We start from the raw sequence: 142,114 nt of genomic DNA, 5'->3' as shown, positions 1-142,114 counted from the left end.
AGCACATACATGACAACCATAACAAAAACACATACGCATGCATCTCAACAAAAGTTAAAGAGCCGTAAAAAGCAACATTTTACGCATGATTTCACTTCCAAAACACCACAGCTCACCACAGACGTCAACGAACTCTTCACACTTCATTCTTTTCCAGATCCGCTCAGTTCCAATCAAACATGTGGAAACTATCTATAGTGTCCTCATGGCAGGGTTGAAAAGTGCCTCGCTCCAGAGAGTGACAAGAAGAAGAAAAGCAGTGGAGCAGCAGAACGCAAGGAAGAGAGAGAGAGAGAGAGAGAAACTAACCTTCAAAGTCTGATATGATCCCCTCCAAGTGAGCGTTGACAGTGAAATCAGACATTTTGGGGAGCAAGTGTGTGTGTGGGTGTATGTGTGTTATGCCAGAGAAGAGGGAGCAGGGTTCCCTTTCCCCAAGCAAGGAAAAGTCTTCCTGAGGCGCAGTCCCGCTTTTAAACAAATCCCAAATTAGGAGCCCGTGCAAGAGAGAGAGGAGGGGAGGGAAGGAAAAAAAAGAGAAACACACAAGAGTTGAGCAGCTTCACTGATCCAAACCCTCTCTCCCTATCTCTCCTCTCCTTTTCTCAGAGCAGCAACTTATTTTTCTCTTCTCCTCCTTCTCAACTTCCAGAGCTTGGAATGAGCGAGCGATGACAACCCCCCACCCGCCCTCCCTCCTCTCTCCTCCCTCTCTCCCTCCAGCTTGCCCCCCCCCCCCCCCCTCCCCCATTCTCCCTCCCTTCCCTCCATACCTCCCTCCCCTTCTGCAGCCGTCCTCTCAGACTGGCTCCTTTCTATGAAAGCTCTCATTTTTGACTGGATCGGTCAAATTATATGCATGCTAAAATTCAAACGTGTTTCCTGTGGGCCCGATCACATGACTGACAAACTCTGAAAAACTGATGAAACACACAGAAAGCTTATTTCTGAGATTTTATAAGGCCTTACTCTGTTAAATATGCCAACATCAGCATCCTGTAAGCACATAAATCGCACGCGTGTATTGCCACACAGAAAACCGGAGACGACACCAGTCAATCTTATCCTACAGCAGATGGAGTGAAAAGTTACAGTAGATAGAAAAAGAAATCCAGAGTAGAAACAGAATCACACTATGGACTAATATGGTCAGGACATGCTCACACAGGCAGTTAGCAGATTGTCTGACCTGCTCGGTCGCTCTGGAGGCAAACATCAATAAATAAGTAGCCTAATGACTTAATGACCATGTGAATGAGCCCCTGTGTGTGGGGGCGGAGGGGGAAGGGTGGACAGGGGCGTTGGTAGTTGGGGGATGTCTGTATCTGTGTGTGCGTATTTGTCCAATGAATGCATGCCAGGAAGGTACAGCCGAGCACATTCACAACTTGTTTGCTGCACTGTTGTCCTGCTTCTAAAACAATTCCGACCAAAACATAAAAAACTGACATCTTAACCTGCAGCAGTTACTTCAGTTCTCACCCTGTTTGAAAACCCGAATTACCCAGTGAGGAGTTGCCCTGAAGCATATTCATACTTTATCAACTACAGGCCAATGGCAAAGAAAAAAAAAAACACTGCTACTGGCCTCTGCACCACAATGAGTCATTTATTAGTGACTAGACAATAAGCACTAGTGTGTGTGTGTTTATGTAAGTAGACTCTCTTCTCACAAGGCTCATAACTCTCTTTTCAAACAGCAAAGATATAATGCTTTCAAAATAAGGACAGCCCTGTGAGACAACAACACATGAGGCAAAAATTAGACGACACACGAAATAAAAATGTGTTTGGATAGATGATAGAAAGTAGTTAGATATGGAAAATGATTTGAATTTAAGCACTAATAAATCATTCCGGCTGCAAAGTGACAGAAAAATTCCATAATAGCTGTTGTCCCATGTGTGATTTATCACAAAGTTTTTGGGACCAAAACCTTGCATGTCTGGCAAGCTCACCGCCAATTTGTTGCTTACACTGGAATCAAAGTTTGCCCTTTTTTCTGTTGATTTAGGCAAGTTTACCGATCATAAACACAGATGTGTGTGAGTGCGCAAACACACACTAACAAGCAGATTTAAAAACAAATATGTGGATTTACTGTACCAAAATGCACAATCTGAGATTAATCTTACACCACATTTCCACAGCCAGTGAACCATGCAAAGTATGTAGCCCACAATATGTGTGAGAAAACACATTAATCGTCAATAAATATTTTGGGCTAACATGAAAACCGGACCTGTGCCTGGAATTTTTAAAGTCCAGGACAGGTGCTGGGGATAACTTTTGGTATGACTGTTTGTTACCCTTTGAAGGCAAGGTGTCTTTTTCTTTGTCCCCCAGGTGAGAACATCATGGTGTAGGTTGAGAGCACAGTTCAGTGTGCATGAAGGCAGCAGAGATTTATAATCCCTCCCTCAAAAGTCTAAGGGCAATCTTCATACTTACCCACTGCCCCATGCAAATATACAAACAGCTATGGCGTAAGAGCATAGTTGAAGTAAATTTACTTTAAGTATGAACCCCACAATATCTGACACTGTGCCACTTCCTCCAGCAGAGGTCAGCGTTGCACCTATAAATAAAACCTGTCGCTACGGGCAACAGTGTTAGTGGTTGTAGTGTCCCTGGCATACGGTAACGTGATCTGGAAAAAGATAAAGATGGAGACATGGGGAGAATCCTGCTCCAGACACACCCTCATCCCACACAGTGTGTCAGATTCCTCCAGCTTTGAGACACACACACACACACACACATGCTAAGCTGCATGTACACACATATACCCACATACACAGGGATGACAAATATGTGCACAGCAGATGCATGCAAACATATGAACTTGCACACACTGAGGCAAGCAACACATGCATGCACTCAACCCAACACCCAACCATATCACTGAAACACACACACTTACATGCACACAGAAAAGCACACTTCCTTCCACTGCATATCCTTGCAAGCCTCAACAAGCCCAGACAGTGCTAATCCAATCTGCTGTAACAACTGTCACACTGGGAGAAGACTAGAATGCTTGTTGCCCTGATCTGTAAAGAACTTCATTCATACCATAGCGATCACGCACTCACATTCAGTGTAAGCAACGCCACAAGAAGACTGTTTTAATCTGCATTAGCAATAACATATGCCTTGGATACAGTATGCACTGACTTAGATGTGTAGATGACTATTAACAGTTATACAGGGTCATGTTGATTCCACATATCAGAGTATCTGTTTGATCGCTGATGATGACCTGTGAGATAAAGGAGTTATACACCAGGCCTTACAGTAAACATACATATTAATCATCCAAGAATGAGGAGATAGACATGCTACCTGTGTGACTGTATGAAAATGAGTTCTGGCAATAGTGTATAATTGTTGTAAAAAGTGATAACGCCCATCTAAAGCAGATAATGAATCTACTGGGGCCTCGCATTTTCTGCAAATTATTGTATTGTATTTGAATAGGCAGCTGCTGGTGTTATGTTGCCCTGCAGCATACAAATGAAGAGAGACAGAGACAGCCGCCCAATGCTTAAAGAAACCCAGACCACTACCGCCACCACCCCTCTAGTGTGAGTCCTGCCCTGCTAAGACCTGAAAAATGAGAGGAGCAGAGTAGGAGGAGAGGAGGATATAGCTTCTATAAACGGATGCCAGGCCGGCGTGGCAGTTGCTAGGGCAATGCCAGGGCAACAACGGGGTTTGCGAATGTCAGCGGTCGATCACCACGCGCACACACGCACACACACACACACAAGGACCAACGGATCCTCATGCCTCGGCGCCAGCCTTATCCATTCCCCTGCAGCCCGGTCTATGCCAGTCGACAGACATTCTGAGATCTCTGGAATCTGAGATGAGGCTCCAAGAAATGTTTCACTGGTATCCAAACCTAGACTGGGCAATGAGATGCGTGGATATACCTGCGCTGTTTTCTCCACAACTACAGATGTGTCAACTACAACTTTGTATAATAATAAAAACAACCTTATTTTTATAGATGCTGTCGAACATGAATAATAATGTAATGGTAAGTCAGTCATTGGTTGATTTACCACTTAAATCAATAGTCATGAATATTCCTAAGGATTTAATTCAGATTTTAACACCAGACAGGGAACAGGTGGTGGAAATAAAGGAGGGCAATACATGCAACTTAATCAATACCTGTGTCGATATAAAGAAACTGAGAATCTCTATGGATAACAAGTTTATAAAAATAGGTTTTCAGGATGTGATTTAAAAGACAGAAAAAAATTAGGTAATTGTGAAGAAGTTTAGTTAGATTATATCTGCTGAAAATTCAGTGTTACAGGAAGTAACAAGCGCATGGCTGTTTTGTATCGTGAAAGACGATCAGTGTTTTGTTTCAGATCATGTCAGGTTTAGACAGTCATTGTTATTTAAAGATTATCAGTACCAGCTACAGAGGAAACCCCAGCTTCCTGCTGAGTTCATCCTAAAACAACAAAAGCTTTGTTGGCTGTGATGCAGGCAGCTCATCCATGAGTCAGGCTGTATCAAACAAGCCATCTGGAAGAGGTAAAAAATCGGTGTGTTGCGTGTTGGCGAGTGCATGCAATGCTTGCGTCGATTGTGTGTGTTCCCTTGTTCATGCGTGTGTGTGTGTACGTGTGTATTTTGGATGTGACTAGCTAGTTACAGCAGCTCTGTTTACATGGCAACCCCCATAATAAGCAGCTGTACCTGGCTCAGGCCTGCAGAGAGGAGAGATGGATGGACAAGGCAAGAAAGAGAGGGGAAAGGTGGAAAAAGGTGTGCCAGCTCTCTCCCCTAGTGCAGAGAGAGGGAAGGACAGACAGAGAGAGAGAGATGAGAAGTGACACAGAACCCCCATGGCTCTAATGGAAACAAGGAAGCAGGAAACTTTCTCCCTGGTGTGTGTGAGAGAAAAAGACAGAAACAGAGAGACACAGAAAGAGAGCAGAATTAGCATGACTAATGGAATCAGCAGCACTGGTAGTGTAAACATCACCAGAAAAGTGCCTGGCTTTCATTACAGAACAGTACTGTACTTTCAGCTAAATGTGGGAATGGATGGAAACGACTGTATTATTTGGTGAATTGTAAATGTTAAAAGACTTAGTCCAGAAGGTCAGACAGTTTCACAACTATTAACAGACACAAAAACACACACACACACACACACACACACACACACACACACATGAAACCCCCTCGTGTGGCCCCAGAGCGCACATGGTGAACTAGCTTCCCCTAAAGTATATGCACAGCTGTAGTGACAGCAGCTGCCCTTAACCAAATGTTAAACAGCAGCACCCAGCCAGGCTCCGCTAACTTTAATCAAATACAGCACCTGTTGGAAATATGGCTCCATTGCACACACACACACACTGGCATACCCCCTCAGTTGCCTTGGCTCAGTGGTTTGGTTCACAGTGAGCGATGTCTGTATGTGTAAGCGAGTATATTGGCTGTCTGCACACATGCTGCTGCCTGCATGTGTGTGTGTGTGTGTGTGTGTGTTCCCTCACACATGGGGTGGAATGGCTTGGTAAATAGAGAGAGCAGCTGTCCTCCATCAGAGATGACTCTCCATAGGCCTCTCTCTTCATCCCGCCTCCACCCTCTGCTCCGTCTCTCCATCGGGTAATAACACTGTTTAGTACATCAACAAGCCAGCATTGTGATCGCCGTCCTTGCTGTTCCTCTTGTGCATGCATATTGTTCTGTTTGGCACACCACCATGGCAACTCACCCCACAACACCAGTGGCGTTTCACCAGGAAGGAACATGGCTGCAATTTCCTTCAATAAAATTTCTGTCCTTACAATTTTGTACAGGGGTGAGACATTCAAAACACAAGAGTGTGGCAAAGGCCATAACACAAGAAACAGCAAAACAACACTTGTTGCTTCATGTGGGTATTCATAACTGAGAGGGGTTAACACAACACGTACTATGAATTATCGACTCAGCACCTCCACCTGGTGGGGGAAGCAGATATTACATCAAACTCACAACTTTCTACACACACTCATAATGACATGAAATGAATGAAAATGTGTTTTTTTGAGGTATTAATCAGCTAAGCTAGATGAGGCTGCTCTATAAGTCATGAGCCTGAGATTTCAGGCTGCAGCTGTGTCACCCAGACTTTCAAGCAAACATCATCAGCTGACCTCGCTGTGACTGGAATGAATGGGACACGTCAGCCCCTTTTACGCTCCACTCACAGTCTCTGTGCGGCTGACAGACAGTTTCCGTTGAGAGCATCATCCCTGTTGATTCATGTGGGAGGAAAACACTGGAAACAAAGAGGGTCTTGCAAATCAGCATCAACACCAGAGTGGGAGGAACATTAGCGAGAAGAGAACTGAATTGATTTGGCCGAGGTGGATGAGATGTGCTCATGACACATGTACAGATCACATGGGAATATTGTTACATGTGAACCAGTAGAAGCCAATAGACACCAGTGACAGATGAGGTTGATTTCTTAACTTTGCACTTATACACTTAAAAGACAAAGCCTTCTCGGCCTGTACACACACACATAAATTCACTACACGCTACAAAGTGTGAATACATTAGTACTCTTGTGAGCATTCACACAAAACAGAAACATACACAAAGTATGTCCTGCTGAGGCTGTTACAGACCCCTGGAGGAAGCACCTGGAGACAAGGGGCCACAATGAGAGAGAGAGAGAGAGAGAGGAGAGAGTGATGGTGATACCTCCATCACACACTCACACACTTGTCAATGATCTCACCTAATGACCAGATTTCACACACTGTGTAGGTGCTACACACATGCACACAATAACATACACATGCCGCTGCAGCCACTTCACCTTTTCTACTCCAACATAAGATTTTTTTTTTCAAGCCAATGAGCTTTTTTTTACAACACTCACACTAACACTCATAAAAATACCATCAAGAAGCAGACAGCATTGCCTCACTGATGACTTTAGCATAATGTACAACACACACACTCACGCTAAGACAAACTCTCATCAGTTCAATACGTATGCTGCATTACAGCATGCATATTTTTTTTATCTGTGAAGTCGGCCTTACTTTGCTAGTGGACTGAGGGAACGCTTTCTCTGTCCTGTTAGCTAAAGGAGGGACTGACTAATGGTCAGAGTGGGATCAGAGCCACAAGGGACAAGAGTAGTACTGTTCAAACAGAGCTCTTTCCTGTTTTCACACCAAAGAAGAATGGGAGAATGCAGATGGAGAAAAGAGAGAGAGAGAGACAGAGAAATGTCTAAGAAATAAGAACTGTTTCTGTGTCACTTCACCACAGCATCAACTCTTCCAAAGCTCTTTTTTTTTCTCCCTGCAATAAATGTCCTATTTTTGTGCGGCGAATGTTAAAATTAAAACGGGGAAAGGCAGACAGACGGAGACAGGAATAGAAAAGAGACTGTGACCAGACGACAACCTGTAAAGACAAAAAAATTTAACAGGAAACAATGGGATAGAAGGGGTGGAGATGGAGGGCACAAACAGAGACAGTAAAACCTGCAAACGTTGACAGGCACAAAACAGATAAAGACAGATAAACTGAAAACAGGTCCGCTAAGCTGCTGTACAAACCCTGCAGAGCTCCCAGCTCTCCAGCTCCAAACCCCAAAGAAAACATGCAGTCAGCAAACAGGACAGAATGAGAGAGTGGAAAATACCATAGAGGGGAAAATAGAGGCAGGCTCTCACAGAAAAGACACTCGATCACAGTAAAATAGCTGACTGAAGAAGCTGAAACTACACTTCGTTTTCCATTCAGGAGAGAAGCTCGTCCTCATCTGGGCTGGGAGTTTCCGGAGAGTTTGTCTTACCTGAGAATTTGTCCCCCTCCATAACCAGATCACTCCCTCCACAGCCACATGTAGTGTCTGCTCTTGACTCCACTCTCTCTCTCCCCTCTCTCTCTCTCTCACTCTCTGTCTTTTTTTGGACTTCCCTTTCTCTCGTCCCTCTCTCCCTCTCCCTCTCCCTCTGTTCCTCTTCCTCCTCTTCTTACTCTCTCTTTCCTTTTGGGCTCTCTGTTCTCCCTCCCTCTCCCTAGTTTGATTCCTTCAGTGTGTCTTGCTAATGAATTCAGAATTACGACATCCCCATGTGCTGATCATATGTTGCATTTGCCGCTCTCTCTTTCTCTCCTCTTTCTCTCTCTTACCCTCTCTTTCTTCAGATCAAACCAAAAGACTGAAGCAGCATTGTGTCTTGAAAATAGAAACCATTAGCTCCACCATGTGACACGGACAGACTAAAATAACTCGCTGGACTTGCAAACTCCTCTGCCAGCTTACTTATAATGTTGCTTGAGTGTGTGCTCTGTGGCCTTGATTCATTTGATACCAACTGATACTTGTCAACCTGATGTGAAAGACTTCACTACATCTAGACTTCCTCATGATGAGTCACATACAATTCTGTCTTTGTAAACGTGCGAGAGGATCATAGCCTGTTGAAATAATACTGACGAGCAAAAACAATACAGGACGGAAGCGAGGGAGGAACTTTATCAAAACACGCTGCCCAAAAAATGTTTTAAAGGGCCGGCCATTAACGCAGGAGAGGAAGGGTGCTTGTGCCTGTGAAAAGGATAGAGAGAGAAAGAGAGAGAGAGAGAGAGAAAGAGAACGAGTGCGTGTTATGAAGATCAGTGAAACCCCAACCCCAGCTCTAAACCATGCTTGGTCTAGAGCGCTCTCTGCCTTCCGGAAACTCAGGTGACCTCTGACCTCTGGCACGTCCCTCACACTGCGCCAGGGGGGTCAGAGGTCACATGGCGAGCGTCTGAGCTCTGATAGAGAGATCAAACACACTCAGACATGTCGGTCTGCCTGTCTTGTGCAACACACACCGCTCTAGTGACCTTGGGTATTGCAATGTTGACCTCATGTTAGCATTTAGTGTGTTTTATGTGCACTTACATGTATACGTCTCTAGTTATAGCTTCATTAATTATTTAATTAAAGCCAGCTGATGCACTGGGTGATAAAATTAGGAAAATCTGTGCTTTGGCGGCCCCACATGGCCAAAATATGTAACTCTAATGGCCTGCAAGATGACATACTAATTTAAGAATACAGTTTACAAATGCAGGATTAATTTGATGTAATGTATACACTGAAAATGAGATGAATAGGGTTAGGATAATAATACACTTAGATAGATAATTAGATAGATCATTTGCTCTCACTTGGAATTTTGATTTTGTCCCCAATTTACCAAATAAAGTGGAGCTGTGAGGTTTCACTGATCTTCTCTAGTTCTTCCTCTGTGATGATGAGGTGACCACATGTTCTCATGAAAAATGTTTACTGTAATGCAGGCAGTGAAAGACAATGAAATAAAACCTCAAAAACAGAACCAAATCTGTGGCAAAATGAAATGAGATGAGTGTAAAGATAGCTGGCTGAGTCCTTATCAGCAGCTGTAATTAAATATTACTTCATCAGAAGAAGAGTGTAAAACAAGTGTGTGTGTGCGTGTGTATGTGTGTGTGTGCATATGTCCAATACAGCAGGATCTGCTGACTCCCAGATGGGAATTAACCTCACACAAATTAACAATAGGGACAGTGTTGGAGAGACCTGTGTGTGTTTGTATGTGCACGAGTTGAGGTTACAGTAAAGCATCCTCCCAAACACCCACCCGCTGGCTCGTAAATCTGCCCTGTTGGCAGATGTTTTGTATGAGGGCATCTCCCTCCAAATGCCAGCGCACACACACACACACACACACACACACACACACACATGCACGCACGCACGCACACACATGCCCTGTGGCGACTGCATCAATGTCAGGGAGGTCTGCTGACAAGCAGGGCCTTATCCTCAGCCCTAAGCACTTCCCCCAAGACCTGTGTGTGTATGAGCTTATGCATATCTGCATCTGTATGTGTTTTCTTTGTGTTAGCATGCTTATCTGTGTGTGTATGTGTGTGCATGCATATATAAATGGACATGTGTCTTCACAAGCGGTTTACAGACAGTAAACCACAATGACTCAAGAACTGAAAATGCTCTGACACCAAAAAAGACAAACTGACTGAAAATGTAACCTGAACTAACATACACATAATGTAGACAAGCACAAATCTAACACATAAAGTAGAAATATAATGTGGGAGCAAGGTAACGACAAAGCTTTCAAATGAGTTTATCAACAAATCAATCTGTAAGTCAGCATACAAGAGTGTGCAGGGATAGGTTTGTACATTAAACACAGAACAGGGTTTGAGAGGATATCTCTGATTTGTGTAAAAATTTGTTCTCACAAATTTTTCCAGATGTTTTGTCAGATTTCAAAGAGTTTTCACTTCCAGGTCAAATCAAACAAATTTGCCTCACTCTCAGTTTTAGTTTGCACAGAAAGACGAAAATGCCCAAAACTGAGAGTGAGCAGCACTTCAAATCTAACGACAAAATGTCTCATGTGTCCTCAGATCACTGATTACATTCATATTGCTGTCAGAATGTGTTTGCTGTCTCGTGGCCTGTCAGCTGTCTGTGGGATGAATGCACACCCTGGGGCCCATTTCACAAAAGCGATTTGCAAGCACTAATTATACACAAATGGTACCAGTGTCCTGTTTCACAAGTGATTGTAATCTGCAAATCGGAGATTAAAATTTCTTATGTGCTCATGTATTTTGGTTAAAGGTGCAAAAATGAACACAAAAGGAAATGAGCTCATGCTGTAAGTCCCACCTTCCACGCCAGAGAGTAGGTGAGAGGCAGGCAACTGCACAACACATAACGTCTGTCGTGTTGAGTTTGTGCCCTCATGTGCACTCTACGATCTTTGTGTGCAAAAACTGATGTATGTGTGTATCTGCTTCAGCTCCCCTCTCTTTGTGCTGATGCTGCAGACAGAGCTGGCTCTTCCCACTGGGAGAAGATGCTTCAGTGGTGAGCCTCAGCCACAACTTCAGCCTCCTTGCCAATATTGTGTATTAGTTACACAAACTCACATACACTTGCATGTGCACGAACAAGAAGTGCGCTACGTTTCCAGAAACTTGTTTTGAAATTGCATAAAGTATTTTAAATACTGCAGAAATGTTTTTAAGCTTAGCTGAGGTGATGCTAACGGAAATCTGTTTCTATTGTCACACCTGCTTTAACATCCTCTTTTTTTGTCTCTGGCAATGTAGGTAGAGGCAGCATCGGTATATTACTGCAGCCCGCTATGACTTTGCTTTACTGGAAGCCCAAAATATAAAGACTAAAAACAATGTGTCATAGTGGGCACCAACACATACCAATACAAGAAAAAAATGTCATATACTATTATACCAGAGCGGCAGAAGAGCTACAGCTGCCATTTTCATTTTACAATTTAACTCTTCTTCATATTATTATTCCAAGATGAAAATACAAACTAATCTGACATATTTTTCAAAAAAGCTTTCAGCTTTATTTTTGATGACTTTTGGGGAATTCTATACACAGTCACCTAGACAACAGCATGTGTGCTACTATATCGTAAGACACTTTACCATCCTTTTGTCTCTAAAACAGTCTCTATCACTGCCTCTACTATCTGCTGTTTACCTGCTATCAGTTGTTATCTGGACAGGAAATGGTACCTGCATCGCCTTCAGTGTTACCTCATCTCTCTGCTGAAGGTCAATGACTTTGACTTATATAATGCTTTACAGGGACAGTGAGCAGTTAACCCAAATTTGGATGGATGACAGATAAACAGACATGGGTCAGTGGATGGACAGACTCTTTTCAGACTCATGAACTAAATGTATGTATGTGGATGGAAGGATGAATGAATGAAAATGTCAGAAGGAGGTGCAGTCTACTTACTGGGACTGGTGATGCCAGATCCCTCTCTTTCTGTTCTTCTTGTTCGAGCGCTGGCTGATCTTGCTGTAAATGGGGACAAAGACAGAAGGACAAATGAGTAAAACCTCCTGTAACATCAAGAGAAACTGTACCACAATCAACAGACTAGACATTCATCAGTAAGAGGCTCTGCACTCACTGAACTGCTCTGGTCTAAGGAGTCTAAGAAAAGAACTATTGCACAGTTAATTTCTGATGGTTACTTCACTGCCCACAGTTCTATGCCCTACAGCCTTACAGAGGACCAGCCTGGGTTAGTCAGACTGGCCCAATAACTGGAAATTAGACTTAAAGCTGGCACATTTACACATGCTGATTTTTCAGTGCCAGTGTTAAACAACACGTACTGTCTCTAAAAAAATTTAAAATAAAACACCCAAGTGCACTCAAAGTGCTCTCTTCTGAAGGCTAATTCAGTCAACAATGCAGCAAAACAATGTACAAGCACCAAATGGAAAATGGCGCTTGGAGGCCAAATAATCTACAGTTGTCATGTGGAAAAACAAAGGCAGCAAATGTTTAAAAGATTTTTATTATTGCCTGACCACGGAGAAACTGACTCCGACTGAAACAAGACATTTTTTTCAGTCTAATTTGTGGTTTGTTTCTATTTTTATGACCGTGTGCATGATGTGGAAATAACTCAAACCAAACCTGGATGCAAGTAGCATGGTAATAAACTGCATAGTGCAGTGTATGCAGCTATTAATATTTTCTATTGTGTGTGTTTGCAGCTAACAAAATGAACCTGGTGTTGAAACCCAAGTGCCCATGTAAGATTTTTATTTTTAAAAACGTCAGGTCATAACGATTTAGTCCGAGGGAAAAGTCAGAGACAAGTGCTAATGGCAGCAATCACACTGTGAACTCTGCAGTGGAAATGAGCTCAGGTTATCTTGTAATATTGATTTTGTCTTTTCAAACAGGTGACATCTGCACAAAACTACTGAGGATAAAAAGCACACAAACGAGTCATCATGTGACCTCAGTTACCTGATATTTCTATGGTTTCCCAAGAGTGCTCTAATCAGGGTTCAGTGCTCTTTGAGTTTGGAGAAGCGAAGGGTTTGCATCCTCGTTCATGCTCATCCAACAGCTCCTGGTGCCAACAGCTGGGTCCTACATGACGCTGACTGGTTTAGGAATCAGAGGAATGCCTCTTTCTTCTGGCCAATGGTCTACTCCGTGACACTGGTGGAATGCTACAGATGATTCTTCACTGACCGACTGGTGAGTGTATGAGTGTGTGTGTGAATTGGTGTGTTCAGTTCTGCTGAGTCACCAGCAGGGGCATGAGCCAAACAGGAACACAACTGTTGTTCAGACGAGTGATTCAGCTTTATCAGGAAAATGGTGATGTCTATTTTCTGTCAAGTATATGACTAGATGGTACATGTGACAGCATGCTGCAAACGTATGAAATAAGTAAGCTGTGTATAGAAATGAGCTTTCTAACTTCACTGTGCTACTCTTGTTATTTTTTTTTTTTTTAATCACAAGCCTCACATGCATATGTATTTTTAACCATGCTAGCGACGTGGCTCTAGGCATGGCAGTTTTGGTGAGTCAGTTGGTCAGTCTTTCTGCCTCTTTGGTCTGAAATATTTATGCAACCTTTGGATGGATTGCGTATTGACATTCATGGTTCCCAGAGGATGAATCCCACTGACTTTGTTGATCCTTTGATCATTCATCTAGCTCCCCCATCAGGTCCAAATGTTTTTTTTTTTTAAATGTGGTTTTGTCCAATACTTTGGTTCTGCGCAACTTTTGAGTTGATTAGCAAATATTAACATGCTAACATGCTAAATTAAGATCATGTACGTGTTAATCATCATACCTGGATAATAACAGCATGACACAGCACTTCATTGTACATATGTTTCATGTAGGCTTCTACTTGACTGATACACAGTGAATTTATTAAGAGCATTGATGCTGCGAACAGTTTGATAAGACAACAAAGCATTAAACTCAACAACAACATGCTACAGCTCTCTGAGATCAACCACACACACCACACACAGTCTTTTCTTTTCCCCACTTCCCCCCATCCTCCGTTTTTCTCCCACATCGACCCGAGTCAGTGCTGTTCAGATGAGGTAAGTTCATCCGGTGGCTGGTGAGTCACTTGCCCCATCCTGTTTTCAAGTTCTTAGAAATACTTCCTACCGCAAATCAGCACACAACGTGACATTCATTTTCTGCCAATAATGCCAGCAAACATAGTGGTTTTCCGATTGCGTTGTCACCGGTTTCAACACAAAGACAGCTGGTCCCAGGGAGAGGGAGTGAATGTGTTTGACTGGAGGATGTGAGTAAAGCTTCTGTAATCTGTGTGTGTGCACGAGAGAGGCACACTCAGAGTTAGAGAGAGAGTTTGGAGTCGTTCACTCTGAGAGAGCAAAGTAAAATACAAGAAACTACTATAAGTGATGATGAAATGTGTGGCCTTGGCTTTGCTCTGCTTCCATTCCTTCGGTATTTAAGCATGCCCCCTTCTTCCTCCCTCTCTCGCTCTGTGAGTCCGCCGCACAGACAAACAAAGAAGTACACTGCTATTTCTGCCACTACCAGTCCCAAGAGACATAGAATTTGTGTAGCAGGTGAAACCAAACTAATCAGGCCTCGGTTTTTACTGCACTTCATTGTGAAAGTGAGAAATGTGAGACACTTGAGAAAAAACAGGAACTGATATCAGGAGACTGTAACATCTGGTGGTAATGGTGCACAAAGCTCAACATATATTACATCTACAAGTTATGATGAGATCAGTCTTCACATACTGGAAAACTTCCCTGTTACTCTGGTACCTGCAACAATCCTATTTATTCTCATTAACCAGCATCATCCTCACTTGCTGTTTCAGGTTAGTGTGTTACCATATTGATCTCACTAGTAACACAGTTGTGTAAAATATGACTGTAGGCTCTTCAGCAGTTACATTACAGACATCTATGTTTCATGTAAAGAGTGACAGAATGACCTGTGACACAGTAATGTCTATTTAAGCAAAATTATTTTTGCGTTTCCTCATTTCTAAGAGAGGAGATTGTGAATAAAACTAGCAGAGGGGGCTGGACGCTTTCATAAGTGGAGATGCTCATTATTTTGAGTTCATGTCATATAAAGATAAGAATGTTTCAGTAAAATAAACAGGCTAGTGTGTATGTGTGTGTGTGTGTGTGTGTGTGTGCGCGCGCGCGTGTGTGTGTGTGTCCAGGTCGGAATAACCTGCCTACAGCAGCATAGAACAGAAAACATGTCTGTGTTAAACTGATGCCAAAAGTCCATGTCCTGTTGATGAGAATGTCTGAAACAGGTTAAGATCAATTTTCAGATGGATGTGCAGAAATAACTCAGATTAAACTGAGGAGATTTGTGAAGTGGAGGCAATGCTGCTCATGTTTGCAGCAGAACGACCCTCAGTAGTTTCTGACAGAGGAAATAAGAACTAGAGTCTGACTGATACTGGGTTTTTGGGGCCGATGCTGATACTGATTTTACTTGCTTCCTATCTCTTTTTTTTTTTTTTTTTTAAATGGAGCATTAGCTAAATTTGGAACAAAGAGATAATGTATTTTGTATGTGGTTGCTGATATATGATTGATTGATTGATTGTTTCTCTAAATGTCTTGCACCTTTCTGGTACCCAGCCCATATGGACTTACAAGACATTATAAATAAATAAAACAAACTAAATATAAATAGATTTAACAAACTTAACCATATATACAGTATATACACTGTTCAGCCACAACATTAAAACCACTGGCAGGTGAAGTGAATAACATCGGAACATGTTATTCACTTCACCTCTGAGTGATTTTAATATTGGTGATTGGTGTATATACCTATATATAATCTATGATAGGCCGATATTGATCAATCAGTGAGCCTCTAATAGTAACTTTTTAAAAGTAAATATTGTCAATATTACAAGTAAATATTGATTTAATTTATTGATTGACAGTAACAAAGGTTCTTCTCATAGAGGAAATCATGACTCATCTTTTAGTGTCCTTAAATCATCAACTGTGTTTAGACTGTCAAAGATGCAACAGTAGAAGAATCAAACCTTTTTCTTGCTTTAAGCGCAAATCATTAATCTGCCATGAGCCATGTGATAACATCATCGGCCTATTATGTGAGTGTGTACATAGCTACGTGTGTTTCAGAGCTTTTAAGTGTATGGAAAATGACAGAACAAATAAGAGCCCGCCAAGTCAACCCGAGCCTTGCAGCCAAAAAGCATGTCTGTTCCTATTTACTCTTCTAGCTGCGAATACAGCTTGAGAGAGGGGAGCCGAACACACAGACACACACACACACAACCACACACGCCCTTGCAATACAAAGTGCTTCAATCAGACCAAGCAAAGTTTATCATTGCAACAAAGCAATGTACTACAGAAGCCATAACAACACCACAGGTGACTTGATATGATGATATTTCAACATTAAAGGTAGCTGTGTGGTTTGAAACAAGGGCGAACTACTCACAGATCCAAAGTAAACATGCATTAACCAATCACTGTGAGCTGGGATACAAACTGAAGTAGTGACAAAGTTTAACTGTATGTTGGCACAAAAGTGTAAGTATTTGTGTGTCTCAGTGCAAAGACAGGATGTGTGTGTGGCTGAGAAGCTGAGCGGTTGCACTCACCTGCTCAGTCTTGTCTGGGGCCACATAAACACACACACACACACACACACACCACACACACGGCATATATCGCTGCTTCAACAAGTTTCGTAAAAAAATCTCCGGCTCTATGATCCATGTCTTTTTTTTCCTTCAAGGGGTTTTGTAATCTTCTGAGGTCATATTTGCCTCATGACACTGTTATGTACAACAGAGGTCATTACATGCACATGATACATGAAAAGAATAAAACCAGTGTTTATGCTAATGGAAAAAACCTAGTGCTGCAAGTCATATTGTAGCCCAGAGTAAATGCATGGCTGAGAGTGTATTTGTCAATTGCAGTGCTTGGTGAAGCTGTGTGTGTGTGTGTGTGTGTGTGTGTGTGTGTGTGAGTGCATGCATGTGTGTTTAACATGACCGGTCAAGTGCATGGCTATGCCTTAACAAACATGTCAACTGATTAGTTAATGGTCTCAGATGACTAGAGACGGTAAACAGAGGGGAGAGGGCGCAGCACTTTAACGTACTTGAGACACAAGAGCGACTTCACACACTCACACATAAATGAAGGCCCCGCAAACAGATACACATTCAGGGTTTGAGTGACTTACAAAACATGCGCTACAATACACGCCTCTGTCTCTTTCGAACACACAACTTCCTGAGATTTCTATGTTTGCAAAAGGAGGCCACGCAGTTCGTATTTGAGCAGGAGGGCAGAGGAGGTGAAGGATCTTCACCTTGCTTTTCTTTTCTTTTTTCCTCTCTCTTTCCTCCTGTCCCCTTTTACTTCCACCCTGCCCTTTGGGGATAGGTGCTGTTTTGATCAAAACATTAATCACTTGTGCAGCAGGCATTGTTGAAGAGTAACTGCAACAATGTGATGTAAGATGTGTTTCTTACCTTTACCTTTTATTTTATATCATAATAATATATAATATATATAATATAAATGTACATGCAGTATTTTATCCATATCACTCAGCCTTACTGGCAAAATGTGACATCCCTCTACAGGGATTTGTAAAATGTGTGGATTATATCTGTTCAGAATTAAGCTCCATTGTATGCTGATGATTTCTAAAGAAATCCCTAAAAAAAACGACTATGCATGTTCTTCCTGTGCCTGCGTGGGTTCATGCAGGTCAGGTGAACTGGTGGCTTTAAATTGCCTGTACATGTGACTGTGAATGTGAATGGTTGTTTGTCTATATATGTCGGCCCTGTGATGGATTGGCGATCTGTCCAGGATGTACCCCACCTCTCGCCCAATGTCAGCTGGGATAGGCTCCAGCCCCCCTGCGACCGTTAGGGATAAGCAGTATAGATAAAGGACAGATGGATGGAGGGATGTATTTGGACTCCTTTCATAACCATACCCCACATACATATGTAGTTTAACTCAGAAATATTTCACATTACAGAAGCTAAAAATGCTCCAGGTATGGACCATTGTCAAAGGCTAACATCGCTAATTCCCTCCCTCCTCTGTCTCCCTGCTCAACCATCTGTTCCTTTGTGTTTTTATGGCTCTAATTACACATGTTAAGGATATACTGCAAACACTGCATTTCACAACACTGCCTATCAAAGAGCTGGTAATGGATGGACTGGAAGACTGAATGGCAAGACAGCCATTTTTCACGATTGTTTTTACAGCCCATATAAGGCTTTTACCTGGGTGCATTCTTAATCGGTAAGGACCGCACTGGACATGCACACACACACACACACACACACACACACACACACACACAAGCACACCAACAGACTCGTACGCACACGTCGTCACGCATATAGTCGAGGAAAGACATTGGCCGTGACCCTGAACTGCACTCCTCCCAAATGAATAGCCCTTGTTCTGGCGCCAAAGGTACAAACCGCCAACACCTTTTCCTACCTCTGTACTTTCAACATGCATCTATTCCTCACTCACCACGTTTCATTGAAAAACCGACACCGGCTTGCCAAACACACAGTCACCTTTCTGTACTCTTCACAATGCAAACACAAGCCCAAATCATATCATATAAAAGTGTTTTAACAGTGACAGGATACCATGGCAGTCTATAAAACAATGCTGGTGTGGCAGATAAGGATCAGCCTTCCTTCTTGTGAGGCTGTTAAAACCCACAGAGTCAGTTAAATAGTCCATAGAGCTTTATGGGTTGAAACCTCCCCCAGGAAACATGTAGTTACTTTATGTCACAGGTGAACAACTGAGCGGGGGAACAGCTGTATATGCGTGCATGTTCAGAAATGTGAGAGAGATAATGAGAGATATCAGGTTACCAAGGTTTTTAAGTTTTTTAACATCTGCATCATTCCATCTTAACACCGAAGCAATGAGCACACTGGTGTTACTGATGATACTGGTGCACATGCTTCTATATGTGCATGTGCATGAAAACTCTGGACTAGTGACAAAAGTACTGTATCATCATTCTATAAATTGTTGGGAGTGCTGTTTCTGAACTACCATGTATAGAAACCCTGGTCAAATTGAAACTTGCCATGATTGGTCGAGCTCAGCCAATGCAGATGACGTTGATTCACCTCCAAGGAATATATAATGTTGAGAGTTGTTGTCTTGGTATAAATAAGATTATCTTTCTAATCCAGTAGAGCTATCTCTGCTCCTCCGAGCCCTTTGAACACATATGAATCACTAACACTTGAGCTGATTACTAGTTGCAATAAAATATTTATTCATGTTGTGACAGGACACGTTTACTCTTGCCAAACAGTGGAGTTGTTACCTTGCATGGGCCCTGTCTCTGTGGCCTGAAGAGGAGAAACATATTTCTTCTTACAGACTTTTTCCTAAAAGATTAGTGGTAAAATTGTTCAAATCAAGTCCATAAGTTAATCAGGTGATGGTGTAATGAACTTGTATTCAAGGTCACTTATAAGTTTGAAGGATTTTTAATTAAATCAGTTATTTGAAATGGTGCAATGTATGTATGAGTGCCTGTCCATGCACTTTATCCTTCTAATACCCACGTCTAGATGTCAGCACACATGTTCTACCACACATCAGAACATCTCTGAGCCTGCTATTATCTTTTTACAGGCTCCCTCCTGGCCTCGGGCCTACAGTAGAGGCAGTCTGTTGTATCAGTTGACACCCCCCAGCAACAGCCAGCAGCCAGGCAGTAGCAGCCACCAGAGCCCAGCCATCACAGAGACAGACTGCTGCATTCTTGGGCCTGCAGATAATACAACTAACACGAGAACAGACAGTGGTGAAGATAATAATCAAGAGTGGACACCATATACATAGTATGGCTAACATTCAGCTCAGTCTATAGACATAATATGTAAACATCATGAATAATCAAAGTAGACAAAAGTAATCAATCTAAGCAACATGATCAGCTGAAATAAAAGTAAAAAAACTACTAGAAGACTGAAGCTAAAACCTGCAAAGCGTCAGCACCAGTTTGATGATCCATGGAGAGTATTTCAAAACTTATGCCGCATGGCATGGAGTAACACAATTGTGATCAATTGGCAAGAAATTCAAAAACATTTGCGAAAGTTGACATTTGAGGCAACGCCGTGTAGCTTTTGCTGAGCAGTGTCAGCAACGACAGCTGTAGCCACAAGTGGTAATTACAGGATGCTGGTACATTCATTTCTGGGCATCAGGTCCGAGTGGTTAGGGGTACTAGGAGGCAGTGTACCCCTAGAAGAACATGTAGAGAAAACAAAAGCCTAACAATCGCTCAGGCAACAAACATAAAATGAATTGAAGAGGTTGGTAAATGAAAGAAATTACCACTGAACTAGCTTCTCCAGTGTGTGATGTAGTGCCATCAAGCACTTCTTGCAGGAGATTGTACCCATTCAACCAAAGTTACATTATGCAACAGGTCTTCAGGGTGCATGGCACAGGACGCCATCCTCCCTATTACAAGTCAGTGTACCATCAAAATGATTTTGTAGCTGTTATATTAAGGTAAAATAGTTGCATAATGTTGCTTTAAGAGGAGAATACATATAAATGTTGAAGACAAACAAATACAGTTTACTAACAGGAATGGACACAGTATACATAAAATCAAACCATTTGAAATCCACATTTTGTTTTGTTTGTTTTTCATTGTCATTAGTTCATTCCCAGTCAGATATTACCACTTTATATCCTTTGTGCTTCTATACTTTCCTTAATGGCCTGTGATGCTGTTTTCAAAGTTATGCCCTAAACTCAAACCCGTAGCTCCATGACACCACTATTTTAGATCATACCAAGCAGAGCACTGTACATGCATGTCCACGTGTTCCAATAGCTTATTAGTATTATTATTCACAGGCTTCTAGGAAGCCAAATTGAGGGTTAGACCATCCTCGGCATGCTCTGCTAGATGACAGGGCAAATATGTCTCAACACAGTTTATAGCTTGACTTTCAAGTTACCATCTAACAATAGCTTTAGGCTCCAAATCAAAGCCTCGGTGACTCCTCAGTATAAACAGCCTAAAAGCTGTAATGCAGCGCAGAGTGAGGCATTTGTCACACAGGTACAAGTAGTGGAGTTAGGCGTGTATGTGTGTATGTGTGTTGAGGAGGACATAAAAGCACATACCAGTAGGAGTGTACTTGGAAAATAATGACTCTGTGTGTGTGTGTTGGAGGGGGCTGTTATTCATACGGGTTACTCATTGATCCAGACGACTTGAGGGAGTGGTGTGCAAGGCAGGGATCGGCTCCATGAGCAGGGTTCAGCTGCGAGGGGTTGCCTGAGTGAACACAGGTGCACACACACACTCACAATCCCCTAACATATACTCACATTTCTATACAAAATTCTGAAACTCACACTTCAGCAATGCCAGAAATATAATTAGCCAATGCGTGTGTGCATGTGTGTGCGAAAGAGGTATTTGTGTACCAAACATACACACACATGCTGACACAAAGGCCGACCTTCCTCTCTCAAAGTCAACCCCACCCCCAACATCTCTTGATGCCTGTCTAAACACCCCTACACGTTAGAGAGGAGGGCCTTTGACAACACACACACACACACACACACATCACACTACACACATGCTTTGTTATTAGACTATTCCCCGAGTGTAGCCCTGACAAAGAATGTGACAGCTCCACACACGTCGCACGCAGGGGTAGAACACACACACACACACACATGCAGGAGGAGGAGAAGAAGAGGCAGCATGACCCAACATGCACTTGGCTCGGATAGAAAACCGTCCGACGCTCCATCGCACAAAGACTCAGGGGAAGAGGAGCCGGGAAAGACGGCATTCCGGGGGATAGGGTTGTGTACACTGGACTGAGCCTGAGCTTAGCAGAGGGTGAGGAGGCTCTGAAGAAGATGTGATAGTAAGCAGTGCTGGAGGAAAAGGGGGAAGAGGGGGAGAGACAAAGGAAGGAGAGAAGAGGAGAAAGAAGGATGTCACATGTATCTATAAAGACATACACAGTAATGATAGACTGTGAGTGACAGGGCAGCTCTAGCGGTTCATGAGACCACTAGAGCAAACAGCCTTGGTTCAAGCCTCAAAGCGGCAAACATTTCTTTGCTGGAGTGTCTTTGAGCAAGGCTGCAACAGAAGACCTCACCTACACAAATCAGTATCGACACAATTCAGCCTTCTGAGCTGTCTCATAACAAGTTACCATTACCTCCGCATCTCATTAGATACAATTTCGCAATAACCACAATCAGATCCAGCCAGTCCCTGAATAAACTGAACCAGTAGGCCTGTGTAGAGTTGATGCAGATGCATAAATCAAGCCATTCTTCAGGGTATTAGTGGGGAGGAGTGAAGGAGCCACGCCATAAAACTGTCAATCAAAACAGCAAGCAAACTGTCTTATAATTGGGGTAAACAGAAGTGTATTATAATATTCCTGTGCTTCCTCCACCAACTTTTAGTCCTGCAAAAGCCTGTGAGCACTGTGTTTCACTGAAAAAAAAACAAACAAACAAAAAAAAAAAACACCAGCAGCAGCCTCTAAGTGATACATTTAACTTTCTTGTGATATGTTCTTCAGAGCATAAAATAAACTCACATTTTGCCCAGTGGACTTTCAGAGAAAGTGGCTGGGCTCTCTGTACCACCTCTCTGTTAGGATGTCATGTGTAAAGATATAGTCTAGTGGAGTCCAAACCTGCAAGAAATGTTTTATCACCACACCCACAGATCCATGTGTGGGCTCCTTTTCTAAAAGGGGGAATTTAAAGAATAAATACTAGTTTGAGATGTTCACCTCATCTGTGGAGGCTATTCATTGTTAATGCTGTTAAACATTTACCTGAAATTATGTCAATCCTTTCACTCTCTGTCTTTATTTTGTCACATGGGCACATTCATGCACTCACACACACACACACACACACACACACACTTTAAGTTTAACACCAGTGAGTTGAACCCTTTCCCTGCCACCAGACTGCACCTGAGGTTTGATTATATCTTTAAAGATGACTAAACACTATCACATTACCTGAGGGTAACACTCTTACCTGGATATGAAGATTTCTTCATTGTTGCGGATGTTTCCTCTCCTGGTAGTTAAACGGTATTTTAAATCTTAACACTGGATGAATCGCTCCGGTGTCTCGGTGTGTGTCAAGGGGCACGTTTGCATCCGTAACTTTTCCAGATTGCTTCTCTCTCTCTTTTTTTTTTCTTCTCTTTTTGCGCGCGCCCTCCTTCTCTGCCACTCCTTGACGGTCAGCTTTCCAAACGCACCTGAGCTGCAGGTAAACTCGCTTCTCCTTCAACTTCCTAAACCCAGTTCCCGTCTTTTTATTTCCTGTCGCGAACCACTTGGGGAGACAGTCTGCTGGGAATGGATACAATCACACCTGCGCTCCTGACGCACGCCCAGTCCAGGAGCGGGAGTGGTTTACTGTAACAGTAGGGGGGGGGTTCTTTTTAACATATTAAAGCTCAGGAGTGGCAAAAATTCAAATTCAAGTGGAAATTCAACAGTGCCCAGGTCTGGTGTGCGTATATGAATAGTAACCCCAAAAATATGCAAATGCTAAACAATTGTTGGGGATCCCTCTGTTTGTGAGTGTGGTATAGCTTATAAAAGAACTCATACCATCACCCCACACACACCACCACGTATGTATTGTGTGGGCAGGCCTGTGTGTGTTTGGTGTGGGGGAGTGGGGAGACAATTTGTTAGTAGTATAAACCTCGTGAGAGGGTGGGTGGGGCCATATGTTGAGTTAGCCCTCATCTTTTCAAATGTTCAGCTGTGCCCACAACCTTTAACCTTTCTTGAAATTCCACATGTCAAACTGCGGCAACCTGCTTCACGTTCTTAAAGACCTGAGTTCACATCCTGCAACAAAGAGCTGCAGTTCTGAGCTGCAGAGACCTCTTGTGGCTGATTCCCAGTCTCATCCTCTCTCATGCTCTCTGGTCTGTGCCCAACAGCTCAGCAACGGCTTGGACACAGCAGGTGTCAAGGTTATCTGGGCCTGTTTGAGGGACCCTGTCCAGCTCTGGGCCAATCAGTGGTGATTCCTGCTTAAATTAAATGACTCAATCATATATACAGAGTTCATTGAAAACAGGTTTGTCCCTCAAGATGATTTAGAAAGCTGTTATCCCATCATTCTTTAGGCAGATATCAGTGGACACAGACTAAAAGTACTATTCACGCTTTCACGTTTAACTGACAAATGACTGGCCAAAGCTTCCCCTCTTTAAAACATTTACAGAAACAGCCATCTTTTACGAGTACCTCCCTCACTGGGTGTTTCTAGGGAACTTGATCTGAATTTTCATACTTAAAAAAACTGTGGTAGTTTCAATCTGAAATCTGTTTATCAGTAGCTTCATGAACTAAGAAAACAGAACTTGCTGTTGTTTCACACCTTGTTGATGATGACGTTTTATTGAAACGCATCAGCACCGACAACCGTGGGAGGACCTGCAAGATATGTGACCCAAAAAAACAAGCCACAATCAGATAGCAGTTATATCAGTCAAAGGTACGAGCATTCACTGTTAACATATTGGACCCACTCAGTGAGAAATTTAAAGTCAGTGATGTGTGTTTGGGTTGCTGTGTATAGACACTCATTCAACACCTTAAAGCAAGATTACGTAAGTCGGAAAAGTGATTCAGGAGAGTCAGCTATACAGAAATATCTACATAAAGTTGATTAACATAAGTGAACATTAGTCATCATACTGGTCACACCAGACCAGGTAAAGCTGTGGCAGCAAATCCCTTCAATGTTTGCAAATGCGTTGCTTCTTCGCAAATTTTAACATGCAAGTTTGCAGGGGAGGTAACATAAAAAAGTCAAGTGAGTCATCAGTGTTCTCAGAAATCAGATGAATGTATGTGCGGTGCAGTGGACCACAGATGGATTGAATGTTTCTTTCTCGCTTTGCTCCTACCTCTGAGGACAAAAGCTGTTTTTACCAATCTTACTTGTCAAAGCATTGCTATCATATGCCTCCACCCACGGGGTTTAAATAGATACTGGGTGGTGGGAAAAGCATCAAAAGAGAAATGTAGCGAGAAGAGGCATGTACACGAGTGAGGAAAATTTGAATTATCAGGCAGCCTCTAATTTAAAGCTTGGGTCACTGCAGTGAAAAGTCAGTCTCCTTTGTGTTCTGTGATGCTTCTAATGTGGGATGCTTTAGATCGCAGCATCAGGAGACGTGACCCTTTGCAGGAGCTGGATAATAACTGCTGATTCAGATGTTCAGTGGCTCTGTGTGCCACATGTATCAAACGGTGGTGGCTGCAAGATGTGACCACATAACTGTAAGACTCCGGGGTCCCATCCCACTGTGCACGAATACCAAGTTCTAATCTGAAAAAAAAAAAAAAAACCTATTTAAAAATCAACCACCAAAAACCTGAAACATGCTGAAGAAGAGCTTTTTTTAATCCAACTAAATTGTCTCGCACTGTGAGTCAGACCTCTGTTCACAATTAATAGTGATTTCGTAAGGCTGTTAGCTGACCATCTTGAGATTAAAGCTGTTTAGTATTGTTGTTCAAAAGAACGGACCACTGTGCTTTCAATCATGTATGTAAATAAATACATTTTTATCATTTATCCACATACTTGTTGGACTGTGACCAAGCTGAAACCAAGTCTTCTAATCTTAAGATCTGTTTAGAGGTTGTGTATAATGTGAAAAATGAACCCTTTTATTCAGAAAAGCTGCTGTTACTGCTGGATGTGGGTATCAGTCAAGTATTTAAGAAAGAGGAAAGAGTTGAGCAAGACATAAGAACATCATCCTGTAAACATAACCAACAGGCTATGTTACATTTATCACCAAAAAAAGGTGGCTTGACATTCTTGAAGGGGCCTCTGCCCCATATGTAGGGCCAAGACCACATCCTGTTACTGTAACACTAGTGTCTGGGTCACCCATCTCACAGTACGGTTTTGACCAGAAAACATGTATTTGCACGAGAGGGATACGTGTACTGAGAGCACTCAAACTTTCAAACATAACACAACTTGTGCGGAAAACACTAATCAGATAGGTTCAGAGTTTGAAACCAGACACTTTGACTCCAAACCCCAACACCTGCCTACACTTCTAAAAGCACCTTGTGTATGTCACAGTTTCCGCTCATGCCTCTGTTACAGAAAACCAGCTTCTGACAAATTCTAACAGTTCAAAAAAAGCAAAAAACAAGAGAGGTGAGTAATGAAGCCACATTTCAAGTTAACTGTTTACCCTGTTTCCTTTACCCTTGATCAGCAGCACCTGTGCATGAATGTCTTATCAGACTGACGCTGAGGCCTGTCAGAGGTTACATAAAAATAGACTGCGGCCTACATGTGGAAATGACAGATCCTCTGGTTTTTGTAAACACACATCGAAGCAACTATTGGCTGAGTAAAACACTGGCAGATTGTTATCTCTTGCCATATAGTATTTTACCCCAGGTTCTGAAGTACCTTATCATTTGGCGTTTCCTGTCACAAGTTACGACAGGTATAGGAAACTGTTGCAGTTGCATGATCTGGAGTTTTCTGCACTTTGTAACAGAACAAATGGGCGGATAAAATGGAACATTTGTTAAGATTAAAAAAAATCTAATCTACCCCTGAGTAACCTTGACACAGTGGTGTAGACGTTCTTATACTTGAACTGAACCGTTATTCTTGTAAGAGGGGATCTCAGTTTCCGTTTTGTGCTACCACTCACCTCAAAACACAGTTTCCATTCCCTGCTGGACGTTTTTACAAGTCGTTCTAAGTGGTCTCCCCCTACACGCATACATACGCACCAGTGTACCTTAACACTTGCCCCACAAACACGCGTAAACACACACTTCACACTCAAATGTTTTGGGTGATCTTTGCTGCTTAGTTAAGGAAGAAAAAAGTCACAGCTTGTGACCACACAGAGACACCGCACAAGTAAACATTCGCTTCTTTTGCATGCTCTGCATTCGCTTCTGTTTTTTTTTTTTTTTTTTCCTGTATGCCATTTTTAATGTTGACTCATATGGTCTCTCTCTCTCGGCCCTGCGTTTGGATGCAACTTGTCTTGACTTATGTTGTTTGAACTGTTCCTTGATTTACAGTGTTTGAAGATGCTGTGTTTGCATTAGTGAACACATGCACTAGGCTCAACTTGGCACTGGTAATAAATTATTGGACTGTTTTTCAAAAGCTTGTTTCGTCCTGTGTGGCCCAACATAGACCATGACTCGCAGAAGAAAAAAAGAACAACAGGATTTTATTTAAGTTAAAAACACTTCACTACATTCAAGGTTTAATGAATTAACTTCAAAAACCACAGAGATAATTGGACTGATTTGATGTGGGATGTTGGTGGCTGAAGCAGTGTAAAAATTTGAACCACAGACTAGCCACAAAATAATTATGCTAACAGTAGAAGTATTATTGATATAGCTTGTTTGTTGTTGTGACCCAAACCATGTGTCTGATTCACACCTTGACCTTACAGAGTTCATACAGGGTCATCCATTTTAATGTGGTCCACACTGGTTTGAAATATTTTGGTAAATCAATCACTTACACTTAGAAATTACTGACCAAACTTTTCTTTTTAGTAAACAATGTAAATTCACACTATTACTACAGTGGACAGCCTGCCTCTGTTATTTTGTATTGTAGAAACGATTCCTATAATTTGTCATCTTGATACATAAAACTATAAATCTGTGCAACGTGTAGCCATGTTTAACACAGTCACCTTTATATTACTTGGTGAAATGTGTTTTCGGAAAACCAGGATGCTCAGTGATCTGAAATCAGAAATGATCTGAAATCAGTTCACATTCAAATTTTATATGGAACACCTTTAAAATCAAGGAAATAACAAGTTAAGTAAAAATTAAGAAAACATAAACTTTACATCCTGATTCAAATGAACCTTACAATTATCAATACGACATTTTTTATATACATTAACTAATACATACAAAAGGTACAAGAATAAACTTGTCAGATGGTTGTTTTTTCCACTCACACAAGCCAAATTTGTGCCTCTCTACTACTTTCAAAGTTGTGTTATATAATTCCACACACTCTGCCAAACCATTTATAATCTTCAGTGAGGAGCCAGGTGTTCTCATCTTGTAGATTTCTGAAAATCAGGCACCTTATTGTCTTAACTGTCTTTCGCTTACTTACAACCAGATAAGGCCTTAGGAAATATGAGAGTATGTCTGCAGAGACGCTGACTTGCTACATTGCTTCACATGCATCACTTGTACCTCAGTGGTGCAGAGTTTCAGGTTGGTTGGCTGCTTGCAGGTTGACATCCTCAGCGTCTGAGTGTGCCTCGCATGTCCTCATAAACATCATTGTTGGTGACTCGTCTCGGTTTCTCTCTGGTACGCAGAATCTTGGTCTGACAACAGCAGACATTGATGTCAACACATTAGATCTGGGGCTGTTATATAATAAGTTATATGACTATGACTCAGTGTACTTTCTGCAACTTTCCTTTGCTGAGGAGGCCTCAGTCTGAGATTTATTTTCCTCTTGGGTCATAGTTTATCTTTGCAATATTACAACTTTTTTGGAAACATTTTAAAGTGACATTTTTTCTACTGTTCTGGTCAGGCATGTTTTAATACAATATCAAAGATGCCAGATGCATTTAAATGTAAACTGACACTAATAAGGCAGTCTAATACATCAGTCCTGCAACAAATCCTACCGTCATGAAAACTATAATGTCAATTGTATGATCATTGCAGAGGATGCAATTTGTGGTGCTGTTGAATTGAACTGACTTCTACCGACAGGTGGCTCTATTATTTTGTCCACCCCATTCACATCACTTAGGGTAAGAAACATAACAGAAACACCTCTCTGAATTATGCAGTGGAGTGTGCGTGTGCGTCATACAGAAACAGAGCTGAGATTCTGTTTTTGATGAGTACTGTTGAGCAATACAGGAAAATGTAATGTTAAGAATGACAGGAAAATGGAAACAGCCCCCAAGATTCCATCAGGTCTTGTGAGTCAAAGCAAAAATACAATACACACATACACACACTAAATCACATAGAAGGTACCTTGACTAAGATCAGTGCGAGGATGCAAAGGATGATGCCGAGCAGCACAGCAGCCGAGATCACAACACACACCAGGACCAGATTCTGATTTGGTGATTCACACCCCTCATTGTCTCCTAGAAATGAAGTTGACATATTACCAAATTGTTTTTCCAATTACACTACAAACATAATTGCTGTCTGGTTTATGTTCAGCAGGCATATTTGAATGACTGAATGGCTACATTTATGAATGACAACAGACTCTTTCCCCAACTTTACTGCAAGTAAATGCATAAATATAACCATCAAAAGTTTAATAATCTTGTAGTCACTACTACTGGAAGATCAGATATTCGGTCAACATTTTCGTGATACGTTCAATATCAAAATTTTGCCAACAGACACCATCAAATGTAAATGAACAACCTTTCCCTTTCGCCTTGGTAGAGATGTGTCACAACAACACACAGACTCAAGCTGTGAAGGTTTAATGTATTCCACTACTTCCTTTCCACCAGAGACACCACTAGGGATTTTGGGTCCTATGTAAAGATATCATATTGGGCCCCACCACCATATATATATATATATATATATATATATATATATATACACATATATATATATATCATCACACACACACGTATATATATATATATATATATATATACGTGTGTGTGATGATAGGTATAACATGGCCATAGGCTGTTCTGTTTTCACAGAGTGATCATTATGTGGCAAAATAATAACAGTATTTGCATTCTTATCATTGAAAAGGATTTAATCATTTTTCTTTTTAGTTCCCCCGCAATTCTGCCAAGCAACATGTCATTCAACAGGATGCTGCTCACCTGGGAGTAAGGCCGGTTCATTGGAGTTATGGGGACGGGGAGACAGGGCTGCTGAAGCTGCATCTGTTGGGCAGGGCCATCAGGCAGAAGCAGGGACAACAGATTTAGTAAGAATACTTTGCTAAAGGTTTGCCTGCTATGACTGATAAAATGTCTGCTAAGAGAGGAGAAATGTAAAGACTCAGAATTTGCTGTGAGGATATGAAGAGGAACTAAGCTAACAGGTTGATTTCCACCTCATGGACTACACTGTTTGGTGATGGACAGTGTAGAGGCTCTCTGGATGTTTAGTTTTGGCCAAAAAGAAGAAAGTGAAACCATTTGTTTTATTAGTTTACTGTAAATTAAGTATTCTATTAATGACGATAGGTAGGTAGATCATTTTATTTTGAAAAAAGTAACCTAATGTCCCCTTTCTTTTTCGTACCACCACCACCAGCCCCAATTCTGCCCACAAAAACCAGAAGTAGACTGTTTCTGTTGACAGCTTTGAAGATGGTGTGAAACTCTTTATACCTTTTATTTAAATTAGGTGGTTGCAGAAGTGGAATATACAGTAAACAGACTGTAATTACTGAAAATATTTTTTTGTCCATTTCGAATTACTTATAGCAGTAGCTTATTGTTACATTGCACTGTTCAACTATGATATAATTCACACATTGCACTCCTTAAAATGGTATTTAGGAGAAAATGTGTCCAGTTGAATAATGACGAGGTCCATGTGGAGCTCAATGGGTTTTAATTTTGCAAAATAATTAAACAGATGAGGCTCACCTGTCACCACCAGGAGCACAGATCCTTGGCCTTTTGATGTTATGATCTGAGCGGATTGCGTGTCAAACCTTTTGTACACACACCAGTAGGGTCCAGTGTCATTAGAGGTCAAGTTCTTGATGCGAATGTCCACTGTAGGAAATCGGTTATTTAACTGAAGTCTGCCTTTGAATGGATCAGCAATTTTAAAGTTTTGTGTTGTACGGTCCACAAAAACAGCTTCAACCTCCTCATTGAGTCCCTTCGTCAAAGTCAGGCTGTCTTGGAGTGTTTCAGAGGACTGGCACTGGATGGTAATGGCTTGTCCAACTTCACTCCACACCACCCCACCGTTTCCTACATATATAAACAGAAATAACAAATAGCACAGTCATAAGCTTTATGAATTAATCCTGCCTTACATTACTGTAATTGCTTAAGAAAAAATGTGTTTCATTATTTGTCATTACACATGTCATCAGCCTTACCTGGGTCACCCTGGGCTGTGCAGGAGAGACAAAGGATGGTTATAAGCTTTAGCCAGACAGCAGACATGCTGACAGTGACTGTTACACAAAGATGACTGGAGTTCTAACTCTGCAGTAGGAAGTGTGTGTTAGTTTTCACCCACATATTCAAACAGCAACACGTGACCCGTAGTGTCTGATGTGGGTGAGAAGATGTCAGCCTTTTCAGGGAGATAGCTTATTGTCATGTGATAATACTAGATTCATAAAAACAGCCTAACTCTGATTGAACCATTCATATGGGCGGTGAATGTTAACATTAATTGTTTTTGCCCTTCTCTAAAACATGTAAAGATATCATATTGGGCCCCACCACCATATACATACATACATACATACATACATACATATATATATATATATATATATATATATATATTATATATATATATATATATATATATATATATATATATATATATATCACACCATATACATACATACATACATACATACATACATATATATATATATATATATATATATATTATATATATATATATATTATATATATATATACACACACACACACACACATATATATATATATATAATATATATATATATATATATATATATATGTGTGTGTGATGATAGGTATAACATGGCCATAGGCTGTTCTGTTTTCACAGAGTGATCATTATGTGGCAAAATAATAACAGTATTTGCATTCTTATCAGTTGAAAAGGATTTAATCATTTTTCTTTTTAGTTCCCCCGCAATTCTGCCAAGCAACATGTCATTCAACAGGATGCTGCTCACCTGGGAGTAAGGCCGGTTCATTGGGGTTATGGGGACGGGGAGACAGGGCTGCTGAAGCTGCATCTGTTGGGCAGGGCCATCAGGCAGAAGCAGGGACAACGGATTTAGTAAGAATACTTTGCTAAAGGTTTGCCCTTTTTCCCTTCTCTAAAACAGAAACCACCTCACTGGCTCAGTGCATCTTCAGCTACAGCATAAAACAATATTCAGTTCTATAAAACAAATTTAAAAGCCCAGACAGCAGACATGCTGACACTGGCAGTAATGTAAGTTACACATGAAAAATAAATTCCCAACCAGAAGTGTTAGACAGTGGTTTTGCTTTCACATCAGGATTTTTTTAAAATCCAAAAGGGCACAAACAACATGTGATCGTCCTGTGTGCACGTGTGAATGAGACCGCTAACTTGTAAAATCCAGTACAGTGCAATATGAAACTGGCAGTTCTAATCTGAAAAAACAGAAAAAAACAAAAAACAACTCACTGAAAGGCATTATCATTAGTTGATATGTCTTAGAGAGCTTGCACTATAGAGACACAGTGTCAGTGCATATTCCACTAAAGGTCACTGTTAGCAGAGTTCACTGTTTTACAGTGCCCCCTAGTGGCTGAAGAATAAACATGTCTCAGTGTAAACTATTCACAGTGGATAGTTCCACCATGCCAAGAAGAACAGGATTTTTACAGGAATTTATGTATCATAATAAACAAATGTCCTTTAAACTATATTATAGTTGTTATAATCCACTCAATATTTATATGGTGCTTTTGAATGCTTAGTACAGAGGGTTAAAGTAAAGTGTTACTGATATAAGTTATAAGTGGATACACGGATATACTAAAAAGAAAAACACACACAGCAACAGATGCAATGTCAGTCAATGCTATATTTAAACTTTAATGGGATATAAACTACATTGCTTGCTTAGTTTATGTCCAGATATGACATAAAACAATACTATTTTGTTGTTGTTGTTGTTTTGTAGAATGTAGTTCAGTTTAATTACAAAATAAAGAATAGTAAATGCATATAAAATGTGACTGAAGGATTAAGATGAACTTAAACGGAAAAGGAAACATGTCAGTAATTATATTACAAACTAGAATGTCAGTTGTAAACATAGAATTGAATGAATGAATGAAATCACGTTATCATTATTTCCCCTTATGTCATTAATGAATCCACAATCTTGGCATTTTGGTTATCCTCAGGTTAACACAGGAATCTAACATGATGTAACACCAAACAGTCTATTAAATAGTCAAACCAGCCTTGAAATGTCAACATCCATGAAATATTAACCAAGTAAAGTAAATGATAAGGTTAAAATGCTCATCTTTTAACTCACATTGGTCCTTTCTTTGTTGTCCATGCACACACACACACACACACACACACACTGGTTTGGAGGGAAAAGGTCTGAATGGTGGAGTTCTATCAGTTCCTGATTGTGTCCAATGCTGCAAGTTAGGGGAGGTGGTTTGAGGTAAACCCAGGTGTACAGGCCTGTGATTTAACAACCACATGGACTGTGAAATTCAGTCAGGCACATGAGAAACCCCCAAACTCAACTACTAGTGTAGAGCAGAAAGTGAGGAAGACCTGAATAAAATACAGCATAGAAGTGGTATTGAAAAAATATCCAAGCATATTGTCCAAGGAGAGTTGGGGGATTGATGACACAATATAATCACAATCATGTACCTATTGCTGACAAGTACAGAGCTACATACAAGATGATGACCAAAGTAGTCTGAAGCTGAAATGACCTCAAACTGCATTAAGTTGTCTTGGTCCTGTGAGAATTGTGAACATCAATAACGTCAATACAGGCTTTCACAGTCTTTGGAGACAAATTGGAAAAAAGAATAGACCCACACCCGACTGCCCTCTGGGACAGAATTAAAAAAAGGTCCCTGTCCATCCCCCCTGTTCTTCCCTCGATTAGTTCCCTTCCTCCAGTCTCATCCAGTTAAGGAGGTACAATGTGATCTGGAGCAGGAGGGCTTTTTTTTTTTTTTTTACGATCTCTTTGTCACTACGGAAACAGCCCTGTTCATTTGCCAGCCAGCGCTTCCTGTTTAGTGGTCCTGGTGGGTGGGAGGCGTTACATTTCTGAGGCTGCAGGATAATCAGGAGGATCTGTCTTTAGTTACAGAGAAGACAGGAAGACACAACAAAAAATAGAATGGAAGATTATTTAAGTTCTTTCATGAATTCAGACATACAGTATATTTAGCCCTGCATTGTGTTGGGATCCTGAGCAGTATATTTAACAGCTGATTTCCTGTGATTCTCTTGATTCTGCCTTGAGTGGTTGCTGAGTCAGTGCAGCATCACTGAATAGGGAGTATTGATTGACTGATTGTTCGCCATGCCACTCAGAGATGACTCATCTCATTTCCCCCAACTCCTTTCCACACTCACATATCCTTTTCCTCTTCAGAGATCTCTGGGGACACACATGGCCTCATCTGGAGTGCACGTGGTATAATGACCCTGTCAATACACTGAAGTTGCAAATGAGCCAGGACGCTTAAACATTCATCACAGACATTGGTTAAATAACTTAGCATATGGCCATGGGGGAGGAAAATGGTAATCTCCCTTCTTTTTAGAAAGATTAGTAGGATCATAGAGGGGGATAGAGGAGAGAGTCTGTTTCTAATGTGGTTTTACTGATTAGCTCCTGCAGGACGAGCAAACTGCACAGTTGCATTTGTTTGCTACAGCCCAGTAATGCAAATGTCAACAAACAAACACTGGCTAAAACCATTGACTCATTTCTCACGTGTTTGCATATTTCCAAAGTGGTGAAAGAAGCATCCAGCTCTTTTACATAAGTAGAAGTAGCAAAGCACAATTTAATAACACTCCAGCTGCAAGTAAAACTGCAGCATACAGACTGTATTATCAGCAAAATTAAGCAAAAGAATAAAAGTAAAGTTACTCACTAAGCAGCAAGAACAGGTTTGTCCATAAATGCAGCATTTTAATATTGTAGCCAGCTGCAGTAGGGCTAATTGTACTATTGTAAATCTTTATCTGCAAATTCAGTAAATGTATAAAATGGCATAAAAAACACTCAAATGAAGTAAAAGTGCCTCATGTTTTCTCTTATGTACAGTAATTGAGTAAACATACTTGGTTACCTTCCTCTGCTGGCCATATGTACAGCAGGAGCAGACTGAGGAAAGCACCAGAGATCCAGGCTGACTATGTGTCTTAAGGTAATAATAAAAGGCTCAGGACTTTACTTCTGTGGGTACAGCACTTACAGAAAACAAGCCTTCATTGACTACTCTCCGACATCCTGGCATTTCTCCAGGGCAGGAAGTTCTTTTCCTGATCTTGACTGACCTCTGCATGCCTTTCACGGCAGATGAGGACTGAAACACACCGCTGTGCCACAGCACTCTTCACGGGCCGCTCAGGGTTTGGCTCTGAAGGAACTCGAGTTGTAGCCTGGGAAGCGGAAAGAAAAAACATATTTTAAAGATACCGTTTGGTTGAACCCGAAGTGAGACAACATGAAAACTTACAGAAAAATACTAAACTCAGATGGTCTGGATCAGCACAACCTGTCAAATTATTCATTGCTGTGATTCCCTGTGTGTGCTGTAGCCGATAAAAACCTTGAATCACTGAAGATAAGATTTGCCATGGCTTAGTTTTACAGAACTCACCCACTCACTTCGGCTGAACTGTAAGAGGCTTACAGAGTCATCAAGTCAATATATAGCCATTCACATTAAAGTAATGAAGCAAAGACAAGATGACTTAGAAGTGATCTTCATAGATGTAGGTAAATCTACTGTTAAGCTGTATTGTGAGCCCCCTTGTATTTTACACCAATATGTGAGGTAAAATAAATCTTGTTTGAACTCAGTTTATTAATTTGAAGACTGAACTGAAGTCTTGAAAAATGTAATGGTGACTTCATGGGTCAAATTTAGGCATTTACTGTATGTACTGGCTGTTACTATTACCAGTGACCTCTCAATTTTGTTATTACAGCCTCCATGCTCTTAAATGGGCATATATTAACTTCAGGATGTGGAACCATTACTCCTGTCTCTCTAGCTGTATCAGTTGAATACATGCAACAAGATGGGTGATACCTACAGTATAAATACATTGACTATAGGCAATATCTCAAATGTCCCTTTTGTAGTTCACAGCAAGGGCAGAGCAAAGTACAGTAGTACTGAACTGTAACTTCCAAATTTGGTTGGTTACTCATTTGTTAAAGAGCTGTAGAAGATCTAACTGCCTACAGACACAGTTCACCACCACTTACGTAGTGTGTGTAGTGTTCAAAATGAACTTATTAAAGCTACTATTTCTAACTTTAAGTCTAACAGGTCTAACAGAACTCAACCCAACATGAACTGCTAAGGAAATATTAGTGTACTGAATCCCCTTTGTATGTGCCTAATGGTGCTTAAGGAGGCAAAGTGCTCAGATTAAGACAGGCATTCCCAAATAAAGCAATCTCTGTAGGAGTGCTATCAAAGGTAATGTTTCGTAAGTAACATTACATCTTGCATGAATCACATTTCACCTTTTGAGTCTGACTTTTGTTTAAAAAAAAAAAAAAACTAACTTCCAAGTTTGAAAAAAAAAAAAACATGCATCTCCTTTCTTAAATCAGAAAGACTGTACAGAGAGCCAAATAACCAGTGTATGATGTCATGAAAAGATAGGGCAGTTTCTTTTTTGACAGAATTGGCTTCAGCTTTTATGATTACTTTGACTGGGCAGATTTCCAGTCACTGAGCCTGTCTCTGCTCTCAACGGCCGCAGTCTTCAGACTCCATCTCACTGTGCATAAATAATGTTCAGCACAATGTGTGGAGCCATTTATGTACATGGAAACTGAAAGGGAATTTTTTCATGTCTATATTTTCATACTTTAGGTTCCTTTATCTACATTATGTGACGAGTACAACATTAAAAAAAAGAGAGAATCAGCCCCAGCAAATTCATATCAATCTTTATTGTATTTAGAAATCCACGCATCAAATCTTTTTTATTATTTTTTTCTTTACCATTTACAACAGGGAAGAATGAGAGACAAGCTAAACGTCATGCCTTTCCCAGCAGGCGCGATGCACTACAGGATGGGCTGAAATGGAAGGGGGGGGGGAGATACATAAAGTGCTTTTGTCAACAGTTTTCTTCTTTTAATAGAAAAAAGGATCAAAACAAAAGGTTTGAGGGTGGAGGGCGAGGACACGGGATGTCCATGGACGTGACAGCATGAGTGCATGTGAAGTAGGGAAGAAGGTGACATGTTGATGAGGAGGAACAGAGTGGTGGGGTTATTTATCTTTAAAAAATAAAAAAAAAAGCGTTCGAATGAAAAAAAAAAGCAAGTGGTCTCAACCCAGGATGAGGCTGGATTTGCCACCGGGTGGGTTTCTTTTGCCACCTGCAGCGGCGTTGGCACCTCCCGACGGGGCAGAGGGCTGTGGCGTCTCCTTCTGCTGATCTTGCTCCTCTTGCTCCACCTCCACATCGTCAGGACACTCTACAGACGCAACAAAAAGACAACATGGTTATTTAGCAGAATACAACTGCAAACGATTTCTGGATGATGCTACATGTGATCAAAGCCAAACAGCTTACAAAATCTGGAATGCATTTAATAATTACACAGTGTAACAGCATGTTATCATCTGGTAAAACACGCTGTGCTTGGAGGTTAAAGTGTCCTCAGGGGTACTGCCCTAAAAAGACTAAATTGGTAGACTGTCTACTATTTGTTAATAATTATCTTGTCATCAATATAATACATTAATTTACAATTAAATAAATATAAATTTATGACCTATAAGTAGTTTAACCCCCAAAATATGAATTCCACTAGAATCAAAAGCTGAGGCAGCACTTACTGCTAGCTTGCTACACTAAGCGAGTTGCATTTTAGCAGTAGTTAAGCTGTTTTTGTTTCCTGTTGCCACATTTTGCTATTACTATACTTAAGTGGGATACTTAACTAAATCGCAAAATGTTTGTTCATCGAACTTGATAGGATTTCAATTACAGGAATCTGCTAGGGGGTAAAAATGAAATAAATTAAGCTGTAGCAAGACTGTTACTGGATTTAGCTGTCTTACTTTGACTGGTTTGGTTCTTGATGTGTTTTGTAGTAACAGAAAATTTAACAAGCATTTTTCTTTGAACTTATATAGACCAGTGATATGATTTAGGTTTATCTATTGGCAGAACTGGAGTGTAATATTCATAATTACGTCTTCATTAGTGTATAATCACCTGAAACTTAAATTTGTAGTGTTTGCATTAGCTTATAATGAGCCCTTCATATTTAATTAGGGAGCATGACCTCTTCCTCAGAACCTGCCATGTTGCTATGTTTCTAGAGTAGCCCAGAATGGACAAACTAAACCCTGGCACTAAAGAGGGCACTGAGGGCCTTTCACAAATGTGAAGAGTAGGGGAAGGGGAAGGATATTCAGTTGGTTGCAATCTGCAACCTCACCACTAGATGCCACTAAATCCTACACACTGGTCCTTTAAAATGAAAACTGCAATTTTTTATTTGAAACTAATGTCAACAAGCCAGGCTCGGTCTTAACTAAGTTTTGACTTGATATGTAGTTACTGTGGTTTGGCTTTGTAGGCAAGAATACGCAAGTGAGGTTAGCCAGATCTGTAACAGAATCACCGTGCTAAAGCAGTGGGCTCTTGTTGTCCATTAGTGCCTGAATTGCTGTAGAATTTGCACACTGAACGGGATTTTTAACTTAAATGTCACAAATAAGGGCAATGCTTTATATTTTGAGCTGATTTTAAAATCTTTTTTTAGGCAGAAAGGACACTTAACCCCCAGATACTCTCTGCTTGACACCAAGGGGGGTGGAGGGGCTGCTGTGACAGCTGCATTAATTATAGGTTCATAAGACTGTTGCCACAGATATTAGGACTGCACAGCCTGGTGAAGCTCACATATTTAGACACTGTGCTTGAGCAAGGCAACACAGTCCTGTCTACTTCAAACTGTCTACTCCTGGCTGACCCATTCTGTGTGAGAGATTTGTTTCTAATAAATATGGGGAGAAACAAATCACTAATGACACTGTGTTAACAAACTTACTGAAGTGCTCAAAAAGTTTTTGATAATGTATAAATATTAATACACATAACACTCTCGTTAACGCACATTCCCATCACATTCAAAAGCAGAGCAAATAAGTGAGCTTTGATTTCTGAATGTTCATAGCTATGTGTGGTCAAACCCTCCATTATCTCAGGAGCCAGCCACTCTCTCACAAACATGCACCTGGAGGTTAATAAAAAGCTTTTCATACTAAGTGATGCCTGCCATCAAAGAACAGCTGTCTGACTATAGACCATCACGCCATCCTGACAGGGAAAAACCACATCAAAGAGATCATGTGATAATGACTCAGAAAGTGACAGCATTTGTACTGTATCTTTAAGAAAAAAAGCTATGGTATGCCAGCAGCATATGGGATTAGACCAGTCACCACAATTTGATCTTTCAGAGGCGAAGGAGAGTGGCATTAACTTATCTGTTATAGTGTACCATGGAGCTATTCACTGAATAATCTAAGTCATGCACTGCTGTTTAGACATAGTGAAAGTATGACAGAAACTTAAAAGCCTTTTTATAAACTGCTGAAGAGGTCAGGATACTTACCATCATTTGCTTGTTCTTGGCCATTCTCGACCTACAGTGAAAACATGAGGCAAGAATATCAGATATCCTCACTGAACAAAGTGACGTTTTCACCTGTATACACAAAAAACCCCTTCCTGTATCCCTTAATCTGAACCCTATTACTTCTGCTTTGTGACAGGCAGTCTGGACAACATTTAAAAATTTCCATTACTGGCAGATATGACAGACACTTTTTTCTTTCCTCATATCCCAAAACCAAAAGATTAAATAATGTACAGAAAGATAATTCTTACAGAGAACCACCCAGAAGTTAATTGCTTTAATAGAAGCTTCTTAGCACAGTCAGCTCATTCCCAACGATACATGACACCACTACTTTCTGATTCTTCAGATATGATATATTTCTGGTAGGTAAGCCATGTCTTTGTTTACCAAACAGATGCTTGGCTAATGACTAGTATCATTTTTCACTCTTTCTTTATACTTCATTCAAATTTCTCAATTAGAAAATTCAGCCCATGTCTTCAGTGAGAACTGACTCATTCCCAGAATAAAAACCGAACCTCCACAGGGACTACAAATGTCAGTGGAGAATATCTATCAATCAACATCCTGGGTCGGTTTCAAATAGATGGATAAAAGTCAGCCATCCCCCACTGAATTTTCCACTGAACTGTTTAGAATTATACTTAATCTAGGACCATGTGCTTTTCAGCCCTGACCTAGGCTGTGGCTCTGTTGTGGAAACAGCGACTGTCAGACTAAATGAGAGGTACCTCTCGTCTCTGGTTCCAGACCAAGGCTGCTCCAGAGTTGTGGATGGTGGTCAGTTCCGGCTGAGGGTTCTTGGGGAAGAGAAGAGGCTGCTGGCACCGCCTCAGTGGGGCCGAGGGCTCCCCGCACAGGGTCCCTGTGGGTGCCCCGCCTGGGAAGGTAAGAGGCAGATGGATAGAGCAAGAATTTTATTAAAAAACTGAGGCAGACTGTAACGCACCAGCTGTCATTTTATTTTATTTTTTTACTCTTTGGCCGACAGATTATATTGCAGCTAGACGGGAAACACAAGAGACAAATGACAAAACATGAGTAAGGCTTCAAAGCTGCAGAGTCATACCATATGGACGCTAATCCAATTAGCCACAAAGCCACCCCAGACCCCAATGTTTCTAGACCCTGCTAACCACAAGATTCATCTTCTCAGAGTTGACAACATCAGCTTTATGGGGGAATTTGACTAAAATAACACAAGACAGAATCACTGAGAATCAACAGGAAACATCACCAAATCCGCTCGGGCGCCTGCAACAGACCCAGAAACACAGTGGAACACTTCCAGACAGACAACCTGAATGCCAAAACTCACATAAGCCTGTAACGCCTGCATTCTCCTTTAGCAGAAAAAGCATTAAAACCCAGTGTTTGGCCCACTGTGGAGAAGCAGGCTGAGCTAACCAAAGCCACATAAGGTAACAGCCCAGCTCTAGCCCAGAGAGCCAGGGAGGGGACAGACTGTCTTTGTCATGAGGGGAACAACGACTGCTGAAGAAGCAGAGGAGTGGCCATTGTTGTTAATGGAGTGAAGTGAATCAGCACTGTTGAGAGACTCTATCACTCAACAAGAGCTCCTTCACTACTGGCTCCACATTTCTGAATCTGATCAATCCACTGGACAGTTTACAACAAATAGCAAATGGAAGAAGATTAAACTAGATTGATGGGCTAGACAGCGATGCATTATGTTATCATCTCTGTAACACATAGCCTTCTACTTAACATTATAGATCTCCTGGGTTCATGATATAAATGTATTACATCACTGACCCTACTGGTCAACAAGCTTGGAGACAGGAACAGCAATCATGCTGCTGCTGCTGGTAGTTTTGGCTTCCTCTCTGATTACAGAGCGCTCATCATGTGGCCAGAAGCTGAGGGCAATTGAACAAACCAACAGCTCTGGTATCTTAAAACCCTAAAATCCTGACCAACAACCTGCCAGAGACTCTGGCTGAATAACAATACGCTTATGTGTCAGCATAAACATAATATCAGCACATTCCTACAGTTAAACTGGTTTTAGATTATTTTTTTAAACTCCAACCAAGAACAAGAATTAGCTGCCTTGTGAAGAACACAGTTTGTGTACCTGTCAGTTTTTATATATGTATATATATATATATATATATATATATGTATATGTGTGTGTGTGTGTAAAAAAACAAAAACATTTTCTCCCTTAACTCCTGGTTTAGCTAACAAGTTTTTTATTTTTTACTCAGGTTTTGAGATTAGTTTCTGAGGTTTCTGCCACCATCCTGGTACAGTTAAGGTGAACTGAATTTCATTGATAAAAGCATTTAAAGATGACACCTGAAAAACTCTGCAGCAACATATCTTTCCAGAAATAATATCCTGGTCACTGTATAATCCGCAGACTTTGCCGTGAAAAGTTTCAACTGGAAATACTTTTATAGAAAAAATAGTCCCTATAAAAATGTGGTCCATCCAGAATAAACAGGACATTGTCCTGACTGTCTGAAGTTGTCAGGAGTTAAATATTTGAACTGTGAACAACCAAAAACTACAACAAAAGTCGTGCTGACAGGCCTGCCCATATTGTTTTGTCAGACGAGGATAGACAGTCAGTGATCATGAAAACCAGCTGCCAGGGCTGTCTGATGTCCCAGTGGTCAAACAGCCGCACTATGTAAAACCATCTACCATGGTGGGACATTTGTTAGCATGTCTCTTCTTCTCCATGTATCTCCTGTGACTAGAATATCAGAAAGTATTTCCAACATCTGTTAGTAAATACAGTGTTGCTAGAGCCTGTATTATCTTAACAAAGCTAAAAGCTATTCCAAAGGGTAAAGCATGAGAATGTATTGCAAGACAGTATTCACAAACAGACATGTCTTGAGCATATGAAACGCAAATCTGACAATTTCAAACCGATCTACACAGGTCAGCATGCCAGAACAAACAAACCTGTTCATCTGCAGGAGTCCGCATGCAGGCCAGAGAGATTGCACAATGCTTATAAAACCTGCTATTGTAATAAACCTAGCTCATTCAGGCAGAAACAAATATCCTCATCCAGTTATATCCGTTAAAGTGGGACAACTGAACTTGACCTCGACCCAAGTGAAACAATGCAAGCAGGAAAAGGCTTTAGTGTCAGCAGCTGTGGGCTGTAGAGGTCAGAGGCTGAAGTAATGATTTTAGGGTGAATTCGTCAGTGTCCACACAACCTGAAAATCTGATAAACCACATAAATGGTTCTCTTCAAAGTGTCCCAGTGTGAAAACATGTGATCCATGGCTTGTGAGTAACCTCGCAGCCCTGAGCTGAAATGGAATCCAAGTGCTGTAAGGCTTGAATTTTCCACTTTAAGCACTTTATCAAATCTTTGAGTCCTAACCAAACACTGACTAGCTGGGTAAAAAATGTCCATCCTTAAATACAGGCAATAAAGATAATGCATACTAAGACTGACTTGTGTTTGGCTAAAGCTTTACCTGGATGAGAATAAACATACTGCCAGGTACAATAATGTCAGCCTACATCAATTTTTCATTTAAGCCTCTGTGGCTGTATGCTTGCTGTGACCTTGACAACTCAAGCCCATTTACAGGTCTCATATCCTTTGCTGCTGCATTTGCCTGCTTGTCCTCCTGTAGTCACATCTATAGAAGGCCACACATTTCACCAATTGACACATTTTTAACTGACCTATTTCTTTCCAGCAAGGGCTGATCCTCATCCCCATTTAACAAAGCCTAGCTTCAAATTACCCTTATCCCAGTGCTCCGGGGCTTTTTGGCCATTTCACTTGTGGGATGTTCTTTCTGACAACCTAAATGGAAAAATACTAAATAACACTCCAGTTTGTATCTTTTCCTAGCTCAAGTTAGAGGAATTAATTCCATGGTGCTTTTTGCTTACTTAAGGCTTCTAGTAGTTGTGTCTACTTTAGCAAGACTGAACTTGCCCTTACATTAGTGCTTACACACCCTCCCTGTTACTTTGTAAATCTAAACCCTATTGTTTTCATTCCTTTGGTTCTGAGATTGAGTCAGAGGAGTTAGAGGAGTTAGATTGTTAGATTGAGTTACTGGGTGGATTGTTCCTCCGATGAGCATGGGGGTCCTCAGGTTCTGCGAAGATGCTAGAGGCCATCTTGTTCTTGCGCTGGGGGGTTGTTTCGTCATCTGTGCCGAAGGAGAAGCTGGAGTCCCCGCCTGGCGGCCGTAGTACCCTGAAGAGCAACAAATGAAAGATTTTAATGTCAGTTGATTGACGTCCAACCAACCACACTCCCATCCCCCCACTCTTTAGGCCAATCTAAAATACAAGGCCTTCATGTCACACCACTGATCAGCTGCACAGTGCAAAAAAGAAAAAAAAAAAAATCAATAGTCAAATAAAACACAAGTATGCCTCAAGCTACTTACAGCCTTCTGCCTACTCCACCCTAACCCCTTCAAACACATACCACACACACAAAAAACACACAGGCTACCAGCAAGGTCTCCGCTCTTTAAGCCCCGGCTGTCAGCCTGTCAGACAGACAGTCACAATCTCTGCCCTGCAGCTGACTCCAGCCGCATATAATCACAGAGTTAGCTGGCTAGCTGCTGCCTCTCCTCAGCACAGATTCCTTTGCAGTGACATACGAGGGGTTGGTGTCAGTTCTTGATACCATTGTTAGTCCATCATTCAGTGAGTAAATCCAATACAATATCTCTTTTGGGTCAGTGTTACACAGTAGAGGTGAAAAGTCTGAGGTCCACAGTTAATGTAGGTCACCTAATAAATAGACTGTTCTAGAACAATATAGAGAGCCTGCATGCACACTAGTACATGGTAAACAATGCTCACTTTCCACCGACATTCCTTCCACCACAAGTTAAACAAAAGGAACATGATAATGAGTAGGGAAACCCTTTTTTCCTTGCTGTGCTGAAGGACAGTTGGGGTGGACGACAGAAACCGATGTGTTTGCAGAGCCCCTGCTGAACCCCTCCCTCTTTTTTTCCCAGCAAACTCTCCTCTCCTCGGAGTCCCTGAAGCCACCAGCTGACACACCGAGCAGCTGTCCGAGGGCCAGGGCCGGCAGATGGGAGTCCAAAAAGCAACTCAGTTCTCAAAGCAGAAGGCAACCAGGGATCTACACCGCGTGGCCTGCACTAGCGTGAATTTTCTCAATCAATTCTTGTATACACACTCGTGTCTGTCACACTTGGCTGTGACAGTAATGCCTAAACCAGACTTCACCTCCCGGCCAGAGAGGATGAGCTCATGCTTTCCACACGGATTGCGACGGGGGAAAAGCTTTTAGCTGCCTGGCAGCAGACCCCACCCTAGAATGAAACTGTAAATAATATCAGTGAAATGGCATTAATGTTTAGGAGCTGGAGGGCAGCTACAGGCAGGTGGAGCTAGGGCAGATAGGGCTGAGCTCCAGAGCAAAAGATGGCATGTTTGATAAAGCAGGGTAGGAGGCTTTTGATGGCCTACTAAGATTTTAGCCTAATTCTGCTCAAGTTGCTGCTCTACGGATCCCTTCGCTCAGCCAGCAGCAGAAATGACCAGAAGCTCGTTCAAGGGGGTTTAAGGAGCCAAAGCAAAGAGCTAAGGAAAGATTTACAGGCTTAGCTAGCTCAAAGCCCCCACCCAAGCCCCCGCATCATCCGAAAACAGCATGCGACTTCAAAACGCTTGATGACTGACCGAGATTTGACATGCTCACTCAGCAAAGTGCTAGTATTCCTTAAAAATCTGATTTCAAAGCCCTAAAACCATGCCTTATTATTGAGGATATCACAGTTTAAAGGCTTTTCTTTCTTTGCATCATTTTCACTGCAAAGGGGGGAGGAATGCATCCAGACGAGACGCATCACTTACTGGAAAGCTATGACTGCATGCTTGGAGGATGAGTGGTCTTCTTAAGGTGTTTTTCCATTAATATGAAGCTTTAACAGATATCATGAGTCAGACATATCTGCTGAAACCACAAAATGGGCATTATCTAAGTTTCTATAAACTTCCATTCTCCGTAACCGACAATGACCCAAATCAGAGATAATGACATATGCAGACACAAGTCTAGTCTAGGATTCTTCCTGTAATCAATCACATATTTGGACTCTGGCTCATTAGCTGTTTCCTTGGTCCTCTATAGGAAAAAATTAATAACAAAATCCACGGCGAATAGATTAGGTATAACGTTATTCATGGCTCCAAAGTGCAGCACATATAGAAATCACAGCAGGAGAGGAGCTCTGACTTGAACTACAAAAAAAGTTATTTTGCAGTGGGCCACAGCCAGCTGAGAGCTAACGTTAGGCTGCTTTGTCCATTTCTCCCCCAAAAACAGATGGAAAAGATCTCTACAGGCACTTGTTTTTTTCTCTTTTTTTTCTTATACTGGCCTATACCTTATTATTCTACAAAGGTCAGACAGGCTAATCAAACGAACTTGGTGAAGCTAAAGGCTGTGGCGCATCAGTCAACCAATAAGATTAACTTAATTAGCGAGACTATGTGACAGTTTAGCTAAATCCAGAAAAGTCCCTCGCCAGCCACCAGCGGGCTAATGTTAGGTAGCAGGCTGCCTTTCAGCAAAAGCAGAAAAGAGGCGTTTGCTAGCTGAGAGGCTTGCCCGCATCCCACTTCTTTTGTTCCTCCGTCAAAAGGCTTTCAGCTCCTTTTTTACCTGGAACTGCTTTTAGCACCAGGGTCCATTCCTTGAAAGGTGGTTGTCGTCGTCATCTTTAAGGAGTATTTCGATGTCTTGGCAGTAAGAAAATGGTCAGTGAAAAACTAGTTTAAAAAAAATTCCTCCTCCTTCCCCGCAGAGATGCGACGGGATGTAGACTCCACCCGACACTGAAAAACATAACGACGACCAGATCCGCTGGTTCTGCGGTGCCAGCCCACGAGACCCAGCCCACCAGCATTCGACCCGCTCTGATTGGACAGAACGCCACAGAACTCCTCTCTCATTGGACAGAACCTCAGAGATCGCCTCTCTTGTTGGTGGCAGGTCTCGGCTTCATGTCAGTGATCAGACAGTGGAGTCCAAATCCCCGAGGGCCTCTTTTTCTGCTATCTAATCTATAAGCATTGATTATGACAATCTGCAAAACGTTTTAAGTGGAAAGAAAAACGTGGGTAAACTTTGAACTCCAGCTGGTGAAAATCTTAGGACTAGCTTTTAAAGATCCACTACAGGGAAGTTTGAATATACATAAAATACTCAACTTTGAATAATAATTTGTGGCTGGTCACAAATGACCTGTTTAGAAATTATTAAAGATATCTACAGTTTCTCTACAGTTTCTGAAAATATTTTATTTCATACTTTTGATCAATGAATACAATATGTGTATGCTGTGTGTGTACAGTATGTGCAATGCAAGCTTCACAATTCCACATCACACTTGTGTAAGTTGACCAGGACCAGGATTTAAACTTAGATTTTACATGAGCAGAAAGAAACCTCCTCCTTTAACAGATGAACTTAAAAACTGTGTTCCTGTATCAAAGTGTGAACAGCACACAACAATAACCAAAACTTTTTTTAGTCTAAGTAGACTTTAACAAAAATCTGCAGCAAAATTACTACCTGGACTTGCGCTGCTGTGATAGTTCTACAGCTTTATTTTTATATCCATTGTATCACTGCCCAGAAGAGGGTCAGACAATTACACCAGAGAGGCAGACAAAAAAAGTGAAAGTCTGGAAAAAGACAATAGCTTTATTTTAACAGGCATCTTAATAGACAAGACAGATGTTTATGTAACTGAAACATCTCTTCAGGCTTCCCAAAATGTTAAGCTTGGCCTAGTCGAATGATTAATCAAAACATTTCTCTACACATCCACTACTATATAAAAAATGTATAAAATCAAATATTTTTTCTGAAGGGAACAGAAACCAAATGACAATCCGGCTCCATTCCCAAACCGGACATAGCATTCACCAAGTGATAGCCAGTCCCAAAAGAGTATGCTTTAAGAACAGATTTGCTGGACACTGACCAAGCCTAGCCCCCTGACATTTGACCAGAAAAGTCAGTTTTATTAATTCTCACTCTATCACCAGTCTGTCTGCAACCATAGAAACAAGCCCTTCAAATTGGGGAAGGGAAGTCCTTAACATTTACCACAATACAGCATGAACAAACAAAACCTGAACTCAGGGTGATCTGGATGTAGTTTATGTACAAAAACAGAAAAGTAACAGGGGCGGGAATGAAAATACTATACAGCAGTTATGTGTGGCAGAGAAAAGACAAACTTCTTCTGCGTGGAATTCTGTCGAGACAACAGGACAAGTTGTAAAGAAGCAGCCGCTGTGTATCACAGGCCAGGAGGGTTGGTTGTGTTGAGGAGGAAAATGGTGGCGAATTTGGTCAATTAAATCAGGCCTCCCGTCTGTTGTTGAAACACATCAATTGTATCTTCGTCTTCCATTTCCAACTGTTGAGAGAAGAAAAGTTATTTAAACACGTGCGACACTTTATAATGCAAAAAGTGGAAAGTGACAGGAAACTCTCCCTAAGTAGAGAGACACAAGTGGGCGGGGCATATTTCATGTCAAGATGTTACAGTTATGTGGCATGTGCCCAAAGGGTGACAGTTACGGTCTATTCAAACTCACATTTGTCTTTTGCATAGGCAAAATGGCACCATTGAAGCCAAAATGAAACGCTGTATTTGACTTTGATGATCACAGCATGCATAGACAGGCTTCTATAATATACAAGAACATGCAAGTACATTGGCTTCTTTCTACACTGCCATATTCAACACACATTTGAGAACACAGCAACTAAAACTTGAGTTTGATGTTCTCTGACAGTGTGAGGCATATACATGCTCCCCATAATAGCATGTCCTTAACCTCAGCCTACATTTCCTATGACACACACAACTCATTGTGGGGGCAATCTCCTGTATATTTAACTTTTTGACTGTTTAATCGTATCAGCGAGTGCCTGTGTGTCCTACAGTTATCACAACTTAGTCAGACATTGGGTTGTGTGTGAACATTTCTTCCATTTTCAACACGTATTTAACATTTCCCAGAAGGAAAAAAAAGAATGCCACAAGTCAAGCAAACTAAGACAAGCATCCCCATGAAAAAGCACAGATAGTAATGCATGAAATGTGCATACCTTCCTTGTTAAACATAGCAGAAACGCATCAGCGTGAGTAATGAAGCGTGTGGCAGTGCAGGCAAGGCAACCGAGTGCCCTGTGAGTGCACATTTTGTAAGCACACCCCTCTATTCAGTTTTGAGCAGCAAAACTCACTGTTTTAAGACTTCAAACGTACCTGTGCCGGCGTGTCTGTCTCATTTATTGGTTGTCCATCAAATCTGAACCTGATTTGCCTCATCGACAGTCCCTGGAGAGAAAAAGACATAAGACCTTTTGTATTAAATTACACCTGCACTGCCTCATCTGTCAACAAAAAGAACCCATCATCTTCATGCCTTCCCAGAATTTGTTACACAGTACTAACTAGGTGACTTTTATCAATACTTCAAACATTTAACAGCCTAAAAGAGGAAATTAAGAATGGTTCACAGAAAGAAATCATATATTCAACAATGTAAGGGGAAGGTTTACAGTTTCAGCAAAGATTCTCATATGATGTCAGCAGCTGTGACTGCTACTTGATATTGGATGGTGACATTTTACAGTGAATGTAGTATGCACTTTCAAAGGCTGATGTAAAAGGGCCTAAACAGAAAGGATAGGTGAAGATCCTGCAAGTTTACGCTCGAACAGTGACCGACTACATGATTTCATCAACAAAAATATATATTCACTGCCATCACTGAGTTTTGTCTCTGACTATACTAACTAAAAAGTTTAAAAACATATCAGAACAGAAAATTAAATAACAGTAATGTTTAGGGCAACACAAAGAAAAGAAATTCCAAAAAAATTCCACTTGCTGCAGAAATGCAAATTTAAAAATGAAATAAAATAAAATATTAAAATAAAATTAAAAAAAAAAGTTAGTTGGGATTTATTGTGTTCTTTAAAGTCATCTGTTAGATACAGCTCCAGTATTTTATATATAGAGATATATTTGATATATTATTGCAAAAGCTAAGAAAATAATATACAGTAGACTATTTTAAATTGTGTATGCATGTCGTGTTTCAGGTATGTCTGCTGAAATTTGAGGATCATGAAAACATCATAAGTTACACTGTCTTTTGCAGTGCAACAAAAATAAAGGGATGATAAAAAACATCTGGTTTTCACTGCAGTTTTAAAAATGAGCTGCATAACAAATATGTCTGTCCTGCTGGCATTCCAAGGAATAGACAATATTGGGATTGAGCTTTCAGTCTTCCATAATGTTGAACTCTCATTTGACTTTCAAATAAAGAGGAAAGTCAGAGGCTGTGTTTTATAAGATATTTTCCTCTTGACTTTTAGGTATAGATATTTCAGAATGTAAAAGTTATTGTCAAATCTCAGGATTGTTTCTGTAGTCATTCGATCACAGTTGCAACCAAGACTACAATTTTCAGAACTGAACTGGCAACAATTTCAGTGTTAACTCATTAGAATAAGTCATAAGAAGAAGTCAGCATTCCTGCATGCCATTATAGCAAGTACTCTGATGAAGGGCAACTTCAAAAGTGATTCAGATCTGCTGACAGAAAAGATGGGATATCTTTTGTGATTAACATATCTCAGATGTAGATAAGGCAGTTTAGTTTAGGAGATGAGCGAGAGGTAAAGCAGTAAGCTGCTGAGGGAAGATCTGCATTGACCCTGTGGACCTTACTATGTTCTAGCAGGGAGAGAAGAGCTGTAGAGCAGAGCTGGATCATAGCCAGTAAACTATGAACAATAACTCTTTCAGAGAAAACGATGAATTACTTTTTAATGAATGTCATCTGGCTTTTATGTTTGAACTTTTAACATTCTGCTATGTCTTTAGATTTGGATATAGTTGGATATAACTCCAGTATGAGAGGCTCAGGTAGATCTTAACCTCTTTTAACATACTGAACTATATCAATGTCTGCAGTCAGTCTTCATGTTAAATAAACACAGTTAACACATTTTGACCACATAATTTATATGGTAAGTGGGACTTTTAAATTGCCCTGATAAAACTACTTGTTTTCTTGAGGTTAACTGTGCTTCATTTAGAACGCCGTAAAACAAAAGCAGCAATTACCAGTCACTAAGTGCACGCGCTGGTGTGAAAAGGCTGAAAATGATTACTTTCATCACAGCCTTTTTTGTCTTCAAACAAGACAAACATGTGCATACTTCAAAGCTGTTGCTCTGAACCATCAAGTAATTCCAATAATTATTTCCATATGATGTAAAGGCAGCATAACTTAGCAACATAGCTCTTGTAAGCCTTGGTCTGCAGTTGGAAGGAGACTACCTGAGTAAATGCTGTTCTTTGATAAATATGTAGGCCTACAAGGTCTCTGCTATGTTAAAAATATTCCACTCTAATAGGCCCTTTTTATTGGCAGACATTTTGACATGTCATAGCAGGAAAAGCCTGGGTGTAATTAATAACTTTAATAATAGCTGCATTACATTCAGATGTGCCAGTTCCAGTGCCTGAAAAATGCTGGTCTCGCTGGGACATTTAAATGTTAAATGTTATTAGTAACATCTATGCTTTTTTGGCAAATCAAAAGCATGCAGTGAAAAGGCAAATTAAGAGGCAGCAGGAGTTTTGATTCAAATTTACAAGAGGGACTGTGGGTGTCACTTACCCAACATACTGCTCCTAAAATCCAATATTCAAGTGGATGTATTAAATGAAGTAGATGTGAGTAATACTGAGGTGCTGCACCTTTTCATCCACTCCAAAATGACTAAAAAGCTAAAGGAAGCAGCTCCTACCTAAACAGTGCAATGCAGTCTTAAAACTAAAGCTCCATTAAAGGCTAATTCAGAGAATTTCCAACTGATCTAGAACAAAACATTTGACTCTCAGTGGTGGTTGATACACTCACCTTAAAAAGTACATATCAACAGATTAATAACAAATGAAAAGGAGACTGGAAAATATTTTACTTTGTTAACATTTTCCTTAAGGGCTGAAAGTAAATATCACAACAAGCACACAAGTGAAGGAGAATATCAAAGCTATCCTTTGGATTTTTCACTTCACTATAGATAAAGGGTAGTCAAATAGCATGTTGCGTAATTGCAATGCAATGCAATGTAATATGTAAATTATTAGACCTGCGTTCAACAAGTCAAAATGTCTGCTGTGAAAATGGTCTGTACATCTTTAGCACACCCTCTGGAATAGCTCTGTAACTCCCTAGTCTGGGAGCTGCTGGTTTAGGAAATGCACATCATCCTGAATGTTCACAATCAGTGACGGCTGTTGTTTGCTGATATTGTGCCATGCCCACCTGTCTCTCGCAGTAGGCCTTCATGAGTTTGATGAGCGGCGTGTGTCTTTTGATCTTAAACTGCACTACAGATCCATCCTGACCTGCTACCTTCAGGTTTATGTGTTCATTGTTTTCTGTCTTGACTCCTTCCTGAGGGACAGAGACAGAGAGGGAAAAGAACCATTAACAAAGACGTGAAGGGGACCAGAGCAGGAATACTGATTCATCAGTTTAGTTCATCAACAAAATAATGATCTGCAAGCTCTAATGTTAGTTCATTTTAACAACCAAAAATACCACGCTGGTTACAGCAGATATGAAGAACTGCATGTTTCTCTCCATTATAATAAACCAGATACTGTGATAGAGGTGCTGCAATTTAAGTTTTTGTTGAAACATTTTTAAAAAGCAGTTGACTCACTGCAATTTGTGCTGCTGTTGAGCTGTCCTGTGTTATACAAAGAAGTATGTCTTTTCTTTAGCCTACTCTCACTGATTTGAATGGGGGCAACAAAATAATAGGAACACCCCTGTCAACACAGTGCAGTACAATTCAAAAGCACTGCAGACTGCATCAACACTTCATTAACACATTTTCAGCAAAAACTGAATATTGAAACCTTCATGAATGGATAAATCTTAACTAGGTAACGAACTGACGACTTTTGACGAGTTTTGACCAGAGCACATATCCCTTTACTGCCTCTCATTGACTTATAAGCCATTGCTGACAAAGTTGCAGATAATATTGGATATACAAGATTTTTACATTAACATGATTCAAAATGTGAAATAATTAATTAACCGCAAAAACAAATATCCCCATGAGGTTCAGGTATACCTAAACGGTTTCTAAAACGACTTTCCCGCAGCATTTTCCTTTTGTTTACATCCTGTTTCAGCGTCTGCAAGATCAGATCAATACAAGCCACAGCCTGATATCAGCAAATAAAGGTAAAAAGAGAATACTGCAGTTTTAGAGGGACCAGTTCTCACAGGTATGCCGCTATTGAGTGCACAAAGTTTCTCCAAGTTAGACAAATTAACAAAAACACACACACGTTGGTAAATTGAGTCATGCACTGAGGATGACACCAGCTGGTTGGCTGAGTGTTATCAAGCAAAGAGCGATCTGCGCGCCTGTGGATGCGCGTTCACAAACCTTCCGGTCTATCAAAGTAGGGATAGCTAGTAGTTGAATTTTAGCTCTCAACTTTAACAAGGTGGAACAAAAGGCTTGGAAATGTCCGTTTTTTTCTATGACCTCCTGTGCCACAAATCCGGTGAAATAAAGGGATACTGTGACACAATGTGGAAACACTCACCTTTGGTTTTTCATCAGCCATGGTCACTCTTTTGGCGCTTCTCTACGCTGCCACACAAAGAATACGGGTACGCGCACGTACTCGTCCCCGTTTAAAAATTTCGAACCGAACGTGCGCGGCCATGTGCCACTGCGCGTCCACTGCACTGGGCGCTGAATGGCTGTAGGTAGTCACGAGGTTGAAAGCGCAATCTGTGCATGGGCGGGAGAGTCTCAATGCGCGTTAAAGAGGCACCGAGGAACACATGCACGCGCACAGCGATGTTTTGCTTTTTGTTGTCAGGTTTAGAGGGGCAGTTATCCCACAACACGCACCTGACCACCGTGCTGATTTCTGATTAATGCTGCATGGATCAGTCATCATCACCATACAGTACATTACGCGTACTGGGAATGTTGTACTTGCACTTTATGGTCTTTTTTCTTTCTTTCCTTCTTTTAACCCTTTAAATCCCAGCGGCCATCTTGTTTTTCTGCCTGATGATGAAGATGCACTAAAACTATATTAAACGAATACTTTTACATGAAGAAAGTATGTGTTCGTACAAGACTGAGTCTTAACAGATTCCAGTGAGAATATTTGTGTGATTTCTTCACATTTGGATGTCAGAAAAACAATTCTCATATTTTGATTATTTATTTCTTCCATCTGGTATGTGGACCTGGTTCTCCAGACCTTCAGGATTTCTGATTATCCGTGTTAACATTTTTATTAATAGTGTATTTTTCAGTTATCTACATGTCTGTTGGGGAGAGACCATGAGGCAAACACAGCGGATAAGAGAACAGGCAGGAGGACGGGCAGCACCATTCGTGACGTCATGACAACTGCGCCGTAAGGACTTTTGACTGAATGACTGAGGCGCGTAAGCAGCACCGCGCCTGTAGTTCATGGCATGAACATTTTATAGCTGAAAAGCCAGTCATTTTATATTTTACATTGTTGATAGCATTGTTCCCTGATGGAGGAGGTAGACGTCGAACCGGCCGTCACTGTGAGTTACCGCTATACCTTATTTTTCTCTCTTTACTGCCACTGAGTAGCAATGCTAACAAGCTAACTGCAACGCAGCAACCTGTCAACTTATCTAAGTTGAACAAACACAAAATCACTTAACGTCTGTTGCAAACATTAAGAGTAACATCAAAGATACGATTGTCTTGACACATGTGAAGCATAAGAGCATAAAAGATACAATTCTACAGGACTTGTTACAGAATATTAAAAGGGTCTAAGTAAAATTCAGTGTAATAAGAGGTAGAGGATTTTGCTTGACTAAAGATAATACTGTAAAAAAGCTACCAGCAATAATTAAATTTAGCCAGTATTTACCTGAAATCTTTCCATCCCCTCTTTCATTAGATATTTACAATGTCTTTCTTTTTTAAATGCAGAATATTCCTGCAGCCAGTGATGGGAAGCATTTGGGATTTGCGTGGGGTCCTGGTGATATCCTTGTGTATGAGACCCTTTATAAAGCAAAAGGTATTTGTCAATATTAACACAAGCTCCCTTTCTATGTTTTCATATCCTCGCCCCTCTATTTTACCAGATGTTAGTTTCTGTCTTTCATCCTTCCCACCCTGTGTTTTCAGGTGCTAAAGGGTCAGGTTGCTCCTTCATCCATGAAGTCAGGAAAGACGAAGACATCTATTCCCCTATTTTACGCAAACTCTTCAATGAGTCACATCACATCTTTGTTGGTCTGCAGACGATTAGAGAGGACCTTCCCAGCAAGAACAAAAAACCCCAGTAAGTCCTCCCATCTTTTCCATGTCACTGCATCGGTTTCCAGTGACATAAATCCTATTACAAAAGGCAGATGAAGCACTTACTTAAATGATTGAGGAATGATAAATGTCTCTATATATATGTCTACCTCTTAGATTTGTCAGCATCAGTAAAAACTACAGATCTGTGATACGAGCCTGTATGGAAGAACTTCAACAGGTTGCAGGTCAGAGTTTTGCAATTTAATTTTGTTGTTTTTGTCTTCAGTGTGATTTCACAGGGATAGTCAAATTGACCTTTTTGTCTTTTCTACAGTTTCTACAAAAGATGCTCAAATGGCCACGCAGTATGGAAATCAGGTGTGTTCTGCTATTGTGTGTATATCTGTGCTGCAACATGCAAAGACATTACATTCATTTTTGGAGAGCAGACTAATGCACATACACAATACCATATGTGTATTTCAGGTTTCAAGTAGAGGCAACGTTTGTTCAACATTTGTTCATTCAACTTTTAGTAGAATGGTATTGTTGCGGTATAATAAGACACAATTCTGTTGCATGCCAGTAATTTATGAAAACAAAGAACATTTTATTTGAAAACAGAGACACTCACTTGTGAGCTAGAGTTAGTAAAAGTGACAATTAATGCACATACATACTCATTTTTAAAAAATTCAAATCAACTTTTGGCTTATTTAGTCTTTAGATGCTGTCCTAACCCCAGCCTCTGTTTTGTTTTGTCACAGGTGTCCATTCTGTTGGCCATAGAGCTGATCTGGAATCTGTGTGAAGTTCTGTTTATCGACGCAGCCCCTGGTTAGAGTTTGATTTTTTTCTTGTAGTTAATCTCCCGCCTTTATTTTTGTAATACATTGTATTACTTGACTTTGAGATTAGGAAAGAACCCAAACAAACAAATGAGCTGTGTGTGTGTGTTTGTCTCCTCAGCGGGTTCCCTGTTGCTCCACCTTCTGGACTGGGTAAGGTTACACAAGGCCGATGTGGATGAGAAGGCCAGAGATGTGCTGCAAAGTGAGAGCCCTGCTGAGCACCACGACTACTGGGATGTGGTAGGTGCAGCAACATGAACACAGTCATGTCTTTAAAACTTGCCATGCACACACACACACAGAGACACCCAGTTCTACTTTTAATGACTGGTGCAAGATGTGGTGCTGATTTTGAGCAGAGATGTTCTCTCTCCTAGTATCACCAGACAGACACATTTCCCTCTTCATTTGCATTTTCTCTGACGTAGAGCTCAGTGTAAATCTCTGTTTTCTTTGCGTCTGTGCTGTGCAGGTGGTGAGTTACGTGCTGCAGGGCAGGTTGGAAGAAACCAGACAGATGCTGGTGAAGCAGGCCACCCTACAGCCTGCTGCTAGAAACATGTTCAAGCTGATGGACAGTCTGCTCAGCAAGATGCCCTTCTACAATGTAAGATCATTTTTCAATTGTTTATCTTATTGTGTGGCTTTAGACTACCTTGGCAGAATGATCAGGACTTAATTTTATTTCATACTCTTGACACCCATCATTATTTTACACATGGTTCAATCTCATTTTTAAGGAATTATTAATTATTAATCAGGTGGGAAAGGTGCACTATGAATTTTACTAGGCTAATCAGCACAGACTTATTACAAGCCACTCTGACAAGTAACATCTTACAATATACTGCAATTCATCAGAATGACACCTCAAACTACAGCCTCAAAAATGAATCAACACCTCCACCTCTGACCTTTCTGTGATATTTCCTCAGCCTGGTGGCACCCAGACGTTAACAGAGTTTGATGTAAAGTGGAGACACTGGCACGAGGAGGTGGACCGCTGCCTACAAGACAACTCTTTTGCCAGTAATCAACACCTGGAGATCATCTGCAAGGTCAGTGGCCCTGTCACCTCAGTAGTCCACTCTGTTCTCCACCTTCGTATTACATGTATACTTGACCACAAACTATAGTCTCCAAAACTGAACATCATAGCCTTCATGAATGGAGGATTTATTGCAATACTTTTGTATTAGACTGCATTACTCTTAGCTAGGTGTACCTGGCAGCTGAGTGTATGTAAAATAATATCTGTAGTAAATTGTACATTCTTTTTTACATTTTAAACATTTTAAACTATTCATCCAACACCACTTTAACCTCTTCCTATCTGTTTCATATTAGATTCTAGTAGGGGACGAGGATACTTTGCTCATGCACAAGGAACTGCTGAGCACCTGGTACCACTTCCTGGTTACTAGACTGCTGTTCTGTCACCCCACGGTCAAACCCACTGAGTTGCATTACTATGCACAGGTACGCTGCACTAACTGCTGCTGCACCACTCAACACTCATCTCTGCTACTGTATCCCTGTTATTTACTTTGTGTGTGTGTGTGTGTGTGTGTGCGTGCTACAGTCATGCATGACTATGTTTCTGGACTCGAGGAGCGTCCCTGAGCCCCTAGACAGCATCTTATTGGCTGCCTTTGAGTTTGACATCCATCAGGTCATCAAGGATTGCAGGTATGATGTAGGATTTAACAGGGTGAAATAAAGGGATAATCTTTACCCATATCACAATTACTAATTCATGAAATAAGTAAAGTGTGTAACAGTGCATTCACATTTGAAGAGAGGCTCGCTTTTTTGTGTGTGCGTTGGCTGCAGGGGTTGTATTTACTTCTATTCACTTAAAAAATCAACAAAATATATAGTTTCCCCAAACATTTGCATTTTATGGTTCTTGTTTATTCTTACAGCCTATAATGTTTAATGTAATTTCTTCACCATGTGTCCTTTCAGCATTGCTCTCAACAACTGGTGGTTTGTGGCCCATTTGACAGATCTCTTGGATCACTGCAAACTCCTGCAGTCGCACAATCTGCAGTAAGCACTTTGTTTGGCTGCATTTGTACTTGAATACACTTTATTCAGCAAACTTCTAACATATCTTTCTGGTGTGTGTTCAGCTTTGGCTCCAACTTGAGAGAGTTTCTCCTGTTAGAATATGCCTCTGGTCTCTTCACTCATCACAGGTATGGTTATCTATAGTTCAGTATGATAATTATATTTGTGGTATGGAAATTCTGTTAATTAGTGTTTCCAGCTTTTACAGCTGGAAATTATTATTTTTTTTTCACAGGTTGTATTTTTATGATTAATCATATCACAGTTGCCTTTATGTTACACTTACTATGTTTTTGTGCACATGTGTTTGTGTTAAGTCTGTGGCAGCTGGCCGTGGACTACTTTGACCACTGCCCAGAGTTTGGCCGTGTCTACCTGGAGCTGCAGATTGAACGTGTTCCTTTAGACACCGAGCGCAAAGCCCTCAAGGTGCTCAGGATCTGTGAGCAGAGGCAAATGTCAGAGCAAGGTAGCGCTCTCTTCCCCTGTGCCCTTCTGTCATTCTATATCCACCTGTGTTGCACAAATGTAGACACAAAGGTAAAGTCATTTGTTTCTCCGGTGCAGTAGAGATGTAAACCTGAATTTTTTTTGTCTTTTCAGTGCGGAGCATCTGTAAAATCATGGCCATGCGGGCTCTGAGGAACAACAGACTGGGCTCTGCTCTCTCCTGGAGCATCAGGGCCAAAGATGCTGCCTTTGCTACCCTCATTTCAGAGAGGTTAGTCCCCTTCACAACATATTCTTCAAGATATTTCTCAACACAGTGAATAGTTGTGCTGGAACCTTGGGTAGAATAATCCTCAAAGAACCCCAGAAGTTATAAAAGTCTTAATTTTTTCCTTCACTCTTTCCCATTAATGCATTTTAGCTTTTCTCCTTATCAGAGAGCGCTTTGCCTTTTTCTCCTCAACTCTGTTTCCACCACTGACTCTGAAGGGCAGCCTTTTTGCAGACATCTCTGAAAACACTTGATTCTTAATCATCAAACAAGGATGCCCTGTTCAAATGTAGAATTAATATTAATGTTGAGAGATGATCTCTCTTGATTTTATTACACCCTAAAGAACTCCCCTTTGTTAGATTGGGCTATTATTAGGCTGATGTTTTGTACTCAGACAAAGCCTTTTACACAACATGGGGAAAAAATAGCATAAAGGATTACATGTGGTGGACTCGAAACAAATCAAGCATTGTAGTCTGTTTGAGAACTCAGATAAATTACAGCTTGCCAGTGTTCCTGTGAAAGCACTTTGTTATGAGGTTACCTCATTCAAGTGTGTGTGTGCATGTGTGTGTGTCAGGTTCCTACAGGATTACTGCGCCAGAGGGACGTTCTCTGATCTGGACCTAATAGACAACTTGGGCCCAGCAATGCTGCTCAGTGACAGGCTCACTTTCCTTGGTATAAACAAGGAACACACCACACACACACACACACACACTGCTCCACTTGGGACTCAGCATTCTCACAAGTTGAATTCACACATCAAGTTATAGCACATTCAGCATTGTGTCACATGAGACTCAGACACAGAAACATGTGTACACACAGAGATATAAATAAAGCTTAACACAACAGCATGTGACAGAGTGAATAGAGACAAACCATCTAAACAACCTTCTAAAGCTGAGATTCAAGTAGAGTCCATTTAAAGGAATTACTTTTCTATACATAACATAGTACAATTCACACAGATGAAATTAACGTGATACAAAGTTATCAAACAGCACATTTACTTCACTGTGTGTCACATCTACATCAGCATTAGCTCAGTAGTGATCAGACACTGTTAAAATGGGCCAGTTTTTTTTTCCCTGATAACGTTGCTCTCTTTTCATTCCTAGGGAAGTACCGTGAGTTCCACAAGTTGTACGGAGAGAAGCGCTTCAGGGAGGCGGCTAAGCTGCTCCTCTCCCTCATGACGGCCAAGATCGCCCCCCGGAGCTTCTGGATGACTCTGCTGACTGACGCCCTGCCGCTGCTGGAGCAGAAAGAGGTCAGTCACCACAAAGTGTTCAGTGTACTGTGGGTTTGGATAGACTTCTATCCTAATCACAATATAGACATTGATATTACTGATTTTCTGAAGGTAAAATAAAAGATAGGACATTTTCAAATAAAATTTTCAACTTTGTTTTAGATGATTTTGTCATTTCTTTAGACAAAATAATAATGTAGAATGAAAATTAGCTTTTTCATTAAGGCACATAAAACGTCAGAGGCAACAAATAAAATACTTAATTTCAGTGTTGGTTAATCTATATATTCTTTTTTCTTCCCTTTGTTATTTGATTGATAAAACATTAGAAAATGTGAAAATGAACCTGAAGATATTCAGTTTACTATCTATTTTAACAATTAATTGATTATATCTAATTAGTTGCTGATTACTTTTCTGTTGATCTAAAGATCCGTTAACCAACTAATTGTTGCAGCGCAACCAGATTATATAAGAAGGTATATAGAATAGACACAAGGCCACATCAAATGTCAAAAGTTGGTGTCCAACTGTGATGAAAACATATTTTCAATGTGATCAGATTTCAGCTGCATAATTGATTCTGTTTAGTGATTGGCTCTAAATAAAGCGGCATATCGTTTTAGTCTGATGAAAAACCTCTGTCCTCTGCAGCAGCTGCTTTACAGCAGATTCACCCATTTATCTGTTGATTTGTGCACATTCCTGTCAGGTAATTGTTTTTATAGTGAAAGAGAACTTTGTGCGTCGCTCTCTGTTCTGCAGTCCGTGACTGTGACTGGATAATCAACATGTCTAATTACGATCATGCATTTTAAATTACTAGTCTCAAGACTAAATCTCTGAGTGGGTCATACTCTTCCTTTGTGCTGTCAGTTGTGATCTGCACATTGTCATTCATTTTGTCCCAAACAGAAATAAACCACAGTGTTGACTATTGTCATGGTGCAGACTTGAACGTCACATGACAAACTTTGTAGTTCACATTATTATGTTAGATATGGAAACAAAAGAAGCATGAACAAAAGAAGAACTGCAATGCTCGCAAAAAAGGTTGTTCTGTGGTCTGTTTAATCATAGAGAGGCTTTTTTTGTTTTTGTTTTTTAGGTGATCTTCTCAGCAGAGCAAACCTATGAGCTGATGTTCTGTTTAGAGGAGCTCACCTCCTCTCTGAACACCACAACTCCTGGCCCAGACAGACCAATGCAGGTATGTTTCTCCTCACACAGCCCTAATACTGCTTAAATGATCAAGATAAACTCTAGAGAACTGATTACCCAAACATTGCTTGGCTTATAACACACAGACTCAAACCTGGTCCTGGAAGTTCACCTCTTACTCTTACAGTGATGATACAAGGATTTGCTGAAATATTAAATCCAGTCCACCTCTGATTCAAGTGCATTTGTCTTTTCAGGAGGAAGACATAGAGCTGACCAAAGTGGAGCTCCTGAGACTCGCTCTGGCCAGGAATCTGGCTATGGCCATAGTCAAAGAGGGAACAGTGGAAACATGAACAATGACAGTAAAAGGAAAACTCTTGTTTTGCATTTTTGTACTGTATATAAAATTCAAGTAATCAAAATGTGCTCTTTGGTAATAAAAGTTTTCATGATGTGCATTTTTTCTGAATCTTGAATTTAATAATCATGAGTGTAACAAGCTAAAGAACCCCAGATTATGAGACATCTGTTGAAAGAAATATTTATTTTTTTCATGCAGCGAACAAATGGCACATCATACAGTATGTACAGACCTAACACGCTCCCAAAATCTACATGTCACATGTTCACATAACTTGTCATACAACACACGATAGGTACATTACATTACATACTATGTACATTAAACACACTTCTTTGCATCCTATATGATGATAAGCTTAGGACTACCAGAGAGGGGACCTGGATCGGACTGATGATGATTTATGAAAATTTACCCACAGCACAGTTCCACTCCATCACACACACTGCACATTAATCTCCCTGGTGACAGATTTCTCTTTCAAGCTACCAAATTTAAACTCCCGATTTTTCAGTTCACATTTTCTAGGTTCAGTGATGCACTGAAATACTATAACAGAAAATAATAAATATGACAAAAATACTCCCAATACTGAGACTGGCAGAACAGTTAACATTATTACATAAAGAACAAAAATACTGATACCCAGTGCTTTCAAAAAAAAAGGGCAAATTACTTTTTACTTTCAAAAGAAAAAATGCATCACATGAAATAAAACTAGTATTCCATTATTTAAAATGAAATGATGAAATGTACAGTGCTGTTGGTTGCCTTACTTTGTCTTTACAGCTCAGTAGTCAACATTGTTGGTCCACTAATCTAGCACAGGGCTACATTAGCTAGAATAACTGTTAAACACAGTTCACTTCAAAAATCCTGATGGCTCAAATAATCACATAATAAGTACAATAATCAGTCCACCATCTTCCTGCAGAAATGAATAGGTAACAGTACTTTTTAATCAGAGGATGAATTTGCCAGTGTAAAGAAATCTACTAGATACCATTTCCAAATCTCTGGAAATATTCAAGTATATATATATATATTTTTTTTTTGCAGGCTGGATGAGTGTTCAGTCAGAGGAATAAATAAAAGCACAACAGATGTCTCTTAGGCTCTGTCAATGTAGAGGTTAATTTCTTCTAAAATATTTGAAATGCTGCAGTGCAACATTTCAGACTGAGGCAGAGCTCTAATGCATTTGTTATTTAAAATACATTCGGGAAAATCCATTAAAACATTAATCTCAAAACCGTCGATCTGTTAACACTGTGGCTATCTCCCTCAACAGTGTATATCTTTGCTTTGTTAGCTATCTGCAGAAAAGCACAAGCTTTGTATAAAGAAAACTTTTAGTGTCTGTTGTCAACATCTCACTGCCAAGAATAACAATGGCCAGAAAATGAAAAACAACTATAAGGAATGTGAAGCTGAAAGTTATTGTTACTGTAACAATGCAGCTGAATTTCTCCCGCCCCTCCGCCTTACCCTCCGTTCTCTCTCTGGGATGCATGTGAGTACACATACACACCCCTTCATGGAGTACGAACCAGTCTGTCCCTGCTGACAGGCCTGCATGCTGCTGCTATAGGTGACCCCACGCCTCTGGTGGGGGGAACTGGTCGACCTCTCCGACCTCGTTGCACAGACGGTCTCCTAGTGTGAAAGCCAGCTTGTAGCGCAGACGCACTTTCTCCTGTGAGGACACACACACAGATCTCTAAGCATTATCACCATGTTTCCACAGCTTTTTAGGGACTGCCTGCCACGATGACTGACAGCTGTATGGCTCAGAAACTCTTTGTGGTTTGTGTGTGGCTAGGTCCCTTTAATGTCATGACGTCACCTACCTTTGCTGGATTAGCCAGTAACATGATCTGGGTGATGGAGGCTGGAGGTAGAATGGGATTGAATGGTGCCAGGTCTGTTCCTGATGGAGGCTGCAGCTTCACCTTCATTGACTTGTGGAAGATGAATGGAAAAGTCAGCACTGCATTTTAAAGCCTTTATTAAAGGACAGGTCCGCATCTTTTTCAAGCCTATCTTTGTGTTTCCACAGACAGTGGAGGAGGGTTGAAGACAGCCGAGGGAAAGTAGCACAATTTTGCAAGAAAAAGACTTCAACTTAGTCACTGCACCCGACCAGTTCTCTATTAAGGTGCTAGAAGCGTCAATGAGTCCAAAATGAAAAAGATCTCTGCACACTTCGATCTGTGCAGTGTTTTGACTTAATTTAGTGAGCTTTCAGATCTTCATCAGAGCATGCAGCCAAAGATACACAGTCACACTCTAATCACTGGCAGTATGTGCTACACCTGTGTACTGTGTGGAGGAGGAGTCTCCTCCTCCTCACCTCTTGGGAATTGTAGTTTTATAGTACTATAAGCCCTACAGATTGACTTGTTATAAGATACAAGATACAAGAATGATGGTACAAGCCTTTCAAAGCCCCACTGAACATGTGATGCAATTATATATGAATGTTATTAGTATAAGGTGCTTGTTGATTTTATATGTGTTTTTCTATATTCCCTGTGTTCCACCCTTCTTGTGATTGTTTGCTCATTGTTGAGTCTTGTATGCTCTGATGAAGGTCTGATACACCAAAAGTTCACAAAATAAAGTGAAAACAACACATGGATCTAAGAGTGCAGAGACCTTTTTCTATCAAAGTCTCTATCAGTTAAAATAGGTTATTTAAAATGTAAAATATTTTATTGGTGATACAGACACATTAGTATAGTGGCTGCAATGGAAAATGGTGTGAAAACTTTGGTGTAAAGCACAGGTCAAGTCAAGTTGATAAAGTACGTCCACTAGCTGTAGTGAAAGTCTCTACCTTGGGCACAGCAGCTTGCAGTACCACATTGTGAACAGGCAGGGGCGCTGTGTTCAGCATGGACACAACCATTACGAGAACGTCAGGTCTGCAGGGGGGACAGTCGGATGCAAAGTTGAGCAGCACACGAACGCCATCCTTATCGTAGGCTGTCACAGGCAGCACTTTACCTGAGGACAGATGAGGCACGGCAAATCAGGAGCAGGCAGATATGAGCTATCCAAAGAGTCTACATCCATAAATGTATTCCTTTCTCCCTCTTTCCCTTTTATCCTTACTGGGTCTGATGGCCTCCAGAGGGACGTGCACATTGCTCAGGGAGATGTCTGAGGCTCTGGCCGGGCTGCCCTGGAGGGGAGGGTGGCAGGGCGACAGAGAGCCGAAACAGTGGGCTCCCCGGGGCCGAGCCCAGGCCCTGTACCCTAGCGTGGGACAGGGCAGGAGAACCAGGCATCGTACCCTGGAGAAGAGAGGCTGAGGAGGGAGAGCCCTGCCCAGTTACGAGGGGAGGTACTGCTGCAGGGTTTATTCCAAAGTTGCTTCCTCTGGCCGTCATCTGGCTGGGCAAACTGAAGATCAAATTTGATAGATTACTATGAGAAGATTTGATCAATCAAATAAAAACCATCAATTCTGTAAAAATGCCTACAGAAAAAAATAGGGCGTTTGCTATTGTTACAATCAGAAAGTACTGACTTTCAATTAAACAGCAGAGAGAAAAATACTGTGGATAACTCCGATACCTCTTGTGATCTGAAAAGCCTATCATGGCCAGGTCTTGCAGGTTCTGGAGACTGTGTATGCTGGTGGCTGGCTCAGCTGGGGGCACCACTGGACCTGAACAAGTTATACTGCCAAACATATCCACACTTGGTGCTGGAGCCTGCAGAGGAGATGAGGAGACAACATAATTTACCTCTCTCATTACATCATAAACAGCAGCACGTGGTTTGGTTAAAGTTGCTCACAAACTATTTTAGATGTACCTGCAAGGAAGTCCATTGACTGGACACTTCTTTCAACTTGGGTTTTGATTGGCTGCTCAAAGAGGTAGGGGGGTCATTTAGGCCTGAAAGAAACATTTGTATCATCAGAAATACACTTTTCCGTTTCCTGGCAGAGGGCTGAGATCACGCAGGAAAATGGTGCTCAGTTTAGCAAAAAGACTGCAAACAGGTAGTCTGGCTCTGCCTGAAGCTAAAAGTCATTAACACATTATATGTTGTTTAATTTAATCTGTACAAAATGTATATAAACAACAATTTGCCATTTTACACTGGGGTGATATGGCCAGACTCTCTCTTGGCTGGGAAACTCCAGAGCCAGAAGCCAAGCCTAATTGCCAAATGTCAAACAGTTCCTTTAAAGGTGCTATATGTAGGTTTTTGCTATCGCTACATAGACAATGTTAGCATTAACAGCTGTTTATTTACCAAGAGCTTCAGCCACTGTTGTGGTTAAGAGACTGCTGGATGCTATCGTTAAGTGGTATTATGAGACAGGACTAGACAGGACATGCTAACTTCAGTAGAAGAAAAGAAGTGATGGCAATAGAAGCAAAACAAGAGTTAACATTGGTGTTGCTGTCCCCAAAGGAGAGAGGGAGAGGAGAGAGAGAGAGAGAGAGAGAGAGAGAGAGAGAGAGAGAGAGAGAGAGAGAGAGAGCTCTTGGTGAGTAAAGGAATGAAGTTTGATGCCTAAGTTTTTTTTTTTTCAAACCTAGATTGTTTAGTAAACAGCTGTTAATGGTAGCATTGGCTATGTAGCGTTAGCACAAACTAACATTTAGCACCTTTAACTCGAGTCAAAGCAAAGTGAGAGATAAGGACCCCAAGTAACAATGTAATACAGTACAAGTACAACTGTTCATGTCAAATATGAACAAATGAAAAACCTAGGGACAGCAGCTCATCATCAAGGAGTGAGAGAGCAGTGGAGGCCTTGTCGAGGGGGAGATGACTCGGGCTGCTGCTCTGACTGCCATGGGAGCCAGCCAGGCGTTTTGGAGGAGGAGGCAGGACGGGTATCGGAGAAGCCGTGGGATTGGCGGAGACAGGATGTGAGGACTGGGCAGGAGGGATGATGGGCTGAGGCGGGCTAGGAGTGTCAGGGCCGGCGAGGTCGATCAGTGTATCTGTGGTCTCTGTGGAGAGATAAAGAGGGGAAGATCGATTGGAGCAGCTCAATTAAATCACACAGAGGCAGGATATTTGTGTAGCAATCACAATTTTTATATAAAATGCATAAATATGTGCACGATTGTTAAATATCTCTCACCACTCTCACTGTGACCAGCTGTAGATTGAGGCTCTTCACTGTCACCGTTGATCGGCTGCCCCTCGACTATCTTCTTATAGGAGTTAATGACTTTGGAGAGATCATCACTGGCCTGCAGGATGTCACCTGAGGAATCAAATTACACAGATTACACACCATGAAGTGATGAAAATGCAAACACAGGGCTTCTTCACAAAATACTAAACTACCAAACCTAAACTGGTGTCATTGTCCTCTGTCTCAGTGGCCATTTTGAAAGCAGCACGCCTCAGCTTGTCACACCGCTCGTAGAGTTCCTGAGGAGAAATACAAAGGAGGTGCTGTACAGTTTATATGCAGCTGTGATGCCAGCTGATGTGCTGGAATTTCTGTAGTTAGTTTATTGACTTAAATATCACAAGACAAATATATAAAGACAGCTTTACATGATCAAATAAGTTAAGACACTATTAAATTACTAAACAGTATGGTCTACATTTTCAGTTAGAATAGACAGTGAACTAAGATCATTTGAATTCTATTAGAATTTTACTTATTTTAGGTTGTCCTTGCATTTGACAAATGTTAACTTTATATGGTGATGGATATGGCCAGCTGATAATTAGAGCTGAGCAGTCTTTGGTGTACTCACAATGATTTATTGTATGTATCACATGTATTCAAACATAAAATTCAGATCCATTAATGAAGTTCAGAGTTTTAAATGTGTTTTTTCTTTTTTTCTCTGTGAGGGAAACAATCAGTTTCATCCTTCTTTGTTAAAATTGAACTCATTTAAGTTGACCATGTCATTTGTGTGTGTGAGTGCGCAGACACACACCTTGATGATCTCCTTGTCTGAGTCGGTGGAGCTGTCTTTATTGTAGTGGGAAAGCATCTCAGTCAACAGCTTGACGTTGATGTTCACCTCCTCCAGTGTGTGCAGCCGCTTTGTAACCTTCTGTACTCGTGCCTCATCCTGATAAAGACCCAAAGTAACAATGTAATACAGTACAACTGTTCACATCAAATATGAAAAAATGAAAAACATGTATATTAGCCAAAGTCCAACAGTTTAATAAGCTCTATTGGCAACACTGTCCTCATGCGTCTCACCTCTTTCACCATGTTTTTAATTAATCTGTTGGCTTCCTGGAGATCCTCTGGATTTTTACTGCGGAGAAGCTCAGCAAGCAGCTACACAGACACACACACACACACACACACACACACACACACACACACACACACACACACACACACGCACACATATATATACATCAGTTTGCTTTAGCAGGATTGCGTCCTTTAATGATAAATGGACAACCCATGCTTCCTCTAGAACAAATGATTCTGCTAAAATTAAGATGTTGATGATGATGGGCCTCATTTCAGGCAATTAACTTCATCAAGACCTAAGTAACAGCAGTGATTTAGCAAGGAGTTGTGTGTTTTTTTCAATTCCTCACCTTTCCCATGTCCTCGTTGTCAAACACCGGGTGTTTAGGTCGTGTTGGGGGCGAGGGAATCAGAGTCTTGTCCAGAGGTAACTCTGGGTCACGCATCACAAGGCCTGGTGAGGAGAGCGAGGACCGGATTAATTCAATTCCTTTAAGGTGAGAAGAAGGAGAAACTACTGTGTTCTGTCAACATCCCAACACACCTTGTCTTCTCAGGGTCTGGTAGGCTTCGCCGATCTTGGCCTCATCAGGAAAAGCAACCGTCCAGCTGTACAGCATCTCTACAATCTTCATCTTCACCTTCTCAGGTGCACTGTCACCCATGTACTGGAAAATAAGAGGTGATGAAAAAGAGGCTGGATATTAGGACATACAATCAGCTTCTTAAAGTCTAAACCCATGTGGAGGCAGCTCACCTTAGGAGACACAACTTTAATCAGCTCATTCAAAAATCTGTATTTTCCAACTTCATTATGAAACCTTCTCCCGCAGTTCTTCATACAAGCCTCTAATACCTGTACACAAAATATTTCTGTGAATGATCGGTTCAGTTGTTGAGAAAAAAAAAACTGTGTTGACATTTATGTGCAGCATTTCTTACTGTCAGAGCCTGAAGAGCCTCCCATTCTTGTGGTGAGTGGATTTTGTGGACGAGCAGAGTCACCGCTATCTGAGGACTGCAAGAAGAAATTCCAGATGAACAACTTTGCCTGAGGTGACTGCAGTTTTCAAAAAAAAAGAGAAAAGAAATAGGTTTTGCAAGTACTTCACAGACATACCCCTCCAATTCCTTGTTGATCTGATCACAGAAGCCTATAATGTACTCCCAGTCCTCCTGTCTGTTTGTTGGATGGGTGGCTTTATCTGTTGGAGAAAGACATTTACAGTAAGAGTATAGTACATCACATCAAGTGTGGGAAGAAGTATTCAGTTGCTTTACTTGAGTAAAAGCAATAATATAACATAGAATATAATATATGTACCAATGTTCCATTAAAATTAAATCCTTTACATTTTGGGCAGCCGTGGTCTACAGGTTAGAGAAATGGGACCAAAATGGGGTCTGATCTTTTCTATGAGGTCCCAAGATAAATTTGAATGGGTGGAGTGATGATTGATGGAGTAGGAATGATCTGAGTTTAGAGGGGGAGTCACTTTTTGCTGCTAAAACAGTAATCTAAAACTATTTTAAAAACTGAATAATTGATTCAGTCATTTTTTTAAAGCAAAAAAGCCTAATATTTGCTGTTTCTAGCTTCTTAAACATCAAGATTTGATGCTTTTCATTTTGACACATCACAGGACTAGTGAAATGTAGAGGAGTAAACGTATAAATTTGGAAATGCTCAGGCAAAGTAAAAGTACTTCAAAATTGTACAATATTTGAGTAAATGTACTTCCCACTGACTGCAGGTCACATCCCGCTGTGAATATGGATCACTGTGAGTCTTGTGATCAACATGACAATGCAGCAATTGTTGCCATCCTTCCTCTTTTGTAATTACTGGTGTGGTGTTCATTGTGTTGTCAGTGCAGCTCATTCATCACACAGACCAATCTGTTTTTGTCCTGCAGAAAGTATTGAGTTGTGCTGAGGGACAACCGTATGTAGAGCTTTATGTCACTGCACAGTCTCTGCACAGTCACTGGTAAATGTGGTCCCACACAGTGTTTTATTTAAGCTCTCCACCCACCCTGCTAGTTAATGCTGCAGAAACTGGACTGACAACCTCCACCAGCGGCCAGACAGCGCGCTGACAGCGTCTCTACAGACCAACACACTGCCCTGTCACCCGCAGCAATGTTATCTAGCTAATTTCACACGTTATTTAATTCATAAAATGGGATTAAACACTCACTGAGCCAAGATTCAAGCGACTCCTCTTCCTGGTACGCCATAGCACTAAAAACATCGCGTGATGTCACCAACGTATGCGCGAGAGTCCAAAATCGATGCTTAATTATTTATTAAATAATACACCGCATCTATCATCCGAAAAAACCTTATTCGTGTTGAAATTAAAATATGTCGAGTAATACGTGGCTGGGTAATTTTTCCCCTCACTTTTTTTAAAAGGCATCTACCAGAGATACTAAGCCGGGGTCCTAACTGACACTCACATTGTGAAGATGGCTGCCTCCCTGACGGGACTATTAAAACCCTGGACACCAAGGTAATTATGCCTTTTATTAAGATATAAACCATTAACTATCTGTTTAATAATACTCTGCTATTCCTGCCATACAGAATTAAAACACCAGTATAACTGAATGCTAAACGGTGAAGTAGTTCTCGGTAATTTTGTAACGTTTTAGCAGCAGCTGCAGAAATGTCATTTACTGTATCGCTTTAATAATGTCAAAAGTTGCGATCTTTTATAATCAGCCAGCTGATAATTAATTCTATTAAGTACCTAAAGTAATAATATTTTCCCATCAGAGTATTAATCTGCCCATTATTTTGTTGTTTCGTCCTTAATAGCCCAATGTCACGTCGTTAACGATTAGTCGATTATCAAACTAGTTACTGATTAGTTTTCTGTCGATAGACCAGACCGGACCTGCAGCTCTAACTGCTTAATCTATACAGTGTCACAAAACAGTATGAAATGCCAAACAAACTTAATTCAAAACTGAAAGATATTCAGTTACAGTGAAACAGCAAAGTCTGCGAATGGACCTGAGAACTAGTGCAGACTTAAACAATTAATCAATTGTTGATTAGTTAATCGACTTGAATAGTTCGAAACTCCTTAATGCAAAATGCAGAAAATGTTGAATTGTACTTGATGCCATTAACTATCAGTTAATTAAAAAGAAAAAAAGTGAAACACTGAACCAAAAAGTGTTTAATTTAAAATGTCCTGTCCTGCAGAGCTCCAACAAACCCATCACAAGCTCCTTAAGTCCATAAAATAAAATTGAATCACTTAAGACATGTTCAATTTGACACTCACACAAACTCACTGGTTAACTCTCACGCGTGTCCTTTCATCTGCAGAGTGTTCCTGGTGAGATGGAGCAGGTACAACCCGTACTATCTGGAGCCAGAGTTCAGGAAGGAGGTGTACAGCAAATCAGAGGCAGAGCTGACCGCTGAGGAGAAGGAGCAGCGGGAGCTCAAAGTGATCAGACCCATCAAGGCAGCAACGCATGGAGTCAACAGCTCTGTTTTCTATGACCCAGTCGTCAGGTAAAGCAACAGTCTCAGCGCACTGCAGAGGGGCATCACTCATGGCACCCATTTAGTCAAAGCTGAGCATTTTTGTCTTTGCTTTTCAGTAAATTCACCAACATGATGATGAAACACGGAGAAAAGACCTTGGCCAGACAGATCATGACACAAGTAAGAAAACACAGATCTTGACAAACCTCATCCACAGACTCTAAAGTGAGGCTTTAAAATTTACTGCTGGCCTAACGATATACTGCACTAATTGCTGCTGTTTCTTTTTTCCCAGACCCTGGAGACATTAAAGAGGAAACAGGTGGAGAAATATCACAAAGCTTCAGAGGAGCAGAAGGAAGAGATCGAGTGTAACCCCTACGCCATCTTTCACCAGGCTCTGGATAACTGTAAGCCTGTGGTCGGGCTGGCCAACATACAGAAAGGTGGAAAGAACTATCAGGTCAGTGAAGTTTGTTCTTCAGAAAAAAAAGTTTGGTAAAAGTGAGGCAACAAAGCATTAACATCAAGAGACTAACTGCATTCTCCTCCCAGGTGCCCGTCCCTCTTACTGACAGCCGGCGTCGTTTCCTCGCCATGAAATGGATGATCACAGAGTGCAGGGAGAACAAACATCGACGCACACACATGTATGAAAAACTTTCCCAGGAGCTCATGGCAGCCTACATGAAGGAGGGCAACGTTATCAAGAAAAAATTTGAGTTGCACAAGATGGCTGAGGCCAACAGAGCCTACGCCCACTACCGCTGGTGGTAGAAAGAAACTCCTCTGGACTGAAATCGTCACTGCCGACTCAGACATCGCTTCAGATTGACAGACACTGCGTTGCTTGAAGCCCTCCTGTAAATAGTAAATACCATGAAAAGCCCTTAATGGAAGGACTATGCTGTAAAAAGTGCTGCTGAAGAAGTGAAATATGTATAAACTGAGAGAACATAGCTTGCTCTGTCACTTTTTACATTGAGAAATTGTATTATGTTCAATAAACAGTTGTTCTCAGTCGCATTGTTATAACAACACAATAAACAAATCAAACTGAATTAAGGAAAAACTTCCAGAGATTTATTAGAACAAATCTGCATTAAAATGTACAACCCAACCATAAAAAATGGAATTGAGTGATGTAAAAATGTTGAAACGCTGTAATAAAATATAGAAACATACAGTATATTGCAATCAGGTCTGTGCCCTGTTATTAAGGGACTTTAATTGTCTACAGCATTAGCTCTATTTGACTCTTTAGGATCAATTAATACATCAGTTAACCTATTCGTTTCTGGTCTGAATATAAAGACAAATACCAAAGTTGATACATAAATCTTCCTACACTGCTAGAAAAAAGGATTTTGAGAGATGTTATACAAATTTTCTAAATCCTGACCATGTTTCTCAAAGCTTTTAAGAGCTTTGATTCTTTTTTTTGTATTTAACACTGAGGATTCTTTATAGTAAATAACAGAGGCTGATTTGTCTAATTGCTGTCGAAGTAAAATTTATATTAAGCTTTAACATATTTACATTTTACAGGTTTTTCAGAATGACATTTCACAGAGGTGTATTATTTTAACCATGTGACACCATGTTGTCCTTCGCTCGTGTCTGTCTGATTCCAAGGCACAGCTTTGGTTGAAGACCTTCGAGCTGTCACTGAGTTCTATAAACAAAAAGGTAACAACAGACTCCAACTTAAAACCCAAGTTCAGCTACATACGTGTGGCCAGTGCTGGTGGAACCTGAATTCGAATGCAAAATACTTAAGTTTTATACTCACATGACCGGCGTATCTGTGAAGGGAGGGAAACAGCTACTCCTCTAGCACCTCAACTACAAATAAAGAGTTTAGGCTTTGTCATGTCAGCTTTGCTGGGATGATCCTGTGCAGGCTGCATTGGCACGACTTGTTTAACAAACAAAACTTGTGAATCCAGAAATCAGATATTAAATCTGACCTATTTATCTGTAGGAACAATTTAAATATGAAATGTAACCAATCTCTTGGTCTTTTATTTTTTAGCTGAACTGTAAAAAAAACTAAAGGAAAAAAAGAAAATCCCTGAATTAAGACACAACTTTTCATCTGAGCTTCGCATACCCAGTGGACAAAGAAACAGTAACACAGGAACAAATTAGGCAGAAAATTCCTCTGAACAGCAATTCAAACCTTTTTTAAAATTCAGTTCTATGCTAAAGTATATAACTATTCAATTAAAATATTTTTTAAATTATTATTCAATTAATTAAAAATTGGTCACACAACAATAAAAGGTAGATCAAAGACCAAATCAGCTTGCATCTGACTGGAATGTCTTTTCAGAACTCTTTTAGATTTGGTAAAAATAAGTTGAAATGCTTTCTCAAAACAGGAATGCCAGAAAGATTAAAAAAACAAAACATAAAAAATATCTTCAGCCTCTCTAGCTGTAATCAAATTTTAAAACAAAGTGTACCTGAATGTGGCTAAACCTCGTTAACTGAACTATTGCACGTTCCACATCCACGGCACCATGTGTCAGTAATATTATCAAACGCAGGAACAATCCAGCTAAATCAAAGTCTTTTTACACTTTCTGAGCCGCCTTTTTCTCCACTGATTACCTGGAAGGTGTCGCTGTCTGTCCTGAAATTGCTGGTTTTACACTCAGTGGCGACTTAGCAGAGGTGTCCGAGGTGTTTGAAGGTTTCCTGACGCAACTGCAAATGAAGCTGCTCAGCACCCTCGTCCTTTCAGCTGTCCTAATCTGCAATTTCACTGTAGTAGTACTTGTGGGCGGTGCTGCTGAGCATCCAGCCTCCGGCCCTGAACTCCAGGATCTCCAGCAGCAGCAGACGGGCCATGGACGTGAGGCCCTCCTGGAGCAGGAAGCCGTCACGTAGCAGGAAGAACAGCTCATCCATCCGCGGGCCATTCACCTTCTCAAGCTGCTCACCGATGCGATGCAGCTGCAGCACCAGGCAGTCCACCTGCAGGGGGAGGTTTCATGTTCGGTGAACACAGCATGGTCTACCTGAACCACATGTTTAAAATTTGATGGAGTTGTACTGAAGCTCACATCTCGCTGTGTGGGACCCCATGACTGAAAAAATTGCTCTTACATATTTAAAGAGGCTATATAAGAGTTTTTTCTGCATCTAAATGTGTTTTTACTGGCAAAGAGCTTCAGCCATTGTTACATTTACAATACAACAGGTTTTAATACACCCTCTGAGCAGCGCTACTTCTTCAGGGCAGTCTGGTCACTGCAGTGAGTTGCTGTCGGAAAGTGATGAGATGGGCCGGGGCTAAGTGGTTAGCATGCTGACTTCACTGGAAGAAATTAAGTGACAGAACTGGAGGCAAAACATTGCTGTTGCTTTCCACCGCTGGAGACAGCTCTGGGTGGGTAAAGGAATGAGGTTTTATGCTTAATTTGCTGCATTTCCTCTAGACTAGTAAGTAAACAGCAGTTAATGCTGATGTTAGCTATGTAGCGATAACAAAAATTACAAAAAGCTCTACAGATAAGAGAAATTTCTCAGAAAAAATCAGTTCCCAGTGTTTAATATACAAAATAAAAACAAGAGCTACACAGAAAAAGTATGTTTATTTAGATGCATTTAATCACTTTACAAAATAACATGTACATAACAAAAGAAGAAATAACCACACACACTTCCTCACCTCTTCCTCGTTCATTAGAGCATCTGGTTGGGCCAGCCTCATCAGACAGTCATACACTGGATGGACCAGAGCCACCATTGGCATGTTGTTCACCTAAATGTCAAGACATACACAGAGTGTGTTTACAGCAGCTGACTGTAATTACTGTTAAAAAGAGCACAACTCTCACTGAGGCACTGCATTAAGTCCATGTCTATAACTTCCCTTTCACACAGGTGAAGAATGAGAATGGGCTGGCGCCATGGGATAAACAATAAGCCATTGTAAAGGATGAAACCTGAGTCAGGCTCCTGTTGATGTGAAGGTTTTACCAGAGCCACACCTTCCAGAGTCATTTCCCCACCACTGACATATTAACTGACTTGACTTGACTTTATTTATTGATCCCTTTGGGATGACTCCCTCAGGGAAATTAAATTTCCAGCAGCTTATAAGGAGAGAATCAGCACACAGAACAGTTTGCAAACAACCACAACTGCTTGCAAACAGGTATAAGAAATAGGATTAAAAAATAAACAATAAACTGCTTTCTATACAAGTGAGATGTTAAGGATGAAGTACCGATGAAGCACATGTACAGTGTTAGTGGTTGCGAGAAAAATGTGGGAATTTAAATCCCTTCCACAAGATGTAATCAAAAACATCAGATGGTGACAGCTAACTATGCTCAAAGGCTTTAATCCAGAGCAATTTCACAAAGCTGCTCTATATTCATGATTAACATGTGACAACACAATGAAATCTGAAATATCTTCACAGAAAACAACAGTGAGGCTCCCTGTGGCTCTTACTTTGAGGTAGTCAAAGATGTTGCAGATGAACGTGACGTAGCACACCCACTCCTGCAGTGAGCGTGCCCTGGTCTCCTCGCGGCTCTTGAACTCCTGCTGGAGTCGGTTCAACAAGTTTCTCCTAAAGACGTTTCCATTGCTCTGCTTGGCTTCGGCCTGCAGGATGCGAGCCAAGAGAGACGGAGGGAGATGGAGTTAGATAATAGAGGGTGAGGTATGGGCAAGAAGTCAGGAAACACGGTGGTGTAGGTAAGCTGGATTAAGAGCCTCCTGTTGCTTAAGAGCAACCTACCAGTTAGGCATTGTTATGGTAAGAGGATTAAGAATTTGGTTGAGGAGACTCAATCAGATGTTTAAGTCTTGTTCTAGTTTCTAAAATCCCTCTTCCTCACTGGCACTCAGCGTCTCTGGCAGCGCACTACTGTAAACAAACTAACATAGACAGCTACAGTTTGATGTCAGTATCTACCTGCACAATGGTGTAGCAGATGCGTCCGGCCTCTTTGCTGAACACCTGGTCCTTCAATGACTGATCCACGATGATGTTGGAAACCTTCTCCAGGTTCACTGCACTTGGATCTGAAAGAAACAAAAGTGTATTTATTGTTTCAGATAATTGTTGTTGTCTCAACACCAAGATAAGGTTCCTGTGGATCAGTGTGAGGTAAAATGCTAACCTTTCAAGGCTGTTTTCAGCAGCACCTGTGTGTCCAGGTCAAATGACTGGATCCTGTAGTCTTCAGTGGAGTTTTCCATTATAGAGAACTGAGAGCTGTCAAGCTGTGAACATCAGAAACAACACTTTTTACTTTTAGAATATACAAACATATAATAGGTGTTCTTTAAAACAAAATGCAAGCTTTTCCAAACACAGATTAAGTTTCTGCTTCAAGCCTAGGCACAAAATACATCACAGACAAAACCAGAGAACAATTTGAGGGACAACAATAAGCACAAAATCCTGTACTGTCATCAAACTGGCTGCTCCCCACAGCTCATTCACTGAGGGATAGGAGGGATTACACGGGCAAACTCGGGTCAACTAAAAGGCCACCCAAAATCAATAGATTTAACTCACAACACGTGGGCAAAGTTAGCTTTTAATTAGCGAGACATAAACATCAACACATTAGCCACATACCCTTCAGAAGTCGGTAACTTAGGCTAACTACACGAAGCGTTAACGTTAGCTAACCGTCAAACTTAGGTAACATTAGTTTATGGATGGATTAACGACAGTTTGTTTTGTTGTAAACACACCAATAAACAATATTAACTGACAGTGAATTAGCTAGCGTGCAGAAACCGTTAATACGAGTTAGCGTCAAGTTTTATACCGAGCCTACATTTACGTTACAACCGCCCGCCAAAACAAAGAACCGGGGAACCGACATAGAGCAAGTATAAAATACGTACCTAATAAGTAACTTACATTTAGATGATAAGGTGCGAAAATGTACTTATTTCACGCTAATTCTTCACATCTACACACACTCTCTCTCTCGGGTGTATGTAGACGTTACCCGACGCAGCCTTTCAAAGCTTAAATGTCGCGTCAAGATGAATCCCTCCCTGTCGCCCGCCACCGCATCGAAAGAAAAGTAACATTTACAGTCATGGGGACGCCACAAAGATATTGTGTACACATAAAGTGTCAAAAGAAGTAATTAAAACGTCCGAATTAAATGCCTGATTTGCCAAAGGTTTGACTGCTAATTCAATTGAAAAAAAAAACATTATTCTGAAAGAGAATAAGACACAGAGATGTAGTTACGAATAGTGGCCACCAGGGCACGATGTTTACCCATTATCACATCTCCAGCCAGCCCAGACTTTGTAAAATATGTATTTAATATTTTATGTACAGCCAATAAGCCAGACATAATAGCACGCCTATACTTCTGCTGGCAAAGTAGGAGTATAAAATTAGGCAGAGAGGTGGTACACGAACACATAGGTCGTGGTAATTCAGGGAAACATCTTGTTGAGATACTTCTTCTTGGACAGGGGGAGTTGTTACGTTCTATCTGACCCGGAAGTTAATTGCCGAAGTCCATAGCGTGCGACGGGAGTCTGCCCTCGTCCTGATAATGTTGGCTTGTGTTTGTCCGGGTTTAGCCCTGTAACTGTAGTTGTATTTATGACAGACTTTAACTTAAAGGTAAGTGTTTGTTCACCTGTGTCACTGCTGCAACGCTGAGCCTCGGTACAAAGTAAACAGCTGCTATGTTGTTGTTACCTTATGTCTCAAGGTCCCACTACTTGTCCTCTACATAATGTTACTGTCACTTTATCTGGTCTTTATAGGATTTCATACTTGTTTTTATTAATACGACATCATATTATTGTCTTGACAATTAGATTTTGTCAATTAGAGTTTATTAATGTTTTGACAATGTCAGGGTTAAGTTATTTTATTATCACTTTACAGCCTTTTTAAGCATTGCCATTGATTGAAACTATCCAGTAATATATAAAGCATTGCACATCAGTCCCATATTGACCTGCTACAACATTTAACTGAAGCTTGCAAGTTACTGCATCAGTAATAATAATCCAATAACATAATGTATACATAAGAATATAACGCCCTGGAAGGGGCCATTCTGCATTGTGAGTTCATTTTGTTGCTAACACTTCTGATTACTGAATACTAAATAAAGAGTTCATTGTGTTCTGAACTTAAAAGTTTATGTTTAAGAGAGTTAACATTACAACACAAGTGATTAGTTATTTCTGTCTGCAGTATTAACAGAAACCTGAGGTGGTGGAGACATGGTGGGCTATGACCCCGGGGCACGGGGTGCAGCCCTCTCCGCAGAGGCGGCAGCTCTGGCTGGGTCAGCCGCCGGAATGGTCACCCGGGCCCTCGTCAGCCCGTTTGATGTCCTCAAAATCAGATTTCAGGTAACGACATATCTGTGCAGTAGTAAGATAAAGTCTGATGGTGTGTTGACAGTCCTGTGTGTTTATCAGTGTTTCTCTCCACTCACCAGCTGCAGATTGAACGAGTGTCTTATCAGAAGCCGGAGGGGAAGTACTGGGGCTTATTTCAGGCAACTCGCTGCATTCATTCAGAGGAGGGGCTCTCTGCTTTCTGGAAGGGTCACATCCCCGCACAGCTCCTCTCCATCTGCTTCGGGGCTGTCCAGGTAGAGCCTGTAAACTGGCATGCTCACTCAAACAAACAAACTTCTCAAAACACAGTCACCTTTATTCACAAGACTTACTGATTTGTACATGTGTTGCTTTCCAGTTTGCCAGTTTTGAGTTTCTGACTGAGGTGGTCCACAAATCTACGCCGTACGACAGCCAGACGGCAGGAGTTCACTTTGTGTGTGGTGGCCTGGCTGCCTGCTGCGCCACAGTCGTCTGCCAGCCTCTGGACACACTGCGGACACGCTTTGCAGCTCAGGGAGAACCCAAGGTAGGATGTGCCACGACTGATGTACTGTACCGTCACACCTATAAACTCAAACTGGGCTTGTTATAACAGTGGATTGCACAGCACAGGAAACTGCTCAGCAAAACAAACCTTTTTTAATGGTTACTCCATCCATTTTATGATGCCTATCTGTGTCCAGGTAGCATTAATCCTAAATATTGTCTGGTATATCCTCTCAGGTGTACAGGAACTTGCGACATGCCGTGTCTGTAATGTGCCGCTCAGAGGGAGCACTGACTTTTTACCGCGGCCTGTCTCCAACGCTCATGGCCGTGTTTCCCTACGCAGGGCTGCAGTTCTTCTTCTACAATGTTTTTAAAAAGCTGCTGCCTCCACCGCCCAAATCTGGAAGCTCAGGAGGTCAGTGGAGCTCAAACGTCTGGTCCTGCACGTTGGAGCACACAGACGCAGTGCTGTAACTTTTTATGTCTCCTCTTCAAGGAAACCTGAGAAGCCTGGTCTGTGGCAGCGGAGCCGGAATGATCAGCAAAACAATCACGTACCCGTTTGACCTCTTCAAGAAGAGGCTGCAGGTGGGCGGCTTTGAGGAAGCTAGAGCTCACTTTGGACAGGTAAGCTCCTCCACCACGCGTTTCACATTTCTGAAGCACATATTCTGGGTCTGATGTCTAATCATTATCTTGTGTGTGTGTGTGACGTGTAGGTGCGGAGTTACAGAGGCCTGGTGGACTGCATGGCTCAGATTGCCAAAGAGGAGGGAGTCCGAGGCTTCTTCAAAGGCCTCTCGCCCAGCCTTCTGAAGGCTGCGCTGTCGACAGGCTTCACTTTCTTCTGGTATGAATTTTTCCTCAATGCCATGCAGAACCTCAAGGAGAGACAGAGAACAAAAGACCTCGCCAAAAACATAGGGGAAAGATAATCAAGGAAAAAACGCACATCAGAAATACACTCATGCCTTGTTCTTTGCACTTAAGAAATGTATCAGCTGGGTGGATGTTTGGTGGTGGTTTTATTGTGTTTACAGAGAAAAACAGGAAAACATAACCTCATTTTACTTGTTATTGTGCTGTCATTACATCCTGTGTTGTACAAGCATTGTTTATTTTTAAAAGTATATTTAATATCTTGTCCTGAGTTTTTAAGGTTTATGGACGCTTGCTCTTAAAAGATACAGTAAATGTCTTTCTATCAGTTTTTGTTCAAGCTGAACTTGCACATTTTAAGCTCTGTCCTCTATTAACATGTCGTAACTTTGCTCATCATCGACTCACATTTTCTTGACGTTCAGTCATTAAACTGGGAGAAGAGTGCTCAGCGAAATATCTTTGTTGTGGGGTGATATGGAACATTTAATATTCACTGTGTTATGTGCTGTGGTGGACAAAAGAGTGTTCTCTTGATCATAGGCCAAATGCACTGCTAGAGTTAAACTCAAAAAAGTGATTGTGTTTGTGCTGATGTGTCTGTCCAATACTGTAACTTTCAGGTCATTATTTTTAAATAAAAATTTCAAGTTTTTATAAAGACTGAGTTCTGTCTTTTTCACTGATAAGAGGCTGCTTGACATACCTGTTTTACACATGGTGGTTTAGATATCACAGCAGCATCAGTTTTATGACTTGACTTGAGACTTTACGTGCCTGCATTGACCTGGAAATGGAGAGGTGGACGAAACATAGCTCTCAGTAGATAGTAGTTCATTTCCACTCTGCTGCAACCTCACTGATAAACAAACACAGAGAGATTAATACGTCTCTGACAGCAGCAGCTCAAAGTTATACATTATTATCTTTGTAAAGGTAAAATTCATGGCTAAGCTGTTTTACTGGATTACATTAGATCTCACAAGTGTCCCTAAAAAGTTGCCACTGAGTGTACATGAAGATCACAAGTCGTATATTAGAGCTCACTTTCAGGGCCTCCCAAACGTTTTGGCAGGAAGGATCAGCTGGATGCTTTTCTGAACTGTGGGAGTGGAAATGAGAATACACAGCTTTATACATCGAAATACAGACAGCCTTAGTCCTGAATTTACACAGTTTTATGCATCTGGTCTTAAGTCTTTTATCATGATCATTAGAGAGATCCCTGACTTAGTAACTTGTGATTTTTAATTCCATGAAAATAAATGGCATTAACAAAGACATCTTACACAATTATGGATACAACAGTATTTAATTTAATTTACTGAATACAAAACTCATCAACAGTATGACTGGAGATGAACACAGCTGAACTGAATAAAGCAGCAAAACAACATATAAACCACATGACCAGTCTGTAAAAACTGTCAAAACACAACATCAAGTATGAGGCCCGAGATAACAAAGAAAACATTTAAATCACAAATATTTAAAATCAACTTCCGCAGTCAAAATCATGCAGTTACATAAGTCATTTACAGACACTGTGACTAACAGAACTCTCACTAATACTTAAAGAAGATAGAGACCTGAAGATAGTCCTGTCCTTAAAAATACACGAGCAGTTTCATAGCAGCAGCAGCATCACTGGATTGGATATTCTTCTTTTTGAAGTGCTGACATTTTACTGGTTATTTAATTTTCATACAGTTACTGTATATACAAGAACGCACAATCACTGTACACCTGACTGTGAAAACCATAATACTCAACTGATACAGTGGCCGAAAAGAATCTGTCCCCACCACATACATAGATATGTCAAACCACAAGCTCCAGTTAACAAAGTCAGAGACTCTGATGTTTGAAGGTAAAGTGGAGAAAAACTAATTTTGTACATGTAAAGTTTATGTGCAGTGACTGAATCTCAACAAACCTCATCGACACACCCTAAGCTGGGATGAAAACAAGGTGATGTATCGTGGGATAAAACATTTTCAGGAACGTACGCTACACTCAATCTGACTAATTGGACTCCATACTATCTGGTGCATGGTACTGGCTGGCTGTTTTCTGAGGAGAGAAGAATGAGTGGCCTCCAGCTGCTTTTGTTAGACTTTCAATGGGACGTACTATACCTTTAGACCCCACAGGACTTTTAGCTGTGGTGATCAGGCTGCCTGTCTGTACCTGTAAAAGGTAGCCTGAGAGCTGTTGGCTTTACTGTAACACCGGCGAGTCTGCTGAAGGCAAGGGGGGGCGGGGGCTGGGATCACCAGGACAGTGAAAAGTCTCCTTCACTTCAGCTGGCTGAGGGGGTATTGTGGGATGTGCTGGGCAGGCATCCTCTGCTGATCCACAGGTCGAGGACGTTCACCCCACCCCGCTCTCATTCCGGCTGCGGACTGGAGTTCCAGGAGAAAAAACTGGGCAGTTTGAAGATCGAATCCCTGCGGCCTGGATCCGGCAGGGTCAGGGTCTCCGGAGCAGACTTCTTCCTGGGACGCTCCTTCGGCACCGACAGGAACTCGGGCGCTTCGGTGGAGAGCGGGGTGGACGGGGCGCTGTTCGGGCCGCTACGGGTGCTGGAGGGCAGGGGGGTCTCGGAGATGGAGATGGCGGGGGGGAAGGACCCGATCTTTAGGTTGGTGGCCTCCTGTGTGGTGCGTTCGTACTCTCTTACTTCCTCCATGGTCATGTCTGTTGGGACAGAGGCATTACAGACAGACAGAAAATAGCTGATTGTTTAGGAAATTGAATGGATATTGACTCTATATTGATTATACTTAATTAAACAGCCCAGTTATTGTTATTCAGTGAATCAGTTCAATTTAAAGTAATGAGAGCAGAAAAAGGGAAAATTGACATTGATAGAAATATGGCCATATAATGACTCAAAATACATATATGACATACATGTTGATTCTGTGTCAGATTACAAATTGGTGTAATTCTTATTTATTTTACAAAAAACAGTACTGAGCTGCTCATCAGCATCAGTCAGTTGTAACTGGTTGAGAAAAGTTATCTAAAAGTAATGAATAAATGGTAAAAGTAATGGATAAACAGAATAGTTACACATGCATGAGGTTTGGAAGTAGTATTAAAAATGAACTGATAAAAATGGAGGTGATAAATCATGGAGTGATTGGAGTAATTTAAAGACAATTTGGTTAGAGCTGCTGTAATATGATGAAAACAAAGCCATGTGTCATCATTTTCTCTGTCTTACATTCATGAGTCATCATTCACAACACAAGACTGCCATTTATCATCTCAGGAAATTGGCCTCAAGGGTGAGAGTAAAGTAAAAATAAAGGTGATGAAAATGCTTATGCATTCATCATGGAATATTACACATACACTGTGGTGATGAAATGTATGTGAATTAAAAAATAGAGTGATCAATTATCAATTGATCTGATAAACTTGATTGACATTTCATTTGAAATAGTGTTGCTTTGATAATCAGCTGCGCTGTGTTACTCTACTGACTGCCAGTGTCAATCAAAAACCATGTCCACGTTTTTTTTTTTTTTGTTTTGATACGGCGGATGTAAAATGTGATGTCAATGGGGGTGTACCTCATCTGCAGCCATACAGACATATACAAATATACTGTACCATAGCCTCATGTCCTCTTCTAAAAGACCTTTAAAATGTCTTATACTAGCTTATAAAAATAGCTTCTTTATAAATACTTGTGTGAAACAACACTGCAGTGATGGTTAGCTTTATCTGCTGCACACCCAGTCTCTGACTTTACTTTTATTATTCTGACATCTCTGTTAAAACCTATATTAACTCAGAGATTCTTCAAACGGAGAGCTACATGGCATCAAACAGCTGTGGGTAGACAGATCAGAGAGGGTTCATACTGAGTGGTTCACATCCACCACCTGGCACAGGGGTGAACACAGTCTTGTATGTGTGTTTCTGAGCAGGTACATGGTTACATCGGTGCATCTGGTATTGCAGCGGCTTGTGCAAAGCCAATAATCAAGACGTTTATGGTAGGTTGCCATTAAATTAATCATCAAATAGTGGAGATGAAAAGAAGGGAAACAGTTACAAACAGAGTTCTCCATAGAAATGTATATCTTATCTACAGTATGTGGCTTTAGTGCCACCAGAAGATGGAAGATTTTATTTGACAGCTTCGTTCATTTTAAAGATGCTTCACTGATGATGAAATATATGTGTGCGCATGGCAGCACTGAGTCCTTTTGATTTTTCTTCTTCATTTGATCTGACCTTGTTGTAGACAAAAGGTTGTACAGTTCTCTGTCTGTACAGAGAGATTTTGATTTTATAAATGTTTCAATGCTCTAAGACAACATCAACTGAATAGTGTGAATTGTGTACAGTGTATACAGAAATGTAGTGATAAGTGAAACATGTTTTACAGCATAAAAATTGGCCCTTCTAGACCTAAAAAAGACTCATGACTCAGGTGTCTCCTGATCTTGAAAGAGATCTTGAGTTAACTGAGATTATCTGATTAAATAAAGGTTATACTGTTTATGATCAGGGCTTTGCCACAGCATCAAACTGTAATATTGGGATGAGTCACAAACTACACAATGTTTCATGAGGACTGTCATTGCCTTCACTAATGGGCACACTCACCGATCCACTCATCCACCCAGGCAAAGGCCTGCCTGTGTCCTAACAGCAGGACATCTCGAATCACCTGAGTAGAATGGGACAAAAAAAAAGAGAAGCAAAGGAAGGATAAGAGGCAGGATCACAGAGGAAGAAAGGCAGAGGGGAGACAAAGGAAGGAAAGAAGTTCAGGGAAAGAGGATGTGACTCAGAATGAGAGCATGAACTCTGAAGGCTGCAAGTTTTATAACATTTTTTAAGTGTTCTCCCCTGGAGGAATGTGATTAATTTGAGTCACTCCCGGTGTTACAGTATGAGTAATGGCCCTGTGTGTGTGTGTGTGTGCGCCTTGGGCAAGGAGAGGACAGGGACTGTTCACCCCAGGGACAGATGCTGTAGAGGGCTAAGCGAAATGTTTTTGGGAAATGGGAGATATGACGTTTATAGTCTGCAGCTGAGGTTAAAAAAAAAAAAAAGCAATCTGTAGGATGTGAACAGGGCAGATATTGTTGAAGGCCAACAGGTCGTGTATCACATGGTTTCAGAGCAGAAAATGAAACGCCTCTGGCACTGACACCGATCTCCGTGGGTTAAAATGTTTGGCTGAACAAGTGAAGGGTATTTTTGGAGGGCATTTACAACATGTCCTCACAAAAAAACAAACAAACCAACTTTCATATCCTGACCTTGTGTACAAACTGCTCCACGCGTGTTTGCAGGCCCCAGACCTCAAACTTGACTGTGACCAGTTTATAGGAGCACATGATGGGGTCTTGTGTGTCGATCCATCCCTCCTTCAGGAGACCTCGGTTCGTCTTCTTGGACTTAAAATAGCGCAGGTCCTAGAGGGTCATGAGACACCAGGTTCAGGAAAAGATGAGCTTATTATATCATTACTTCTCATAAGTTTTGCACAAGAACCAAAAGTTTCCCTTAAAAAATACACTTTTTTCCCAACCAATACCTAATTAAATGTTTTCTCCTGTCATTTATCTCTTTCTCTCTCTCACACTCACACACACACACACCCACACACACTCAAATGAATTTCTCCCTCCCTGCCTATAAGACAGTATCACCTGCATTCATTACAAGCCTCATACAGAGTGCGGCCAGGCGGCGCAGTGGGAGTCCCTAATCACAACCTTTATGTGCATTAATCACTGCTCCCTATAGACTAATTATGCTGTGGCGCTCATTTGTCTTAGGGTCATGTGTCTGCCTGTGACAGAGCGTGTGTGGGGGTGATAGAAAACTCTCTCCATGCCTGCTGGGAAAACACTTGCAGCGGAGGTGGAAGAGGCCTGTTGAGTTTGTCTGCGCATAAGACGTGTCATGAAGTTACTTGGCAGACAAAGAGGCAGAAGATGAGGAATGCTAATGAGAGCCTGGTCTGTTTTAAACACATCTGTTCATATATAAATATCATGTCGAAAGATATTTTACTTCAATTTCTTCCATATTTGTTGAACTAACAGAGCCTTTATAAGATGTTGTATACCACCACTGTGTAACTCTGTCAACAGCCAGCCTCTAACTGATCATTCAGGTTTACAGTTTCCTCAAAAAGTAAAACACAAAGTGAAACAACAGATGTAGAAGAATGGCATCAGGATCACATCACTGCAGTTTTCACAATAAAATCAAGTGACTCTGGGTTCCCACATAGCTTAGGGTTTAAAATCCTGACCATGAACTCCCTCATCTCCTGTCATATCTCCAATATCACCATCTAATAAAAAAATAAATAAATACATAAAATCAAGTGAGTCATTACACTACAGGTACCTGAGGGTGTCAATTTTTTTTAACATCAAGTTAGGGAAAAGTATGACATTTTTCAATTATTAGTAGTTTGTCTTGTACAAACAATATTGTATCTATATAATATAATATCTCTCGTCAAAAACACGAGAGACAAGAGAAACTTAATTATATTATCAAATAGAAACTATACTCTACAAAGGAAGTTGAAAAACAAACCACAAAAAGATACATTCCCCAAAAAGCTGTTTTTCTTTTTTTACTTTAGTATTTTATTTTTTCTTTTATATATTTATTATTGTGTGATTTATTTATAGGTATTGCTTGGTTTCAAGAAAATCTATATGTATATATATTTCATTAATATTATCTGTGTTCATCCACTGAGTATTGACAACAGGTGTAATGAGGGAGCTGAATGTGAAAAAAAAATCTCAGTTGTGTGATTAAAGCTTTTGCTTGTAAGTGTGATTGTTTGACCCTGATGTGGTCGATGTGCATTAGTCTTGTCTTTAATTATTTAGTCTTTATAAATTCTGTAACTTGGTGAAACAGTGTGCCTTGACTTTTTAGGGAATTTATTCACTTTCTTGTGGACACTGTGATTCAGGAGAAGCTGCTTTGAGTTATATTGCTGAAATGCTTACTTATATGTATTTTATTTAAATTAGGAAAGTGGAAGATGTCCAGTACTCATCTAGGTCTGACCACTGCAGTAACAGTGGTTCATGTGTGTTTGACACTGGTCTCTGTTGTGCAGTGAGGTGTGACTCTGGTGTACTGTGAACCCATTTGTCTTTAAATCAAATGATATTTACATCGACCATGTGACATCCACTTTTAGCTCTGGATGCCATCTCTGTGCTATTCTTAGGCCCGAGTGGATAAAAGCAGAAGACCATAAAGCTGTGTGTGTGTGTGTGTGGTGTGTGTGTGTGTGTGTGTGTGTGTGTGTGTAAATGGTAGTGTCAATAATAAAACACCACTGCAGTGCTGTCATGACCCCTCGTGATTATTAATAGCTCAGCTCTTTATGACCATCACACCCTGACAGACAGACAGACAGACAGGCAGGCACACACACACACACACACACACACACACACACACACACACATGCATTCCTCCATCACCTGAGAGCAGATGCCAGCTGTGTCAAAATGAGCTGGTGCTGCTGGGGAAAGATAACACACTATTCTCTATCTGCACACAAAGAAGACCCCATTCTTTGTCTTCATTTCTTATTAGTTGACGCCCACCTCCCCACCCCCCGTTCTTCTGTTCATCTCTAAACTCCTTCTTTCCCCCTTCATCTTGTGTGCATGTATTCATTCACTCTCTGCTCCTGCGCACAAAAAACAGGAGCACCCTGAGGTCAGTGACTCGACCCGCCTCCCACCTCTGACTCCTTGTAGTGTCGCTCTGGGATTTCATCGTAGACAATGTCCACGAAACACACCTCCGTTTCCTCGTCCCTGGGCTCGCCACCAAAAATCTGAGGGAACAAGGAACAGTTTGATGTGTGAGGAGGACAGGCAAATCAATAACGCACTTCACGGGTTGACAAATGCTGCAGGACGATGTGCCGTGATTTCCCCTGTTACTTGGTAAAGCTGCACAGACACTGGAGGTGTTAGGAGTAGTTTTGGACTGAGGGCGAAAGATAAAATTGTGAAATATTGCACAGGAAAGTTGAAGTTAAAAGAGGTTACAGGGTTGACGATGATTTTCCTCCTGGTTTTAAAAGTACAGAGCGCAGGTGACATAATGAGCACCTGCCTTGCTTCCGGCTTTACCCTCAGACAATACACTAAACAAACTGTGAGGATGAATGTGACTCACACGGCCAGTGACACACCATGTGGTCAGTGATTTCTTCCTGCGTGACTCACACAGGAAGAGCAGAGCAATGTGTTTAATTATCCGTTCCTTTCAGAACGATTCCACCGCTCCTGCGTCACAGAGTTGGTCATGCTTCCTATATACTTCAAACTTTCACACAGGTGTAGTGGGAGCGGGAGAGGGCAGCGAGAAAAGAGATGTTATTAAAAGAGATGAGGGAGAAGAATGAAAGAGGAAATGAGAGAGAATAGCTGTACAAACGGTGAAGGCGACGGCACAGAGTGCATATCTGAGAGAAGGAGCAAACACCTCAATTGAATTCATCCACACCCCCATCTGTTACGATCAGTTTCAAATGTGAAATCATGACCATCTGTGAATCTGTTTGCAACTCCCCCGACCCACCACTAAGAGGAGCTGCGGTATTTTCTCTCCAGCTACGGTATGGATCGAAGCAGCATTGCATAACCGCCAGACTTGCCCTCACTGCCTTTAAAGTGTTAAGTGGCACTGAAGGAGAAGTGGAAAGCAAGCAAAGTGTTTCTGACAGTGATGAAAGACTCAACAAAACCATGAGTAGCTTGTCATGTTGCTGTAGAAGAAAGTCAACACTTACTTTCTTTCTACAGTTTTCAAATCGTTTTTTGCTTTTATTATTGTTATTTGATATTACTGATGTGTGTCTGTGCTGTGCCTATTTTCAAACATCCATTAACATGGACTGAACTTAACAAATTGTTGTGTGATGTTTGTGACTTTTAGCTGCTAATGGAGGCGTAGTCACAGAACCAGGGCAGGTGGTGAAGTGTTTATATGTTTTTGCTATTGATGTTTATCTGCCAGAACTGCAGGTCATTGCCATAACTCTCCCATATGATCTTCTTTTTTAGTGACATTAACACTTCAATGGGAAGACATGGAGTGGTAGAGAAAGGAAAATACATATCACAAGTTGAATTTAAATTTTAAAAAATGATGAGAGACTTGATCACTTGCGTAAAAAACAAACATACATCTATCTACGGGAATGACTGCAAATTTCTCTGCATATCCTTCACTTAACAAACGGAGAAAGATAATGAACATCCATCCATCCATTATCTATAAGACTGGCTGAGTGACTGACTGAATATGGGAAGAAAAAAAGACAAGGCAATAAAACAGAAAAAAAAAAAACCTGAAATCAGTTGAAAAGACACACTGAGATCCCCTCTTTTTTTTTAGAGCTACCCACACAGCACGCTCCCAACCACATGACACTGAGCTCTACTCACATTATCATTGCTCCCTTTGTTGTCCTCATATTTGGTCTCTATGTGGATGGAAAACTTTGGCAGGAAGGAGCACTGGAGGGAGATAAAAAAACAAAACAAAAAAAACAGACGAGACAGTGAGAAATTGATACGGACAGTGATAACTTTGTCAGGTGGTAATTGCATGGCTTAATAATGCAGTCTTTGGACCAGATCACATCACACAGGTAGAAGATTTCTGTCAACTGATCCACAGGATGAGATGTGAGAAACTAAATGTGTCTCCATGTCTATGCTTTATCACCCAAACCAGATGAGCAATAATGATTATTCTCTCACTGTGTAGATTTACAACTGCTCTGCACATGCTCCCTTTCTACATAAGTGGCACTACATACACACACACACACACACACACACACACACACACACACACACACACACACACTTCATTCCCTTTGGCCATGTTGACTGCCGTTCATCAGCTCTTAAGCACAGCAGTTTGATTAGATTAAAGCTTAACACTTTCAATTATTATACAACCAAAGAGTGGAATACTGGTTACATAAGCTGTTGTGCCTGTGTGTGTAGTTGTGTGTGTTTATGTGTGGCACAGCGGGACAGAGACAACATGACGGATCAATTTTACCCTGCAGCACAGGAAAGAATGAGCTATAGGGCATGATGCTGGGAGCTCATGGTGAATACATAGGGATGTGTGTGTATATCTGCGTTTGTGTATAAGTGTGGAAGAGAGGGTGTGCATTCTTACTATAATTACTGTGCACAGTGCAGAAGTCAGCGCTGCCTAGTCAAGCCTGCTGGCCTTGTGAATCTTAGGAGGAGACAATAAGAAAAGTGTGTGTACAGAATGTGTGCATGTGTTTGTGTGACAGAGACTGAAGGCAGAGGATAAGCACATAAACCTTCATCTTGGAGGAGATAATGTCATCCACAGAAGACTGACTGAGCTATTATCTGACTCTTTGTTATTCATTTCTTCAGCACTTTTCTTATCGCTCCGGAATCTCCATCAGTATAAACCTCACAGTATGCTCTGTTTCATGTGATGTGTTCATGCAGTGCCTACTTTCCAAAGATGTGTTTTGTGCGCCCTTTTTTTCAATATTGTTCATCTGTTATCATTTACTTTTTTGTTGTTGCAATAGTTAACCAATGAAATTCCTGCATCTCATACAGACACTGCTAATTAAAAGAAGACGAAGAGTCTATAGCCATGTTAGCGGCTCTGTGAGGCTGCACTTCGGCACAATGGTGCTTTAAGTTAAATATTAACATGCCCACAACGACTAATCTAACATGCTGATGATTAGCAGATGTCATAGATACCATAGTCATTAGCTAATTAGCATGAAACACAAACTATAACTGAGGCTGAGATAAATCAGTGTCAGAAAAAGTTTAAATTTTACCTAAATGCTAAATAAAAAGTCAGATTATCACCAAAGTGATAACAATTCATCCTAAAGGAGGCAGGATTGTGTGTACCAAATTGCATGGTAATCCATTCAATAGTTAAAAAAAAAAATTCACTAAAAGCCAACCTTTGTCATCCTGCTGGTGGCAGGAAAAGCCAGCAGATCATCAAGTCAGTGTGCCTCATCCTCTGGGGACTATGACTGCTTGTATAAAATTTAATGACAATCCATTTGGCATTTGTTGAGATATTTCAGCCTGGACCAGTGGTGTGGTGGGCCTACCGACTGACTGTCAGACTGATGGACCTATATTGCCACCCTGAGAAAACAAACTGCAATCTGAGAATGACGTGACTATGTAATACGACTCCCTACTTTGAATAATAAAGCCAGTATCATTGTCTTCATCTTCTACATCATCACCACCAGGGTCAATGACAACAAAATATTTCCGAGCAGAATTAGTCCCATGAGGCAGCATGACTACACACGCACCATCATCACACGCTATAAATAACTTGTTTAACTTAACTTAACAAGTGGACCTCTGTCTTGTTAGAGGCTCTTATCTAAATCACGATGATTGCTGATTTGAGGATACTGTGAGTTGCTTTGGAAACCTACAGCATATTTTCCAAGAATCAGATACTAACTTGCAGCAATATTCATATTCTTGAGTTTGTTCAGTCAGAAACTTACTCATCACTTTCACATGAGCTGACATGACCTTCCCCAAAAATCCAGATGTTCCATGTATCTGTGCAGTCTCGAGGGGGAAGATCAGCCTGCTGCTGATTTTATGTGCCCTTCATCGATGTTTCCTCACTGCCTTAGACATAAGGTGGGCAGGCTAATGTCCCTCTGATGTCCCAGAGCAAATCATTAGTGCTTTTCTCAGCAACAGTCAATTAAACCTGTTATACCGCTGAGAGCTGTGGGGTTTTGTTAATGTCTTCAATGGGAAATTTCCTTGATTAGTTGATATTGACAAGTGGATTGGTGCAGCAGGGATGGAGGTGTTGTACCAAACGATAATGGTGAGGTCATGGTATATATATTATATTCCAACTTTCACCTTTGGTTATGAGCTCTGGTGTAAATAATTAATTTGATTTCAAATAGAGTTGCAATAAATGATTTTTTTCATTATTAATTTATCAGACAGTTGCTTTCTTGATTAACTGATTGGTTGTTTAGTCTATAAAACACAAGAAAATAATGAAAAAGAATATCATTTCTCAGACTTCAAAGTAATTTCTTCAAAGTAACTTTTTTTTGACAAGCAGTCAATTAACTGTAATGTAAGACAGAGGAAAGTTGGAACTATTGAATGACTGTCATTTTTGGTTGAAAAATTACTTAAACAATACAAGTAGCCAAAATGAGTTTCCTTCAAAGGGTATCTAAGTTCATCCTTAGAAACAGGGTGAGGAGTTCAGATGTCTGAAGGGAGCATTAGAGTAAAAACTGTGCTTACTTTGCATTAAAAAAGACAAGAACAAGATTCTGATCAGGATTCGTCCTCCCTGCAAAGGTATTCCAGGTATAATCAACTGGGAACTGACCACAGGGTAGGCTCACAACTCACTGGGTGGATTACACATTACTCCTTGCCCAGCAAAGCCTGAAGCTTCCCCAGGAGGAGCCAGAGAAATCGGCTGGGTAGAGGAACATCTGGTTTACCTGGCTGTTGCCACCATGACTTAGACTCAGTGGTTGATGCTTTTGTAGTAAGTTGACTGTTATTCTCACTTTCCATAATTATGCACAACACAAAATAATCCTAATGTCCAAAGGAGAAAACAAAACAAAACAAACAAACAAAACAAATGATTCTGTCTGGATTTAACTGAGATTCCAAAAAGGTAAAATTACATGTGTTCTAAACATGGGCTGTGTTGTAAATGTCACTGAATGAAAAATACTCAAATGTGAGACAAGATTTTGTTTCCACTTGGATTAGATTTGAGTTGCTGTGAGCACAATCTGATGAATGAAGGTCAGAATAATAACACACACACACACACACACACACACACACACACACACACAACTTATGAACAACAATATGTTAACAATATGTGACTCATGAGAATTCTGCTCTACACAATAAACATGCAAGGTAGTTGTGTATTATAGATTACAATATCTGTGTAATTTAAGAGGCAAACACACCCTTAAAAAAAGATCATTCCTAAAAAGCAGTTATCAATTATTATACTGATATACTACACTAAAGGCGCTCCTCACACATTTGTCAAGTGTTAGCCGTGTTAAGGTAGTGCAGCTACTCTCACTTTTAACCTTCACTGCACTGATTTGCATGTCAGCTGTTGGAAGTGTTTTTGTGCATGTAGGTTTGTGCATGTATGTGTATTTGAACCACTCACCGTGTACTCTGACCATATTCCCAGCAGAAGACATCAGTGTAACAGACAGAGATGGGAAATGTGTGAGGGGGAGCAGGCAGGTAGAGGAGAACAAAGGAATGGAACAGCATGAGAGAGATAAGAAGACAATAGAGGAGAAAAAAATAATTTAGTCCAAAATGGAAAAGGGGCCATTAAACATGACATATTCCCATTTTTTCAAATCTATGTCATGCTGATAATTCTTTATGTGCATAGTCCTACCGAGGCCACATTTAGTCACGTGTTTATACAGGAGAGCTGCACAGCCCTGTAAATCTGCTGCCATGCTGTTTTGCAGGCAGCAGTGCTCAGAGCTACTGAAAGCTCAACATAACAACAAAGTCATGTGATATCTGCAGACTGTTAATAGTTTATTACCTGTCAGTATTTTTGTGGCATTTAAACTGGCAGTTCTTCCCCCTGTTGAAAGTTTGTTACACTTTCAATAAGTTGTTTGACAGACTGAAATGATGCCACTTTAAAATGAAACGTTTTAGAGGAACCCTTCAAGCACAACATATTTAGGATGACGGAAGAAAAACTTTAAAGCAGCTGTCTGGCACCACTGTGGCATCGCCAGATGATAAAAAACACCACTTAAAGTGTCAGGTGTACTGAGTGTGCCACAATAACGTATGACATCGTAATATGCCTTTGAAAAGCTGACGATAACAGGTGCAGTCATATTTTATGTAACAGATCACATAAACTTTTGACACTGAGATTGGTGTTGCGAAACAAGAGTAGTGTATTAAAAAAGCAAATAAGACAATCAAAAAGCACATGTGTGATGGGGTTTTAGGGTTGTGTTGACATCTAGCCTTTCACTCTGCTCTTTATCTTTTGGTCAAACCTGCCGGTTCCTCTCCACCATCACGTCCATCATCCCTCCTGACCTCTGTCTCTCCACCCCGCCCCACCGCTCTGCTCGTGGTGGATTGTGTCGGACAGAATATTGCCTTGATATCCTTTTGCCCTCACAATGATCCCATATAATGGCTGCCAGCAGGTGAACAGAGCCGTTGTTTGTCTGCAGAAAATGGAAGTTTGTGCGAGTGTGTGTGTATGTTGTTCTTGAACAAATAAGCAGAAAGCTGTGTTATTACTGAGAAAGATCCTTATTATGAGGGAAAGTGGTTTTCTACTAAACCACTGCTAATATTTGTTACATAATACAATGTACTACAGATAATAAAGCCTGGAGAATGTGCAGTAAATAAGCCAATGTGTGTGCTTTTTGATTGTACACTGAAAATAAAAACAAAGCAATGTATAATTAAAGCATTACCTGTTATAGTATATGGGTAATAGTTCCAAGCCTTCTCTGTGACATAGAAAATTTTAGGGACGACTGCTCTGGCCCAACTGGGTAGCTTGCTGAAACACAGAGAAAAAGGAGCGGATGGATTAGTGAACTGAAGGAGATGAAAAAAAAGGAAGAAAAGCAAGAGGACAAATGAGACAAATAGCTTGTGTGCTGTACAGTCAAAGTCATCCTCTTCCTGAAGTTTCTCCACTCCTTTCTTTGGCTTTATCACCCAGAATAGGCAATGATAAGCTTCCAGCTGTGTGCAGACATAATGGAGGCCAGACAAGGCAGCAATGGGGGAAGTTGATTACACTGATTACACCCTGCACCCTGCAGTGGAGTCTCACCAGAGCTTGCACCGTGACAGATCGAGGAAGAGGGACACGGAGGGTGAAAATATACAGAGAACTAGCTTTTACTCAGCACAGGTAGATTACAAATGCTTACAGTGGCAGCCAAGTCATCCGGGCACCTTATTCGGCATCCAATCAAAATGTAAACGATTACAGAGAGAGCGGAACAACAGGAGCAAAACCTAGTTTAGCTGCAGGGAAAATTGCTGAGGTGAATAGGGTAGATTTCCTTTTCAAACTTTGATACTTTTTTAAAATATTTTTTGGGGGGGTTTTGCACCTTTATTTGGACAGGACAGTGGAGATGAGACAGGAAACAGGGAGAGAGAGCAGGGGAATGATACGCAGTAAAGGTCCGTCTGAACCAGGAGTCGATCCAGGGACCAGCTACTTAGGGCACTTAAGCCCATGTGGTATGCGCCCCAACCATTCGGCTACGAAACTTTGATACTTTTGACAATGGAACAGTAAATCCTGATTGGCAATAGATGCTGGGAGAAAAGGTGAGTGCAGACTGTCTCATTATTGAGTCCCATCAGAAACAACTCACTGCAGCCCAAACCACAGCTGGTCCAGATTTCTACTGACTGAATATCAGCCAATCAAGCATGGCAAATAGCACCATAACTGAAGCCATCATTAAGTTGTACCAAATTTCACTTTTGGGAAAATTCACTTCTAAACCAGCCACTGATTATTTTTACACCCACATTACTATCCTCTTCTCTTCTTATTCTCTGTCAAGAAGTGAGTGTGTAGAGCTGATACTGGTTCGTAACTCAGAGTCTGTAAGAACCACTGGAACATGAAACAGACAGTTCCCATTGGTCTCCCTCCAATGGCCTGTCAAACAGCCAGGGGAGTGTCTAGAGACACAACAGACTTGTCACATGTCCTCACACTGCCTTAACTACAAGCTACACACACGCGTGCACGCGCACACGCGCGCACACACACACACACACACACACACACACACACACACACACACAGACTGCAGCTTTAACATGGTAACAGGTGGTTTGTGGGCGGAGAGAGGCAGGCGCGGCGTCCGACAGTGACTGCTCAAATTATCCATCACTTACACACTGACCTCATCTCCCTCTGCCCACACACACAGAGTAACACTCAGACATGGCATGCCTGCGCGCCGCGCACACACACACACACACACACACACACACACACACACACACAGACAAGAACACGGAACCTCCCTCCCCTCCGAGTTTGTCAATGACACTTCACATTTCCCAAAGGCCCACTTACTTGTCACTTCTGACCACAAACCCCCTCACCCTCTCTGCCTCTCACGTCGGTTCTCCATGTGGCTCTCTTTCCATCTCTGTCTCATTGTCTTACTTCTGGGAATGGATGGCCTAGTTGCCTGTGTCAGTATTTTATTCTGCTCATTGTGGATTTAATCGTCTTAGAAGACAGGGAAATGAAATTCGGATGAAATGCTCCGACTGCAACTGTCCAAAGTATGAAGGAGAACTATAAAAACTATATTAACCCCAAACTTTTTAACATAATTGTACTAAATGTTCTGTTCATATGTCCTACCTTGGTTTGCTTGTCCATATTAGCAGGTACTTGAGCAAGACACTGAACCTATATTGCCTCTGGCCCAGGTCTCTGCTTGCAGCTGACCCTGTGCTCTGATCTCTCTATGGAAATCAATAGTTTCAAATCACATTACCTTAATAGGAGTTGGCTATATTGATGGATTTGTGCTCCTGCCAACTGTTTGGTGTGGATTTATTGGACTTATTGGACAGGGTGATGATAGGCCTGCTATATATGACTGGCCAAGAGCTAACTGAGTTATTGCTGTGGAGGTAAGCCATGCAATGATTAAATGCACCAGAAACAACTAAGATAAAAACACTGTGTGGAGAGAAGAGAGAACTGGTGAAACATCTGAGGTTGGTATGATGTTCATGTACACTTTATCAGGCACACCTGCACAGTCTAATGCAGCCATGATGTTTACTTCCATGATGCCTTATCTTGCTGATACCATCATAGAGGCGTACCTAATAAAATGGTCACTGGGTGTACAAATTTTTAGCTATGTATCCCTGATATTAACTTGTAGGGTATATATATGTTTCAGTTGTCTGCAAGCTTTAAAGTTCTTCTCTAGTTCATCTGTTCTCTCTGTCTACATTTCATCCTTTGCAATCGTTCTAGATTTAATAAGGGAAATCAATGAGGTGCTGGGGCGGGCCTTCACCTGGATTCACCTCATCAGTGTACTCAATGAAAAGTTCATGTCCATAACATTTCATACAAATATGGATAATATAGTTTTTCAGCATTAAAAAAAATGTGTGCGATGAGGGTACACATTCAGAGCAAATTCACAAATGAGAGTGAGGAGACCACACCTCAGACTGCACACAGCAGCAGTAATTCAATTGTAATCTACATAACAGAAAATCAAATACTCAATTTCACGCTTATCAAGTTTAACAAAGCACAGGGCTGGCTATGAGCTGGAAAATAGGCTTGGAGAGAGATGAAAAGGGACGGCCAGCTACATTTTTCCCTTGCTCGTTCCTGAAACACAACAGCAATCCTTAGTGCCGCTCACAATGCCTCATGATATTTGATATTTTCTTATATTATGATGATATATTATAATTGTCATAACACAAGTGGTATGTGACTATTTTTATTGACATGGACGTGTCATTAGGCATCTAACCAGCAGCTAATACACATGTTAACACCAAGGATTGCTGCAAGGATGAGTGACGGCCACACAGTGACACATCTACTGACAGCCTTATCAGCAGCAGCCTGATGATGATTTTTAGTGTTAGATGAAATATAACAGAATAACAAATATAACTGAGAGAATGTGATGTCTACAGCAGGATATGTGGACTCTGTAGTGATAGTCAAAGACAGGTTTCTCCTTAGGTGATCAATGGAGAATTACATAAAAAGACATTTATACATCAAGAAAATCATTTATTTGACTAAATTGAAGATATGGTACATGACAAGAGGAAGACACTCACTTGTTGAGGTAGATTCGTTTCTCGGTGAACTGGCCTGATCCGTGCTCGGGGTCCTCATACGGCTCATTCTGGACCACCTCCACCCCCTCCCCTCGTTCACTCTGCTCATGACTGTGTTTACTTATCATGTACAGCTGGCCGATCCGGTACTGAAAGACAGACAGGGGACAAACAAACAGAGAGGCCTGATATTAGATTAATTGCTTTATTAAATCTAGAGGGGCCATTAAGGTAATAAGAAGAGGTCATCCTGACATATAAACATTGTTATGGCAACAAACTGTCCTTACAGGTATGTATCTTTTGAGGGGACAGTTCTGATGAGCCAGCATTGAATGGAAAGAATATGTTCTTGACTTAAGTCCAACAGTTGACTCAATGGTATAATTTTATAGCTGCTGTAAAAATAAACGCAGAGGGGAAAATACCAGGATTACTGCTCTCAGCATATGGTCATGACACCTGGGGAAAGTAGCCATAGCGAAAGAAAGCTGGGGGATTAGAAGCTGTCTGCAGCATAGTGACAAAGGCATCGTATCAGGTCAGGACCAAGAAACACAACACTAGTAACGGCAGCAGCAGTAGCCATTCAGGTGAACCTATCCCACGGCCTCTTGCGACACATCAGTCAACACCCACAATCTTTCACTCATCACTGACTGACCCACTTGGCCAAGTCACAGTGTCACCATTGGTTGCCTTGACAGACTGGGGCGTCACACGGCAACTATTTTCCATACATTTGGAAAACGACAAGCGTTAGAGGGAGGCTGCTCCAGGACGGAGATTTCCGACTGCTTGTAGGCCTATTTCCGGGCCGGGGGGAAACCGATATGGCCCTGATGGTGACTTATTCCACTCTGCTGGAATGCCAAGGGGTCATGTAGGACTGTAAACCCCCCCCCGATCCAACCAAGGATAGCTATGTTAAGCTAATGGAAAAAAAGTCAAGGACCGCCTGGGATGTCGACTTGTGAGTCTACATTCAGCCACAAAAAGCAAGGAATGGAGAGAAGAGAAATGTGATAGTGTGGTGGGAAAAAAGCGTGTACCAGTAAACAAGCTCAGGTTGTAACTTATAATGATAATGCCAGATTTTTCCATCTGCCGACCGAGAGAGAAACGCGAGTGGCTGCGACAAAGTATTCCCAGCTGGAATGTTGATGGCAGTGTGTTTCTGACTGAACAGCTGTTGGCGTCTGGCACAATTTTTCTGCTGCAATGACAAAGTTGCAGGCCAGGCATAATAGAGGAGGAACCCGTGTTTAGTCGCATACAAACACACATCTGTGCTCTCATTTAGAGCTAAAACAATTAGTAGATTAATTTATCAGTTGATCGAACAGGCTACAAATTCTCTGGTTCCAGCTTCTCAAATGTGAGAATTTGCTGCTTTTCCTTTTTGGAGCAAATTTGAATATTTTGGATTTTTGGACCGTTGGTTGAACAACACAAGATGTTTTAAGACATCACCTTGTGCTTTAGGATGTGCACTGTTTTGTGATGATTTATTGACAATCGATTAATTAAGGAAATAACTGTCAGATTGATCAATAATGAAAACAATCATCAGATGCAGCTGACTCTGACAGATACAAGTACACATGGCAGAAAAAGCACCTGCAGTGAATCTATGAGCATGGACCAGTGGAACAAATCCTCCAAAGGCCTTATTCTCTATGATAATTTAAAGTTGCTCTACTTTTCATTTTTAACAGTGGATTTACTCTAAAATGACCATATGCTACCTGCTTTGCATCAATGGTAGACAGACAGTTAGTGACAAGCTAAGTACATGACAGAGACTTTTGCAGCTAAAGAGACAGATATTCCTCAACAGTCGACAGATAGAAACCTTAAGCAGTGACTAGAGTGTCTATTTGAATGCTACTGGAAATAAGCACTGTTTGCTACACTTTTGCATATCAACTTATAAGGTGAAATATGTCAGTGTTGTGTTTACAGATTGATGAGCTGTCGCAAATGCAAAAAAAAAAAAAAAAAAAAAAAAAAAACTAATACAGGTCTACAGTGCTGGTTGAAGGACAGTGCATTTGGTTTCATCTGCGTAACACTGCAATATCATTTAATATGTATGAAGAGATGTATAAAGGTCATGGCAATCATGCTAACATATGCCAAACACATATTGTATAATGGACAGAGAGGAACAAGGTGAAACTAACCAAGGACAGAGCAGCAGCTACTGACTCAACTATAAAACGTATCTTTGTCATTGTGTTTGTAAAAGCTAAAAGTTAGTTGTTTCAAAAAACAAGTAATGGTATTGAGTTCACATTATTTTGTCTATCCCTTGCAATTCATTTCAACATTACAGAATTGTTGGTTGAATATTTCAGTGTCATTTGGATGCGAGAGGTGGAGAAAGGACGGCTAAAAGAGGGAGGGGGTTGTCGTGCAAATCAATAATTACATCTCCAGAGATTCCTGTTTGAACACAAAGTGCAAAACTGATGATGAGATGAAAGACAGCACACATAAATCTCCCTGCTGGATGAAAGCATCAAGGCAGAGAACCACTTGAGAGGACCTCTGAGCGCCACGCTGATCACACTGATGGCTAGCAACAGTGTATTAACATTAAGAACCATCTTTCCTGTTTTCCCCTCTGCTCATTCACGGATCAGGCATATTGTGTAAACACGGCAGCCATTGTGCTCTTCTTCCTCCCCCACCTCCCTACCATGTATTCAGTCACTCTCCGCCGTCTACCTGAGAGCTGTGGTTGATGAATAAGCGGCTGTTTTCATTGTTGTCTTTGGAAATCTCGCTCTAATGACTAGGAGGGAGAAGTGGCCCTTGCTCAGGTTTGAGTGGCCATGAATAATTTCCTATTGTCTTCCTCTTTAAAGACAGTAGAGCCATTGGGCAGGATCTCGGGCTCACAGCAAACAGAAAGGTGTAGTTTTTCTTCCACCTGTCATTTAATTTATGCACATTCTCAGCCACTTAATTTTCTCCATTTCTTTCTGTGTTATTTCCGTTTATCCTCACTCCATCTCCACTTTTCCCCCTCATTTCAACTTTCTTCTCTGCAATCTCCTCTTCTCACTCTCTGCCTTCAAACTTTGGTATTAGCTCATTATGTCACATTTGTTAAAGCCACATGTAGTCCACTCACCTTGAGCACTAATGCACTGGATAACTAATGGCAGGTTATCATTACACATGGAGCTACTCTTGGTTCCAGCTATTACAAGCTAAAAGACCACTTTAAAGGGTGACACTGGCAGGGTGAGCTGACCCAAGAAAAATAATGAAACCGAAAGCACATCGGTCATGCTGGTCCTCCTTTTTCCTTTCTTTCAATTCCTCTGGGAAACTCAATTTACCATTACTGCGTCAAGCCAAGAAATGGTCTGGCACATAACCCACCAAACAAACTTCATAGGTGCTTGTAGGAAGATACTGATACATTTGGACAGAGCCAGGCTAGCTGTTTCTCCCACTACACACTCCATACATATACTGACAAAACACCCATGTTAAACCATCCAAGCGACCCCTGTGCACAGTCATCTAAGTGAAACCCATTGAAGCATAATTCCACCCTCACTCTCAATAAGTGTTTTTCCCAAAATGTTGAACTTTTCCTTTAACAATGGGATAATAAAAATGAATCAAAATCAGTTTGGCAGCAATGCCCTGGTTACATTTCAGTGTAATGGAAATTAATTAAACACATCCTGATCTATGGAAATTTGTGAGCCATTTCCCAAATTAAATAAAAACTGCCACTAACACATGCAACTCAGTCAATGTTTTATGTTTAAAGATGAAAGAATTGAGCCTATATTGTGACTAAACTCTCTTCTGGCTCTTTGTTCTAACACAACAGCAGGTGGCAGGGAGCTGTGGTCATTGTGTTACAGCCAAGGAGTGTGTTAGTGTGAGTGTACGATAAGGATCCTGACAGAGCACACACACACACCCACACACACACACACTTTGCACATGAGACAATACCGGGCACAATGCTAAGATGTAATTAAAATTCAACCACAGACAGAGTAATTACTGCTTTGAGCGCTCAGTATTCTTGGATAATTGACTGTGCTCCTGTTGAGATAAATAGCTTCTGCGTTTTGATGTCCATTTTAGGCTGTGTGTGTGTGTGTGTGTGTGTGTGTGCGTGTGTGCGTGTGTGTGAATGAGAGAGAGAAAGCGAAAGATAGGGAAGGATCTTTATCTGCACACATGAAAAATAGGCAGATCGTTCTTATCTAACCCAGTACTCACACAAGAGGGGATCAGTAAAGTCTCACATTATTTTTAAGTTAATAAGGCAATCACTGTTTAATCATTTACACGTGAAATGCTCAATTCCAAACCACTATTCAGTATTATTAGCACCTGGCGATCAAAACACTCATTTGCCCATATGTTGGATGAGTTATTTCAACATCAGAGGGCATGCACAGACATAAACACTCTGTCTCTCACAGCAGATGCACACAAACAGTGGAAAAAGAAAATGTAATGGAGGCATATTTACAAAGGTTAATCCTAATTCACCAGCCATATGCTAACCAACATATTCCACAAATATAGTCAGTATCTGGAATGAATAACACTGCAGCAGCGAATGAATCTTTAAAAAACATTCACCATTTAAGCTAAAATCAACAGTTATTCCTGTATACCTACATGTCCAGTGTGAATTATGCTGCACGATGTATGCTGTGATCAAGCCATGAGCACCATAATCTAAATTCATTCTAAATAAGGACACCAGCTGATTATGGACATGCAGGTGTACAGCACACATAGCTATAAATTCATCTGCAAATCTTCTAGCAGACGAAAGCACACAAAACACACACTGTAACACTGCATTGTGCCTTCAGGCTGTGTGGGAGAGCTACCTCCATTTATGTCTTCATCTCACAGACTTGATGAAACCAACCAGCATCCTGGTAAACAGAGAACTGCTGAATATCATGCATCAGATCACAGAACTCCATTAAAAATATAATCAGGAGGCTCGATGCCGAGCTGCACAAGCTTAGACGCTGCCGTAACAGACATTTTGCTGTGGGGCAGAGCTGTGTCTGGGGCAGTGGGGGGTGGTCCCACAGAGGACCTCTGCCATAATAAAACATGCAAACAGGATGAATCCACAGAGAGAGCACACGCAAATCCACATATTATTGTGCTTCCAAGGACGCTGAACTCAATTTCCCCAGCTCTTGTCTTAGCTGAATACTTCCTTCCAACCGGATAGTAATTCCTTAAATTCTTTAACTCAAACAAGGTTTCCTCACTTTGCAAAACTTTTTTCAGCCTCAAGCTCAAAAACTTTTTTTTTTTCTCACAAGGACTAAAGAACGTGCACGTACATCAAAAGCTGCCATCTCAGCAGAAATGTGGGCATGCTATTGAGAGAGTGCATACAGTGCGAATGACCGCATTTGTGCTGATTCAGCAAAATGTGAAGGTGAGCATTAACTCACCTGTAACAGTTTGATTAATTCACATGCCATAGCTATGACACAGGCAGTGTGGGAGGACGCCAAGGATGGCAGGCTGATAACGGAAGCGATGTGTTGCTGTAGTTCAACACTAACATATGCTGCACTGCAAAAAATGGGACGACTGCCTTCCCTGATTCCATGGCTTCACTCAGGTATTCAGTCAGTCAGTACAGCAGAAATGGAAAGTGACAGGTCTGAGAGTGAGATAACCTAGTGTCAGTGCCTTTTCTTCAGAAAGAACAGGAGGTTCAGACTCTTTCCAAGAAGTCTCAGTATGCCTTTTTTGCATTTTGAGTTGTGGCTGCTTGCTTCTTTAGTTGAAAGGTAGAGTCTAGATTCTGTGCAGAGTCAAAAATCTGCTTCAAGAATTCATTATGCAGCAGCTGATTTCTATTTATATACAGTACTTAACATTGAAGAAAAAATGCTATAGCATGCCATTTTGCACAACAAGTACAGATGTAGTTAAATGTACCCTCGAAGGGAAAAGAAAAACATTGCATGGATGGAACAGACAGCATACTGTATACCTTATACCGTAAACTGAGGAAAATATAAACAACTTCTGTGTCATAAAATCACCCACTAAAATTTATATTGACATATTTAATATAACCAGGTATTGAATTAAGATTTTGGCCAACATCTCAGTACACTGGAAGTGAACTCAAAATGAACATTACCAGATGATATTTGCACTGAATTTAGTTGTTACAATAAATCAAATACCAGTGGATCTTAGATCAGCCAAGAGAGGTGTTCTTGAAGCCACTTGTGAAAGAGAACATTACATAAACTTAGTCAAAGACGTGTGGAGAGGTAACTTATTAATACTGATCGCTGGAGATGGAAGAGAGCACTCTCCTGTCGTGCCTCCATCTCTACCCGTTTTCCCGCTCTCCTTCTCATTCTGCATCTCTGCAGTGTCTGAGGTCACTGAACCAAAGATTACGTAACGTCAAGATCACTCACTATGCATCACTCCACTATGCTTCATCTTTACTCCCTGCCTGGCCGCACACTGGGTGGCCTGCTGGAGAGATGTGTTTATGTGCACGCATGTAACAGGGAGAGAGACAGAGCTGAGGGAAGGAGGATGAGAGAGGACTGCATCGTGGTGGAGTATCAAAGAGAGGTAGGGATGAGGAGTGTGGATAAGAGAGCAAAAGGAAGGCAGTGCTGCTAAAGAGGAATGTTCAGGAAACTGTGTGTTGAGCCATTACATAAGAGGACCTGATTGAGGACAGCTGTCTGTCTCTTGCCCTCGCCATTACTCCCATTTATCTTATATTCTCCTTGATAGATGTTACTTTCTCCTTCAACCTTTTCTCGATCAGCTCTGCATAGCGAACTCTTTCAGTCTTCCCAGTTTTTCCTCATTTGCTTCCTGCCTTTATGACCCAGGCTTGAGAGCATCATTCTGTCAGCCTTGCCTGATAAATGTTAGCATACTGATTGTAGCACTGAACTATACTCGCAAAGAACTGCCAGCATGGCTGTAGACTCTTAGTCTTGTCACCCTGAAATTTGTATGTTCAAAAACCTGCAGGTGGGCATTGGGTGCATGATGTTTAACTGCTCACACCCTGTTATGTCGGTTCACTTATTTACTGAGATCTTAAAGTGCAGGGAGTGTTCTGCTGATGAGGAGAGCCTTGAAGACAGGATCGATTTTCAAGAAGAAGGTGAGAAGAGGGTGAGATTACCACATCCCAGACACTCTGAAGCCTCTGAGGCAATTCACGATGTAACTACTGAGAGGCAACAGTCAAAGAGAGAAACTGATTCAGAACTTGAATGAACTTGAATGCTGTGTGTTGCCAAAAGATTTTGTTTGACTGTCTAATGCTGACACTCGATTAAATCCATTTCCTCATACAAGCCATAGAAGAACAGTACTCCCACAATCACATATTTTGGAATCATTGTGATGTTCAGGTGACTTATGATATGTTTATAATGTTGTGACTCACCTTAACATATTGTACTGAACAATAACTGTAACCATAGATTTTGTAACCATAGACTCAGACAGACCCCCCTCCTCGTGGAGAACAAAGAAGGAATTGGAGCCTTATGTGTGATGCTGATTTTTGACTGATGCCATTTGTGCCACAAACATAACATGCATGTGGAGGTACACGTCAGGTTCTGTTCCGGATCGTGCACTTGATTTTGAACCATTCGGAGCATTACGACCAAGAATAAATTGGTTCGCAACCCAAAAAGTTGGTTCCAAGCTGGAACCAAAAAATAGCAGGTTTTCCTCGACCTGAAGTACAGACCATGATGACATCAGTCGTATTGTACAGGTTGGAAAGAGAGGATGTGCAATGCCTGTATGATGACACATCCTTTATTGCAATGGTTCCACTCAAAACTGATGGAAACACAGGCCAGTCGGTTAGACAGCATCAAGGTTTCAAGAATTCTGAATGGAACTGGTTCAAGATCGAGAGCTTATTTGGAGTTCTTGATGTTTCACCTTCAAGTTGGAGCTGTACTGATGTGCAGCTGACTGCAACTAACAACTAACATCACATAATATGCACAATATTATCAGTCCATCTATTTACATTCTTCACCAGAACCTTTTCAAACATCTAAACCATGTGAGAGAACTGGGTGATTTTTTTTACAGCCCTCATTCATTTGTTTGATAAACAAGTCTCCCTCCATGTTACATAAGCTTTTTGTCCCCTCTGTTACAGTCTGGAGTGTTTTGGTACAACACGAATTTCAGGTTGCTCGGGGAAAACCCATCTTATTTATTATGCATAGAGCAAGCTGAGATAGAGAGAGATGGGAAAAAGTGAGCACAAAACACAGAGCAAGAATGGAAGAACGAGAGAGAAAAGGAATGACCACAAGTGTTATCTTGGTTTGGTCTACTCGAGTACTGCCTCAATTCTCTCTGCCTTACTGGAGTCAAATGTAAGCTGGGAAAGAGAGCAGCTAAGGAAGATGTATCAGGGATCGGTTTAGTGCTGAATGTAGGGCAGCGGTTATGGTGTATGGCCATTCTGTAGAAGATACTATAAGGTGGTTGTGGAGATAATTTATTTGCAGATGTAAGGATTTTCTGTTCTTGGGAAAAACAGAGTGAGGTATGAGCTGAGAAAACACAGCTGGAGTTGTGCAGTATGGACAAACAGGAAGATTATTGCAATTCACTCTGCTAAGACAAGGAAGTTACTGTTCAGCCAACAAGTCTGATTTTCTGGTTGAACAACAATACCTGTGCCAACATGTACGTTCTTTCCTCATTGCTGTGAAGGTGTGCACTTTATTTAAATTTTGTATGGAAAAGCTAATTAGCTGATGTAAAGTACATTTAGTACTCACTATAAAAAAACTCTTAAAGAGTTCTTTCTGTTTCACAGTTAGACACACAACCAGGAGCTGTTATTTCCTACAGGTACAGTACATGCAGTACCAAGGAGACCAAATCTCTGAGCTAAGCAGCTGAGCCTGAAACAGAAGCAACAATGACCAAAGCTGCACACAGAAAACTGTGTGTTTTAGTCAAGAAAGTGACTGCTGAGTCAGTTCAGAGTGACACAGCTTTGTTTTCTGTGATTAAATGTCAATAATGATTTACAGCAAACATACAAATTGTTTACACAAATAGATTTCACCAAATGCTTTATTATATGATAGTATTCATGTTAATTTGCTAGTATTCAAAGTAATACAGCTCTCCTTTTGTTCCTCCATTATCCTTCCTATTCTCCAGCACTTCAGATATCTTCTCAGAAGTGCCATGTGCCATAAGGAAAAATCATGAGAGTCAACCTGAACAGTCATGTTCAGCTTTCACTGGCTAACCACCCATCACCCCATACATATACAATACAATGAAAGGTTCTTGCTGCTAGCATACAATGCCTCCAGAAAACTGCAGTTCACTGGCCACTGAATTTCATGCACAAGCTGAAAAGCACCACACAGCACCTTCAGACATCATTCAGTAGAACTGTGTCGACACAGTTCTACTGAATGCCATATTCAGACCATCATGGATGGTACGTGCCACAAATACTGGTGTTTGTTCAGACTTTTAAGTTGCTCCAGCTGCAGGAAGTTCTTCCACAGGAAACCACACTCCTCCTGTTAAAATACAGAAAAGAACAAACATTTATCACAGTGGCAAATGATTAACACTGTATTCAACTTCATTTCATTTATCATCATACTGGTTTCTTTTAACGTCTTCACCTTGGCAGGGAGTAATGTATGTGGCAGACTTTTTCTTGTAGTAGATGAATCCAGAGCTTACAATAACAACACCAAGTATCAGTCCACACAGACCCACAACAATTTTAATCTGTTCTGCCGCGAGAAGGAACGGATCTAAAACGGATGAGAAAAAGCTTCATTCATTAATGCATCATACATTTTCTAACCCTGTGTGCTGTGTTTGCAATACAGTGGCAAAACTCACCCCAGACCTGAAGCATTGGCTCAGAGAGAGTGAGGTGTTGGACCATGCAGGTAATTGTTTCTCCTGGAGTTGGGGTGTACTCCAGGTAAGAATGAATCTGGTAGTACCAATCCCCATCAGGCATTGCATCAGAGGAACTGACAGCTGAGGTCACTTCCTGCCCATTCCGCAACCATGTCACTTGGATTTGTTTGGGATAAAAGTTATAGGCACTGCACACAAGAATGGCAGGGTGTCCACCACCAGGCTGCTTCACTGAATTCAGCTTGACAGTGGGTGTAACAGCTGCACGATTAACTGAAAACAAACAAACAAAAAAACACAGTTAAGTAAAGTTATGTTGAAAAAACTGAATCTGCTATATTTAAGAATCAGCTTTAATCAATGGGTAAAATATCATGGAAAAATAATAATTTCATTAAGTGTCCCACTTATAGTTCCACCTGTGCTTTTAAGAAAAAATACTCTTACCTCCTGTTTGGACAAGCTTGCGGTTGTCTATACACAGTATCTTCTTTTCAAATGCCCTCAGTAGTCCATCATATAGATCACCATTAAAAGTTTCTGCTTTAAGTAAAGCATAGGCTGTAAATCCTGTCCAGTTGCCTCTTGTGCTGTTGTACTCCATCATCAATTTCTTGTTATAGTGATTCGTAACAATATACTCTATATCTTCAAAGTCTGGACCCTTGAATGTACAACATGCTTTGAATTGTGCATAATCATCATCTGAGAAAACTGTAATAAAGGGAGAAAAACATATTAATATCAGATTAATTACTATAATAATCATGAGAACCTTTTCACTGGTGCAAGTAGAAGAGTGGTGTAACTCACCTGGACTGAAAAGAGAGAAAACCACACAAAAAAGAAAACAATAAATTCCCATGTTTTTACATGAACAGCAAACTACAATGACAAAGCTGCTCCGGTGTGCAGCATTTATGTGTTCACAGACACAAGGAAATAAATACAGATACACTGATGTCAACAAAATGAAAGAATGTACCCGCTCAGTTGAGACTCAAACAACCTCAGAGTTCTTGGTGATGGCTTATCATAAGTGGACAGCTGACTATGATTGGTGGTGGTTGCAAGGTATGGGACCAAACAGGAATAACTCAATTATCATGAGGAAATACAGTCACATGCTGCCCAACAGTAGATGTGCTTGAGCTAAAGGGTCAGAGCACCTGTGGGTTTGCATCATGATACTGCCAAACCTTAAAAAAAAATCTTCTCAGAAATCTTCTCAAAAATCTTCTAAGAAATTATTATCTGTGAATGATTTGATGATAAGTAAATACTGCATATGTCTCAGACTCAAGCAAATGATCCAAACTAGAGCCTTGTGGAAACTCCCAGCACATTCAGCTTGGAGCAGAAGAAAACCAGTCTTCATTATAATGTTGTTATTCAAGCATAACATATGTGATATACACTCCAACAGACAAACACAGCTGCAACTGTGTGCATTTATTTATAACAGGAATAAATGGTAAAATGGTTAAAAAGTTGTATGAAATATCAATTAAACAAGTGACAACACAAATAGAAAAGGGAGAAAGGAAATTCAGTGAATTACAGATGTATAAGTGACTCAGTTTGATTCATGTACATTTCCTTTTTTTAAAGGTATTACAGCCATTTTTGATTGTGGACCACTGAGAGGTATCAAGAGAGACAGGAGAAAAGACATGAAATAAATGTCAAAGGCTGGAAACAAACCAGGGATTATGTGATCATATATGCTGTAGATGACATCTGCTTTAGGCGATAGAGTCCATGAGTCCCTGATACTGACTTCCTTTCACAAAAAAGAACGTTCCTGCAGCAATTCCAACAAGTCCCAGACTTAGGCCAAGTCCACAGAGGACAGCTGGACCAATACTCATCTCGTCTGTGTCAACCTCTGGGGAGGACAACAGAAAAATTAAAACCCAAATTTTAAAGTGATTTCAGATTCATTCCTACATCTCCATGAGGCCAGTCAAGAGAAAATTAAGATACTATATAACATTAAGCTTCTTTGTTCTCACCCCAAAACTTGGTCCGAGGCTTGTCCAGTGCCTCATGTTCCACAGTGCAGCTGTAGATGTCTCCTTCTTTCGGGACAAAGTTCAGGTGTGAGAAAACATAAAACGTCCCATCGGGATTAGGTAAGCTTTTGATGAAAGCATCTTCCACTGTTACTTCTACATCATTCTTGGTCCACTTTATGTTGATGGTGGGAGGAAAGAAATGGTTGATGAAGCAGATGAGGGTATTTTCTTCCTCTTCTATCACTTCATCTCTGGGGTAGATGAGGATTTCTGGGGCCTCTGAGAGTTAAATCAACACAGTTTAGTGTTTATCCATTTAGCACTATTTTTGCAAAAAAATACAGAAAATTGAAAGTATATTTGTCAAAAGTAAACAGTCAACATCAGCATGTTCAGTATCAGTTACCTTTAGTTCTTGTTGCAGCAGACTTGTCTGATTCCCATCTGTACGCTTCATACTTACATGTAAATCTGTAATGTACTGCATATTCGTAAGCCTTGGGAATATACATAGATGTGGGGATTCTGGTATCCCAAATGAGTTCTCCTTTTTTAAAGTCTGCATAGTAGACTTCATCACCATCCAGTGTCATAGAGATGTGAGTATCGCTTGATTTAAAGCATCCGTAGCTGTGACAAAGTTCAAGACTTCCTGCCAAAACATGATAATCAATAGATTAATTCAGCAACAACTGTTTATATTGTTACATACAATACTAACTAGAGATGTAAAGATTCTGAAACCAAGACTGAAAACCATGATACAAATGTCTACAATATTGTATCCTGTATCTGGGAAGACAGAACCCTGTTGACTAAATGGAACCAAACCATGGCTCAAAAATCGAGATCAGAACTGAATGGTTGATTTGGGGAATTGTTACAGCCCTGTTAACAAACAAATTCATGAATAGATTTACAAATAAACTTGTATATATGCCTCTTTGGTCTTTAAGATTAAAGCTAATAGACGCAACAGTAATAAGAAAATATAGTCATACTTACTTTGTGCATAGATGCAAACTGCTCCTGAGAAGACGAGTATAACTTTAAAGTACATATCTTTAGTTATTTTAGTGTGCTGTCAAAGCTGTCTTGTTCTCTGTGATCACTCTTAAAGAAATATGAGACTTCAAGGTTGGCTGTGTTAGATGCAACCTTCCTCATTCCTAACAAAACTGGCACAAGGTGAAGTCAGGAGGATGAGAAGAGTCAAATAGGACTTAATGAAACACTTTAAATGAGATACATAAATAAAAATGAACTCAACTTTTGAATTTTACATATATATGTATATTCAGCCCGAACAAATACAGCCATTCACAGTGGTCACAAGTACTAGTGCCCTGACTGAGTAACAATAGAAAAACATGTTAAGTTTTGCATTTGGCTTCTTCCTTGTTTTGACTCTTTTCACATCCTCATAGTTTCACAGTTTCTTTGTGTGACAGATTAATAAATCAGAACAGTTTCCTCCTTTAGGAAAGGGGCCAATGGAAGTCAAGATTATATTTCATATATTCATATATATATGTATATATGTATGTGTGTGTACATACACAGACACACACACACGTGTGTTTTGATTATTAAATAGTTTTGTATGTTATTATTACACGTATTTACTCAATTAATCACAATGAAGGTGTTTAATCCTTGAATTTTTTTTTTTTTTTTTCCAGTTTCAGAGAACATTTGTGGTGACGATATGGTATTATGACATATTATTACAGAGGTTGGTTTTACCAATAAAAACACTTAGAATTAAATATTAGAAGATTTGAATATTTAGAGAACATCCCATTCATATATTCATTGACAACAAAAGTGAAGGCAGCTGTTTCTGTATATTTAAAATGATGATAGACAAAAGAATAATTATGATAAATAATTGTGGTTATTTCAGACCTAGTCGTGCAGCCCCTTTTCATTGAAGTGCGGTGCACATCACATTATGGCCTGACTAATTGGGCCTCAGACACTGCAACCTGATCAATGGTAATGACAGAAGAAGGATGCTCATTGAAACACTTCCCCTCACAGGCGGAGGAGGCACCCAGGGGAGAACAATGCTCAGTATGGGTGTAGCTCAGAGAGGGGGAATACAGCAAGAGCCATCTGTATCTATGTTTGTGAGAAATTATTGTATATTAAAGATGTGTTTCAGTATCCTGCTCAAAGTGCACTCACACACACACTCATACACACACCTGCAGGATGCTCAAACGCAAACAATTACAAGTGAATCTTCATCAGCAGCACTCAGTATTCAATCAGGTAGAAATTGGACACTTGATGAATTAAAGCTCTGATGAGAAAGGAGAGTGGAGATGAACACAGTGGGCCTTTATTGTGTGGATGCTAGATTTAAAATGAGTGTGTGTCTGTCATGGTAGTACGCATTTATGTGTCTTTATGCTTTTGTTTTTGTGATAATGGTAAATTATGTACACTAAATCAGCACAATTTCTTTGAATCCATTAAAATCTGGATCAATGCACCTTTTCCACTGAGACTGCTGTTTCAAGGACAATGTCAAAATCTTATGAAGCTTGAATTCAGAGAGGTCTTCATCCAAATCAGCACCTGTACCACCAGTACCACACAGTCAGACAGGACATGGCTACTGCACAGTGTCATGACTTCCAATATACCAGCTGACAAATAGCCCATAGAACTGAGGGCAGCTGGTGGTGCGAGACTAGAGTCTGAGTTCAAATCTGTGAGGTGAGGAGATGTGAGCTCTGTGTTGAATAAAGGGCCCGGAGAGAGAAAACATGTTATACAAGTATATAAAGTCATGACATGTAAAAAGAAAAAGAAATAATAGTGGGAGTGAGTTATGTTTGTCAAATTGCTGTATTGACTTATTCGACTTCTACTGAACACTTTATGTTGGTTTCAGTTTTAGTCAGACGATGGGTGGAGATACTTTTAATTCAAGAAAGCACTGATATATGTAATGATCTCAGCTGTCATAATGGTACTTCTTCTGCCTGGTCTTTCTCATGCGCATCTGTAAAGTGCATGTGAAAAGCCGATTAGAAATCAAGTTGTGCATATACAGACATGGCCAAGAAACTGGCATCCTCAAGCCAGTGACGTTTAAGAAATCTAGTTAACTGCAGAGAGCCGACTGAAAAGTGAATGAAAGAAATATGGCAGGCATGGACTCAAACGCGTATAGTACTTACATAACTGGTGCAAAAAGGTTTTAGAGCGCCCTCTCAAACACACACAGACTGACTAACACGAGCTTCACAGGCAGCCAATGACTGAATTTAATTGTAAGAGCAGTGTCCATTACCTACAGCTGTAACATACTGCATGAACAGGGTAAGCAAAGAATAGTGCAAGTCAGAGGAATGCCTCCAAAACTGAATGTGTGAGTGTGTTAATGCAAACAACTGTGTGCTAATGCATTTTCAAGGTCAGCATGTCTTATGTTTGTCAAGTGAAGAAAAAACTACAGTGATATATGGACAGTGAAGCAAAAATCACTTTATGATAAGCAGAACTGGGGGGGGAAAAGCAGCTCTTGGAAAAGTCACAATTATGTAAATAACAATTTGGAGAAGAGAGACTAACTTCAGATCACAGGGGTCTGCTGACAGAAGCCACAGACACCACAGGGAGAGAGAAGAGGATCCATGCTGCTGGCCACCTGCACTCATGGCACTGACTAGCTGCCTGGGAACGTTGACTCACACAAAACCAGGCAGGGATGAATGTGCATGAAAAAAACATTTTTTTGGACATAAAGTGTTAGTGGAAATAGAAAAGGAAGGAGATACAAGGTGAAGAACGCCATAATCACTTCATAGTGAGATGAAATGGGTTTCTGGTCCTTAAGCGGGTGGTTAAAGAAGCTTATTTTATCACGTGATCCTGCAAAAAAACATAAAATATTTGCTGCCGTGAACTTCCAGGACAAAACCTCTGCTGTGTCTGATAAGCACTCAAATTCATGAAAGTGTTACTCAAACTAGACCTCCTGGATCATATTTCATGATTCAGCAGTACCTGAGGCAGCACGCTCCCACCAACACAGATCTGTGCAGTGTTTAAACGCAGATCTGATTTCAGTCAGAATGCCTGATAAAAGATTACTCAAAATACACCGATTCTGAGTCACAAAGGGAGAGGAGGGTGTTTTTTGAAATGGACTTCAGATTTTTGTCTTCTTTGTGTGTCCTTCCCATATCAAGGCTTTTCAAGTAGTTTGTCTGGTGGCGAATGAAGAACACTCATAATTAAAAAATGTTCACTCAACGCAGTAACAAAACAAATTTCAGCTGTTCTGTGTAACAAGATAAAAGAATAAAGATAAAACTTTCTAATCACATCATTAACACAATTGGTGATTGGTAATTGTGATTTAGGGACCAATTACCAGACAAGCATGAGCAACACTAATAGAAACTACAATAATTAACAAACTGAAAGCGCGGACATTCTGCTGTGTTGAAGGGGTGTCACCACATATTTGGCACTGCTCTGTGACATTCATTAACCCTGTCCTCACTCATTCCAATCCTCAACTGAGGGCTGTGCTGCAGCTGTAGAAGCCATAACATCTCAAGCAAAAACAACACAGTGAAAATAATATCAATTCTACTTTACCATTCACTGAACATCAGTTGAATAAATACTTGGAACAAAAGACTTGTCTTTTCCCCCTTTGTTGAAAATACCCTCCTGCAAATATTATATTTTTCATTTGTTTTGTTAACTTTGGGGACATTTAAGCTGGCCTGCCATGTTGCTGTTGTTGAGTTATCATGTTTGAATAAATCATCAGTCCAACCAAACAGAGGATGTGAATGAAAGATTTGATAAGCGATTTGTTGGCCAGGCTTAACAAATCCTGATATTTTACCAACTTGGAAGTGGACCCAAAATCGAGCCAGCTATAGGAACTCATCCCTAATGGTAAAATACAGAAAAGGCATTAACACACAGACACACACTCACATGCCAGGACTAACAAAGTTATAGTAAACACACATTAATACAACACAGACCATCTGCTGTGTTGGAGGATCCACTGCCATGCTGAAGTGCTGAACTTTCGAGCTACACAGGCCCCATTTCCAACAGCTGTTCACTAGATTTTCAGGTCTTTCAAAAACACATTAAAAATCATTAAAAGTGCATAAATATTGTGATTAAAATACTTTAATGTGAGATGACAATTAATGTTATATTATTATGTCTGCCCTTTAGCAAATTCCCTTCCTCTCTGTTGCTTATAAGGAACAGCCAAACAGCTGTGTGGGTCAATTGGGTTCAAATGCACACACACACACACAGACACAAACCTCGACACACATGTGCTCACTGCTCACATACAGAAGCCCCACTTCATCATCAAAGAGATTTCTAATCAGCTGTGAGCTGCTGACGTTCCTATAGCAACCAGGGACACTTGTACCTGTTATTCTAGTATGTACACCATGTATCTGCGCATACACCCACATACTGTAGATGGGTAAGGACATTCATTTTTGTGTGTGTGTGTGTGTGTGTGTGTGTGTGTGTCAAAGAACAGGATGATTTTGCTGTGAAGCAGCACTTTGACGTGTTGCAGCTTTGATACAGTAACTTTACAGCCACATGTGAGAAGGTTAATGGCTCATGCAGAGAGAACTGTAAGTTACACAAATTAATTGCATCTTGGTGATGATCAAGTTGGGAGCTGTCTATGTCGGTGTGGTATGGAGTGAATGTCTTCTTGTTACCCTCTGAAAATGAACCCTTACAAAGGTTCAGATGTTAATTATGCGGCTGGCTCATCGAGTGAATCGGTCAAACCTCTTTTGCTAAAGGAAACGTTTTGATATGTGGTACACGCATTTGTTCCCCACCCTCAATAGAATAACAGTGCTGTAATGATCAGTGTGTGCATCTGTTTAGAGTACTGCGCAATTGCATATCTGGGAGTCTGTATTCACTGTATTGTACACAACCTTTTTGTGTTTGCAAAGTTGGAAACTTCTAAAGCTGGAATTATGCTTCTCCAAGCTACACATATGCAAACACATATTTATTTGGATGTGTTTGCGCTTATTTTTTGTACAGACTGGGAGGGTGATGCATGACGTATGACTATATAAATGTGTCCAGTAGGATACAGTGTCATGTTTTCCAAACCACAATGTAGAGAAAACAAAGAAACCAGTAAATGAATCAATTTCACCACAATGACAGTGTAATGTAAGGGAAACAAACATTTTGAATTTATCAACAAAATGGCTGATGATATTATTTTAAGTAAGAGGTTGCATTTTTAGTTATGTAATTTTAGCAAACTGAAGCAAATGATGCATTAATTTCCATTTACATATAATGATCCCATATACAATTCATCACCAGTCAGAGTGCACAATGTGTCCTTATACATTGTGATCACATTATAGCGTGGCATGCCCAGCTGCTCCCCCTCTCATGCTGCATCTCCTCTAGCACCTGTCCCATAACTCTGCTGACACATTCACAGTGTGTCAGCACAGCTTCTATTCTCAGTAGCCATTGTTCCTCCTTGTTTTGACAGGATGTTGACAGTAAGTAAGGTTTAGCAGTACAGGAAGAGAGGAGGTGGACTAGAGGCAGAAATGGAGGAACGGACGATTAAGAGTTTCCTGTTCTGATAAAATGAATGATGTTAGCCTGCCATTAAACTGGTGGTGCAGCCTGCTCTGTAGCACACACAAACACATACGTGTGTTTTTTACATCACTGTTGTCCAAGCAAGTTCAGCAGGTTCAATTCATCCATGCCTGCAACAAGTTAAAAAGATACACTTGACTCCACTACTTAACATCACAACAATATGAGGTAATGTAGACAAGCTTTACTTTACTCATTTGAAATTCCAGTCATGATGCAACTACCAATAAAGCAGGTGATACAAATCTAATGTAATGCTTAAAAGATGTGGAACCATTATTGACAGTGCTTGAATGTTAAATTCAAAAAGATAAAAGCAATGATGAAGTTTTAGCCACAATAGACCCTTGTATAACAAGCTCTAAGGGGCTCCTAACCAAGATGGAAAAACTACACTACACACTCAGAGATCATGTATGCCTATTCTTGTTTATTTTTTGACAATATCTGTATTCCTAGCAGAGGTAAATACTTTCTAAGACAGACAGACAGACATAAGAGTACAGAGCTTCTAATGTGTTACAAGCCTTGAGATTTTCCATCTAGTGTGGAAAATAGCCATTATAAGAGTCATTCAGAGTTTTGGTGTCATGCCTACTTTTCAATGGTTCTTTGCGAAAATAGACAGGGAAAGGATCTGTTGATATTCGCGTTGACTTCATACCAGAAAAATTACATAAAACTGCCACCTTTCACTGTCACTGAAGGTGAAGGGCAGTGGTTGCTCGCTCTTAACAAGGGTCAATTGAATTAATAATAAAAATTAAATCAGACACTCTATTATTGGCCATTATCAAAGGCAAACTCATTTCTGCTGCAGCAAACACTGGCAGTGTGGACATACACGCGTGTGAAATGTAGCAGTTGAGCGAGGAAGCCATTACACACAGGTGAGGTAGGCAGCATGGCCCAGGCATAAAACAATGTTCACAAATGTTGCTTTGTTACAACACACATCCGCTTACTGACATTTCTACTATCCTCTAGGATTGGGATAATTCACTAAATGAGAGGATACATTTAATTCACAGTGCTTGTGGAAGTCTATTTCTTAATATAGCATCATCTAGTCTATATTTCTCTGTTGAAGGATAAGCAGATGTAGCTAATGGATGCATGGATGGATGGACATGATGTTGTATTATCATCCTTTTGTCAGAGTTTGTTTCCCTCTTTACACTGTCAAGCAGCTATAGATGTAGATATAAAAAGACAAAAGGCAAAAGACAAAGACAGAAATAATACACTGCTTTGGTATAAATATTCCTCTTTAGCTCTGGATAATTTGTTAAATTTCAGAGGTTTTTAAAGTGTCAGTTGTTTCTGTTCTCTTTGCCTCTGCCATATCACCCTGTTAATCACTATGTTAGGCTGTTATTCTTCCCAGCTCACCTCCCTCTTTGTGTCTGCCCTTTATCAACTGTGTGCCTTTAAATTAATAAACATGCACTATGTGCAGAGTTCCAGTCAATGTTAAAGGCTATTTTATGTTTGAATGCTTTCCTTGTGTCATGGAGACAAAGGCATGGACTCTCTACCCCCACCTCCCATCCCCGAGGACTCTTTCATTTCTCACCTGTCCATTTGTCACCTCTGTTCCCACAACCTCCAGTCACCTGACCAACTGTTCCTGTGCTGCTCTTAATTTAGTGCCCAGCTCTCTACTATAAATAGAAAACTGTTGACCCCCTGTGTTTACCACATCGTTAATGTTAGCCATTGCATTCGGGCCATTTCTGTCTGCATGTTTGTTCAGGTACGTAACCTTACGTAACAGTGTCAGTTAATTGTCTTGAGAAGTTTATTTTGCCTGCCTTATCTACATGTGAAACGGAGGCTTTCAGCAGCCTTGATGGCCCACTGCTCTCTCTGTCCTTGTTTCCCTGTGAGTATTTCAGACAAGTCTGCTTTCGGCTGCAGGTGATTTATTCCACCAAGTTATGGTTAAGAAAAGAAAAACCTGCATGTATGTTTTGACTTTGACTTTTGCAGTTATTCATCAAGGAAAGGCCTCTTGGACCACTGTTTCATTTCTTTCATTTCCTCTACTACCTTAAAGAACATCAACCTAAAAGACAAGACTTGTTTACAGGTAAAATCAGAAAAATCTCTTACTGCCTATTAAATCTATGATGTTCTCTTTAGTTTTGTAGTTGAAAAAACTTGAAATCTGAGTAGTATAAGGTCTGCAGGTTAAAATGTGAAGAGAGAGAACTTAACAGAAACATTAAGACAGATTTTCAAGACATATCAGACAGAACAAAGATACAAACACAGAATATGCAGGCATCAAGTACATGCAAGTGTATTCCAGCTCTCACTCTGCTGTATAACATCTCTCTGGTGTCACTGCTTCACTAATCCAGTGCACTAAGGTCTGAATCCCCCGCTCCACCAACTCATCAGAGGGTCACAAAACATCCAAACATGTAAACAGTCACGTAGTCCATTAGCAGTTTTATTATGTAGAAGAAAAAACATTGTTCCCCAAAAGATCTTAACCCTGCCAACCACAATTTAATACACCAATGAATGTAACGCCAGTATTGTAGGATTCTGAAATGATGCATTAGAGAGAAAACAGGAACAGCCAGACCCTGAAAGAAAGGCTCTCAGCTGGAGAAACACAGAAAATAAGATTTAACAGGATAGCCATAATCTGAGACAAAGTATGTGAGTGCAACCTTGAGAATACCACCAGGGTTTCAATTATCTTCACAGCAGGGACTCATTCAATGCTCTCCTATGAACCAGCAGGCTGGCAACTGGATAACCACAGAAGTCAGACAAATGGAAGCAATTCAAATAATGTTATGCAGATAAATAACCACACAGAATGCAGGCAGCGAACTGACTGATCACTACCTGCAATAACCAGCAGTGAAACTTAACAAAGCCATATAGAATCAACTGTTGCTGAAAGCGTACACTGAGTATAGACCATTGAACACAGTCTGACAGAGAAAGCAACTAATACAACTTGTGAGTGGAAAGCATAAAACACGATCCAACAGCAAAGAAGTGCTGTGTACTCTGCATCAGCACTAACTAAACAGGTCAGTTCTGAAAAATAAATCTGTATCTTACAACAATTAAGCCTAAGTGTTGATCAATGATGGGTCTATGTAGATGTGTCTGTTAATTTGACAGTTTTGATGATGCCAAAGTGGTCCTCAGAGATCCAAGGCCAATCTGATATGTGGCACTGTGGAATCGAGGTCCATTCTCAAGGCTAATTTAGACTAAAGCCATTTCTAAATGGTAATGGGAAACAGACACTTCTCTTGTCATTTAACAGAGCAGAGATGGCATTCTTATTCCCTGAACCTACGGTCCAAGGCTCATTACTCAGGAGCTTATCAAGCAAGCAGTCAGGGTAATTCAACCGCTGTTCAGGTACAGAAAAGAAGCTCTCTGCTCTGTAACCAGTGAATGGTTAATTAATAACAGAAGAATCAGCATGGTAATTGATGAGCCAGTGAAAACTCTGCTGATTGTAATCTGAAAATAAATGATACAGCGGCGCTTTTACAGTTTTAGCTGAGATTTATTTGAGTACATACTGACACTATCATTAGAAAATTATATGTTAGTAATTATCCCAATGGGGAAAATTTGCTGCGTACAAGCTTTAAGGTATATCAAATAAAAATACATAGAATAAAAATAATCACATAGAAGCAACTCAGATAGAAGAAACTTGACATATTCAACTCTGTACAGTACGTTTAGCATAAAAGGACTTTTAACAGAATGAGTACGAAACCACAAAGACTGAGTGTAGTGAATTTTGTTTCACTAAGACTTACATTGTGCTAAATATGCTTATTTGCTTTCTTGCTCAGAGTTAGATGATTAGATTGATACTATTCTCCTGTCTTTATAATATGTAGTTGGAGCTAGCAGTTGGCTAGCTTAGCTTAGCTTTAAAACTGGCAAGCAGCTAGCCTGTCTCTGTCCAAGGGGTAACCAAATCCACCAACCAGCACTAACACGCTGTATTACACACTCCTCTCTGACTGGATAGTTGTCTTCTGACATATTCACTGCTGCCAGAGACACAACATTAATTGTTCCTCTTTTTTTTATATTCCTGTAACTCATTAAATACACGTCAAACTGAATTAGGAAGCCTGAGACAGCGACCATCAGCTTTATCTCTGTTTTGTTTCGATAACACAGTACAGTGGAGTGGTAAACAGCTCTGTGCTTCAGTGTTACTCTTGCCTGTTTGCCACTTGATCTGCGTCAGAGGATATTTACATAAATGTGGGTCTTTCGAGCTCAGCAGGGGGCGTGTGGCTGCAAAGCCAAGTCTCATTCACAATGAATACAATATATTCTGTATATTAAAATATTAGTCACAGTGTAGGATGCCCCAATTTCTGTGTAGCCTACTCTGTGCATTCAGATACAAATGCTTCTGAGAATCTACTGCCTACAAAACAATTACAGTGACCAGAACAAAATTATGCTGACTTAAGCAGAGTCAGACAGTTACCCAAAGCAATTCTCAACACACATGCATTCTCATCTCTCTCTCTCTCTCTCTCTCTCTCTCTCTCTCTCTCTCTTTCTCCCTCCCTGGCTCATCCTTTGACGTCTGGCAGATTATCTGAGTGAGCATGTTTCTCTCCATCTGGTGTGTATGAGCCAGGTCACTGTCTGGCTGCGCTACAGGCTCCTTGGGGGAACAACCAAGGAACGGGCTTCTTGGTAGTTGGAGCACAGAGCCTCCACTCTGGGGACGTAAACAGCATCTTGGGTCTGGGCCTGAATGTGTTGTGGGGGCATCTCAGTATGCCGGGACACAAACAAACATATGGAAACCCCCAGAGCCCAACATTACACTGACTGTCTTAGGTTACCTTTATCAAAACAGGTGTACGTCTCTCATGCTGCAGTAAAACATGGAAGGTTGTTAGATGCTTAGCATTGTCAGCACAAGGACTACAACTTCACAGGAGAATAATTAAGTGTGAAGGCCTTGTGCTTCCATCTATGACTTGTTATCGTGCCCTGAAATCCATACAGAATAAGATTCTTTTTTAGGATTTACACATTTTCATCCTTGTTTCATTTCTTCAGTCTAAACTTGAAAACAGATTTTAATCTGGCTAACAAGGAAATCTGACACAACAAGAGAAAGATGTGACAATGACTTCTATGAAGTGACATGTTTTGATGGACCGTTTTCTGGCAGACTTTTGTTTTCTTCCTGTGGCTACGCGAATGACTGACATGTTCACAAAGGATGCCAGCGTTTAGGGAAAGGGTATGTGTATATCCAGTGTTTACACTGTGACAGATACATCCACTAGTCTCTCTCATTCTATTAAAGAGAATGAAATGTTTTCTGATCAGCAGGCAGGTTTCCGAATGTGCACACTCATATGGGAAAACTTAGCATTGCCACAATTTACCAATAGCACAACACACACACACACACCACCACACCACACACACACATTTTGACAAAACCTAATTAAGCCTTCATTTTGACTGTGACAGATGATGTAGCTCTTTGGACATACCTGCCCTGAATCTTTACTGGCACTGTATTAGACAAATTGACCGATGAATGGTCTGTTATGCGGTGTATCCCCAGAAAGCTTACCCACTTGCTTGCGCACACTAACGGAGCAGTGTGTGATTTGTTTATGAAGGAAACACTGATGGCTTTGGGATCTGTTGGAGAAATGAGAAACATGGCTGAGGAAGCCACAGCTACTACAGAAACTACAACACCAATAACATAACATAATCAAATTAAATTTTCATGTTGGCAGGGCGACTGCATCTGGGCGAAAACAACAACAACAAACAATTTGTTGCATGATAGAAATAAATAAATACAGCAGCTACCTGAATATTTTAGTTCAATATTTTATGTACTCAGTGAAATGAATTGCACTTATGCCATGACAGGATCATCATGACAGTGTCACCACTCTTTCCTCTCTGCAGTACTTAATCTAACTAACTTAATCACCTTTTGAAGATAACAGTCTCCTTAAGAAACCTGTTGAAGATTGTTAGTAAGCTGTCTAATTATGACTGTGCAAAAAACAAAACAAAAAAAAAAGCTGTCCGCTTGACTTAACACAGTCACGTGTTTGAAGAGGAGCCTGTTGCCTTCATGCTGCAGTGCCATTCAAGGAGATTCTGATATCTGACTCCTATGATCTGTGGTGTGGCAGTGTATATGGTATAACCACAAAACCAAAAGGCTAAATAAATCATTACATACCATAAGGAAAAACTAACAAAAAAAAAACAAAAAAACGACAGTATACTGACTGAGAGATGAGGATGTGCTCTATTATGCATCCCATTTCCACAGGAGCACATGGGAGTACAATATGTAATTTGCACCAGTCTAGACGACGACGACTGCTGAAATAAAGATACTGCCTCTTCTAAATTTCATTAGTTGCAGATGCATTGATTTAGGAAAGAGAAGTAAATAGTTTTCCTTTTACTCTATGGTTGCTTTAAGAAAATCATTTTCTACCTTCAGCCAGAAACAGTTTTAAAGGAGGAGAGATCCACTCACATTTACTGTTTTGTCATCTCCAGTTGTGTTAAGAGTTTAGATGCATTTCAACTCCTCTGATAGCATGTCTCTCTTACACACACACACACACACACAAAATACTGATGATCACTGAATCAAGTGCTTGCATGCTGCAAAAATTAATAGATTAAAAATGTTCATTTGTCAAATCAGTGACAGGTCAATACATTGGGTTGGGCCCCATCATTATCATTACAACAGATGTAATAGCCTTTGGCTGGCCACAGAGGACAACAGTGTCTTCCATCACCACTAGAGCGAAGCAGAGCACAGGAGAAAATCCTTCTTAGGACAAGATGTGATAAAGCAGCAGCATCCTGGTAATTATAAACATTAAAACTCAACTAAAACTACTCAAGGGTCCAAAGCAGGATGACTGAACAACATAAGGATCATTAGACATCAGGAGAGGCTGCTCACTTCATCTCTCTGATCAAAAGTACAGATGACTCCAACTTCATCCAATCACAGCCAAAGAGCAATACAATGGGCTTTGTTTGACTGCACAGAAGAACTGTATCTTCACAAACAGCAAAGCTGACAAAGACACAATTTAATCACAGTGACAATGAACTACTATGGTAACACACTTATTCCAAAGAGCACTGACTCCATCTAAGTGCCATTTGAAGTCACATCATAAACTGGGTTAAATGGTGTGTAAAACCTTTATGACACAGTTTAACTCAATAAAACACATCAGCTGGAACATTGGTTCAGGTAACACTGGAATGAAGACTATCTGCCTTTACAGTAAACAGTGACCTGAGCTGAGCACTGAATGCTGAAGAAATTCTGTATCTTTTTTGCATCCTAAAATGTCAAAACACGGCAGTGTGACTTGATCGTGAAGCTGTCTCTGTGTCGCTGTGACCTGAGGGGAACTTCACCCAGCAGATGCTCTTTTCCTCTCATCCTCTCTTTCACCCTTCCCACCTCCAAACACAAACACAGTGTGCTGAATGTTTCTCTACAAATAAAATGTGAATTGTGCATTAAAACTCAGAGACAGAGTGATACATGTGAGCATGCAGCAGTTACATAAGCATCACTTCCAAAAATAAGGAGTGCAAAGGTAACAGCATTTGTGTTCTTGTAATACCTGTCCATGGAATAATAAAAATGTGGTAGTGTTTGGACGAGAAGGAATGGAGTAAGAGCTGTGAACAGAGGGTGAAAGCAATGTGTATGCACACACGTTACTCTTAACCACTCACAAAGAACCATCCAGACACTCGAAGTAAAATAGATGCACGATTTGTCCTTCACTACCAACAGTACAATAATCACATGGTTCGCTCTGCCTCTGCTGCTGTCTGTCTCGGATTGCACGTCCCCTCTTAAACACACGACAATAGGCTAAAAGAAAGAGACGACAGCAGCTCCACCGCGCGGCGGCTGCCTCATCACACCTCGGTTGTAGAAGTTCAGTATGTTCTTTGGTGCAAAATGACAAAGCGCATCTCTGACAACTTCACAATAACCGTTCCACAGTAAAAACTACAGCGAATCAAACAAAACGTGCTGACCAGCAGCTCTGTGACTGTTAGTCACGGGATTTGCAATGGTGGAGTAGACGACCAGCAGACAGGGCAGGTTCAAAACACCACAAAAGCCAAGAAAACTTCACCTACCTCCTCCACTGTGAGGGGCATACAGATGCGGTACTCCTTCATCAACATAGTCCTTACACAACGGTGATGGCAACACAGAGGAAGATGTAGATTGTCGGACTTCAGTCTTAGGGGCGATCCTGCAAATCAGTCATTTAGATGAAATCATTTGTTCAGGTGAAACGAGCGCCACTGAGATCCACAAATTCACCAAATCCACTAAATCACTTCTGCATCTGCAACACCTGCAACGGCTCCGCTATGCGTACGTGAGTCTCCACGCACACCAAGTCCGAAGTACGAGAGGGTCTTCCAAGGAGATAAAATAATCCTTTTGTAAAAGTCAGCAGTTGGTAATTTTCTAAACTACTTCAACAGGCTGAGTTTTGTCTCCGGGTAACGTCTGCGGTGTAGAAAGTGTAAAGAAATCACACCAAACTCCCAAACAAGTCGCTTTCAACAACAACAACCGCAGCTTCAAGCGGGGTCTTGTAGCCGCGCTCGACTGAACCTTTCGTCGTTACCTGGCTCTTAAGACATAAACGCTTCTTCGTCTAAACGAGTTTATTTGAAAGCAGTTTCCTCGAATCTATCAGCGCGTCTCCTCCTCCTCCTGAGTTTTCCTAACAGCCCCTCCGTTCAGGGATGCGCAGTCGTGTGGAGCAGCTGCGTCTAATGAGCGACAGAGAAAGCAGCACTGTACAGGAAGTGAGAGGATTTGAACCTCGTCGTAAAAGCATCACTATAAAAAAACGACGCAACTATTAATGTACTGTATAACGAGTGTACGTAGTTGTAGTATTGTATTACAGCCCATTAGTCTGAATGCTACCGAGAGATTCAAGTCAATATTAGAGTTTGCACCAAACATTCAATAACATCTTATTTTTTAATACGTAACCGGAAGTCCTGCGTGTTTTTTCTGGCCGTTTAACACAAGTTTGCTCTCACCACAAGAGCTTTAGGTTGTCAAGGATTTCAAAACAGTATTAGGATGACAAGCAGTGTGAAAACAAGAAAAGTTAACCGATTTTTAATATGTGGAATAACGTAGAATCTATCTAACAAAACCTTGGTCGAAGTAAACTGATGAAATGTAAGGACCATGTGAATCATTGCATAACTATGTTTCATAATCATGCATATGAAACATTTGTGAGGGTTTTGTTCGCCACTTTTAATGTTTTTTAGTATGTACATTTAAACAGAGCCACCTTTGTTTGTCTTATGAGAATCACCTAAGGTTTCTGTATAATATACATTTAATATAGAATGTCTTTCAGATACAGTATAACATAGTAGGTCTATATACAGCATCATGGGTCTTTTGTTCCATGATGCTCTTGGCGCCGTGTTTCTGACCTCAGAGTGACCACAGTTGTGGAACTGACCTTGGTGCTTCAGTGGAGCTGACCATGGTTCTGAAATTTAGCCAGTATTTTAAGTTTGCTTGAATAAAAAATTATACACAGCTGGAAATATAATCAAAAATAAACAAATAAAGACACTTTTAAATGTTTAATTGTTAACAAATTCTTTATAGATAAGCCATTAATAAGAACTTTTGGGTTGCCAGGTTGTGAAACCTTCCTCCTCCTGCTGAGGCTAATAACTGCTGATAAATAATTTAGACACACTAACAAAGTGATTGGTTGCAACTTATAAACAAAGGGTTGCCATATTAGTTATATTACATACTGGAAGGAGCAGGTATTTATATTTATGACCCATCTTCTATGTATAACCTCTTAGTCAACAAACTCTCTTTTATTTGATTTCCCTGTATTTTGGCTGTAATGTGTCATCATTTGGTACTACAGTCCTGTATCCAGTTGTATACTTGTGTCCACCCTTTACGTTTTTTACTCTTCATGGTTAACTAGCTTAAACTAGCTTAAACTAGCCTAGCTGTCAAAACTACTTTCGAGTTAGCTAACTAGCTAACATGGTGATATATTCTTGATTCTGTCGGAGCTGTGTGTTCTGGAGCACTTACCAGGAGGTGTACAGTTTGTTTGTTTACTTTAAATCTTAATTTTATCTTCATATCTTTGTTGTTGTTATTTCCTTTAGCGGAGTAACTATTTAAAGCGTTAGCTAGCAACTTGCCATCGGACACTGTTGAGACTGCGGTCTTATCTACTTTCAGTCAAACTTTTTTACGAATAAATTCAATTGATAGACTATAATTTAATTGACTAAAAATGCATTAATGTTATAGCTAGTGTTATTGGGCACTCACCGGCTTATCCGTGTGTTTGTTGTTTCAGAGGAAAGAGGTCAGAAGTCATCCTGCTCCCGAGGGACCTGCAGTTGGTTTCTGAACTGAACTGTTCATACAGATTATGGCGGTAAAGGTAACAGACACATGTATAGAAATACACGTATATCACTTGTCAAACTTTTATATTGTGTTTGTGTTGTGTTATACTGTTAATTTCAGGACCTTTATAGACGAAGCATAAAATGATGATATGTAATTCTCATTTCAGACAGTAGATGTCACTACAGATCTATATTTCAGTGCAGAGTTACAGGGCAGACAAATTGTATCACATTTATGATTTGTTTCATTTGTTGTAGGGAGATGATGCATAACTAGGGTGAATCTCTAACGTTTGAGTCTTCAGTCTAAGAAATAAGCACTTTAATTTTTCGTTTGCTCACAAGATAAAGCTTTTTTTCTATTCTTGGACAGTTGACTGCACCATACAATAAATAGTATATATACACATTATTAAACCTTTAATACCCTTTTTACCTATTTTTTCCATACTGGTCCAGTATGTACCATTAAAAACGAATTTCTCTCTGTGAATAAAGATTATTTTTGTCTCTATATGGCATAGGTGTATCTATTACACTGGCCACTGAGTATTTGTTAACATTTGTTAACAATTTACTTTGGCCCACACTACTAAAATCTAGATTTTTTTTAAAACACACTTCTAAGATCCTCTTATTGTACAATGCCACTGTACAATTTAGTATATGTAAAGGAGTGTATGTGTTGTGTATAATGTTGATTCCTTAGACAGAGAAACATAAAATTGAGTTATGAAATTAATTAATTGTTGTGGCTGAAGAATTCAGAGTTAATGAAATAAACTTTCTCTCTGTGTTGAGAAGGAAGGAAACAGACACTTATAATGTATCAACTGAAGAGGGTGCAATGCGCCTGCATGCACTGTACATCTGAAATACATTTCTTACACTGTTAGTGTCAGAGAACAAGACAGTGCAGAGGCACAAGCACAAACTCTGATGTATATGCACAGCAAATACCAGCACATACAATTACACATACAACCGAGACACCTTTTGGCGTCTTGACTGTTGTAAGGAATTCTCAGAATATTTTGACATTAAATTTGATGTCAACAAAGATTAGTTGTGTGTATGCTGTGCTGCAGCAGCTGAACACAAATGAAGTCAGTACAGTACAGCAATCCCACATTTACCAGATTTGGCAAGTTCTGAAATATTTTTAGGTTGTCTTGCATGCACAGCATGTTTAAAAGATTTTCAATGACGTTCAATCAGCAACTGTGAGGGCAGACAACAGTTTCAGCTTGTGTATCTTGAAATAGTCCATTGTGGATTTTGTGCACTTTTCCCTGTATCTGTGCAGTGCTTGTTGTACTACTAGCTGCCACACAACCCCAGAGCAGAATATTTCCACCCCCATGATTAACAGTTGGCAAGGTGTTCTTTTCATCAAATGCTACTTTTTTTCTCCAAATACTTTTTTGGTGATTGTGGCCAAAGAGCTCAATTTTATCTTCCTCTGTTCACAGCACTTGTTTTCTAAATGGGTCAGACTTCAGACAGTGACTTTTGTGATGAGGTGGTGGTGAGGTTTCCCTCTGATGACTCCTCCATGTGGACCCTGTTTTAGCAGTGACACTGCACAGTGGAACAGTTCAACACCGCTCCTGTATCAGGTAAACTCTGCTTTTTCAAAGCAGATGCACTTCTGAGAGTAGAGTCTTGTCTTGACTTTCACAGTTTCCCTTAACTGTAATTTCTTAATGACATTTCAGACAGTGGCAATTTCAAGCTGGAAATATTTAATCTTTTTATATCCCTTCCTGCTTTGTAGACCCAGTAGTCCCACTGAGTCAGTTAAGGCCTAATGAGCTAACGAAATATGGTGTACAACAAGAAGGGTGTCCAAACTTTTGTACAAACCACAATTACTGTTAATTTTTTTCTATTTCTTAAGTTCAGGAAATGATGCAGAGGGTTATATCAGTTAAATATGTAATTTTTCCAGGGAACCATATGACTGTAATATCACCAAAACTTCATCACAGATACTTTCAGCTATTGCGCCTCAAAGGGATTCAGGAAGTTCCAGGAAGGACTTGGCCAATATTAGATAACTGACATTCTTGTCTTTCAACAATGTCCCTACCACTCTAATCAATTCAATTTCACTACAGTCAGCTGTCACAAGTGATGAGAACATAGACTGACCCATGGACCAGACCTGGGGATTCAAAGCAAACTAAATGATATAAATCTTTATGAACATATACCACTGTGTGTGTGTGTGTGTGTTTCACTGGTATGTGAATATGTTTTTTTTTCTGTCACGTGTGTAAACTGTATGGTTTTACAAATGTGTGTGGTTTTAGTGGTGCGTGTTAACACAGTTTCAATGGTCAATGTGTGTGTGCATGGTTTCACTTGTGTGTGTGATGAGACTGAGAGTTTAAGTGTGATGGTATGGTATAGTCAGAGTACATGTTCTTACTTATTGCAGTGCATGCAGAGCACTTATACACAGTCAGACACACACACACACACACACACACACACACACGCAAAGCAGCCTTAATAAAGGGCCAAAGAGTTGATGATTGGCAGATGATGCACTCAAAGTTACGGTGTAAAATCTATTCCATGTACTGTTTTCCAGCTGAATTCATTATAACCCACACAGAAGGCAAACACATACACACACACATACACACACAAGAAACCAGCTACACCAAAAACAGGTCTGAGTTGCGATGACACAACAACAGAAATCATTTGTAATTGGGTTTAAAAAGAAAATAATATGACATTATTCTAAGCTGTTTGTAGTGTCAAATTGATGACATCTTCTACAGTGAGGCAGACACATTTCTGCTCTCACAGACACACAAACACACGCGCCAAAATCTGTTTATTCCAGTCCGTACCAGTGTCGGCAGAGAGGACAAACTGTTGCTAAGAAACCTGACTTCCTCGCCTCTTGCCGCTCAACATCATTAGCTGGCCTTTACTGTCACTTTCCTAACCTCTCAGCCCAGTCAGTTCACTGTTATGATGGAGAAAGGAGCTCGTTTCTCAGCTTGCTTAATGGTGGGGGTTGTCCAGGAGCCAGAATTAATAAGGGGTTTTGCTGCCATCAGTCTGGCAAAGAAAACACTGGTGTTAGATGAGTGCCATGGGCTGGTTTAATGATTGTGTTACATCCAGGTGAATAAGCTGGGAGAGGGGTGGATGTCTTTTGCACTCCCTTTGTGTGACTTTCTTTCCACTCTAGCGGGCCTTCATTTAATCCATGTAGAGCAACACAGTCACTGATACAAAGCTGAACATGGGAAATTGGACTGTTCAGTGCAGACACCAAGGATTTTGGTTCAGTTAACTTGAAAGTGTGACATCTTTGATCCTTCTAATATTTAATGGGAAATGTGTCCCTGGGTTGTTCTGCTTTTCATCTTATTCTTGTCATGCTGAGAGGAATACTCTGAAAAGAGTTGGTATCACACATTTCAAGGTCCCAAAACACTTTTTTTGTCGTTGGGATGAGGTGAGTTAGCTATGCTGGACAAAACTGACATCACATACCACCATGCACCGATCAGAATGTAACGATGTTGTCACCAAAATGTGGTGAGGGTTGTGGAGCTGTTTGCTTATTTTGCCCCCCAACCCCTGAGACTAATGTAGGCTGTTACAGATTAGTGTGGGGAGGCTTTCTAAAATCAGTCACTGTTACTGAAAAAATCTTTTTAAGCACTGACAATATTTGATAAAGCAACACAATCACAACCATTTTTATAATTAAATTTGACAATAAAACCCTCAACTGGTAAGAAGTTTTGAGTCAGCAGCAGTATTATGAGTGTGTGTGTGTGTGTGTGGGCATATGAACTTTAAACCTTATAATAACCCAAAGTACAGTAAATGCGATCATGGTTAGTTTGGATCCCTCTTCTGTTGGCAACGCACAATCCATAGTGTTTGTTTCCCTGTCACTGATAAACCACCACACTAAGCACCATGAATGCCTAAATCGGGCCGCAGCAGAGCAGTGAATGGCGGCCAGTTCATTAGCGAGAGTAGACGGGTGATAAGGTGGCCGGAGAGTGTGCGAGGTGATTATGTCACATAATTTGGAAATTGCAGAGAGTGCTGTTCTCAGCTGTGTGTGTTTTCACCACAGGGATTCACACATAGAGATGACTGCCGCTCATCAGCATATGATACATGCACGGACACACATATACACACATATCCCACGCTGTATGTAGACTGATACTTTCACACACACACACACAACCTCAAACTTGAGTACGCTTATTCCAACACTCTCTGTCTCTCTAAGGCATGCTGTCAAATGAACACCAGCGAGGTGGCAATTGAGATTTGAGAGATGACATTAACAGTGACACTGACAGCAATTTGAAGACAGAGCACCTTTGAGGGATTTTTATGAGGTGAGGTGACAAAGTTTGTCTGCAGATAAATTGCTATCTGTCTCTATTGCTGCACTGGGACTGTTGAAACAGCACTCTCCATGATGCCACCTGTTCCTTGCTCCCAGAGGCAAAATGTTGTCAGAAATCTAAAGGGACTTTGACCTTGATTGGTATTTGAAAGTAAATGCATTCTAATTAATATAGAGATTAAGGGATGTCTAATCAAAAGTGCAAGAAGCTGATTCATATGATGAATGCAGCAGGATCATTCTCTGTTTTTCCCCCATGGAGCTGATTATAAAATCAACTCCACTTGAAAAATTGAAAAGTTTTCTTAAAGGTCTTAAAGGTGGCTGTGTTGATTTAATATAAAAACAGAAGGATTACTGGGGGAAGGAGCAGTTGAGCACTTGTTCACAATCAGACAGAAGAAGAAAAAAATATACAACAAGAGAGTGCAGCATCAAGTAGCTTTACCCTTCCTTGCTTTCAAATGTAATTCACAAATTGGAGCTTTTACTGAAAATGCAACACTTCTGTCGCCACATCTGCACTCGCCCTAATCAATCATGCAGATGCAACCTTTTAGAGCGGTGATTGACGCTTCGATGTCAAGACTGTTTCCATGGATACACTGGGAGCCAATCCATTTCTCAGTTTTCCCTATCACTGTTCTAAAACCCAAACATTAGGGAGGGGTGGTGGTGCTTCAGGACTGGAATTACCACAAAGAGATAATGTACCAATCCTATGAACGAGGTACCACAATGTGTCTTTTTATCCGGGTAATTTCAGACTTCCCATTTCCCAATCTAGTGGGTCAGACAGCCATCTAGGTGTCATGCACATTTCATTTAAAGCAGAAGATTGTCTCTTGCATAATGTATAATGAAATCTGAACTTATTGCCAGTGGAGTGATATCGCTGTGAGAGATGAGGCATCTTTTTTTCATCTTGGGGCTCAGCTTGCATTTCTCCTCGAAGATTAAACGACAACCGCTCAATATCACAGCTATTAGGGTGTGATGTTTGAAGGGAGAGGAGAGCTTTGAAATGTGTATGTACATGCATATGTGTTTATTCTCTGTGCATGTGTGTGTGTAGTGTGTATGTGCATATACTATATATGCTTCAGACTGTGTGTGTGTGTGTCTGTGCTAGAATTGCAGGTTTTTACTGACGTGATGTTTTTGCTTCGTCACAGTGGCCGCAGTGCATTTAAGGCCTGGTGATCATCTCCTTGCTCACAGCCAAGCTGCTGCCTCCATGTCACTATGGAGACACTGGTTGCTATACATCAGCCAATCACTGCAGAGTAGGAGATGTTAAAAAGTTGTCAGTTTACAGATTCCCTGTGTTGTTTTGTGTATGCTCAGGAAGTCAGTCTGTCTCTGTGTGTGTCACTTTGTGTCTGTGTCTATTCCTCTCCTTTGATGGGGTTTACATCCACTTTTTTTCCTTGTTATAATATGATGTATAGAAACAGAAAAGCAGAATCAAAATGGAAAAATTCAACACAGCACTCTCATTATCATGAAATAGTTTTCAGTGTCGCTTGATGCTTAAAAGTTGTTCTGTCGGTGACAGAATCTTTCAAAAAAAGCACAACATGCCACAGTCTGTTGAATAAATAATGACTGACTTGGCACAGTTAGAAGTTAAAATTCACCCGAAGGTTTGATGAACGTTTACCATGTCTTTCTATTGCTCCTGCTTTAAAATCCTTAAGACTGTTTCATGCTGCATGTCCACTGAACTCAGGTCACAAGGTTGAGTCAAGTGATCAAACTGCCATAAAGAATACAAAGACATCCTGGCATGAGGTAAAGGTGAGGTGAGGTGTGCTAACCATCTCAGAGCTGAGATGGACTTTAAAAGTGCTTTTACTTAAATTTGCTTCATATTTTACTCAAACCCCTACACTTTTAAATTTGCAATGTGACTTTGTGCCTCACTTTGACCTGCCGAAAATAATAACAAAAATAAAATCCCAAAAACAGACATTTTCACAAGTGAGCGCTAAAAGGATTGTGGTTGCTTTTTAAATGACACTGACAATGACTAACAATGGCAGAACAGCAGGAAGTAGCTGGAAGGAAAATGAAAGAAAAGAGGAGGAACTGGGGGAGACAAAGGGGATGAAAAGGGAAAAGTGGGAAGAGTTCAAACAAGTAAGGTTAGGGAGAGAGAGAGAGATGGGAAAGGTGAGTTAATGATCCTTCAAATGGAGGCTAATGAGTTCATATGAGGGGCTCTGAGGTACTGTCTAGACTGTGATGAAAGTTAGACACGTGCACACACACGCATGCACGCACGCCGCGCACACACACACACACACACATTTAAACATCTCCTCCTCCTCCCTCTCACCTGTGGAGTAGGAACAAAGACACACCATGAATTGATGAGTTCCTTCCTCTAGTATCACTGCTGTTAACAACTTGCCTCTAGCTGTTCAGGCTCAGGGACATACACTTATTGCTTCTTGTTAAGACAATTCAGCTATGCTTAAAGTTTAAAACTGAGGTACAAGAAGAAACCTTTTGTTCATGATGTTAATTCACCAACTGCTACTGTGAGAAAATAAACATAAATTCAACCTCATATTGTGAGCTTTGCTGCCTCTTTCATCTAGCCTTTCAATCGTTGCTATATGTACCTCAATTGCTTTGCATTTTACCTGAAATGCTGCTGCCTTGTCTTGAGCTGCACTTTGTAACTGATTTATGATGAAACCCAGAGAGGATAAAATATTTAATATTCTTAAGTCTTACAATAACAGATTTCCAAATGAGGAAATGTGTTTTCCTCATGACGATATGCACTATTGATCTTCCCTCTGCTTTCCAAATTGCCTCTGAAATTACATTTGCCTGAATGGAGTTGAGGTGGCAGATAGGCAGTGATGGTGGTGGTGGTGGTGGTGGTGGGTGCACGGCAGCCATCTCCTCATTGTAAACAGTTTGTTGTCTTTGATAGCCAGGCTCACTCACCCGCATCAGCCGTAAATGCAGCGGATTAATAATGTAGCCGCCTCGCTCCACGGAAGAACGCCACAGATTGGATGGAAATCAGCCTGTCACTCCATGTGCTCCGCCTCTGCTGTGCATACTGTACACACACACAGACACGCAGATGATCATACACGCCTATCACATTTGCAAACACATACTTAGAGATGGGAGGAAATTGTGACACACACACACTCGCAGCTGCCCAGACACAGGCAAATGTGACTGTCACTGTCTGTGACATGTGTCGGTTTCTTCATGGATGTGCTTGTCATTTGTCTAATCCCATCCAGTAGACATAATGACCTGACTGGACCAATAATAAAGCATAGCAGAACAGAAAAGGTCTCATTTGTTACAGCTTGACCACTCTCAGAGTGGCACACAACACAATCCTCTGATTTGATTTTGTAGAAAGTAATGAGAGTGGGTGATAGATGACAGAGCAAAGAAATTTAGCAGATGTGTGTGTTTGTATTGTACAGGTTTTTATGTCTGTCTGTGTCTGTGTCAGCCTCAGGTTTGTGTCATTTCATGTAAACATTGTAAGGAGTGTGTGAGGTTAAGTGTGAGGCACAACACTGGCTTCAGGTGTGAAGTGGACACCTCTGGTCTGTGTGGACTCAAAAGTCCCAGAGATACTGTCCTGACAGCAGCTAATGCAGAATGTTGCCCCGCAGCAGCTGTTTCTAAATTATTATTCAAATTGTTTTGAAAGTGTCACACAAGGTTTGAAATTGTGGAGGATTTAAACATGGTCAAAATCATCCCTGATACATGAAATGATGCTGCATTTGTAGTAGACTTGCAGTGGTGGAGCAACTACAAACATTTACAGTATAATGCATGTACCATTTTAAAAGTACTCCATCAAAATAAAAGTCCTGCAGTGTAAAGTGAAGCATCACCAGATGACTGATGGTCTTATTCTCCAACTTAAGGTTCACAAAGGCTTTATTAACATTGTAGCTTAAAAATATACTGTGAAAACAAAATATTACCCTCACATCCTAATGGAAATTATTACTACACCCTTAAATATCCCAATAATATTTAATAACAACTCAGATATACTGCTATTTTTAAGTATAAGTTTTAAAATTAATTAATGTTGCCATTTGTACACAATCATGAAATGACACCTTTTAACTAAGTGACAAGTAGAGTCCAGTAGAGTGCCATAATGTAAGTAAGCATATTTAACTTGAAATATTTATTCATATTCTCAACCGCAATTGATATAAATCACAGAGAATGGCGCAAATCCCACATAAAATACGTCTTTAAAAGTTTTCTCCTGGATTTAAATAAACTGCACAACAGAGTCGGTTTATTTGGCTAACACAGCAATTAAGCTAGCTTGTACATACTGATTTCAAACGACCAAAAAGAGCATTGCATGTCGCTCAATATTAAACATATAATGTAACGAAACGTTAACAAACCTTGGGTCCTTATCAGGTGCTAGTTAAACAATACCATGTTTTCCTTTGTTTGGCGGAAACACTTTGACCCTTACACGTCTTTTTCTTCCTACCGAATTACGTCTTCAAAATAAAAGCACCTGCCTCCATAAATCAACGAAACAATGAAACGGAACAAAACCAGAATAACCCCGAGAAAAACATTTATAAAACGAACAAGCAACATTTCTTTGAGGTAATTTCCAAAAGTGTACTTAAGTAAAGGTACACAGCTTACACAAATATTACTAGAAAAATGTAGTATTAAGTATTAATATTGATGCATCAACACAAATGTAGTAGTTAACCGTTGTAGCTAGTTGAGGTGCAGCTAATTTTAACTACTTTATTTACAGTTATGGAGTTTAGTCTAGTGGTTCCCAATGTGGAGGTCAGGTCTAATCCAAAGGTCCATAACATAAACTGTGAGATGATTAAAAATCAAAGTTCTTTGACATAAATCTCTTGTCATGTTTTGGATTTTTTTTTTTTTTTTTTTAAATCCTTCCTGACCGAAAGACTCTCGCTTTCTGTGACACATTGGATAATTTTTCTCTCTGGGCCTTAGTCTGTTATTTATATGAAGCTAAATGAGACATTTGGAGAGGAAATCATCACATAGACATGTGTGAAGCCTGTGAGAAGGGCACCCAAGGGCACACTGCTTTTTTGTAATGGGTTTTGGTCTATTTTTTATGGTCTTGTCTCTAAATGTAAACTCTTAATTTGAAAATTAAGTAGTGACTAGTGAAAGTAGAAAGCACAATATTTCTTTCTGAAATGTAACAGTGTAGAGGTACAAAGTAGCGTAAAATGGAAATTATCAAGTAAAGTACCTCAAAAAAGTAGAATACTCTCTATCACTGTATACCTCTGTCTTGCTGATGTACGTAACTAAATGTATTATTCAGCTTGGCACATGTTGTGTAAATATCATAATTCTGTAAATAGAAAGGCCATTTCATTGCCAGTTTTTTCCCAACCAACATTTTAAATCACTAAATGTCAGAGTGGTTGTCTCTTCTGAAGATTAGAGAGTTGAGATTTTATAAGGATTCTAAGTACAAAATAGATTGTGAGACAGAAAGCAGAATGACAGCCTTGAAAAAAAATAACACCTCAAAGAGACAGGCAGTCAGATGTAATTAAATGCATGTAAAATAAGCAGCTGGGCAAACAGATACAGTAGTCATAGCTGTGACGCACAAACTTGATGCAAATTAAAACAAAATAAAAATAGAACCGGTGCCAAAACAGGATTGATCATAAGTGGGTGGACAGCCTAGCAGGATAAAGCAATGTTATGGAGTAGTGAGACAGCATTAATCCCATTCACATGTTTTTATTGGACATGATGCAGCAAAAATCTTCTGTCAACCCCTCAAACAGTTATGCATGTTGTGGAGGAAATGTCATGTAGCCATGGGTTTCCATACTCCCGGTGGTGTTATCAGACGAGGCTGTGGGATGGGGCTGATGGACATGAGGGGCTGAATCATTGTGGAGCATTAAGAGACCAGCAGTGTCAGGTCCAGTAACACACAGCTCCAATCATCAGAAGAAGCTGCTGCATCGTGTTCAACCCTGAAGAAAGTTTTACTTTTGTGTAAGACCGGGAGGTGAACATCTGTGCGAGTGAGGAAGTGTCTCTCCTACTCTCTCCTTCTGTTCATTGGCACAAATGCAAATGAATGATGCTCAATGTTCAGAAAGTTCAGCAGGCGTTTTATTCTCATGCACACAAACCTACAACTTTAACGATTAAGACACCCACTTGAGGGAAACCAGGGGTCACCCAGTTATCATTAAAGGACATTGTGCCATTTCCTCCGTCCAACAAAACAGCATGATCTTTCCCTCCTTCCCTCCTCTCTCCCTGTCTGTCTTTCACTCTACCTCTCTTGCAGTCTCCATGGCGACTATGAAGCTCATACCAAGGAGCAAGCATATACTGTATAATGAGAAAAATTAAAATTAAGATTGAGGAAAACTTTGGCTGTACTTATGTGCTCTCCTCCCACGTTGCCCATGAGTGAGTCACAGGCCTGCATGATGGAGATGAGAGCTTTTACCAAGCAAGTGTGAAAAATGGTCGTTCTGCAAGGGTACAATTAACCTGTGAGCTGTGCACCTTTTCTTTATTTTTTGTGATCTAAACTGAATAGGTGGCATGAATGCAGTATGTTTGTTTTCTTTTTTTGGAAACTCTTGGTTAAGGCCCGTTTTTACACCTAAGATAAAATTACAAAGTGTACAAAAGTCACAGTGACACAAAAGCTGAGCCTCCCTTAACTTTCAAAATAAAAAGCAGATGAGAGAGCTCTCAAATTTTATGTCAAATTTTATTGTACTTATACTTATTGTGCATTACAGGGGACCTCAGATATAGATTACTGTTCACAAACTGCAGCACTGGCCTTTGCTTCACCTTTGTTGTTTGAGCACAATCTCTTTGCCTGCCATACTATGTCAGCATACTATATATACTTTAGTTTTCTCTTCCAGCATCATCAGCCATAAGACAAGTTAGATAACAGAAGTGACGTAAGTAGTAAACTCCAGATACAGGAGATGAACAAAGTGAGAGAGAAAAGTTTTATTTCTGATGATGCAATGTTATAATATCATATCAGTCTGCTCAGTCACAATACGTATTATCAGAAGGTTTCTGAGCAAACTAATATCAAGCTCCTGTTACTGTCTTCAGTTTGTAAAAGAAAGAAAGACAAAAAGAAAAAAAGAAAGTGTATGAGGACAGTAAAAAAAAAAAAAAAGTCAGGGTGAGATGGAATACAGAAGAAAGTAAATGACAACAGGTACAACAGAATTAAAGACATTCACAAAAGGAGCAAAGAAGTTATCGTCACACTATTGCTGTTTGCCAAAAAGCTCCTGACAAACACTTTTCCAAAATATGTTGTTGTCTCTGTGATTACCCGGCGCTGCCTTTGTCAGCGTGAGTACTATTCATTTCTTCTCTTCCTGCCACTGCTCTTCGCTTACATAATAGAAAACAACATAATGGCGGTGCTCAAATCTATTTTTCCACAAGGGCCGGACTGAATAACGCCTCCATGCTCATCATTCTTAACAATTGTTTCCTGTGTGTGTGTCTGTGTGACTGTGTGTATGTGTGATTATGGGTGTGTGTGTGTGTTATTGCCTGACCTTTTCTTCCACCTCTCCTCCCTATTGATTGCGAAAACAGACTTGGATTAATAATTCACAAAAAAAAAAAAAAAAAAAAAAAAAAACTGTGGGAGTTTTGACTACTCTTGTTGCCCATGGCAGCGGCATGTGTTTGCATGTGTGTGTGTGTGTGTGTGTGTGTCCATTTACTTGTGAGTGTATGTGTGTTCTGGGAAGCATTAGTGTGTACCTGTGAGCGTTCTCGTACTTAAAATGTATATTTTACACCAACACAAATCCTCTCAACTCCTGAAGACTACTGATATCACGACTTGACTTCCACTCTCTCCACTGCTGTTTGTCCAGCCTTCCCTTTGAATACTGTAGGCGGAAATGTGCTGTATAATATGGGTCAGTGTGAGCACTGTCACATATTTGAATTGTCACTGTATACATACCAGCCTTCATAAACTGGCCGTACGTAATATATAAATACAAGTGTAAAAATGACAATTCACCATTTTATGGCCTTTTTCTGGGCCAGCACCAGTTGCCAGACAACCAGCAGACACACAGTCACAGTGAATTGTTCTTTTTACAATTCAGTTTATATACAGATTAAACAAACAAGATATAACATGTTAATCAGTAAGCTTTACAGGTGCCGATTTTGTAACCACTGGACAGAGCTAGGTTAGCTAGCTAGTCTTTAAGCTAGGCTAGGCTAGCTAGCTGACTAGCTGCTGGCTCCAGTTGCATATGTGAGGATTTCAATCTTCCCATCTATTTCTGGGCAGGAAAGCAAAAAATGTTAAACTCTTTCTTTTTAAGTATGTTCCCACAATTTCTGATCTTATTAATGTCAACCCCTGCAGTCCCATGAGATATACTAAATGTTACTTCAAGTCATGTAAAACTTTTGACAAAAATATTAAACTAAGCTGGTAATTCCCAGTAATGCTCAGTTTAGATGTGAAATCAGACACTTAAGCTGTTAATTTAACTACTTAATCCACCTTGAACCAGATGGGGGAGGTTAATTCATGAAATGCACTGCTGCTAAATTTGGATGGAATAGAACACCTGCGCACTCAGGGAGCTTAAAGTAACACTAATGGAGCCTACTATCCAATCTCTCCCTTCTTCATCTGTTGAATTCACTTGTCCTGCTCTGTATCAGGGCAGTAAATGTATGTGACTTAGTCAAATGCTCTCAACCCACAGGACATTTCACCTCCACGTGCATGCTCCGTCAGCTCCTTTTCCTCCATCCTCCCTCCAGGCCCGGGTACTGTATGCAGCGTTGTTACAGATGAAGCACTAGTAGCACGTTGCTCTCTTGCGCTGGGTTGGATTGCCTTATTACAGGTCTATCTCCTCTCAACAGTCACTACCGATCCAAGTCATTAGACAGCAGAGTGCCTGCTTGAGAGAGCACTGGAGCAGAAAGATAGAGAGCGAGGGAGGGAGCGAGGGAACGGGGGAGAAAAACAGACTTGGAGAAAAAGCAGATAAAAAGAAGGTGGAGATGGGCCAATGGCTCACTGTCACTGCTTGCAGAGGAGACCGTCAAAGAAGGGGGAAGGAAACAGATGGAAAAGAGAGGAGGGGAAGATCGAAGCCGATTCAGAAGAGGGGAAAAAAAAAAACAAAGAAAAGGGTTGATTAATGAGGGAAACACTGAGGTGAATGGAGGAGCACAACCTGATGCCAGGCAAAGAAAGAGACAAAAAGAGATGAGAATGAAGAAAACAGAGAAAATGATCAGAAAATGAAGGCTGGAAAAAGAAAGAGGAGAAAATCTGGTTGAAGAGGGAAATGGGAGAGAAAGGAGCAGGGACACGAAGTAAAGAGAGAAGAGTGTGGGCAGCAGGGAGAGACAGAAAAATGAATGACATGGCAATGAGGGAGGGTGGAAAATGTGTTGGAGAAGAGGAGAGACAGGTTTGACTGAGGGAAAGATAAATATGGTCATACTCGAGCAGAGTGGAGAAAGAAAGAGCTGAAGTGAGTACTTCAGGCTAACTCGAGCTTCAGTGTCGCCGTCTCCCCGAGATAAAGAGTGTGTGGTTCAGTAGATGAGCAGCTTGTCTCTCTCTCTCTCTCTCTCTCTCTCTCTTTAGATTGCACTGGCTGAGACCTTTTTGACCACAAAGGTAGGAAGAACAGGACTGTCAGCACGAATATCAGCAACTTAACATTTACAGTGAGAGAGACATCTAAAAAAAATGGCAACAGGCAGTGTAGTTATGCCATGTTCACATCATATGGGGCGGATGGAAAACAACCTTGGATGTCAGATTTAAGTCATTCAAAATAATGTGATGCGAGACTGATTTAATAGTTTAATTCATTTCATGACTGCTCTCAGCTCCTGATTGTGTGTCACTTTTTATTACTGTCATGTAAGTGTAACTGCGATGTTGTATGGTTGATTTTTACCCATGTGGAATTTAAATAAAACCAACAAAGCCTTTGAGCGCCCTTGACAAGTGTATTTTTTCCACACTTGACTACTTGTAAATACCAGAGGTATGGGAATTGAGAGTTAAGGAGGTAAAACAGTGCACTTTGAAAAGTGTGGTTTAGTCTCAGTTTGGGCTCTGTCATTGTTTCTCTTGTTCTGCTGGCTGAGCTTTAAATCTCTTTGGAGTGTCATGTTTTCTTCTGCCAGTCAGTCTCTGTGGCCAGCTTGTGTCCATCTGTACTTTTTCACAGTGTCATGTGGTTCTCTGTCTCTCTCAGCCGCTGTCCTCACTCCTGCTCCGCATCATGTCCATCATTTCAGTTTCTTTTCACGGCCCTTTTCTTCCCCCCTGTCCGCCAGACTTGCAAGAAATCTAACCCTGTGATTTTAAACATTTTTGCCAGCTCATGCACTCCCCGTGGGGACGCAGCTGAATGGAAAATGCTTGTACTGTACTGCTGTGTGTAGAGAATAGTAACAGCTTTGACAGCACTCAGTCAGAGGTCAGGACAGGGACCGACAGCTTTACATTCATAACAGTGACTCA

General features: G+C 40.7%; 12 protein-coding genes across 26 annotated transcripts in view; 3 read left to right on the top strand and 9 right to left on the bottom strand.

Moving 5' to 3' along the window:
* The window catches only part of LOC108880247 (septin-9), a 135,350-nt gene extending 112,000 nt beyond the window's left edge, over positions 1-23,350 (bottom strand). For 2 of the 8 annotated variants that reach the window (XM_018671711.2, XM_051073733.1), the window contains exon 1: positions 310-641. In XM_018671711.2, the coding sequence (XP_018527227.1) occupies positions 310-364 (55 nt within the window). In that variant the 5' untranslated portion in view covers positions 365-641. Of the gene's footprint in view, positions 1-116; positions 230-309; positions 642-7,846; positions 8,059-11,842; positions 11,906-23,025 lie in introns of those variants that run through there. The other 6 variants (XM_051073732.1, XM_018671702.2, XM_051073738.1 and 3 more) reach the window with 6 other exon arrangements.
* Positions 23,351-24,413: 1,063 nt separating this feature from the next.
* On the bottom strand, positions 24,414-31,298 carry LOC108880233 (uncharacterized). Of its 3 annotated transcripts, none has more exons than XR_007814078.1 (6): positions 31,141-31,298; positions 30,674-31,009; positions 29,897-29,959; positions 29,064-29,179; positions 28,254-28,390; positions 24,414-25,353 (listed from the first exon to the last, which is right to left on the bottom strand). XR_007814078.1 is itself a non-coding variant. In XM_018671692.2 (5 exons), exons 1-5 carry the CDS (start codon positions 31,205-31,207, stop codon positions 28,304-28,306), a joined length of 669 nt encoding a protein of 222 aa, XP_018527208.1. In that variant the 5' UTR covers positions 31,208-31,298; the 3' UTR covers positions 27,231-28,303. The 3 variants fall into 3 exon arrangements, 1 of the variants encoding a protein (XP_018527208.1); XR_001960447.2 differs by lacking the exon at positions 24,414-25,353 and adding an exon at positions 27,231-27,782; XM_018671692.2 differs by lacking the exon at positions 24,414-25,353 and having other exon boundaries at positions 27,231-28,390.
* A 5,625-nt stretch (positions 31,299-36,923) lies between these two features.
* Positions 36,924-46,524, bottom strand: jpt1 (Jupiter microtubule associated homolog 1). Its single transcript, XM_018671667.2, has 5 exons — positions 46,328-46,524; positions 43,725-43,867; positions 40,389-40,537; positions 39,631-39,661; positions 36,924-37,476 (listed from the first exon to the last, which is right to left on the bottom strand). Exons 1-5 carry the CDS (start codon positions 46,381-46,383, stop codon positions 37,328-37,330), a joined length of 528 nt encoding a protein of 175 aa, XP_018527183.1. The 5' UTR covers positions 46,384-46,524; the 3' UTR covers positions 36,924-37,327.
* An 821-nt stretch (positions 46,525-47,345) lies between these two features.
* LOC108880226 (small ubiquitin like modifier 2) lies at positions 47,346-53,496 on the bottom strand. Its single transcript, XM_018671681.2, has 4 exons — positions 53,346-53,496; positions 52,039-52,170; positions 48,954-49,025; positions 47,346-48,095 (listed from the first exon to the last, which is right to left on the bottom strand). Exons 1-4 carry the CDS (start codon positions 53,364-53,366, stop codon positions 48,033-48,035), a joined length of 288 nt encoding a protein of 95 aa, XP_018527197.1. The 5' UTR covers positions 53,367-53,496; the 3' UTR covers positions 47,346-48,032.
* A 683-nt stretch (positions 53,497-54,179) lies between these two features.
* On the top strand, positions 54,180-61,585 carry nup85 (nucleoporin 85). Of its 2 annotated transcripts, none has more exons than XM_018671601.2 (19): positions 54,180-54,339; positions 54,740-54,826; positions 54,937-55,097; positions 55,232-55,302; positions 55,392-55,435; positions 55,825-55,894; positions 56,027-56,148; positions 56,381-56,515; positions 56,844-56,966; positions 57,256-57,387; positions 57,491-57,597; positions 57,877-57,960; positions 58,044-58,109; positions 58,299-58,450; positions 58,585-58,702; positions 59,286-59,386; positions 59,830-59,981; positions 61,072-61,173; positions 61,382-61,585. In XM_018671601.2, the coding sequence occupies exons 1-19, from the start codon at positions 54,307-54,309 to the stop codon at positions 61,478-61,480; spliced, it is 1,959 nt and encodes a 652-aa protein (XP_018527117.1). In that variant the 5' UTR covers positions 54,180-54,306; the 3' UTR covers positions 61,481-61,585. The 2 variants fall into 2 exon arrangements, with proteins under 2 accessions (XP_018527117.1, XP_018527105.1); XM_018671589.2 differs by having other exon boundaries at positions 54,740-54,830; positions 54,941-55,097.
* A 69-nt stretch (positions 61,586-61,654) lies between these two features.
* On the bottom strand, positions 61,655-70,114 carry gga3b (golgi associated, gamma adaptin ear containing, ARF binding protein 3b). Its single transcript, XM_018671583.2, is given in 18 exon segments — positions 61,655-63,184; positions 63,339-63,449; positions 64,328-64,497; positions 64,606-64,706; positions 64,708-64,896; positions 65,071-65,210; positions 65,314-65,396; positions 66,222-66,470; positions 66,605-66,730; positions 66,819-66,900; positions 67,425-67,562; positions 67,700-67,780; positions 68,053-68,156; positions 68,247-68,370; positions 68,460-68,558; positions 68,645-68,720; positions 68,823-68,907; positions 69,903-70,114. Coding segments are annotated over 18 exon segments (2,109 nt in total). The 5' UTR covers positions 69,943-70,114; the 3' UTR covers positions 61,655-63,073.
* Positions 70,115-70,120: 6 nt separating this feature from the next.
* mrps7 (mitochondrial ribosomal protein S7) lies at positions 70,121-72,270 on the top strand. The gene is made up of 5 exons (XM_018671620.2): positions 70,121-70,217; positions 71,045-71,236; positions 71,326-71,389; positions 71,505-71,672; positions 71,765-72,270. The coding sequence occupies exons 1-5, from the start codon at positions 70,174-70,176 to the stop codon at positions 71,984-71,986; spliced, it is 690 nt and encodes a 229-aa protein (XP_018527136.1). The 5' UTR covers positions 70,121-70,173; the 3' UTR covers positions 71,987-72,270.
* Positions 72,271-77,249, bottom strand: mif4gdb (MIF4G domain containing b). 5 transcript variants are annotated; one of them, XR_001960445.2, is made up of 8 exons: positions 77,096-77,249; positions 76,357-76,459; positions 76,149-76,258; positions 75,680-75,835; positions 74,889-74,981; positions 73,826-74,191; positions 73,002-73,054; positions 72,271-72,884 (listed from the first exon to the last, which is right to left on the bottom strand). XR_001960445.2 is itself a non-coding variant. In XM_018671633.2 (6 exons), the coding sequence occupies exons 2-6, from the start codon at positions 76,433-76,435 to the stop codon at positions 73,964-73,966; spliced, it is 666 nt and encodes a 221-aa protein (XP_018527149.1). In that variant the 5' UTR covers positions 76,436-76,459; positions 77,096-77,249; the 3' UTR covers positions 72,271-73,963. The 5 variants fall into 5 exon arrangements, 2 of the variants coding, with proteins under 2 accessions (XP_018527149.1, XP_018527157.1); XR_001960443.2 differs by having other exon boundaries at positions 73,002-74,191; XR_001960444.2 differs by having other exon boundaries at positions 72,271-73,054.
* Positions 77,250-77,697: 448 nt separating this feature from the next.
* On the top strand, positions 77,698-80,607 carry slc25a19 (solute carrier family 25 member 19). Its single transcript, XM_018671561.2, has 7 exons — positions 77,698-77,840; positions 78,426-78,586; positions 78,676-78,831; positions 78,936-79,106; positions 79,304-79,484; positions 79,566-79,696; positions 79,789-80,607. The coding sequence occupies exons 2-7, from the start codon at positions 78,455-78,457 to the stop codon at positions 80,002-80,004; spliced, it is 987 nt and encodes a 328-aa protein (XP_018527077.1). The 5' UTR covers positions 77,698-77,840; positions 78,426-78,454; the 3' UTR covers positions 80,005-80,607.
* Positions 80,608-81,178: 571 nt separating this feature from the next.
* LOC108880090 (cytoplasmic phosphatidylinositol transfer protein 1) lies at positions 81,179-125,502 on the bottom strand. The gene is made up of 9 exons (XM_018671542.2): positions 124,818-125,502; positions 97,957-98,105; positions 94,551-94,639; positions 93,242-93,249; positions 89,434-89,505; positions 87,717-87,812; positions 85,240-85,395; positions 84,578-84,641; positions 81,179-82,648 (listed from the first exon to the last, which is right to left on the bottom strand). The coding sequence occupies exons 1-9, from the start codon at positions 124,863-124,865 to the stop codon at positions 82,338-82,340; spliced, it is 993 nt and encodes a 330-aa protein (XP_018527058.1). The 5' UTR covers positions 124,866-125,502; the 3' UTR covers positions 81,179-82,337.
* LOC108880130 (rano class II histocompatibility antigen, A beta chain) lies at positions 107,080-109,134 on the bottom strand. The gene is made up of 5 exons (XM_018671578.2): positions 108,733-109,134; positions 108,367-108,633; positions 107,896-108,192; positions 107,670-107,804; positions 107,080-107,561 (listed from the first exon to the last, which is right to left on the bottom strand). The coding sequence occupies exons 1-5, from the start codon at positions 108,782-108,784 to the stop codon at positions 107,512-107,514; spliced, it is 801 nt and encodes a 266-aa protein (XP_018527094.1). The 5' UTR covers positions 108,785-109,134; the 3' UTR covers positions 107,080-107,511.
* Positions 109,333-111,283, bottom strand: LOC108880150 (H-2 class II histocompatibility antigen, A-Q alpha chain). The gene is made up of 4 exons (XM_018671579.2): positions 110,943-111,283; positions 110,344-110,589; positions 109,935-110,216; positions 109,333-109,807 (listed from the first exon to the last, which is right to left on the bottom strand). Exons 1-4 carry the CDS (start codon positions 110,995-110,997, stop codon positions 109,665-109,667), a joined length of 726 nt encoding a protein of 241 aa, XP_018527095.1. The 5' UTR covers positions 110,998-111,283; the 3' UTR covers positions 109,333-109,664.
* Positions 125,503-142,114: the final 16,612 nt, after the last annotated feature.

Source organism: Lates calcarifer, linkage group LG11, assembly GCF_001640805.2.
Source record: "Lates calcarifer isolate ASB-BC8 linkage group LG11, TLL_Latcal_v3, whole genome shotgun sequence".
Lineage (NCBI taxonomy): Eukaryota > Metazoa > Chordata > Actinopteri > Centropomidae > Lates > Lates calcarifer.
This window is presented reverse-complemented; position numbering and strand designations above follow the sequence as displayed.

Coding starts and splice junctions, on each gene's coding strand:
- LOC108880233 (XM_018671692.2), bottom strand. CDS start 31,207: ATGTCTGCTGTCTGGCTAAAGCTTATAACCATCCTTTGTCTCTCCTGC. Junction 29,960..30,673: donor TGTGCTCCTGGTGGTGACAG/GTGAGCCTCATC, acceptor CCTGCCCAACAG/ATGCAGCTTCAGCAGCCCTG. Junction 28,391..29,063: donor TCGCACTGATCTTAGTCAAG/GTACCTTCTATG, acceptor TGCTGTTGTCAG/ACCAAGATTCTGCGTACCAG.
- jpt1 (XM_018671667.2), bottom strand. CDS start 46,383: ATGACGACGACAACCACCTTTCAAGGAATGGACCCTGGTGCTAAAAGC. Junction 43,868..46,327: donor GGTGCTAAAAGCAGTTCCAG/GTAAAAAAGGAG, acceptor GTTGCTCTTCAG/GGTACTACGGCCGCCAGGCG. Junction 37,477..39,630: donor CCAAGAACAAGCAAATGATG/GTAAGTATCCTG, acceptor TTGCGTCTGTAG/AGTGTCCTGACGATGTGGAG.
- LOC108880226 (XM_018671681.2), bottom strand. CDS start 53,366: ATGGCTGATGAAAAACCAAAG. Junction 49,026..52,038: donor AGGCCTACTGCGAGAGACAG/GTGGGCATGGCA, acceptor TTTTCTCTCCAG/GGACTGTCGATGAGGCAAAT. Junction 48,096..48,953: donor AGACAGACACGCCGGCACAG/GTACGTTTGAAG, acceptor TTCTCTCAACAG/TTGGAAATGGAAGACGAAGA.
- nup85 (XM_018671601.2), top strand. CDS start 54,307: ATGGAGGAGGTAGACGTCGAACCGGCCGTCACT. Junction 56,516..56,843: donor GCAAGATGCCCTTCTACAAT/GTAAGATCATTT, acceptor ATATTTCCTCAG/CCTGGTGGCACCCAGACGTT. Junction 61,174..61,381: donor GCCCAGACAGACCAATGCAG/GTATGTTTCTCC, acceptor TTGTCTTTTCAG/GAGGAAGACATAGAGCTGAC.
- mrps7 (XM_018671620.2), top strand. CDS start 70,174: ATGGCTGCCTCCCTGACGGGACTATTAAAACCCTGGACACCAAG. Junction 71,237..71,325: donor TTCTATGACCCAGTCGTCAG/GTAAAGCAACAG, acceptor TTTGCTTTTCAG/TAAATTCACCAACATGATGA. Junction 71,390..71,504: donor CCAGACAGATCATGACACAA/GTAAGAAAACAC, acceptor CTTTTTTCCCAG/ACCCTGGAGACATTAAAGAG.
- mif4gdb (XM_018671633.2), bottom strand. CDS start 76,435: ATGGAAAACTCCACTGAAGACTACAGGATCCAGTCATTTGACCTGGAC. Junction 76,259..76,356: donor GCTGAAAACAGCCTTGAAAG/GTTAGCATTTTA, acceptor TGTTTCTTTCAG/ATCCAAGTGCAGTGAACCTG. Junction 74,192..74,888: donor CTCTAATGAACGAGGAAGAG/GTGAGGAAGTGT, acceptor CTCCCCCTGCAG/GTGGACTGCCTGGTGCTGCA.
- slc25a19 (XM_018671561.2), top strand. CDS start 78,455: ATGGTGGGCTATGACCCCGGGGCACGGGGTGCAGCCCTCTCCGCAGAG. Junction 78,832..78,935: donor TCTGCTTCGGGGCTGTCCAG/GTAGAGCCTGTA, acceptor GTTGCTTTCCAG/TTTGCCAGTTTTGAGTTTCT. Junction 79,107..79,303: donor CAGCTCAGGGAGAACCCAAG/GTAGGATGTGCC, acceptor ATATCCTCTCAG/GTGTACAGGAACTTGCGACA.
- LOC108880130 (XM_018671578.2), bottom strand. CDS start 108,784: ATGGGAATTTATTGTTTTCTTTTTTGTGTGGTTTTCTCTCTTTTCAGT. Junction 108,634..108,732: donor TTTCTCTCTTTTCAGTCCAG/GTGAGTTACACC, acceptor CCTTTATTACAG/TTTTCTCAGATGATGATTAT. Junction 108,193..108,366: donor CAAGCTTGTCCAAACAGGAG/GTAAGAGTATTT, acceptor GTTTGTTTTCAG/TTAATCGTGCAGCTGTTACA.
- LOC108880150 (XM_018671579.2), bottom strand. CDS start 110,997: ATGTACTTTAAAGTTATACTCGTCTTCTCAGGAGCAGTTTGCATCTAT. Junction 110,217..110,343: donor TGCTGCAACAAGAACTAAAG/GTAACTGATACT, acceptor TTTAACTCTCAG/AGGCCCCAGAAATCCTCATC. Junction 109,808..109,934: donor GCCTCGGACCAAGTTTTGGG/GTGAGAACAAAG, acceptor TGTCCTCCCCAG/AGGTTGACACAGACGAGATG.
- LOC108880090 (XM_018671542.2), bottom strand. CDS start 124,865: ATGTTGATGAAGGAGTACCGCATCTGTATGCCCCTCACAGTGGAGGAG. Junction 85,396..87,716: donor GACACTACAAGGAGTCAGAG/GTGGGAGGCGGG, acceptor ATGACCCTCTAG/GACCTGCGCTATTTTAAGTC. Junction 82,649..84,577: donor CTGGGTGGATGAGTGGATCG/GTGAGTGTGCCC, acceptor CTGTCCCAACAG/ACATGACCATGGAGGAAGTA.